The sequence below is a fragment of the Haematobia irritans genome, chromosome 4 (genome assembly GCF_050003625.1).
Source record: "Haematobia irritans isolate KBUSLIRL chromosome 4, ASM5000362v1, whole genome shotgun sequence".
Taxonomy (NCBI): Eukaryota; Metazoa; Arthropoda; class Insecta; order Diptera; family Muscidae; genus Haematobia; species Haematobia irritans.
This window is the reverse complement of record NC_134400.1, coordinates 219,788,818-219,906,210: the sequence shown is the minus strand read 5'-3', so window position 1 is coordinate 219,906,210 and position 117,393 is coordinate 219,788,818. Positions and strand designations below refer to the sequence as shown.

The 117,393-nt window shown below is 32.4% G+C and overlaps 1 protein-coding gene and 5 non-coding genes across 6 annotated transcripts; 1 reads left to right on the top strand and 5 right to left on the bottom strand.

Moving 5' to 3' along the window:
- Positions 1–6,336: 6,336 nt before the first annotated feature.
- Cpr62Bc (Cuticular protein 62Bc) lies at positions 6,337–80,294 on the bottom strand. Its single transcript, XM_075307248.1, has 8 exons — positions 80,081–80,294; positions 76,646–76,852; positions 76,480–76,576; positions 74,351–74,481; positions 68,062–68,190; positions 15,151–15,186; positions 14,445–14,588; positions 6,337–7,684 (listed from the first exon to the last, which is right to left on the bottom strand). The coding sequence occupies exons 1-8, from the start codon at positions 80,090–80,092 to the stop codon at positions 7,253–7,255; spliced, it is 1,188 nt and encodes a 395-aa protein (XP_075163363.1). The 5' UTR covers positions 80,093–80,294; the 3' UTR covers positions 6,337–7,252.
- Positions 80,295–82,182: 1,888 nt separating this feature from the next.
- Positions 82,183–82,347, bottom strand: LOC142237297 (U1 spliceosomal RNA). The gene has a single exon (XR_012722434.1). It is a non-coding gene; the product is annotated as a U1 spliceosomal RNA (small nuclear RNA).
- An 8,796-nt stretch (positions 82,348–91,143) lies between these two features.
- On the bottom strand, positions 91,144–91,308 carry LOC142237299 (U1 spliceosomal RNA). The gene has a single exon (XR_012722436.1). It is a non-coding gene; the product is annotated as a U1 spliceosomal RNA (small nuclear RNA).
- Positions 91,309–95,025: 3,717 nt separating this feature from the next.
- LOC142237295 (U1 spliceosomal RNA) lies at positions 95,026–95,190 on the bottom strand. Its single transcript, XR_012722432.1, has one exon. It is a non-coding gene; the product is annotated as a U1 spliceosomal RNA (small nuclear RNA).
- A 3,725-nt stretch (positions 95,191–98,915) lies between these two features.
- Positions 98,916–99,112, bottom strand: LOC142237315 (U2 spliceosomal RNA). Its single transcript, XR_012722451.1, has one exon. It is a non-coding gene; the product is annotated as a U2 spliceosomal RNA (small nuclear RNA).
- Positions 99,113–102,093: 2,981 nt separating this feature from the next.
- Positions 102,094–102,290, top strand: LOC142237314 (U2 spliceosomal RNA). Its single transcript, XR_012722450.1, has one exon. It is a non-coding gene; the product is annotated as a U2 spliceosomal RNA (small nuclear RNA).
- The last annotated feature ends 15,103 nt before the right edge of the window (positions 102,291–117,393 follow it).

The following is a 117,393-nucleotide window of genomic DNA, read 5'->3' as shown; positions in this document are numbered from 1 at the left end:
ATTTTGACAACTGAAGAGTGAATTCCAAAATCAAAATAGGAGCAACATTCTACACACACACCTTCAAAATGAGGGGTGTTCAGGTTTTTTAAATGCAAAATTGAAAGAAATACGTCAAGTTTATATTGACCAAATTTTTACCGTATCACCCTTTACTTGAGACATAGCATAATTTCTACTTAAAGTCGAGTCTGAATTTGAAAATTGAAGTTGTTGTTAACACGTTTTTAAAGAACTTTAAGAAAAAACTGAAAAAAGCGGATACATTAAAATCTGCTGCCTAGAATCAAGTACGCAAAACTTAAATTTAAAAGACAATTCTGTCTTAAAAGTATCCTTACTACAATTCTCCGCTTCTTTGGCTAGGAATCAATACCAAAATCATTAGTGTAAAGACAAAATCTTTGGAACCAGGCATACTTTTTTTTCAGTGTATGCTTTTAAATGGAAGCTATGTATGTAAACAGAAATGCATGATGCAAGAGGAAAATGTATGCATGTAATTAGTTTAACATTTTTTCTGCATTTGAAGTTTATATTTGTAGTCCGGCCTAAGTTGGTTACAATGGGTTAAAAGGCAAGTCATCACTTTTCTTATGTTTCTCAGAATTGATACTTCGATTCCCAACTCTGGGAAATTTATGTCAGTCAATACAATTTTGTGTCAATTACATACTTGTCTTACTAGTAGGGTTTCATATTATTCATAGCTGCTCCAGTTAATGGCATTCGACCATTCTTAATGGAGTTTACTAAACAAAAACTTGATACTGAATCATTCTGATTTCAAAGTTAAATCATAGTAGAACAAAATAAATGTAAATAAAGTTAATTGCGATTTATTTTAATTAAAAATTGCTTCAATATCTACAGTTGACCAAATGTAGCATTTTTTATATTTTTTCTTTGTACCAACAGTTGCTGTTACGGAAATGACTCAGACATCCGAAAGTGATTAATTTGTTTAAGTCGAATCTGGACCACCTTTTTGCTTTTATTTCAAATCGATTAAACAATTTTCTGGCACGTAAAATTATTGAAGCTGTATCGAGTTTCTATCAAACTCCTAAAACTAGGCTTTGTATTATTAGTAACGTTGAATAAACTAATGTAAGTAAATTGAAGTATACTTTTAAGCTGTCTTTTTAGACAAGCAAAATATGCTCTGACAAACAATAATTCACAATAGAATTTGATTTTGGTTAGCGGGTTTATATATAATATGTATATAAATTGTATTATAGAACAGATTTATAAATATACAACTGCGATGGAGCCTGTAGTACCCAGAAAAAAATAAACTGCAAGAATGCGAAAATTGAACTAAATTATACTCCATATTTTGAGATATCCACAAAGCGTTATTAAAATCAGGAATATTTAATGCCCTGTTGTACGTACTCATGAAATTATACCCTCTTACAGACGAAAAATGACGAAAAGTTAATAACAAAATCATTGGCGCCAAATCATGACCATTTTAACCATACTGTAGTTCATTCTTCCTATTTTTGGGAATCGTACGCAAATTTTCTATTGCGTTAGTTAGGAATAGAAAAAAAAAATAAAATGTGTGAGACATACTTAAAAAAGTAAAATTTCTTCAGGGGTGGGGAAAATTTCGAAAAAAATTATAAAATGTAACCACTAGCAAATAATTGTTCTGCAATAAAAATAAGTTAAAATTAGCGTTGTTTTAACTATGGACTTTTTTTCAGTGTAGTGAAGTTTTATACCAGCTGTATCGCTTCAGATGAGGTAATAGCATCCTACAGGAAAAACGATTCGAAAATTGCTACTTTGAGGGATATCAATATCACACTGAAAAAACAGTGAACCCAACAGGAAAGAAAATTTTAGTTAGTTTTAGAAAAAATATATTAATTTTAGAAAATTTTAACTAAACTGTATTAGAAACGGAGATGTCACGCCGATTTCACAAAACTAAGTAAATAATTTTCGATAAGTGCAAGAACATTTATTAGACATAATTCATTTTTTTCACTATTTAAAGAAAATTTCGAAGTTTGAAGGAAAAAATTGTCTTTAGTACCATACGAAGTTCATGATGGTCTCATTACTGGTAAAATTTACAAATTTTAAGAAATTCTGAACTATTTTGTGGGAGACCCGAATTTAGTTAATCTTTATGCTTCATTTGTGTATAATTTTTTCTTCTATTTTAGTTATTTTAACTGACGTACGCAAGAAAATATTAAGGTCATGGAAAGATTCTTAAAATGTAAAAATTTCATGAACTTAAATTTAATTAAATCAGCTTTAGTGAAATATTGGGTTCACTTTTTTTGAGTGCAATATTGACAAATCTCTATATACACCGATTTTCTGGTTTTGACTCTTAGGCAACGAAAATATGAAATTCTACACTGACAAAAAAGCATGCCCGGTTCCAAATATTTTGTGTTTACTTTAAAAATTTTGGTATTGATTTCGAGCCAAAGAAGCGGAGAATACAAGTAAGGATACTTTTAAGACACGATTCTCTTTTAAATTTGGGTTTTGTGTACTTGCTTCTAGGAAGCAAATTTTAATTTTTCGCCTTTTCAGATTTTTTTCTTCATATACTATCAAAGTCCTTTAAAAACGAGTTAACGACAACTTTATTTTCCAAATTCAGACTCGACTTCCAGTAGAAATTATGATATGTTTCAAGTAAAAAACCTCTTTAAATAAAGTGTTGAAAAACATATCCTATATTTGAAAGTTTTTTTGCTTTGTAGTCAATATGCAAAAAGACAACAAATTTAAAGACAATTTTATTAATTTTTAAGAATTTTTCTGAATTATTAAAGTCAAGTTGACCTTAGCCCAAAATTTTTTTCATGTTATGATACCCATTTTTAAGTCAAATCACTTAATTATAAAGACAATACGACTTCATTGAAAAGTTTATCGACTTTTGGACAAGAAAAAAGCTTTATATTAGAGAAATGTGTCTTTTATGGTAAGCAAAATTTGCATTCATATTTTAAAGACGTGAAGTCTTTGACCTCACGACAATATTTTTTTTCAGTGCAATTATTTTTGTCCCCAAATGTACATACATGTTCACATTCCTCTCCACAGAGAGAAATTGATTTGTTTTATGGAAAGAATGAAGACCTCGTGTAAAAATTGAACTAAATTGTATTTCACATTGTGGTGATAAAATAACGATGACTAACCGAAATTTTTTACTAATACTAACTTTTATTACTATTTACGATGATGGTACAAAACAAATACAATGACAACCAAAGCAGAAGAAAACACTTCTTTTAGTTTATAAAATTGTTAAGACATACTTGAAATAAAGAAAATTTCATTGGAATTGTGAATATTTCTTAAAAAATAAAAAAAAAATAACTATAAAGAATTAAATTGTTTGCATAAAACATAAGTGAATTATAACATCAGTTTTACAACTGACTTTTTCCTGGGTTCTACGCGAAAAAAAACTAATCTGTTTCATGGAAAAAATGAACTACCTCATGCGAAAATCGAACTAACTTCTACTCCACTTTTAGAGATTTCCACAATGAGTTGTTAAAACACGGAAAAAGTAATGACCTGATATAATGTTTAACTACACCCTCAAAAAAAATCGCTACCCCAAACACATTTTACTTAACCTTAGGGCATACACTGGTAGTAAAAAATTTTAATGAAATTTTCTTTGTGTGGACATATTTTTAAGTCACCAATTGGTTACTTCCATTATTTTACTTGCAGCATACTCTCTTTCTACGCACATATATGTTTATAGGCTATTTCCAAATTAATATATGTTAGCATCTAAGCATATAATATTTACAAACATTTTATTTAAGTATTTTGTCTTTGTAAAAATAATTTTCGAGCAGAGAAAAATGTATGCTGGCAATTAGCATTTAAATGGTTCTCAAATCCCGCAAACATGTTCTATTATTTAAACGATAGAATTTGAGACCATTACATGGTTAGGAAAATCATGTACCTGTAAAGTATTTTTATGGGTTATGTATAGACATGTCTAGAGCCATTACATGGCCATAAAGACCATGTACATTTTTTTCATTTGACCATTTAATTTTTTAACTTTTTTGCAGCAAAAATAATTTTATAAAACATTGAGTAGGTACACACGATTTTCATTTTTCGCGTCAGTCCTGTATTGATTGTTGCTTGAAATGGACGGAGAATACGGAATTACTGTGTTTTGTGTTAATTTGTTTATTCAGAAGAGGCACGTGGTTTTATGTGAACACAAAAAAGGAAAGTGTAATTTAAAAAAAATTACCTGGTTTTTGTTCTGCATTTTGCTTATGGTATAATTTATTTTTATTTACAGTTACATGATGCCTGCGTTTGTACATTTGAAATGTTTTCATAAAGATCAAAACATTTTAGGTTGTGACCATGTTCTTCTAACTGGAAGAAAAACATTTTTGAGGAATACCAACATTTTAGATCGTGACCATTGTTTTTTGATTTAAACTAAATTTTTATCAATATAATAACATTTTAGATGAGAACAATTTTATTTTTCTTAGAACCATGTTCACTGAGCCAACATGGTTGCAGGTGAAAATGTTACATGGTCGCCTCAAAAATAGCTCTTATCATATTATTTTGCTCTTCGAATATGATTGTGAGAATCATGTTTCTTCTCTGCGTGTATACACAAAATATGTAATTCGATAAGCAATCATGAACGTTTAGCCAGCAACATGTCTTTGCTTGTATTTCGTTGTGTATATCCGTCCCCATCTTTATCACTTTCCTCTCCTTTGTACGATATTTTCTAAATTAATGTATGTTTGCATCCAGAAACATTATGTTTAAGAAAATGTGATGTTCCAAACATAATATGTTCTAACATATTAACATATATGTCACAAAAATGTTATATAACTTTATGAATATTATATGCTTCCACTTAAACATAATGTGTTTAAAATCTAAATATATAATTTTTACACCCACACATATGAAAAACAGTAATTTTCGTCCGTATAACAGGTTGGCTGATAAGTCCCCGGTCTAACAAAGAAAAACACATTTTTTTTTTTGTCAAAATTCGTTTTTATTATTCAACCTAGTTCCCTTCAAGCGCGATGCAACGATTATAACGATTATAACCTTCCAATTTTTTGATACCATTTTGGTAGTATCCCTTCGGTTTTGCCTCAAAATAGGCCTCAGTTTCGGCGACCACCTCGTCATTGCAGACAATTTTTTTCCCTGCGAGCATCCTTTTGAGGTCTGAGAACAAGAAAAAGTCCCTGGCGGCCACATCTGGAGAATACGGTGGGTGAGGAAGCACTTCTCAATCACTTGTGGCACGGTGCGTTGTCTTTTTGGAACAACACTTTTTTCTTCTTCATATGGGGCCGTTTTGCCGCGATTTCGACCTTCAAACGCTCCAATAATGCCATATAATAGTCACTGTTGATAGTTTTTCCCTTCTCAAGATAATCGATAAAAATTATTCCATGCGCATCCCAAAAAACAGAGGCCATAACTTTTCCAGCGGACTTTTGAGTCTTTCAACGCTTCGGAGACGGTTCACCGGTCGCTGTCCACTCAGCCGACTGTCGATTGCACTCAGGAGTGTAGTGATGGAGCCAAGTTTCATTCATTGTCACATATCGATGGAAAAACTCGGGGTGTATTACGAGTTAACAGTTGCAAACACCGCTCAGAATCATCAACACGTTTTTGTTTTTGGTCAAATGTGAGCTCGCGCGGCACCCATTTTGCACAGAGCTTCCGCATATCCAAAAATATTGATGATTGATATGACCAACACGTTCCTTTGATATCTTTAAGGCCTCTGCTATCTCGATCAACTTCATTTTACGGTCATTCAAAATCATTTTGTGGATTTTTTTGATGTTTTCGTCGATAACCACCTCTTTCGGGCGTCCACTGCGTTCATCGTCCTCCATGCTCATTTCACCACGCATGAATTTTGCATACCAATCAATTATTGATTTCCCTGGGGCAGAGTCTGGAAACTCATTATAAAGCCAAGTTTTTGCTTCCACCGTTTTTTTTCCTTCAGAAAACAGTATTTTATCAAAACAAGAAATTCCTTTTTTCCATTTTTTTCACCATAACTAAAGTTGCTTCACCAAAGACGCTATCTCACAAACTAATTGACTTACAGACGTCAAATTTTGACATGAATCATTCGAAGGTTGGTGCTTTATAAAAATAATATGCATTTAATACTAGCGACACCATCTATGTGTCAGACCGGGGACTTAGCAGCCAACCTGTTAGATCTACAAAAACATGGCATAGGATAAGAATCCATTAATTAATAACTAAAATTGAACCAAATTCAATTGGTTATTTTTTTATTCAAATTCACTACATTTTTTCCTTTATTCATTTCGCATTCAATTAATAATAAAATATTCGTATAAAAAACATAAGACTTATAAATTAACAATACATATTTATGCAGAGTGTATGTGAGTGTGTATTATACAAAACGTACATAAAATTAAATACTCGCTTTAATAGTTTACAAATGTATTTCATTATGTGGATTTTCCAGCACTAGACGGATTTCGAGAAATCATCATAAATTATAAAAACAAATGAAAGAAAACAGCTTGGCGTCATAAATATTCGATATGAAAAGATAAAAATCGCCTTAAGCTTTCAGTGGTAGAAACATGATAGTGATGAGGATAATGAGTATCAAAACTCAAATGAACAAGGGGTTAGATTCCCCAGGGGTTGTGGCAGTGATCAAGTGACAGTGAACTAATGAATGAGTGAATGATATCCAGAGATGATGACATAAAGATCGATGTATGAGAGGATAATACTAAGATCCTAGACAGGATATGAACAAGGGGTAAGAGTAGATAAAGAAGTTAGGAAAAATATGGTATTCTGATAGGATTTGGGAACCATATTTTATACTGTTTGTGAAGAGATCTGTGTTTATGTACAAAAGTGTAGCATGTGTTAGATTTTAGAGTATTTCGTGGTATGGCAGCAGGTTGCTACCGAGACTTTGCCATTTCACTGCTAGCTCTTTCAACTATTCTTCACAATATTTATTTGCTCTTTTTGTTTTTTCTTATTTTTTATCTTTTTTTTTTTGTTTCTCTTTTGCCGTTAAACCATTTTCAAATCAGGGGTCGTCATCAAGGGCATTGTGGAGGACGGGGGTAAAAGGATTTCGATTTGTTGTCGTTACATACTAAACTAAATAATTTACAAGGTAAACATTTACAAATGGATGGCGTTTCTAATAATGACCATGAGCACCATGACCAGCATAACCACCATAACCATGACCAAGAGCTAAAGCAGCAGGAGCATGATGCGCTACAGCAGCATAGGGGACAGCGGGAGCGGCAGCAACATGGTGAGCAACAGCTGGACCGGCATGGGCATAGACAGCTGGGGCAGCATGGTAGGCAGGAGCGGCGGGGGCGGCATGTACAACTGGTGCGGCATGGGCGGCCACAGCATGAACAGTGGGGGCGGTTTTGTGGACGACAGCATTGAATCCGTTGTGATCATCAGCAGTATATTCAACGGTACGCACTGAACCATCAGGTTCAACCAAAGAGTAAGAGCCCTTGACTACATCACCATCACGTACTTCATGTTGGGATTTCACATCACCGGTATGTGAATCAGCAACACCGTAGTTGTAGTGATATTTAGGATAGGCCTGCAATTGGCATAAAAAGAGAACATATGAGAACACACGTCTCAAAAGGCATCATGGATAAATGTAATTATAAAATCAAATAAATAGATTTAAACAATAACAATAAATATAAACAATAATAAAACTCTTTGAAGTTTCCACCTCTCTTTACCTCCCTCTTTTCTATCTGTTTGTAAAATCCTTTAATATGAACAGTTCGACGATGGGTATATGGGTATATTTTTTGTTATAAACCGATCTCCCAATTTGAAAACTACCTAGAACTTTTATATTACCCTTTCGAAAATGTTACTTGATTTTTCGATCAATCGATTTTTACCAATTTACACATTTTTTACAATAATTTATACTCTTCTCTACTATTATAATAAAAAATAACACGAGTATTTCCCCTTTGTTTATTTTTTTACAGGTATGTTTTAAAGTGGGAGGTTGCATATTTTAATCTCAGTAATTAATCTCAAATTCTAACATGAACATAATATCAGAATAATTGAAACAAAAAACTTTTTTTTTTGTAGAATTGCACATCATTTACCACAAAATTAAAATACATATGCAAATAACAAAACATGTACATGGTATTACAGCATTTAAACATAACATTAATATGTTAAAGCTCAATCGGCTTAAATTAAAGGCAAATGCTGTTGTTAAAAACAATTTTGTGGTAACACCACACACTGCCACAGACTTCTCAAAGATCAGATTCGATGCGCAAAATCACTTCTTTTAAGTTTTAGTACATAATAATCATTACCAAAGACCGGTAGGCTGCAAAACAACATGCCACTCCATCCCTTCCCCGCTACTACTCTTTTGATAGACTGTCAGATGTGCTACATTTGATAAACTCAAACAAAAATCTGAATGTGCTACTTTACATGAATATGCAATGTTCGACGGAATGAATGAAATTATATTATTAACAAACTGCAACAAGAAGCTACTTCACATACAAGATGAAGATGAAAACAGTCAGACAATCGAGAAAAAAAAACAATATAGGCGAATTACATACATCAAGAGACTTTAGTAATGAAAATAGAAAATGTTGTAATGCCAGAGATATAATCAAAAGATGCAACTGCTACAGAGAAATACAAAAAACAAAACCAGCATAGCACAACAAAAAAGTAATTACTTGCTTGTGTTTTTGGTTTTTATTTTACGAAAATAGAAGTTTATGAGATTCTATGTTGAAAGAACCTGTTTCCCCGTATGACATTGAATTGAAAGAGAAACTTGAAATTAATATGTTTTTTCTTAAATAAAGATGGAGGAAATATGGAAAGATTCTTATAAAAGATACATTTACATAGCATAACTGCTGACATTTCCCACATAGACTCTGTAATAAAACAAACGACTTAAGACACAAACGTGAAGCTTCTCTTAAAGTGGTATAATTAAAATACAAATAAATAATAAAGTGACCAGTAATGATGATTATTCAAAGATGCAATATTAATAAAATGTAGTCTTGACATTTTAAAACAGGTAAGGAATTGGCTAAAGTGAGGCGGGGTCAACTATATACTTCGCAATGCAATGAAACTCCGTACTCTAGTCTTTTTTTCATTTTTTTGTCTTTCTATATTAATTCTTCGAATGTGTTTAATTTCTTAAGCATGTCACTTTGTGGGGTATGAAAAATTTCAAATTTGTCAAATTAAATAAAAATTAACTTTCTTAAGGTAGAATTCTTAAGGTAGAATTACATACCATGCGTTCAAAGCGTACAATGCGTCCGATGATTGAAGAGTTGAAATTTCTCTTTGAAAAAGAGAATAGTCTGCCGCAAACAGAAAAAAATCAACCTTTCCATCAACGCACGGATTGACGCATGGTGTGTAATTCAACCTTTAATCTTAACCCTTCTGCTATGTTTGGGTCAATATGACCCAATTTCAAAAGAAATCTCTTAATAAATCTGCTTAGAACTAATGGAATGAGCTGGTGCCTTTTCTATTCATAACGTTATTTAAAAGCAACGTTTTTGCATAGAAACAAAACAAAAAATATTTTTCGTTTCAGCGGTGACCCGATATTTATGTTTTTGTAACACTTATTATGTTTTGGGTCAATTTGACCCACCAAGAGTTTGTGTGCGAATTTAATGAGGTAAAATAGCAAAATGAACATTATGCATGATGCATATGGGCCCTATGTGATTCGACGTGTGATACTTACTTCGTCGAAATATAACTTTAGTAGGTACAGTCAGAAAAAATAATACTTTTTTGCCAGCTAAAATCATTGACATGAAAAAGAAGGATGTATTTCATAGCGAATTTTTATTCACAAATGCGTTAACTATTGTGTCCTATGTACCCAAGAAGTATAAGTTCGTAATTGCGCTGAGCTCTCTTCATCATTCTGCTGCTGTAAGTGATGAAGATAAGAAAAAGCCCAAAATAATACTTCATTACAATAAAACTAAGGCTGGAGTAGATGCACTTGACCAACTTGTAGCTAACTATACGTGCAAACATCAAACTAAACGTTGACTGGTTGCATTATTTTCAAATATCATAGATGTTTCAGCATACAACGCTTATGTCATATGGACAGAAATAAATCCTTCCTGGAATTCCAACAAGCGCAGGCTTATTCTGGAAGATATTGCAAACCAGATGATCAAGCCCCAAATTTTGCGAAGGGAGAAACTACCGTACGGTGCATCGGCTAAATACGTTGTCAAAAGTATCCAACAGCCACATCAGTCTTGAGAAGCAACCTCATCGCAGTGTAATATTGAAAGCCATGGAACTTCACGAAAGAGGCAGCGTTATTTCTTTTGCCAACAATCAAAAAACGCAAACAAATATTCAACTGTGTGCAACACCAGCAATCACTTCGTTTGCAAAGAACACAACAATATAGTTTGCAAAAATTGTCAATAAAAGACTGCTATATATTATAATTCCTGATACTTATGTAATGAATTTTTGTATTTATGTACATATCTTAATTTAAAAACACAACATCAACAATAAAAGTAATGTGAACTAAATAAACATCCATTTTTTTTTAAATTACGTTGAGATTGTATAGGTGGGTCAAATTGACCCAAAATATAATATGTGTGGTATATTTCGAAACATAGCAGAAGGGTTAATATATTTTTTACTGAACACATTTACTAATCGAATTTCAGTACTGTAAAAGAAAGTACTTTCGATAAAGAAAGTAGGTTTGAAGCACAGGGAGCCACCGTGGTGCAATGGTTAGCATGCCCGCCTTGCATACACAAGGTCGTGGGTTCGATTCCTGCTTCGACCGAACACCAAAAGGTTTTTCAGCGGTGGATTATTCCACCTCCGTAATGCTGGTGACATTTCTGAGGGTTTCAAAGCTTCTCTAAGTGGTTCCACTGCAATGTGGAACGCCGTTCGGACTCGGCTATGAAAAGGAGGTCCCTTGTCATTGAGCTTAACATGGAATCGGGCAGCACTCAGTCATAAGAGAGAAGTTCACCAATGTGGTATCACAATGGACTGAATAGTCTAAGTGAGCCCGATACATCGGGCTGCCACCTAACCTAACCTACCTAGACACGGACCAATATAGCTGAACATTTCAGATTTATGGGATACCCAAGAGAATTACTACAGGCAAAATTTAACAAGTTTTCGATTTATACATGAGGTGATATCTATCAATTTTTCAACTTATCGGTTATCAATTTTGGTATTTTTATGCTTAAACTCAACTTTGGGGTATACCAAAACAGTTGGTAGCGTGTACTTTCAGGCACATTTCAGAAAAACATTTCATATTTCAGAGTAGCACGTAATGACGCAGCGAAACATGTATACGACCTACTAAGGAACACTTGAAACACTTAACTGCGCCCAGCGAAAGTGTTCCGATGTCCCATCATCCGGAAAATTTGGTCAAATTGAGCTAAAAATGTCTGCCTTATCCAACTTTTTCACCTGAGTTACTGAGTAGAAACATCAGTCGAGTGACGAAGTCTCGGTCACATAATACCTATTTTGCCTGACTCCAACATTTTTCACTCGGACGTTGAATGGATACTATATTGAAAAGTAAGTTGACACTTTTACCCTTAATGTAATTTTGCATCCATATGGACGGTTGTTGGTTCAGCCTATAATTGGGTGAATTTATTGGTAAAAATTGGAATTTGTGGTGAATGTGGCATTACAAAGCAGTAACTTACCAGGGTTGATGATAGCCAGCCTGAACTACTCTCAATAGAATTGAAAGATAAGGCCAATTTAAAAACAAACTGTAAGCATTCTTGACCAATGGCATACTACATGTATAATGTAAGTGTACGTATGTAAACTATTGTTTATAGTAGTCTCATAATAATATTATTATTGAAATAACATTAATAAAAAAGAATCAAACCATAAAATATTTACAACAAGAACTTTTCGCAGCCATACATTGTATATTTTCAAAAGATCTAAATTTCAATTCTATATTTTCTCAAACCCCCAAGCCCAATAATGTAATTATTTTTCCATTTAATTTTTACTCAATTATTAACTCCTACACTATTATATCATTGACATGTTACAAAGACACAATTCCCACAATAAAGATCTGATATTAACATTTCTTTGCCAAACCAAAAACATTAGCAAATACTGTGGTTACAAAATTAATTCATATGACTTCTGGCATCAGTTATTACACTACCTATGGCATTCATTCAATCATAATGGAAATAAAAATAAAACCCAGACAGATTTAAATTTGCAACGTCTTCATGTGTGCATTGGAGCATACAGAAGCGCACACGCAAAGTGCCGATGCGATTTAAATGGCAGACACTCAACAAAAGGCGATGTAACCAAAATACTGAACTGGATCTTAAATTTCCGTGGGTGATGCATTGAATTCGTATTACAAATTTATGATGAAAACACAAATTCATTCCAACTCTATACATGAAATTTTAGCCATCCAACAGGTGGTGTATTAAATGATAAACATATATTAGATGGCATAACAAGAATATTGGAAACAAAATACTTGAATGGACTGGATTACATAAATAAACTTTATGAATTACTTTTCAATATACCTAACCTAGACCAATTTGACAGTGGCGTGGCGGGATGTGTGATCCAAAAGGTTGCACTATTTTCTCTGGGGTGTGGAACATTTTTTACTTTTTACTCTACTTCAAAGTCAACATCATCCAATCATCTTGACTCTAATATTTTATAATACCCATTAAATATGCTATGTCAGGCAAATTGATTCGACTTAGCGTATTCCTTATTTATTTCTCGCTAAAATGGCTTAAACTACGAATGCGAATTTTGCTTAGCATAGAAAATGCACTTCTCTAATATAAATTTTTTTCATTGTCCAAAAGTCAATAAACTTTTCAATGAAGTCGTTTTGTCCTTATAGTTAGGTGATTCAACTTGAAAATGGATATCTTTACACGAAAGAAAAAAAAAACTAATTCTGAAAACATCTTTAAAACTAATGAAAAAGTCTTTAAATTCGTTGACTTTTTGTATCTTCACTACAAAGCATTCAAAGCTTTCAAATCAGGATATATTTTAGATTCTCGTTAACACATTTTTAAAGAACTTTGCTATCATATGAAGCTTTCTTCATAGCCGAAAAAGTTAATAAATTAAAATTTGTTTCCTAGAATCAAGTACGTAAAACTCAAATCTGAAAGATAGTTATGTCTTAAAGGTATCCCTACTTCAATTCTCGGCTTTTTTGGCTCAGAATCAATATCAAAATCTTTAGTGTAAAGACAACATTTTTGGAACCGGACATACATATTTTTTTAGTACATGTGAAACATCCAAACGTAGCAAATATTTAATATTAAAAACTACTTATATGACATTTTGGTGCAAATGTCTTAATAGCTTCCAAATAAAATGTTTAGAGAAAGGAAATTTCTATTTTGTTTCAAAGTATTGATTCATTTAAATTAAACCTACACACACGCAGAGAAGGAATATGATCACCTCAAACATGTTTCAAGAGCAAAATGTTATTTTTGTACGGTGACCATGTAACGTGTTTGTCACTAAAATGTTATTTTCTCGTCAAATATAACCTGCTTGCCGAAATCAGATACATGATTTCCGAGAAAAGAACATGGTTGCGAAAACCATGTTACATGGTCACCACCCAAAAATAACATTTTGCTCTTAAAACATGTTTGAGGTGATCATATTCCTTCTCTGGGTGCACAAAGAAAATTTCATTAAAACTGAGCCAACGAAAATTTTTCATTGATATAACGAAAAATGTTCACTAATACAATGAAATAAATCGTTAATAGTACGAAATCATATATCATTAAAGCAATTTTATTATTATAATTTTTTTCCGAAACGAAAGTTTAGACCAACAATCTTTCCCTTTATAATCATAGAATTTTCTTAAGGACAAATGATACTCATTGATGGCAACCACGCTATGTTTAAATTTCGTTTCGTACACCGAAAAATAGTTTTCTTTTCTAAGGATTCATTCATTTAAGGCAAATAACTCTTTCTTTTGAAGCTAAAGAATACTTTTTACAAGCAAATGAATAATATTAGAGACAATCGTTGCATCGTTTTCAAAAAAAAATCAGATTTATTTAATCTTACAGAAAATAATTAGATTTCGATTAAAGGGCAATTTCTTGTGTCTAAATTCCGCAAGGAAGTATTTTTCTTTGGGTGTAGAAAACCTATTTGCATGTCCTAGTATTATTAGATATCACAACATCTACTCAGTTATTACCAACACTTACATGATAGTCCAAACCCTCATCGGGATGACCATGTCCATGGCCAGCATATAAAGCTGGAGCGCCAGCGTAGAGGGCAGGGCCAGCATGACCACCATGTAAAACGCCAGCGGTAGCCACACCGACAACAGCCAAGCAAATCAAGGACTTTAATATGAAATGAAATAGAACAAAAAAAATAGCACAAATCACTAAATTATTCATTTTCAATTTTTCAAATATCACTTTTCTCATATTCACATTAGTTTTTCTTTTAAGTTGTTTCGTATTTTAAAAATATTAATTAAAAATTAATTTTTCGGGAGGTTCAAGTGTAGTTCACGTTGGGTTGAGTGAATTACCCGAATTTATTCTGATAATTGGTTGATAGTTTTGCTGCAAGTAGAGGATGCTGATGAGGAATGTGGTAATTCCGAAACAGCTGTACATCCAACCATCTTGCAGTCTATAGGGCTTTGCCCAAATAAATTTGACAAGCATACTTTTCCTCTGTTGGTTAAGCTACTCTTGTAGTTTAGTCAATGCATGGCTTTAAGCTGAGATCAAAAAACAAAAAAACAACAATAACGATTGAAGAGAAGCCAACAATAACAAACAAAACGAATATTAATAATAACGAATGTTTTCATATTTTGTATTGTTTTTTTTTTTTTCTCATGAAATCCTTTTTATTTAATGTTTTATTGTTCATTCAACAACACCCACTCACTTTAAAGAAAGCCATTTCTAATTTGAATTGGGAGTTTTATTTGTAAATTATTTAGTTGGTAATGTTAACGGTCTCGATGACTCGATGTATTGCAGAAAACTGATAACTAGAACCAAGAAGGAAATCGCTTTTATATACAAATGCCTCGCAAAAGACTGATCGGCTAGCATACATACCGCAACACCATCACAAAGTCATAGGCGATGCATAATCGTTATACTCAAGCCGACATACAAACAAACATAAATACTTGGGAGACTATGAAACACAACTCCACCCGTGATGAAAAGCAAAAACAAACTATAAAAAGCAAACAAACTAAACCAACAACAACAACAAACCCATTTATTTGTTAGTACTAGAGAGGTACTCTATTTGCCATTACGAGGGTTAAACTCTATATCGGCCCAATAAAACCGAGATACATTCAGCGGCGACAGCAAACGACATCATTCAGCACAAACGTGGTCTACTCGGCAATACACGACACAAACTACAACCACGACTCTGTCAAAGTTGGCAGAATTAGATTAAATAATAAAGAGACTGAGGGAAAAAGACCGCATTTTTTTTAATACATGACGTTGATGGCATACGTCATAAGGAGGACGGTATTATGGGTAGAGAAATGACTGATAAAAAAGGGAATCATATGAAAAATCAACTTTTTGAACTCCACCAACGAGAATAAAAAAGTGGACTTTTTGGGTAAAAAATTTACCAAATTTTAAAAATAATGGATTGGAGTATAGTAACCGAAATATAACAAGTAAGGAAAGTTTAAAGTCGGGCGGGGCCGACTATATTATACCCTGCACCACTTTGTAGATCTAAATTTTCGATACCCTATATAAAGGTTTGTCCCAAATACATACATTTAAATATCATAGAATTTGATAGACTTCTACAAAATCTATAGACTCAAAATTTAAGTCGGCTAGTGCACTAGGGTGGAACACAATGTTAGTAAAAAAAATATGGGAAACATTTATATCTGAAGCAATTTTAAGGAAACTTCGCAAAAGTTTATTTATGATTTATCGCTCTATATATATGTATTAGAAGTCATTAGAAGAGTCATTTTTTCAACTTTTCGACTAAGCAGTGGCGATTTTACAAATGTTGGTATTTTGACCATTTTTGTCAAAATCAGAAAAACATATATATGTGGAGCTATATCTAAATCTGAACCGATTTCAACCAAATTAGGCACGCATAGCTACAATGCTAATTCTACTCCCTGTGCAAAATTGCAACAAAATCGGAGTTACAAATTGGCCTCTGTGGTCATATGAGTGTAAATCTGGCGAAAGCTATATATGGGAGATATATCTAAATCTGAACCGATTTCAACCAAATTTGGCACGCATAGCTACAATGCTAATTCTACTCCCTGTGCAAAATTTCAACTAAACCGGAGCAAAAAATTGGCTCTGTAGTCATATGAGTGTAAATCGGTCGAATGCTATATATGGGAGCTATATCTAAATCTGAACCGATTTCAACCAAATTTGACACGCATAGCTACAATGCTAATTCTACTCCCTGTGCAAAATTTCAATTAAATCGGAGTAAAAGATTGGCCACTGTGGTCATATGAGTGTAAATCGGGCGAACGATATATATGGGAGCTATATCTAAATCTCAACCGATTTCAATAAAATTTTGCACACTTGACTACACTACTAATTGTACTCCTAGTGCACAATTTCAAAAAATTTCACTTGACTACACTACTAATTGTACTCCTAGTGCAAAATTTCAACCAAATTGGGGTAAAACTCATCCTCTGGGACCGTTTTAGTCCATATCGGGCGAAATATATCGGGCGACTAAAACTGCGACCTAGACTTTGATTACAAAAATGTGTTCACGGACAGACGGACATGGCTATATCGACTCAGGAGCCCACCCTGAGCATTTTTGCCAAAGACACCATGTGTCTATCTCGTCTCCTTCTGGGTGTTGCAAACATATGCACTAACTTATAATACCCTGTTCCACAGTGTGGCGCAGGGTATAAAAATTACTTATCAACTTGTACAATAACGAAGGTGCTATTTGTAAAGGTTTTGTGCGAATCAAAATTCTCAATCTGTTTCCTTCCAATGTGTTTGTTGTCAAAGCCTTCATCATATCTTCATATTCCGATATTCAGTCAAAGACGTAACAAAATTGGGGATATTAACACAAGCGCTTCTTAAAAGACCACAACACTTGCCATTTCTGCTCAAAAATTGCGAATAAGGCATTCAATATTGGAAATTAATTAAGTGGAAACAATTTTTCACACAAGAGCTGTCCATGATGTGGCAGAAGTTTCAAAGTTTCGACATGACCTCAGTTTTAAGACTAGGTTAGGTTAGTTGGCAGCCCGATGTATCAGACTCACTTAGACTATTCAGTCCATTGTGATACCACATTGGTGAACTTCTGTCTTATCACTGAGTGCTGCCCGATTCAATGTTAAGCTCAATGACAAGGGACCTCCTTTTTATAGCCGAGTCCGAACGGCGTTCCACATTGCAGTGATGCAACTTAGAGAAGCTTTGAAACCCTCAGAAATGTCACCAGCATTACTGAGGTGGAATAATCCACAGCTGAAAAACTTTTTGGTGTTAGGTCGAAGCAGGAATCGTACCCACGACCTTGCACTAAGAAAAAAGCATGGCCGGTTCCAAAGATTTTGTCTTTACTTTAAAAAATTTGGTATTGATTCCGAGCCAAAGAAGCGGAGAATACAAGTAAGGATACTTTTAAGACACAATTCTCTTTTAAATTTGGGTTTTGTGTACTTGTTTCTACACGGATGAAAAAGACTGTTTTTCATATGTTTGGCTATAAACATTATATGTTTGGAACACAAATTTTTAAACACAATATTTTTGAGTGCAAGCATATAATGTTCATAAACTAGCATAACATGTTTGGGACATATATGTTAATATGTTAGAACATATTATGTTTGGGACATAAAATGTTTGTAAATATAATATGCTTGGATGCAAACATATATTAATTTAGAAATAGCCTATAAACATATATGTGTTTAGTAGCTTGGAGCGCTATTTAACAGGGAGCGATATTGAATTAAGTTGGTGGTTGTTGCTTGTTATTACAAAATTAACATTTTATTTTTCCTTGGACAATTGATCAGCTACTTCTTTGATCCTTACAAACTGTGTGGTCCGCTGTTCGAATCCTCGTCCGGCAAAAGGTAAAATTAAAATAAAAAAAAATCATACAATTGAATAATTTCTTCTAGTATGTTTGTATTACAGAAAAAGGTGCTAAGAACTAAAAAATCTCGTGGAAGTGAGAAAGATGTGGGGGAATATATAATTGGGCAGAAACAAAATTTTGAGCATTCAGGTCGAAAACCTATGTTGTTAGCACCTATATTACCTGTTTATTTTCATAATTCATTATGATTGTAAATATATAAATAAATAAATAAAATTTTGAGCACAATATTGTTTGGGAGAATTTTTTTAAGCATATAATATTTTTGGGTGCAAAATGCTTCCAAACATATTATATGTTCACATAATAACATATTGTTTTTTGGAAGACAACATTATTGAATTTGGATGCAAAAATACAAAATGTTTGGAACTTAGACTACCCAAACATATATTGTTTAGACCAATATGCTTTCAAACATATTATATATTGGAAGAGATCAAACATATGAATGTTTGGGCAATACCCAAAAATATATATTTTTGAAGCAAAATATGTTTGGGAGTATATGTTACAGAAGCGATTTTTTGTGAGCGTGTAGGAAGAAAATTTTAATTTGTCACTTTTTCAGCTTTTATTTTTCATATGCTATCAAAGTCCTTTAAAAACGAGTTAACGACAACTTTATTTTCTAAACTAAGACTCGACTTCCAGTAGAAATTTTGAAATGTTTCAAGTAAAAAACGTCTTTAAAATTAAGTGTTGAGAAACATGTCCTATATTTGAACGATTTTTTGCTTTGTAGTCAAGATGCAAAAAGACAACAAATTTAAAGACAATTTCATTAAATTCAAAGAATTTTTCTGAATTATTAAAGTCAAGATGACCTTAGCCCAAACATTTTTTCTTTCATGTTATGATACCCATTTTTCTAATTATACAATTATTTTTCGAGCTTTATGGACAGATAGATTAAGGAACATGGTTAATAGAGCCATTGAAAAGAAAACGCCAAATACAAATCTATACACGCCTGGACTGTACATGTTTCGGTTCGGGCGAATGAACCTTTCCACAGCCTTTAGTATAGATCTGGCTGGGAGAGATAACTCAATTTTGGGCCCTTTATGCTATTTTATTTTATTTTAAGTGAAATCACTTACTTATAAGGACAATACGACTTCATCATCGACTTTTGGACAAGGAAAAAACTTTATATTAGAGAAATGCGTCCTCTATGCTAAACAAAATTTGCATTAACATTTTAAAGACATTAAATCTTTGACCTCACGACAATATTTTTTTTAGTGTGTGTATGCAAGGCGGGCATGCTAACCATTGCACCACGGTGGCTCCCAGTTTTAAGACTAAAGTTCCATGGAAATGCTTCATAAAATCTTAAATATAGTTTTGTATCCATTTCCGGATATAGAAAAAATTATCTATGTGGAGCCCATATTTGATGTATATCATTTTAAATATTCAGTTTGCATTTAATATTCCCAAATTTTATATGTAATTGTCAGATGTCAGATACAAAACGAAATCCAAATTTTAAATTTCTTACCCCTTTTGATTGTAATTTGGTTGGTAACAAAAAATATGTGTAAAATATAATTTATATTGGACAATTGATTAATTAGAACTTCTCGAGCATTTTGAAGACGAACTGAGTATTTCAAATTGTACCAAATAGATCAGTGTAGTACCATTCTACTTTTGAGAAGAATGGAATGTACAAAATTTAGTAAAATTGTACCAACTTTTACATCCCTGATCCATATGTATTTAATTGGATTAGATTGATTATTTTCAATCGTTTTTCATAACATTTCTTTTTTGGCAATTTCATTTTTTTAAGATATATACACAAAAACTGCCAAACGAAATTCTAGACAAATAATCCCTCGTTTTACATTTGGTTTTCGCTGTAGGGAATTTTGTTTGGAAGAGAAGGATAGATACACGTTCGCTTTTCGTATTTTCTCATCACTTATTTCTGTAATACAAACAATGTGGAAACAAAATATTCGATTTTATTCCAAATAATGCGGTGGCTTCATATATGTTAATTATGGACCTATATTGAGAATTTTTTGAATGGTTATTAAAGTGTATCTACCGATATCTCGTACTAAATTTTAACCGGATAGTTTCAAAGTTGCTCCTCCAAGAGACTCAAGAAATTATATCTGTGCATCCGTTTATATGGGCTATATATAATTATGAATCGATATGGACTTTGATTATTAGAGAGCAAATACTGAGATTACATATCAAATATCAATTGGATCGGATGAAATGCGCTCATCGAAGAGGCTCAAGAATTCACATCTGGGTATCGATTTATATGGGATAATCTCACTTAAAAGTCTATGATAGCGATAAGGATAAAATTAGTGATCAGATTGAATGAAATGCTATAAAATCTAACAGACAAATATGCATTTAAGATGAATGAAAATCCAAAACCAAAAATTATATTTGAAAACGGAATGATTTCAATTCCGAAAACAAATGCCTTGAATGATTGAAATTCCGGTATTTTTGCCAAATTTTGTGAAAGATCCGGGAAATTTCGGGACAATCCAGGCGAATTGCAGCCAACTGGCAACTCTACGGTATAAAGCTTTTGTTCTTGTGGTTTATGCTATAATTGGAAATATACCATTTTCATTTCTTAAGCCCTTCATACAACCCTCGCATTGTAGACCATTCGTCTAGCAAGCATTTAGTGAATCAACCTTTTTTGTTACTGAGACAGCTATTGTTGGTTTGATCCAAACACTCTGCCGTATCCCTGAGTTGTGAATACATTGCACGGCTTCTATTTCAGATTGAAAGCGAGAGTAATATAAAGAAATCAGTCTATGATTAGAGTTTGATTTGTTTAGTAATTTGCTTTGAGAATCACATAGTACACCCGTTCAGATTGAGTTGCTCTTAGCGTTTTTAGGTCTCTCAAATTATATCTATGGTTGTAGCAGCCACTGCGTTGTTATTAAATTTTACTCCCAACTAAATGTATGAATGAATGAAATGGAATCATTTTTTTGTAATTCACAGATTATTGTCGTTTCTACATTGTTGTGGCATAGTTAAGGTACTCTTGCATCAAATGGTTCATTGTGTCGTGCTATATGGTGCTCATATACTCATATGTTACATCGTCTAATAAATAAATTCACACCTTCGTTTAGCCTTTTACCAATGAATATTCTCACACTATCATTATTAAAACTTAGAGATGGTTAATTAACTATTTTTTTTTCTTTCATTATCTGTGTTTAATATATGATTGAATTTAACATCTGATTGGTTTTAAGAACATTTTGAATTAAGGCTGGGTTTGACCGCTGTCACTTCAACACAGTTTGTTTCTTACTGCAACATATTTTTTACGATTAACCATTAAACCCAAGGCTAAACTGAAATGATTTTCTACTTAATTAAATGGTTTAATAGATGTTCATAGTTTATTATAGCTTTAAATCTAATTCTGAATAAAAGTTCGAAAAACATATGGGAAAATAAAAATAATTATTGTCCGTTTTTATATGAATTATAGTAGGTATATGGGAATGTAACATTTTTTTCAGGCATCGAAAGGTCACAAATTTGATTAAACTTGGCGAATCTGAAGTTTTTTGCTCATATATGATTTTATTTCATCCCAGCAAATCCTCCTCATCCCGATTACCAGGTATGAGTACAAGTATGCGCCAAATAGGTAACAACTTCTTCGTACATATATCAGCAGTAATACTTTTACATGGGCATGGCATTGGAGGAAAGTACTTCGGTGCAAGCATACCCCAGTCGAAAAATAAATATTTTGTCGCAACCTCATTTTGAAGGTGTGTGTGTAGAATGTTGCTCCTATTTTGATTTTGGAATTCACTCTTCAGTTGTCAAAGCAAGAAGAGCAGCGTATCAAAATTTTGCTAGCGCATCGCGAAAATCCGAGCTACTCGCACGCAAAGCTGGCAAAATCGCTAAAAGTTGCCAAATCAACCGTTACAAATGTAATTCAAGTGTTTGGGAAACGTTTGCCGACAGCCAGGAAGTCTGGATCGGGGGGAAATCGAAAACCGGAAGCCGCTGAGACGACAAAGAGAGTTGCCGGTAGTTTCAAGCGAAACCCTAACCTCTCTCTCTCCGAGATGCCGCAAATATGCTGGGTGTATCGTCTACAACCGTGCATCGATCCAAAAAACGAGCCGGACTATCGACTTACAAGAAGGTAGTGACTCCAAATCACGATGATAAACAAAATACGACGGCCAAAGCGCGATCCCGGAGGCTGTACACGAGGATGCTAACGAGGTTTTACTGCGTGGTAATGGACGACGAAACCTACGTCAAAGCCGACTACAAGCAGCTTCCGGGACAGGAGTTTTATACGGCAAAAGGAAGGGGAAAGGTAGCAGATATTTTCAAGCACATAAAACTGTCAAAGTTCGCAAAGAAATATCTGGTTTGGCAAGCCATCTGTACCTGTGGCTTGAAAAGCAGCATTTTCATAGCTTCCGGGACTGTCAACCAAGAAATTTACGTGAAAGAGTGTTTGAATAAACGTCTGCTGCCTTTCCTGAAGAAACACGGTTGTTCCGTACTGTTTTGGCCGGATTTGGCATATTGCCATTACGGTAAAAAAGCCATGGAGTGGTACGCCGCCAACAACGTGCAGGTGGTTCCCAAGGACAAGAACCCACCCAACACGCCAGAGCTCCGCCCAATTGAGAAATACTGGGCTATTGTCAAGCGGAACCTAAAGAAGACAAAAAAAAACTGCTAAGGACGAGCAGCAGTTCAAGGCAAACTGGCTTTCTGCGGCGAAGAAGGTGGACAAGGTGGCTGTACAAAATCTGATGGCAGGTGTCAAGCGTGAGGCCCGGCAATTCGGATTTGGAAAAGTGAAAGCCTAACTGAATATTTTTCCTGAATTTTATACTAATTGAACTTTAAAAAGAAATTTAATTTGATTTTTTAAATAAACGATTTCACCGATTTACACGCGTTTTCCCTTGACCAAATTTTGACCGTATCACCCGTTAGGAAGCAAATTTTAATTTTTTCAGCTTGTTTTCTTCATATTCTACCAAAGTCCTTTAAAAACGAGTTAACGACAACTTTATTTTCCAAATTCAGACTCGACTTCCAGTAGAAATTATGCTACGTTTCAAGTAACAAACGTCTTTAAAATAAAGTGTTGAAAAGCGTGCCCTATATTTGAACAATTTTTACCTTTGTAGTCAAGACGCGAAAAGACAACAAAGACAATTTCATTAATTTTTAAGAATTTTTCTGAATTATTAAAGTCAAGTTGACCTTAGCCCAAAAATGTTTTCTTTCATGTTAAGATACCCATTTTTAAGTCAAATCACTTAATTATTAGTACACTACGACTTCATTGAAAAGTTTATCGACTTTTGGAAAAGGAAAAAAAAACTTTATATTAGAGAAATACGTCTTCTATACTAAGCAAAATGTGCATTCGTATTTTAAATACATGAAATCTTTGACCTCACGACAATATTATAAGTTAGTTTCGTATTCTCGGTTTTTTTCTACTCTTTTCTCTCCCTCTGTTTATATAAATGGTACAATTTGTACTTTGAATCGAACTCAGACCTGTTGTTTTGTAATCCAACCCTACTCCACGGCATGGATTTATTCAATGATGTAATTTGGCAATATAAATTATGTACCATACAACTTAAGAAAACAAGGGTATATTTTATTGGCATTATAAATTAATATGCTACAATTTTTTTTCTGAAATGTAGCTTTCAATACATTGAAAATTTGCTACAAGCAAATTTTCAACAAAAATTTAATTAAATAATATTTAATACGAATAAAAAAAATAAATTTAAGAATAGAGTCTCAGCAGGATTCGAACCCGGACCTCAAGATATGATTTTACTTATTTTAAAGTGATTAATAAAAGGAATCACTTTTGGTCTACACAGGTAAGTTATTATTTTTAAATTTCGGAGAATACTACAAGTAGTAAGTTTGTGATCAGTATTACTGGAAGAATCACTAGTGCTTACCCAGTTCTTGCTTAATTCAGCATTTAGAAGTCAAAATGTTGATCGGATGTAAGTGATATTTTAAATGTCGCGAATGTACAACTTGTTTCGCCCAATTTGTGGAAATTGGGTTTCATTTAGTTAGACCCTCACACTAAACCTCACAATTGTGGACCGATTTTCTTAAAATTTGAATCTGGGATTATTTTAGACCCATTAAGAGGTTAAGGTTAAAAACTCAGTGTCTGTTCAAACTCAAAACACACTCAAAACTTGTATAATAAGCTACCGTTTGTATCATTGAATTGTTGTTTAATTACTTTGCATTATCTATTATTAATTGAGAAAATTGCGGATATATAATGGCTTCCAAACATTTATTAAATGACAAAAAAATCTTTTAAATGCTGCAGCTATATACTAGTATAAGCGGCACACAACTGTAAATTGTTCCGATTCATTTGATAAATTAATTTAGTTGGAATGCTATGGAACACATACAACCAATATGTATGCATGTGAAGAAAATCTTTTTTTTACATAATATCTCTCATAGACTATTGGTGGGAGTTATTTCATTTAACCGCAAAATTACAGACATTTCCATGGCTTCATACTTATGTAGCACTGAAGAGGTAAGGCAACACATCTATGAACATTTAAAATTGTGTCCAATATTTAACTCATGGCTATAAGAAGTAAATGAAAGACTTTATCATTCCAAAAAAACATGATAACCATGCTGGATGAATTTTTCATATGATTGCCTGGCATATAAACCGGCCATGGCTTTTGAACTCTGAATAAGTTGATCAGAGATTCAGGAAGTACAAAATGGTCGAAGGTAAGTTCACCTCCTTAGCTACCATAATAGTCCACCTAAGAGAAATATCTATTACAAAGGACCCTACGGGAAATTGGTACAAATTGCCACTGACGGACCTATTACAGGACTGCCACACGGATGAAAAAGACTGGTTTTCATATGTTTGGCTATAAACATTATATGTTTGGAACACAAATTTTTAAACACAATATTTTTGAGTGCAAGCATATAATGTTCATAAACTAGCATAACATATTTGGGACATATATGTTAATATGTTAGAACAAATTATGTTTGGGACATAAAATGTTTGTAAATATAATATGCTTGGATGCAAACATATATTAATTTAGAAATAGCCTATAAACATATATGTGTTTAGTAGCTTGGAGCGCTATTTAACAGGGAGCGATATTGAATTAAGTTGGTGGTTGTTGCTTGTTATTACAAAATTAACATTTTATTTTTCCTTGGGCAATTGATCAGCTACTTCTTTGATCCTTACAAACTGTGTGGTCCGCTGTTCGAATCCCCGTCCGGCAAAAGGTAAAATTAAAATAAAAAAAATCATAAAATTGAATAATTTCTTCTACAATGTTTGTATTGCAGAAAAAGGTGCTAAGAACTAAAAAATCTCGTGGAGGTGAGAAAGATGTGGGGGAATATACAATTAGGCAGAAACAAAATTTTGAGCATTCAGGTCGAAAACCTATGTTGTTAGCACCTATATTACCTGTTTATTTTCATAATTCATTATGATTGTAAATATATAAATAAATAAATAAAATTTTGAGCACAATATTGTTTGGGAGATTTTTTTTAAGCATATAATATTTTTGGGTGCAAAATGCTTCCAAACATATTATATGTTCACATAATAACATATTGTTTTTTGGAAGACAAGATTATTGAATTTGGATGCAAAAATACAAAATGTTTGGAACTTAGACTACCCAAACATATATTGTTTACACCAATATGCTTTCAAATTATATTATATATTGGAAGAGATCAAACATATAAATGTTTGGGCAATACCCAAAAATGTATATGCTTGAAGCAAAATATGTTTGGGAGTATATGTTACAGAGGCGATTTTTTGTGAGGGTGCAAGTATGTTCCAGTTTACGTGAATATTTTCGTTTTCGTATATATTACTTAATTATATATTCTCTTGGCCAGAATAGGGTCACACCAGGAACTAGTATTGTATTGATCCTGAGAATAAAATTTAATACAGGATAATATTTTGGGTGAATGAATAAAAAAAATGTTGTTCCCACACACTTGTATCGCGCGACTAACCTTCACAAACAAATCTTCCTAAAATTTAGTCCAAGAGATTACCTTGTACCTCACATTCGTATGGCGCGATTTTCTCACTAATTAGTTTTATTTATTAAGGTCACTAAAATGTTCTCTTTTCATGTTGAAATTTTCGCGGTTACTTTATTAAAACGGTTCAATATAAAGCAGACAAATTAACTCAATTGATGGACAGTTTCTTGTTCCTCTAGGTTTCGGCAAGACTTTACAAGAATTTGTTTGTTTTCATTCATAATTTTGATAGTTTAAAGAAAAGTATTCGCGGATATAAAGAGATTTTAACTCGAAACCGAGCATAGTACCCACCTTTAAGCAAAAAAGGAGTGAAAATTCGACAAATGAGCTTAGCTTTAACGCTAGATAGCTTTCTAAGAATGCACCTTCAGCTCGGAATCAATAACAAAGTCCTTTAGGGTTGCAAAATAGGGGTATTCAAAATTCACGCAAATTGTATTGCTATTATTTCAAACCAATAGTTTCGAAACATTTCACGGTGTTTCCTCTAAAATGATGATTTTCGTATAGAGTAACAGTTCTAATAGAATTGTGTTATAGATTTGTCTTAGGTTACTTAGTTGGTTTCATTTTATTTGTCTTAAAAATACTGTAGTTAAACTAACGTTCTAAAACAAAATAATCTATCTGCCTTCGTAGACTTCTTATTGTGGGAGTTATAGCTGTTGGCCACAAAACAGAGACAGTTAAATTAATGCACTAGCTGCTATCTTAAATTTATGACCAACAATTTATTTCTCCTAAACTAGACTATGAAAAATTGGAAGAATTGCAACAAAATTATATGTCACAAAGCAGAAATATTATTTACTGACTTTTCAACATTTTTGACATATTTTTGTGCAATGATTTTGTAACAATTTTGTATTTCATTGTTCAATTACAACGAATTGACTGAATTGTTGGATGGTTGGTAATTAAATGCATGTAATCATATCAAGGTTATCACGACATGTAACGGATCAATAAACGGCATAACGCAAACAGCTAGCAAATCATAAACAATTGGCGATTTGTATCATATTTAGGAGGCACAGAGAGCGGAGCGGAAATTGAGTAAAGGAAAAACCAAATGACGCGACAACCTTACAAAATCCGTTACAGATGTCAGGTAACCGTTAAAGACTTCAGGCTTGAATTAACATAATTGTGGCGGAATTAGAGGAAACCCCCAGACCAAATCGTAATACTATGTAAAACTCTAAAAATAAATGGGGGCCGGGGGGTAGAATACGCCATTGTTAGAGATTAACAAAATCACAATGTAATTTTATTGCTTTGTTTTATTGAACTTCATTTGAGAGATTTAAATCTTAAAGTCAATGGATTACAATCGAATTTGAATTGGCTTGCATTGAATAAGGCATTGCTGTTTCTTTCTCAAATATGGGTCATGTTTTATGATACCAAATCCGGATTAAGTTAATCATGGCAAATTATAGACGATTACCTTATTTTTCATATCCTTAAAGCTTATTGGATAATTATTTTTGAGAACAATACCCAAACACCAAGAAGTAAACCTTGTGTGACTTGAAAATGAAATTGCATTTATTTTCAATATTAGGAGAATAATCGTTTAATTGAGGAAATAATTTGTTTAATATAAATAATACCAGAATTATTCTACTCGATATACATGACAAAGACATAATCCACGTTTTTCAAATACTGTTTCTCGAGACTTATGGTTATGATATTCTGATTTGGCTGATATTTGTGCCCAGCGAGTGGCTTGTTAAGTTTGGAAACAAAAATATGTCTTAAGGGTTCACAGGCCAATTCGACCAATTTGCAAATGCGAAAAGAACCAAATATTATGATAATATACGATTTTAATGCAAAGTAGCTCAAAAGTTTCAGTTTCCCTCTTACAATTTTTAAATAACCGGTTGGCTGATAAGTCCCCGGTATAACAAAGAAAAACATTTTTTTTTGTCAAAATTCGTTTTTATTATTCAACATAGTTCCCTTCAAGAGCGATACAACGATTATAACGACCTTCCAATTTTTTGATACCATTTAGGTAGTACTCCTCAGTTTCCGCGATCACCTCTTCATTGCAGCCAAATTTTTTTCCTGCGAGCATCCTTTTGAGGTCTGAGAACAAGAAAAAGTCGCTGGGGGCCAGATCTGGAGAATACGGTGGGTGGGGAAGCAATTCGAAGCCCAATTCATGAATTTTTACCATCGTTCTCAATGACTTGTGGCACGATGCGTTGTCTTGGTGGAACAACACTTTTTTCTTCTTCATATGGGGCCGTTTTGCCGCCATTTCGACTTTCAAACGCTCCAATAACGCCATATAATGGTCACTGTTGATGGTTTTTCCCTTCTCAAGATAATCGATAAAAACTATTCCATGCGCATCCCAAAAATCAGAGGCCATTACTTTGCCAGCGGACATTTGAGTCTTTCCACACTTCGGAGATGGTTCACCGGTCGCTTTCCACTCAGCCGACTGTCGATTGGACTCAGGAGTGTAGTGATGGAGCCATGTTTCATCCATTGTCACATATCGATGGAAAAACTCGGGTGTATTACGAGTTAACAGCTGCATACACCGCTCAGAATCATCAACACGTTGTTGTTTTTGGTCAAATGTGAGCTCGCGCGGCACCCATTTTGCACAGAGCTTCCGCATATCTAAATATTGATGAATGGTATGACCAACACGTTCCTTTGATATCTTTAAGGCCTCTTGTATCTCGACCAACTTTATTTTACGATCATTCAAAATCATTTTGTGGATTATTTTGATGTTTTCGTCGGTAACCACATCTTTCGGGCGTCCACTGCATTCACCGTCGTCCTTGTTAATTTCACCACGCTTGAATTTTGCATACCAATCAATTATTGTTGATTTCCCTGGGGCAGAGTCCGGAAACTCATTATCAAGCCAAGTTTTTGCTTCCACCGTACTTTTTCCCTTCAGAAAACAGTATTTTATCAAAACACGAAATTCCTTTTTTTCTATTTTTTTCACAATAACAAAAGTTGCTTCACAAAAGACGCTCGCTCTATCTCGCAAACTAATTGACTTACAGACGTCAAATTTTGACACGAATCATTTGAAGGTTGGTACTATATAAAAATAATATGCATTTAATACTAGCGACGCCATCTATGTGGCAGACCGGGGACTTATCAGCCAACCTGTTAAAAATGGAACCTCCTACCGAGTTTCCTCCTTGCTTCTGGACCCTCATTTTGTAACACTCAGAAATGACACCAGTATTACTGAGAGTGAGTTATCCACTGCTGAAATATATTTGGCGTTTGGTCGAAACTGGTAATGGGGCCAACACGTAGAATGGTTCATTTAATATGCATATTATAAAAAACCCAATCAACACTTTTGAATATTGCATTGTATTACATTTCTGATTTATGCTCTAATTTGAAAAAAAACTTCTATTTGATATCGCAATTAAAATTATTAAAATTAAAATTATTCTTGGATGAAAGCCACCTTGGTTATAAAATCCTTTGTCTTATTAAAAAACATAAAAATCATCTATGAAAAGGGTGAAATCTTACGAAAACTTTCTCGGAATTCAAATATGAGATTAAATTAAATGTGGCCTAAACTTACTATAGTGTCAGATGATTTCACAAACATCCATAATCATATGTTACACTTAATGATTGACATACTAAAATCAAAAGACTTAAGACCCAAACTTGCTTTGCATTGCAAAACTCAAAACAAGTTAATACGACAACAGAACATTAAAAGAAAAACAAAAAATAATAATTACCATGTAAACTCGGTTATTGTTTTGTAAATACACAAATTGATTATTTCTACTGAGGAAATTCTAATACTCTCAGCCTCACCCCTCACAACCATGTAAACAAAAAGCAAAGCCTTCTTAAAAACAATTTGTTTGAGATATATCACAATAAAGTCCAAAACTATACACCAAACAATGGTACTCATACTAGTGGAAAGGAAACAATTGCAACATGTTGAACAATAAACTAACAAGCTACAATTATTGAAAGACAAAAAAAAACAATAGAAAATGGATCGCTATTTGATACAAATCGAAATCAATAAATTATTGTGGCACCGCACCCATTTTCAACATCAAAGAATTAAATACGCTTCAATATGAGTGTTTTGGACGTATTTTTAATGTCTACGAATTTTTTAAGGGAAACGATAGTCTTTAAAAGAAAATAAAAATAATTTGAGGAAAGTTACGTCAACATAAACAATTTAACATGAAAAGTAATAAGCAATAAAAATATGACATTAGAATTGTCCGTGTCTGCTTTAAAGTAATTTCAATAAGTTTATAGACAAGACATGGTTCGACTATTCTTAATAAAATAATAAAGTCTTAATTGAGTTTTAAAAAATATTCAATTAAAAATTTTATTTATTCAACAAAATTTTTAATTAAAACAAAACTCAATCACAAAAATTAATAATATCAATTAATTTTTTAATTCGATCAATTTAATTTACTTTTAATTAATTTTTTAATTGATACTCATTCAAGAATTTTTGTATTCCTTAAGATAAAATTGCCTTGAGGAGAAAAAACTCATATTATAAAGTTTAATTTTTTTTTATTAAAAATAAAATATAAATTTAAAATGAAAATACAGATTTCTCTTTCTGATATATTTTTATCTCTTTCTCATACACAAATATTTATATATCACATTAAATTATTTAAATTCACAATCAGGGATACATTCCTCCATCCTATAATGTTTACAACCAAACCATAATTATACCCTGCGCCACACTGTGGAACAGGGTATTATAAGTTAGTGCATATGTTTGTAACACCCAGAAGGAGACGAGATAGACACATGGTTTATTTGGCCATAATGCTCAGGGTGGGTCGGTGAGTCGATATAACCATGCCCGTCTGTCCGTCTGTCTGTGAACACATTTTTGTGATCAAAGTCTAGGTCGCAATTTAAGTCCAATCGCCTTAAAATTTGGCACATGTTCCTAATTTGGGTCAGAATAGAACCCGATTGATTTTGGAAGAAATCGGTTCAGATTTAGATATAGCTCCCATATATATGTTTCGCCCGATATGCACTAATATGGACCCAGCAGCCAGAGTTTTATACCGATTTGCTTGAAATTTTGTACAAACATAACACTTAGTCGTATAGTCAAGTGTGCAAAATTTGATTGAAATCGAATCAGATTTAGATATAGCTCCCATATATATCTTTCGCCCGATATGGACTTATATGGCCCCAGAAGCCAGATTTTTGGCCGAATTTGGTTGAAATTTTGCACTAGGAGTACAATTAGTAGTATAGTCAAGTGAACCAATATGGCCCTAAAAGCCAGAGTTTTGGCCCAATTTGGTTGAGATTTTGCACTAGGAGTACAATTAGTAATATAGTCATGTGTGCCAAATTTGATTGAAATCGGTTCAGATTTAGATATAGCTTCCATATATATGTTTTTCTGATTTCGACAAAAATGGTCAAAATACCAACATTTTCCTTGTTAAATCGCCACTGCTTAGTCGATATATATATCGAGCGATAAATCATAAATAAACTTTTGCGAAGTTTCCTTAAAATTGCTGCAGATTTAAATGTTTCCCATATTTATACCCTTCATCACTACTGTGGTACAGGGTATAATAAGTTTGTGCATTTGTATGTAACGCCAAGAAGGAAAAGTCTGAGATCGTTTAGTATACCGATCGTCTTAGAATTAAATTCTGAGTCGATTTAGCGATGTCTGTCTGTCTGTCCGTCTGTTTGTCTGTTCATGTATTTTTGTGCGCAAAGTACAGGTCGCAGTTTAAGTCCGATCGTCCTCAAATTTGGCATAGGATCGTTTTTTGGGACAAAGACAATCGCTATTGATTTTGGAAAAAATCGGTTCAGATTTAGATATAGCTGCCATATATATTTATCCTCGATCTTCTCATAATTGGCGTGTTTATCAACCGATGTTCTTCAAATTCAGTAGATCCCAATATTTTGTGAGTCTCGAAAAACTTGCAAAATATCAGCCAAATCGGTTCAGATTTAGATATAGCTCCCATATATATCTTTAGACTCATATGACCACAGAGGTCAAAGTTTACTACCGATTTACGTGAAATTTTACATAAAGAGTAGAATTGGCATTCTACCAATGCTTGATAAATTTGATTGAAATCGGTTCAGATTTAGATATAGCTTGCATATATATCTTTCGTCCGATTTAGACTCATATGACCACAGAGGCCAAAGTTTACTACCGATTGACGTGAAATTTTGCATAAAGAGTAGAATTCACATTCTACCAATGCTTGGTAAATTTGATTGAAATCGGTTCAGATTTAGATATAGCTCCCATATATATCTTTCGTCCGATTTGCGCTTATATGGCCTCAAAAGCCAGAGTTTTGCCGTGATTTAGTTCAAATTTTGCACAAGGAGTACGTTTAATAGTATCGGTAAGTGTACCAAGTTTGGTTGAAATCGGTTCAGATTTAGATATATCTCCCATATATATCTTTCGTCCGATTTGAACTTATATGGCCTCAAAAGCCAGAGTTTTGCCGTGATTTAGTTAAAATTTTGCACAAGGAGTACGTTTAACGGTATCGTTATGTGTGCCAAATTTGGTTAAAATCGGTTCAGTTTTAAATATAGCTCCCATATATATATTTCGCTCGATGTACACTCAAATGACCACGGGGGCCAGAGTTATACTCCCATTTACGTGAAATTTTGCAGAGATAGCAGAGTTATTATTCTAACTATGCATGTCAAATTTAATCAATCGGTTCAGATTATATAGCTCCCATATATATGTACACCAGAGTTGGGACCCACACTTGACCACATATCTTGGCAAGATTTAACCAATATCCTTGTAAAACCGTCACTGCTGAGTAGCAAAAATTGTAAATGTTACTCAAATTGTCCTATATCTCGAATACATAAGTATCGTCTGGTAAATCATAAATGCTCTTTTGTACAATTGCATTAAAATTTCTCTCGCTTCATATTTCCTATATTTTTTATTAACATTGTGTTTCATTCCAGGGCGTTAGCCGATTTCAATTTTAATTCTAGAGATTTTGTAAAAGTACAACAAATTGTTATTTGTACACACAAAAAATTTTTTTTCTGATTCAATCACGAAATTAATTGATCCAATTAATTTTTTAATTGAAATGTCTTCAATCACAGAAATGATAGTATCAATTAAAAAATTAATTGAAGTCAATTAATAAATTAATTGATCCAATTAAAAAATTAATTGATACTATTAATTTGTGTGATTGATTTTTATTTCAATTAAAAAATTTGTTGATTCAATTAAATTTTTAATAGAATATTTTTTAAAACTCAATTAAGAATTTAATTGGAAAAATTTTCCTGAAATTTTTTTCTGTGTATCTGGAAATGCAAACTTTTATATAGCTTCCAGCAAAGTAGTTGAGATGGTAACACAAATGTTGGTCTACATGGTGGTGAAGGGTATAATATAGTCGGCCCCGCCCGACTTTAGACTTTACTTACTTGTTTTTTACTAAAATTGTGTTCCACCCTAGTGCATTAGCCAACTTACATTTTGAGTCTATAGATTTTGTAAAAGTCTATCAAATTCTGTCCAAATCGAGTGATATTTAAATGTATGTATTTGGGACAAACCTTTATATATAACACCCAACATATTTGACGGATGTGATATGGTATCGAAAATTTAGATTTACAAAGTGGTGCAGGGTATAATATAGTCAGCCCGCCCAACTTTAGACTTTATTTACTTGTTTTATTTTAGTTTAATTTAATGAAGAGCAAACAAAAACTTAATTCACCATCATCATTCAATGCACAATAGATTCAGCCCTAGAGGCATTTTATATCCAACTGAAATGGTACATCTACATGCGACCTTGCTCAAGACAGATTAACAAAAAAAAAATATATTAAATAATTCAAAGAAATCTGAAGATAATAAAAAATACATTACTCCAGTTTAGAGCTCATATTTCATATCGGATCCTGATGGCTACCTTGTTTCAATAGTGTAGTTTGATAGGTATGCAAGGTTTGAAATTTCATTGCAGAAAAAATAATTACATTTAACTCAATTTACTACAGGAGAATCAAAATGATCTATACACAAATCAAAGGCAATCTTAGATAACAAATTAAAGTGATTTGATTGAAGATTGAATTGGTGATAATTAATCAAAATCCTACAAAAGCCGAGAGCAAATTGGTGTACTGCAGCACAACGATTAACTTATATAAGAAAAAAATATTGAAATTTTGACATACAAATGAGTTGGAAAACTAATTGTATCAAAATACCAAATAGAAAAACCAACAGCAGTGGTTAGTCGTTCCTACTAAAAGCCAATAATATTTGCAAAATTACTTGATTTGGTTAACATATCCGTCCGTACAATACGTCTGTCTCTCTATAGTCGCTTGAAGTTTGCGGAGATTGTTTTTAATGTGGTGGTGATCTACTTTTGCAAACAATTGTAGCTCAAATTACCATAAGAAATGGCCAACAATTAAATTATCAAATAATCATTTGTACATAGCCATACACATGTTTGTCACTGGCCACATATAATAAAAACTGTTGTTTTATTTTTTGACAATGGATCGCCGTCAACAACAACGCCTTTTGAAATTGTTCCAGTCAAATTATTACGGTTGTTATGTCTTGTTTGATGGAATTGTTTAATTATGGGTTACTTGTTTCAACAAGCCTCTGTGGATTTCTTCATAGATCAAAAATGTTTTTAATGTTGGTGCCGAAAAGAAGTATGATTATAATACTGAACTGTTACTCCATATAAGATTGACAATTTTTTGCTGATATTGTATTCCAAGAAATTATTGAGAGTGTTGACTGAAAATAAAGAATTATTAGCTCTATTAAGGATGTAAAAGGGATAAACATAACACATTAATACATTTTCCACATTTTCTTTAGTCTGATATGAATTGTACCCCTTTTAAATCAAAGTTGTAAAAACCAATGAATTATAAATGGCAATAAAATAGTAAAACACAAATTTGGGTATAAGCATAAAAGCCTGTGGTATCCTTCAAACCGACAATTTTTCACAGATATGATTATAAAGGGTGATTTGTTAAGAGCTTGATAACTTTTTTTTTTAAAAAAACGCATAAAATTTGCAAAATCTCATCGGTTCTTTATTTGAAACGTTAGATTGGTCCATGACATTTACTTTTTGAAGATAATTTCATTTAAATGTTGACCGCGGCTGCGTCTTAGGTGGTCCATTCGGAAAGTCCAATTTTGGGCAACTTTTTCGAGCATTTCGGCCGGAATAGCCCGAATTTCTTCGGAAATGTCTTCCAAAGCTGGAATAGTTGCTGGCTTATTTCTGTTGACTTTAGACTTGACGTAGCCCCACAAAAAATAGTCTAAAGGCGTCAAATCGCATGATCTTGGTGGCCAACTTACCGGTCCATTTCTTGAGATGAATTGTTCTCCGAAGTTTTCCCTCAAAATGGCCATAGAATCGCGAGCTGTGTGGCATGTAGCGCCATCTTGTTGAAACCACATGTCAACCAAGTTCAGTTCTTCCATTTTTGGCAACAAAAAGTTTGTTAGCATCGAACGATAGCGATCGCCATTCACCGTAACGTTGCGTCCAACAGCATCTTTGAAAAAATACGGTCCAATGATTCCACCAGCGTACAAACCACACCAAACAGTGCATTTTTCGGGATGCATGGGCAGTTCTTGAACGGCTTCTGGTTGCTCTTCACTCCAAATGCGGCAATTTTGCTTATTTACGTAGCCATTCAACCAGAAATGAGCCTCATCGCTGAACAAAATTTGTCGATAAAAAAGCGGATTTTCTGCCAACTTTTCTAGGGCCCATTCACTGAAAATTCGACGTTGTGGCTCGTTAGTAAGTCTATTCATGATGAAATGTCAAAGCATACTGAGCATCTTTCTCTTTGACACCATGCCTGAAATCCCACGTGATCTGTCAAATACTAATGCATGAAAATCCTAACCTCAAAAGAATCACCCTTTATTATCTCCATTAAATTAAGCCCCATTTAATTAAAATTTGGTACAAGTTAATATATGGTCTAATATTCGATTTAAAGAGCTGAGAGAAACATATTTATAATTTTTAAGTGTGAGAATTTTCTTTAATTTTTTGGGTATCTTGGCTACTTCTTCTATCGTTTGCAATAAATAAATTTTGCAGAAGAATGTTTGTATTTTGGTATTTCATTAATATATCTGTAGATAGTTATTGAATATTAGTTTGCTGATGTTAGAAGATTTAAGGTCAATTTTAATTACACTAACGCCAATATTATTTAAAGGCTTAGGAGTTTGGCTTGGGCACCAACACCTTTAATCGCAACTCCGTCAGTATTCCAATATATTTCTATTTTACTTCCTCATTACTAAATCTATACTTTGTCACGCTATCTGCGATAACTTTTAATAAGAAACCTTCAAATTGCATTAAAACAAAAAAACATTAATGGTCAAATAAAGACATATTAAAAATAAATCAATGCTTGTATTAAACGCTTGTGTTAAACTAAAAGTTATTAACTAAATTAAGATGTGTTTTTTTGTTACAACTATAGGAACCTACTTTATTTACTTTTTAACACTTTATTAGTCGAACATTTCATTTCCGGATAAATAACTCTGGGTTTTTAGTAATTACACTTATTCAATTCTGTTGAAGCCATCTAAAATTTTGATATTCTCAATAGTGTAAGGAAGAAAAACTTTAGGGCGGCCGTAGATACCACCATTCTTACTTGATAATGTATGTCAAGTTCAAGTGGTTCACATTGCAAGTGTTATGCAATAGAATAATAAAGTAATTGTAAGCTATGGAAATCATTAATTGCGGATTTCAAACAAAAGACTTAAGAAACAAACTTGTTTCGTCAAGAATTTTTTGCTAACTAAAAATATACACACAAACGCTAGACAACTTTATTTCCCATGATTTACTTTAGCAAAAAAAAAAAATTATTTTAGCCAACTGGTTTTTATCTTACGCACTTTACTGTTACAAAGCTAGCTTTTTCAGTACTATTGACACTCACAAATAGGAGCACGTTGCAACATTTTTTCCGCAGCACGATGTGATAGTGCAAAAAAACTTAAAATTACACATCAGTGGCACAACTCTACAAAATACTAAATTTGTGCGAGTGACGCAAATGTCATGTGCGTAGTTCATGTCGAACAACTTTTCAGTTGTACAACAGTTAAAACCTTGTCACGATACCAAAACAAATGAAAACTCGTGTTGAGCCAACATAAATGACGCACTGTGAAGTGATTAATCATTATAACCACTGGCCAACTAATACCTAGATAATCGAGTGTGTTAAGATTAAAAGATCAATTGATAGGACTTTAAAAGCTTGTACCGATCACCACCTTAATGATTCAATAATCAATGAGATTTTGTAACCACCATTGTTTAGTTCTCAAAAATTGATTTAAAATTATGGCGATTATTAGAAAACCTTTAGATTTGAAATAATTTCATGCTCTGTGGGTGATTACTTTGCTTAATAGCTTCTCAATGATGTTTGTATACTGGCCAAGTTAAATATGCCCACAAAGCGGGTTTTTTTTTCGTTTTATTGAACTGGGAACAGAAAGGAAAAGTTTGTGTTTTATGATATTATTCATTGATAACATGACATCGGTAACTATAAACACAGCTGCTATTGGTACTTTTTTTTAATTTGTGGTTAGAGTTCCTAGAGCTGTAAATATTTAGTCAATAAAAATTAAAAGAAATGAGGAAAATACTAGAGCAAAAACGTGCTCTATACAAATATTGCTTTTGTGAATATAGCCTATGGGGATGTATACATTTGTATTAATAGTTCATTTACAGTGCTCGACAAACTGTTTTAGTTTAACAAATTGGCATACGTCACGAAATCTAATCAAAATTAAATTTTCACAGTTGTAAAATTTTAAATATGAAAATAGATTCAAATTGTTTTTTTTTTTTTTGTTTTGTATTTCCATAATGCGTTGTTCAAATAACGATCATTTTTCTGAAGTTTTCTGAATTTTTTAACTACCATTTACGAAATTCTTCTTTTTCATAAAAGCAAAAATGAAGTAAAAACAAGTATATACAGAACTAAGTTCGGCCGGGCCGAATCTTAAATACCCACCACCATGAACCAAATATTAGGGTTTCCTTTGACATTTCAGGAGGGCTTGAGGACACTTCCCGAAGATAAATTTAAAGATTTCACCTATGAGGACTATATCAGATTTGTTTGAGTTTTAGAGGAATCATTAACATCTCTTGTAAGTGTGCAAGAAAATTATAAAATAACGTCTTGATTTGAAATCTTAAATCTGTAGAATTTCCAGATTTTAGGAAATTTTACATTGAGTTTCAAGCAATTTTCATGATCAGTGCGCCTTCTACACCCTCAAGAAGTGAAGTCGGTCTATATGGAGGCATTACCAAATGGACCGATAAAAACTTAATCCGATACACGTTTTTGTGAGCCTAAAATACCAGAATATTTACAATTTCAGGCAAATCAGATAAAAAGTTTATAGAAACCCAAGGAGTTAAATCGGGAGATCGTTCTTATGGGGTCTATACTAAAATATGGACCAATACTCACCGTTTTCGGCACACCTCTTTATGACCCGAAAATACCTCTAGATTTCCAATTTCAGGCAAATAGGACAAAAACTTCGGATTCTAGAAGCCCAAGAAGTAAAATCGGGAAATCGGTCTATATGGGGGCTATACCAAAATATGGACCGATACTCACCATTTTCGGCACACCTTTTTATGGTCCTAAAATACCTCTAGATTTCCAATTTCAGACAAATTGGAAATCTAGAGGTACACCTTTTTATGGTCCTAAAATACCTCTAGATTTCCAATTTCAGACAAATTGGATAAAAACTACGGTTTCTATAAGCCCAAGACCCCAAATCGGGAGGTCGTTTTATATGGGGACCATACCAAAACATGGACCGATACTCACAATTTTTGGCACACGTATTTGTGGTCCTACAATACATATAGATTTCCAATTTCAGGTAAATTGAATAAAAACTGCGGTTTCTATAAGCCCAAGAAGTAAAATCGGGAGATTGGTCTATATGGGGGCTATAGCAAAACATGGACCGATACTCACCATTTTTGGCACACCTCTTTATGGTCATAAAATACCCCTAGATTTCAAATTTCAGGCAAATTTGATAAAAAAACTTCGATTTCTATAAGCCCAAGACCCCAAAATCGTGAGGTCGGTTTATATGAGGACTATATCAAATCCTGGACCGATATAACCCATCTTCGAAATTGACCTGCCTGCAGACAAAAGACGAGTTTGTGCAAAATTTCAGCACGATTGCTTCATTATTGAAGACTGTAGCGTGATAACAACAGACAGACGGACATCTTTATATCGTCTTAGAATTTCTCCCTGATCAAGAATATATATACTTTATAAAGTCGGAAATCGATATTTCGATGTGTTACAAACGGAATGACAAACTTATTATACCCCCGTCACCATTCTATGATGGTGGGTATAATAATAAAAAAAATTCATTAGTGCCGCATCATTACCATTTACCCTGCTGTGGTACATTCATTTTTGAGATGTGTAGGAAAGAATTTTTTCGCTTTAGTTAGCATCGAACTTATCCACCTTTCGGTAACAACAATTTTTAGACTACTTGGAATAATGAAAACTTTATTGGGGTGTGGAAATTTTCTTAAAAACATTTTTCTCAGAATGTAATTTCTAAAATCTAAAATTCCAAATATGTGCTACGGTTTGTGCATCACTATACGAGTAATGTACAGCCTTACAACATTTTCGTTTTTCTTAATAATTTCTCCAAAAATTCAAATTTTGATTTAGAACAATAAATACCGATTTTTCATTTTACAAACAAATTTGCCTTCATAACAGGCTGATAAGTTTCCGGTCTGACACATAGATGGCGTCGCTAGTATTAAATGCATATTATTTTTAAGTTATATAACATAGTAAATCACATTTGCACTTCGATTTGTGAACCCCTGCCAAGTAGCCAACAATATTACATCGTACAATTCAGTTTATATGTCTAAGTAAAATAAGTCAGTGGGTAAGTGTCACAATGGGTTATCGCAGCATTTTAGTCATGTTTTCCCCAGCAGCAAATGATTTATAATATAGAGGCCGTATGCAGCTCAAGTAGTTTTAATATACCGTCGCCATTCATTATTGGCCACTAACCACATTATCCATGGGATACTGCATGATTACAATGTTGTGACGACAATCATACCAGGCTATTAAAACATAACAATTTTTGGGAAAATAAAATTTTAGATAATAAAATGTAAGTACAAAATTTATTCATATCACCCTTTTGTGTTACAAGAATTCAGAGCATCGGCATGAAGTAAAATTTACACCAAAAGCATTCAGTAGACAAAAATTGATAGTTACCTTAATATCTCACAAATGATGAAGAGGTGTTGCATTGCAGTGAGAAGAAGAGTCTAAAACATATTCGCACAAATAGACCTTGTGGTTTCTTTAGGTTCAGAGTGTTGATGGCAGCAAATTATTGCCAATCAAAAGGTGTGGTATAAGCTACAATTCTTGCTGCTCTAATCTATTGTCTTGAGGGGTTATTTCGGAGGTATTTGACTATTCGGCATCTTTTTATTCTCTATCCTAATGCTTCGAGTACTCTCAACATGGCTCAAATATGCAATTGTTTCAATTGTTTTGCTTTGTAGTTGGTCTTTACTCACGTCATACAAGTTTTGTCTACAGAAAATATGTAATTTCTGGATATGTTTGGTGGTGTTTTACTTCTTTATGTATATTATTTTTTTTTAATGTACAGAGGTGAGCACATATGTAACGACATTGACAAGGCCACTTTGCATCGCTACCACATCTAGTGGATAGATAGTCAGTCAGTCACTGTCTGCTGGTAGCACAAAAAAAGCAAACACAATACCACTGCCATAATGGTGGCATAATCTGTATTTTCTTCTTTTCTTAACAAAGCTCTTTTCATTAGCTGTGGTTTCATTGAATCATTATTGTTCAAGCTTGGGAATAAACTAATAAAAAAATTTTAAGCAATAAAAAAACTCGCATTTATAAAGTTAGCTATAGAAAATTTAAAAGAATTCAATTCACTTTGTTTTTTTTTTTTTTTTGAACTTGCAAATAATTTAGCTATTTTATGAGCACCACAAATCAAGTTTTTGGTTAAAATATTATATTTAGGGGAAACGGTAAAAAATAAATAAATAAATACTTTTTCATAATAATGTAAGCTTAAAATAAGAATTTGATATTAATTCACAATTTAATAAATAAGAAAGAGATTTTGAATTTAGTTTTTGAAAATACATTAAAATAATATAAAAATCTAAAACTGTATCGAATAAACCAATTAAAAAAATTTTTTTCTTAAAATACACTTAGTAATTCATTTACTTTTTATGGTAAAAATGTTGCCTTATGCCAAATTATCATCAGAGAGCAGGAAATGCTGAAAGTTTGACTACTATCAATCTTTCAGCCCCATCGGATTCTTATAAAATAGAAAAAAGGAGCAATATCGGTCGAATACTGACCGATCTTCTGCTTTGATGAAGTAGGCATGGACGAACGACGATTTCTGATGATTTGTGATGAATGCCCCGAAAACGCCTATCACGGAGTAAAACTTAATAAAGGGACGCGAGATTAATATGCCAAGATTCTGCTCAAAATGTTGGTCATGAAAGCTTATGAAATTTCGTTGGCTGGATGAAAGCTGATTTTGCTACTTCGCAACCGTGGTACCATTGTAAGCAGTGCTGGAAGCTGTTTATGGGCAATGCAACCTAACGTGCTTTGAAGAAGGTTAAAGCTATACATTCAAATGGAAAGATGACAACCACAATTTAACCCTTACATCCGCAAGAACACGGATTAATCAACAAAAAAAATATAATACGCAAAATGGTAAAAAAAACATCTGCATAGCACCCCAGCAAAAAAAGCGTCGCCAAAAAAGTGATGAAAATGTTCTTTTTGGATCCGGAAGTAGTGCAAAATTGGCGCAGAAGCGATGAATTTAACATGGCCTTGTCATAGGACGGACGTCCATCATTTCCACAGCCGTTGCACTGAATATGCATTGCTTTTTAAGGTGTGATCCGAATTCAGTGTTTTGGATGTGATTTGAAAATTTTTGTGATATTTTGATAAATAAATACATTAAATTTTTTTTTATGATTTTTAATGCATTCTAACGCTTGTCTGAAACGTTTGACCTAAAATATTTTCAAAAATGCGCAATTTTTCTTTTTCTTTTTTGACAAATTTTAAATAATTTGCACCATATTTTAAATCCTTACCTATTTGAAACAAAAAAAGTTAAAATTAATTTTTAAAAATATGAAAAAGCGAGTTATAAAAAATTTAATTAAAAGAACTTCCTGAGTAATTATACCCTAAACCACATAGTGGTCAGGGTATAATAAGTTTGATCGGCCAAAAAATGTGCCTACCAGAAATATTGATTTTAGACCCCATAAAATATATACCGACCGACTCAGAATCACCTCCTGAGTCGATCTAGCGCTTGGTGTCCGTCCGTCCGTCCGTCCGTCCGTCTGTCCATGTATTTGTTGTTCACAGGATTCCGGTCGCAGTTATTAACCGATTTTGATGAAATTTGGTACAGGAAGTTTTTTGGGCACAAGGACGAACGCTATTGAATTTGGAAGAAATCGGATCAAATTTAGATATAGCTCCCATATATATGTATCGCCCGATTTCGACAAATGGGGTCACGTTGCGCGTTTTTTCAAACGGATCGTCACCAAATTTGGCAAAAGGTAATCTTTTCAATCTCCCTTCAAGTCTGCAAAATTTCATCCAAATCGGTTCAGATTTAGATATAGCTCTCATATATATGTATCGCCCGATTTTCCCAAATTTGGCCACAAAACCTTTATTTATCAACCGATCTTACTCAAAGTTGGCTAAATATAATCTTCTATAGCACTAACTATATGTGCAAAAAATCATCGAAATCGGTTCAGATTTAGCTATAGCTCCCATATATATGTACCGCCCGATTTTTCTAAATTTGGCCAAAACCCCTTATTTATCAACCGATCTTACCCAAAATTGGCTAAATGTAGTCTTCTATAGCACTAACTATATGTGCAAAAAATCATCGAAATCGGTTCAGATTTAGATATAGCTCCCATATATATGTATAGCCCGATTTTCCCAAATTTGGCCATAGAACCCTTATTTATTAACCGATCTTACTAAAAGTTGGCTAGATCCAGTCCTCTATAGTACTAACGGTATGTGCAAAATTTCATCGAAATCGGTTCAGATGTAGATATAGCTCCCATATATGTATCGCCCGATTTTGAAAAATTTGCCCCTAATAACCTTATGTTTGACCATAGAGGCCTTATTTCTTAACTGATCTTACTCAAATTGTGCACAAGGTAACCTTTTGTGGTATTAATCAAACCCGCAAAATATTATCCAAATTGGTTCGGATTTACATATAGCTTCCATATATATGCATCGCTCTAGTTTCCCAAATTTGGCCATAGTACTCTTATTTATTAACCAATGTTACTCAAATTTCAAATTGTGATGTTCTAGCCGATCGTACTTATACGTACTTGTAGCTCTTACATAAGAATATTTTTACAAATTTGGATTTATTACCCACACTAATTTAACGATTTTCTCTTTTTTAATAATGGACTCAATATTAGTGGCATACTAACTCCGTAGGCGCAATATCAACACAGCCAGTGTTGCTAGAAGTAGGGGAAATTCCCTATATGTAGGGTTTTTCTAATATTTAGCGTCTTGTAGGGACGTAGGGCTACAATGTAAGACATTTTCACTCAACACATTTTGTAATAATTTTTACATTTTGGTGGCTCTAGAGGAGGAAATTAGAAGCCGGCAAGGCTTGATCTTTCACAATGTGTGGTAAACTTTATTCCTGTAGAAAACTTTGTCAATATTTTATTTCTATAGAACATTTTGTCAAAATTGTATTTCTATAGAATTTTTTTTCAAAATATTATTTCTATAAAAAATTTTCTCAAAATTTTATTTCTGTGGAATTTTTTTTCAAAATTTTATTTCTATAGAATTTATTGTCAAAATTTTATTTCTATAGAAAAATTTCTCACAAAAATTTGTTTATAGAAACTTTTTCCAAAATTTTATTTTTATAGAGATTTAACAAAAAAGATTACTAATTTGGGTAGAATTCTACCAACTGTGGCAACCGTTGTGGTAATACAAATGTATATTCTATGTTATATACGTTGCATATTCATGTTTTAAGATAATAAAGTACTTAGAACCATTTGTAATAACTCTAATAGATTTGTAATAACTCTAATTCCGATATTAAAATGGTTTTATTAATTATCTCATACAACAAACATTTAAGAAACTACCAAATTGAAAAATATACATTTTTCACAGACATTTATAAATGCTTTTCTGTATTCTCTGATGAATGAGCTCTTTGCTTGCTATCATACACGTGCATGTGCTCATTCTCATTTGGTTCTAACGGTATTCTTCGCATACTTGTTTTAGCTTTCGTACATATTCTCAGCGATGTGCGCGTAACCAGTCTTGTATTTTTGTTTTCATATCGATAGCAGTTTCGCAACAAAACAATTTGTTGAAAATTCAGAATATTTCTATTATTTCCTCTGTCAAGCATCTACAAACACATTTCAACAACAAATGCCTCATATTCAATAGACAAATTTGTTGAGCATCAGCAGATTTTACATAAAAATAAAGTTGTTAATATTTATTTGCAGTTATTTTTTTGTGTGTACACAATTTTTTTACCAACATTCCCAAACGAACTATAAATTTTCCGGAAAAACATATTTTTAAACTGCGTTATGATGTTTTAAATTTAACAAGCTTGATTTCGTAGAATTCTCTTAAAAGGTACAGTGCTCATTTAAGGGTTAATCGAATTCACAAAGGGTGATCTACAACGAATGTCTGTAGACGGTTACATGATAACAGGGCTGTACTGTGACGAATTGGAATATTGGGACAATGTGTCAATGAATTTAAATAAAAACAGATGCCAAGTTTGCTGGCGTCGTAAAATCTTATCTTTCAGAGGAGTTAAACAAATTGCAGTAATTGTAACACCTGACAACATTTAACAAGCAGTTATATATTTGCTACAACTTTTCCTAGTGTAAAAAAATATTTTCACGGTAAGCATTTAATAACTACTAATGCGACTTAAATATATTAAAACAAAAGACTTAAGACACAAACCTCCTCCCACTAATTGTTGATACATTTGTCGATGATGTTACTTAACATTCGACTTTTTTGATATACTTATCATTTTCGTTTTGAATTCAATCAATCTCTTTGGCGGTTTACATTCACAATTTTCTTTGTATGCATTTGCATTCGATTTCCGTTGGCCACAGCTGCATTGCATTTGCCAAGTATTTGTTTGGCATAGTTTCTTTTGTTTTTGGACACTTTTGATAGTTCCAATTTGTATCAAAATGCTTAGTTTGGGCGCTGGCCTGTCTTAGTCAGGAGAAAAAGTTGCTGATATACCATTAAGTCAGGCATTTGTGGCATTAGCTGCCAAAGATGTTTAACATGAGTCTGCCCCCAAACTCGGGGTGGAGCGGGTAAATCGGTTATTATGTAAACACTTACGGCGGCATTAAGTAGAATGGCTGGACTATATTGGACAAAGTATGGACACTATTACAATGTAGGTAGATTGACGTTGTATGAAACAAAGTTATAAAAATAGGTGTTTTCTTTTGACACTATGAATATAATACTTTAGCCAGGACAAAGATTGGGGAGATCACACAATATATCTGTGTTAAAGCAAACATTATCAAATACGAAATATTGCTGTATGAAACCATTAAACCTTTACTTCACCATTTCATTTAATTTTTACCCCTGGCTAACACTTTCATATTTCTATATCTTCATAAACGGCTTGTGTTACACAAAACTTTAAGAAATCCAATCATTCGGCTGTCGATTTTCTATAACATAATTTCTATGGCTACTCCTTATTCATGTTATAGAATAGGCTACAGCATCGATATGCTTGCGGTATGTTGTAACTATCATCGTAATTGTAGTAAATATATATTTCTTAAGCAGTGCGTATGTTTTTTGTGCACAGTGTGACAGAGTAGAATTACTGAAATATCAAAGAAATCAGACAAATATGAGATCAAAATTACCGGAGCCATTTATAGTGGCAGCTTTTTATATTGGTTCGTGATGGAGTTGAAGAGTAATAATATGATTTCGTATTCAGATATTTAGCTGAAAAATCAAAATTGGTTGTTGATGGTGAGTTCAACTCCTCGCCGCGAGCAAATTGGTTGGATATAGCACTATACCGTTTTATCTTGATATTGGTGATCCAGAAAAAATCAAAGAACATCTACAATGATTCCACGCCATAGTGAAAGTCGCCCGAAATGGGTTGAGGAACCATCTGATTACATATGTGTCTCATAATAAACTCTGAAATTAATGACAATGAATACTTTTATCATTTAAATCAAAAAAGTTTACACATAAAGAAGAAACACAACATCGTCGCTTGAATTGTTTGCTCTTTGAATCAGCTCTTCGGAATATATTTCTTTACTTTTTATATAATCTGCGGAAATTTTTATATTACCCCACAGTCCCATTTTTAATCTAAAACTTTCCTGCACCGTTAATTGTTTATGCCTTTTAAATACCTTTGTAATTCTTATTGCCAAAGTTGGGCAATGTACTGGTCTGGACAACATGTTATATTATAGTTGCTTTTGGGGGTTAAGAGAAAAAATTATAGAAAGACTAACTATGGCTCTGAATTTGACAGTTGCGGTGACACCCACACCAGACGCCAATCATAATAATGTTCCGCCACCATCACTACCAACTAATTCCATTGTTGCTAATAAAATCCCTCCCCTTACTCAAAATATATTGCAATACAGAAAATAAGGCTTTAATTTGTTATAATGTTTTGATTAGTTCCAGTGATACGTTTATTTTGGTGGTTTTGATGTTTTTTTTTTTTTTTTTTGCTGTATTTGCTATTGTGCAATAGTAAGTGTCACAAAAACTGTTGTTTGGCGGACTATATTCAAATCAATTTGATCCAAAAAGATTTTCAAGCTGAGTAATAAAATATCTAAAAATTTTCATGGAAGTGAGTAAATAGCATGCATTTGCTTTGAGTTTCGGTAGTAGTTTTATGAATTTTAATAATTGTCTCACTTACATTGGATTAAAAATATCATTAAGCTGACAAATAAACAATCTAAAATCGATGTTGTTGGTTTAAAAAATAATTATCAATTTAAGTTGTTTCAATGAACTTTGGCTCTGAATGGAATGGATAACGAAATAGAATAATTTTGCAATTCACAGGTTTACTTAATCTATCACTACTAAGTTATACTCAAAATAATAGAAGGTAGTTTTTTTAGTAGTAAAAATAAAGTCATTCGTTTCCCAATAGATGGCTTTATATAACTGTATTTCAAGTTGTATAAGTTCCACTTTAAAACTTTTCTGACAGTGCTTCAAAGATGGACATTAGCCCAGAGGAGCTTTGCTATGTTTTGCAGTTGGTCTTCAATACTATTTTCCAGTGTCTAATGGAAACCGATGTTTTGGCAATGTACAATGGGAAGAAAAGCTAATAATCAAACATAAGTAATTACAGCTGAGGTCCTAACCTGGGCTATGGAGTCGGAGTCTGAAGATTTTGCTAAAGTCGGATTCGGAGCCGGTGTCTTAAGGTAGAATTACATTCAATGCGTACAATGCGTCCGATTATTGAATAGTTGAAATTTTTCTTTGAAATCAAAAGCCCGAATAGTCTGCCGCAAACAGAAAAAATCAAACCTTCCACCAACGCACGGAATTTCGGTTAATTTTAGAAAATTTTGAATATTTTTAGAAAATTTTAACTAAACAGTATAACAAACGCTGGCATCACGCCGATGTCATAAAAATAAGTAAATATTTTTCGACAAATTCAAGAAAATTTATTAGACATAATTAAGTTTTTTCACTTGTTAAAGAAAATTTTGTAGTTTGAAGGAAAAAATTGGAGTTCAAAATTGCAAGAATGTCTTTAGTGACATACGAAGTTCATGATGAACGCATTTGTAGTAAAATTTACTAATTTAAAGAAATATTGAACTATTTTGTGGAAGACACGAATTTAGTTCATCTTTATCCTTCATTTGTGTATATTTTTTTCCTCAGTTTTAGTTAATTTAACTAACGTACACAAAAAATTATTAGAGTAGAGGAAACTTTCTCCAAACACAATAATTCCATGAACTAAAATAAAGTTAAATTGGCTTTAGTGAAATAGAGAGTTCACTTTTTTTTTAGTGTAGGTTTCAGACCCTATTTGTATGGGTGAAATTTCACGGTGATGTGGGTTGGTTGTAATCTCAGTGCAACTTCAGATGATGGATTTGTTTTATGTCTCATAGTCGGGGTAGACTAAAATGTTAGCTGAGTCACTAAGAAAAATTCACCCCTTCTTTAAGTTAAAATGAACTAGTTTTGAATAAAACTGAACTTCGTATAGCGCTAAAGACATTTTTATTTGTTTGTGACGATGTGATTTTCGTAGAAATTTGGAAGGATGCTTAAAATATATTAATTAAGATTTTCCAAAAGAAAATAACTATTCAAGCTTGAATGAATTATATGTATAAGTTTCTTTATTCTTCAATATTTCGCAATTACGTTGAATTGCTTCATCGGGAGTAGTAATTGCGAAATATTGAAGAATAGAGAAACTTACACAGTAAAAAAGTGTCTCGTAAATTTAAGAAGATTTTTACAATAATTTATTAGAAGAATTTTCCAGAATTTTAGTTCATTTTTCGTATCTTCAACGAAAATTAACTACTCGAAAGGAAATTTTACAAATTCTAAGTAGCAATCGTTTAGTTCATGGCCTACAAAATACGATGGAAATTTCCTTAAAAAAGTTCTTAACTGGTAGTTAAAAATTCGTTTGTCATGCTATAAAACTACTTGTGAAATGTAAAGTACTTTCTAAATAATAAGTGCAATTTACTATAAAATTTTTTTGTATTGAAATTTTTATTATTCAATGTAAAAAATTAGTATTCAATTCCAGATGAATTTGGAAAATTTTTGTTATATCTCAGCGTATAGTTTAGTCATAAATTGGTAAGTATTTTTTTAATATGGCTTTCTTTTAAAAATAATATTTTTTATGTATATTATTATTTGTTAATTAATTTTTTGGATACCAGTTTAATGTTTTTGTTTGTTGTAAAAGCAATATTTAATTTCAGAGCAATTCGAACAAATTTAAAAAGTAGAGAATTGGTAAGTTTTCTTTTACAAATTGGCTTTCTTTCAACCAGAATATTTACCTTTTTATCATCAAAGTTACAGGTTTCAATACCTTATTTTAGTATTTCTTTAATCAACTTTTTTGGAAACCCATGTAATATTTTTAATGTAAAAATCAAATATTTAATTTCAGAAAAACCCTTTAAAAATTTGGACAAATTTTTAGTACTCCTTTGCCTGTAATTTAATAATAGTAATTGGTAAGGATTCTTTAACTTTCTTCTAACCCTCGACAGTCATCCTTATTTTTTGTACATTAACGTCATCCTTCGTCATTTCGACTACGGCTCCTTTCAAGATGCTATAATTTTCATCGTGAGCGAAACTTGAATTTATTTTCTTATTCAATTTGGTTTTAATTAGTATAAAACAAAAAATTCATAAAACGGTCGAATTAGTATAACTTAAATTTACAATTTCCCTAAAATGCATTTTAAAAAAATTTAAATCGTCATGATGACTGTCTAGGGTTAACCAGAATATTTGGTTTTTTATCCATATTATTATTATATTATATTATTATTATTATCATAGGATGGGGGTATATTAACTTTGTCATTCCGTTTGTAACACATCGAAATATTGCTCTAAGACCCCATAAAGTATATATATTCTGGGTCGTGGTGAAATTCTGAGTCGATCTAAGCATGTCCGTCCGTCCGTCTGTTGAAATCACGCTAACTTCCGAACGAAACAAGCTATCGACTTGAAACTTGGCACAAGTAGTTGTTATCGATGTAGGTCGGATGGTATTGAAAATGGGCCATATCGGTCCACTTTTACGTATAGCCCCCATATAAAAGGACCCTCAGATTTGGCTTGTGGAGCCTCTAACAGAAGCATATTTCATCCGATCCGGCTGAAATTTGGTATATGGTGTTGGTATGTGGTCTCTAACAACCATGCAAAAATTGGTCCACATCGGTTCATAATTATATATAGCCCCCATATAAACCGATCCCCAGATTTGGGTTGCGGATCCTCAAAGAGAAGCAAATTTCATCCGATCCGGCTGAAATTTGGTACATGATATTTGTATATGGTCTCTAACAACCACGCAAAAATTGGTCCACATCGGTCCATAATTATATATAGCGCCCATATAAACCGATCCCCAGATTTGGGTTGCGGAGCCTCAAAGAGAGGCAAATTTCATCCGATCCGGCTGAAATTTGGTACATGGTGTTGGTATATGGTCTCTAACAATCATGCAAAAATTGGTCCACATCGGTCCATAATTATATATAGCCCCCATATAAACCTATCCCCAGATTTGGCTTGCGGAGCCTCAAAGAGAGGCAAATTGCATCCGATCCGGCTGAAATTTGGTACATGGTATTGGTATATGGTCTCTAACAACCGTGCAAAAATTGGTCCACATCGGTCCATAATTATATATAGCGCCCATATAAACCGATCCCCAGATTTGGCTTGCGGAGCCTCAAAGAGAAGCAAATTTCATCCGATCCGCCTGAAATTTGGTACATGATATTGTTATATGGTCTTTAATAACCATGCAAAAATTGGTCCACATCGGTTCATAATTATATATAGCCCCCATATAAGACGATCCCCAGATTTGGCTTGCGAAGTCTCCAAGAGAAGCAAATTTCATCCAATCCGGTTGTAATTTTGAACATGGTGTTAGTATATGATCTTTAACAACCGTGCCAGAATTGGTCTATATCGGTCCATAATTATATATAGCCCCCATATAAAACGTTCTCAAGATTTGACCTCCGGAGCCTCTTGGAGGAGCAAAATTCGTCCGATCCGGTTCAAATTAGGAACGTGGTGTTAGTATATGGTCGCTAACAACCAGACCAAAATTGGTCCAATCACACAAAAATTGGTCCATATCGATTCATAATCATGGTTGCCACTAGAGCCAAAAATAATCTACCAAAATTTTATTTCTATAGAAAATTTTGGCAAAATTTTATTTCTGTAGAAAATTTTGTCAAAATTTTATTTCTAGAGAAAATTTTTTTAAAATTTTATTCAGTTCATAATAAAATTTTCATCATTGTCAAAATTTTATTTCTATAGAAAATTTTGTCAAAATTTTATTTCTATAGAAAATTTTGTTAAAATTTTATTCGGTTCACAATCATGGTTGCCACTCGAGCCAAAAATAATCTACCAAGATTTTATTTCTATAGAATATTTTGTCAAAAGTTTATTTCTATAGAAAATTTTGTTAATATTTTATTTCTGTAGAAATTTTTGTCAATTTTTTTTTTCTATAGAAAATTGTGTCAAAATTTTTATTTCTATAGAAAATTTTGTGAACATTTTATTTCTATAGAAAATTTTGTTAAAATTTTATTTCTGTAGGAAATTTTGTAAAAATTTTATGTCTACTTTGTCAAACTGAATTATATACGTATTGGATCGATCTTCTTTGATTTAATATATACCACGTATGGACTTACATACAATTTAGAAGATGGTGTTAGGAGGTTTTAAGATACCTTGCCATCAGCAAGCGTTATCGCAACTTAAGTAATTCGATTGTGGATGGCAGTGTTTAGAAGAAGTTTCTACGCAATCCATGATGGAGGGTACATAAGCTTCGGCCTGGCCGAACTTACGGCCGTATATACTTGTTTTTTTCCATTAGATTTTTTAGAAAACTATTTAATAATTTTATTTAATGTAAAAATTAAATATTCAATTTCAGAGTAACCCAAATAAATTTGGACAACTTTTGATATTTCCCCTTTCTATATTTCCCCTCCATACAATTTAATAGAGAATTATATACCCCTATATAAATCTTATGGTGTTGTAAAAATGAACTAAAATACAATGTTATAGACGAACTAAAATTTAAGAGAATTATAAACTAGACAAGTTGAAAAAAAATCTTAAGGGCTAAATCATGGTCAATATTACTACAGTTTAGTTCATTTTGCAATGGAAAAGGGTTCACTGTTTTTTCAGTGTATACATATAAAAATGATTTCTATTTGATAGAAAAGAAAGATCGAATAAAATCAAAATATATAAGTTAAGATTTTACTGTAGTTATATACCACCATACTACAGAATAAAAAATTTAACTGAATAAAATTCATATATGGAATGATTTCATTGAAGTTTTTTTCATTCATATAGACAAATTTTACATATTTGTGGTAAACTTTTACTTCAAAATTATAACTACTTACTTACGTTTTTAAATGCAGTTTTATTTATTTATATAGGCGCATATTCTCTGCAATAAAAGGCATGCTTTATTAGTATATTAAATATATTTATTACGAATCAACAACGACTGGCCTTGAAATATTAGTACACTATTTCCAATTTCCATGTGATGTTACTTTATCTCAACTGTAAAAGGAAATTTTTACAACGTATACCTTCCAGTTTTAATAATTTGCTGCGTAGCGATTTTGTTCTCTGCAAATATAAGAATATCATAAGAATATCGTATATAAATTGTAATTGAATAATTAATTTGAACGTAAAACCTGCCTGCATTGATATCAGGCAAACATAAAAATTTATTATGATTTTAAATAAATAAATAAATATTTCCCCTTACTGCAATCTTGACATGAATCAATACAATGCAAGTTATCCTCAACATTTCATCTCATACCTAACTCCAAACTGTCTATAATAAATTATCTAAGTATTATTAAAACCTCATTTAATATGTTATCAATATATTGCCTTTAGCTCTTATGTATAAATAATAGGTATGAATAACAAAATGTAATAATTTCACACGTAGTAGTCATCTCTAGACACAATCTTCGTGGGAAATTCACCTTTTAATCATATAATATTAATACGAATATTCATAATTAATGATAGTGTGTTCCCATATATCTAAATACGAGCAATTTTCAATTGCATCCCTCGCAAGCAGTCACAGACATCTAACTAATAACCAGCAATTAATTTGAATTCAAAAGCTCTCCCCTCAAAACTGTTGGAGAGAATTGCAATAAAGCTTTTTATTAGAATATTTCGATTTGAGTATGAATAACTCTTTTCGTTTATATTCTAAAGGGTGATTTGTTAAGAGCTTGATAACTTTTTAAAAAAAAAAAACGCATAAAATTTGCAAAATCTCATCGGTTCTTTATTTGAAACGTTAGATTGGTCCATGACATTTACTTTTTGAAGATAATTTCATTTAAATGTTGCCCGCGGCTGCGTCTTAGGTGGTCCATTCGGAAAGTCCAATTTTGGGCAACTTTTTCGAGCATTTCGGCCGGAATAGCCCGAATTTCTTCGGAAATGTTGTCTTCCAAAGCTGGAATAGTTGCTGGCTTATTTCTGTAGACTTTAGACTTGACGTAGCCCCACAAAAAATAGTCTAAAGGCGTCAAATCGCATGATCTTGGTGGCCAACTTACCGATCCATTTCTTGAGATGAATTGTTCTCCGAAGTTTTCCCTCAAAATGGCCATAGAATCGCGAGCTGTGTGGCATGTAGCGCCATCTTGTTGAAACCACATGTCAACCAAGTTCAGTTCTTCCATTTTTGGCAACAAAAAGTTTGTTAGCATCGAACGATAGCGATCGCCATTCACCGTAACGTTGCGTCCAACAGCATCTTTGAAAAAATACGGTCCAATGATTCCACCAGCGTACAAACCACACCAAACAGTGCATTTTTCGGGATGCATGGGCAGTTCTTTAACGGCTTCTGGTTGCTCTTCACTCCAAATGCGGCAATTTTGCTTATTTACGTAGCCATTCAACCAGAAATGAGCCTCATCGCTGAACAAAATTTGTCGATAAAAAAGCGGATTTTCTGCCAACTTTTCTAGGGCCCATTCACTGAAAATTCGACGTTGTGGCAGATCGTAAGTCTATTCATGATGAAATGTCAAAGCATACTGAGCATCTTTCTCTTTGACACCATGTCTGAAATCCCACGTGATCTGTCAAATACTAATGCATGAAAATCCTAACCTCAAAAGAATCACCCTTTACGATAATGATACAAATACTAAGTAAGCAAATGAAATAGAGAAATATATGATAATTGCTTGAGACCATTTACACAAGTCAATCCGTGGCAGAATATTTTGCTAAGTCTAACTGCAGGTGAGACTTTTAAGTCGGACTTGATGGGAAAGACTGAGTAAACATTCAAAATTAAAAACCAAACAATTTGTCGTTCTATAGTTGAACATGAATCATTAACCGATCAATTTATTTTATTGATATTATCTCTTATTATGTAAAGGTGGAGTAAGTAGCATAGAATAGGGGTATCAAAAAAGGACAAAGAACTCATCATTAAATCATTATGACAAACTACGAAAAAAAGCTTTATTAACATGCCAAAGCACAATAACTATTATAAGAATGAGATTAAGTTCGAACACGCCGAATTTCAAATATCTTTTTATAGGGTGCCAAAATTGTTAATGCAGCATTGTGTCATTTGGGCCAATGTAAACAACACAGCCCACAAAACAGCATTTGTGGGAAGCTTGGGAATAAAGGAACGTTTTTTTTTTGCATCACATCGTTAATGGTGATCCTATGTATCGTCCACTACGACAATCCCAAGTGTCAAAATCATACACATGACTCAACATCAACGGTAAAACCGAATATCCATGGAAAGAAGCTTATGAGCTTCTGGAACCGAGTGACACTATCGTACTCAATGAAAAAATACTTTCCTCCGGAACAAAATTTTACACAAACCAAATTCACTTTCGTTGTATTTATTTATTTATTTTTTGATTAACTACATTTACAAATAAATTATAAATAGAATTGTAAGCTTTAACAGCTGGGGTCTTACAAAGTATTCTCTTTGAGAACGATACAGCAATTCTTAGAGACAATTGCAGTATCTTGTTTATTTGGTTTTAATGAAAATCTTTTAGTGTCAAATGATATCTTCCCTTTTATAAAATTTCGTTCCTTGAAAAAGAAAACCCTTTTTTAAATGCAGGAGCTTTATATCGAATTCAATTGATGCGTTTATGCCAAGCATTGCGTACTTACAGTCATAACAGTTGCTCTTTTTGATTACCACTTGTTTGCATGATGTGTCTGATCGGCATTTTCGTTAAGCCAAAAATGTTCATCCCAAACCAATCATCTATCGTTAAAAACATCTCATGTTTCAGAATAAAATCACCAAAATATTTCCTAATAAAAATATGATTGTACTTAGAAACGAAATCAGTTAAAAAATTTATTGATATAATTATCTTTCTATCGAATTAAAAAATAAAGTAAATTAAAAAAAAAATTATTGAAAATTTTTACATTTTCAATTAAGCTATTAATTATTATTAGTTTAAAAATATCCAATTAAAAATATAATTGAGAATTTCGTTTGGAAATATTTAGATTCATGTTATTTACTGGTTCATTAAATTTTGACTCAAATCTAAAGAAAAATGCAACTATAATTATAGTCGAAAAATTCATAAGAATCTCATGTAAAATTACAAGAAAATTATTGCATCTAAAGGAAAAGTAAGTATAAATAAATACACAATGGCACAATAAATAATTAATTATTGTAAGTAAACTTTTAATTGTACCAATTAAAAAAGTACCGATTAATATTTTATTATTAATTCATTATGTGCTTCATACTATCACTTTCGTGGTTGAAGAAGTTTCAATTACAAAATTAATTGGATCAATTAATTTCTTGATTGAATCAGGAAAAAAATTTCTGTGTAAGTACACAAAATATAAAAATATCAACAAACCTACAGTGGCGTGCAGAAATGAGTACATAATTAAACGAATAAAAAAGCAGCAATAAAGAAACTCATAATAATTCTAATCTTCTTCAATTCTAAATAAAACAACAAAAAACTCAAAACAAAAAGTAAAGAATTCAGAGAGATAAATAAACATAACAAAAAAACTCGCATGTACACAATTTTGCACTTTTTGATGTACTCAGCATGAACCCAAAATATACCGTTAGTTTTGTATTTTTTGTCTTTCTTTATGATCAGTAATACAACAATAATATCAAGTAAAAATTAAAATGAAAAAGTTATCGCACGATGTGGAGGACAATATAGTTTCCTTAACTAATAATGGTTCTTTATCGCGGAAAATAGTCAACGAACTAAATAAAGGGTGATTCTTTTGAGGTTAGGATTTTCATGCATTAGTATTTGACAGATCACGTGGGATTTCAGACATGGTGTCAAAGAGAAAGATGCTCAGTATGCTTTGACATTTCATCATGAATAGACTTACTAACGAGCAACGCTTGCAAATCATTGAATTTTATTACCAAAATCAGTGTTCGGTTCGAAATGTGTTCCGCGCTTTACGTCCGATTTATGGTCTACATAATCGACCAAGTGAGCAAACAATTAATGCGATTGTGACCAAGTTTCGCACTCAGTTTACTTTATTGGACATTAAACCAACCACACGAATGCGTACAGTGCGTACACACAAAAAAAAAATTTTCTGATTCAATCACGAAATTAATTGATCCAATTAATTTTTTAATTGAAATGTCTTCAATCACGAAAATGATAGTATCAATCACAGTTTTAATTGGGCATAGAAAAAATTCTTGATTAAAAAATTAATTGATTTCATTGCCATATTTCAATTAATTTTTTAATTGATTCAATTAAAAATTTAATTGATGTTGATTGCAAAACTCAATTAATTTATTAATTAAAAAAAGTAACTATTTTCAATTAAATTCTGAATTGGCTTAGAATTTTTATTTCGATTAACAATTGATTGTTTGAAAAAAAAAATTAATTAAAAATTTAAATAAATGCTCATCATCATCATAAACTGACTTGGTCTTCGAATTTGATTAAAAGTTAATTGTATCAATTAACTTTTTAATTAAAAATTTTAAAATTTTCAATCATTGACTTAATTAACTTAATGTTTCTATCTTGATTAAAAAGTTAATTGTACCAATTAATTTATTAATTGAAAAAAATTTCAAATTCAATTAACTTTTTAATTGGAAATATTTTGGTGATATTTTTTTCTGTGTACAGAAGAGAATATTGCGTCTGTTTCTGAGAGTGTTGCTGAAGACCGTGAAATGTCGATTCGTCGCCGTTCGCAGCAATTGGGTTTGTGTTATTCGACCACATGGAAGATTTTACGCAAAGATCTTGGTGTAAAACCGTATAAAATACAGCTCGTGCAAGAACTGAAGCCGAACGATCTGCCACAACGTCGAATTTTCAGTGAATGGGCCCTAGAAAAGTTGGCAGAAAATCCGCTTTTTTATCGACAAATTTTGTTCAGCGATGAGGCTCATTTCTGGTTGAATGGCTACGTAAATAAGCAAAATTGCCGCATTTGGAGTGAAGAGCAACCAGAAGCCGTTCAAGAACTGCCCATGCATCCCGAAAAATGCACTGTTTGGTGTGGTTTGTACGCTGGTGGAATCATTGGACCGTATTTTTTCAAAGATGCTGTTGGACGCAACGTTACGGTGAATGGCGATCGCTATCGTTCGATGCTAACAAACTTTTTGTTGCCAAAAATGGAAGAACTGAACTTGGTTGACATGTGGTTTCAACAAGATGGCGCTACATGCCACACAGCTCGCGATTCTATGGCCATTTTGAGGGAAAACTTCGGAGAACAATTCATCTCAAGAAATGGACCGGTAAGTTGGCCACCAAGATCATGCGATTTGACGCCTTTAGACTATTTTTTGTGGGGCTACGTCAAGTCTAAAGTCTACAGAAATAAGCCAGCAACTATTCCAGCTTTGGAAGACAACATTTCCGAAGAAATTCGGGCTATTCCGGCCGAAATGCTCGAAAAAGTTGCCCAAAATTGGACTTTCCGAATGGACCACCTAAGACGCAGCCGCGGTCAACATTTAAATGAAATTATCTTCAAAAAGTAAATGTCATGGACCAATCTAACGTTTCAAATAAAGAACCGATGAGATTTTGCAAATTTTATGCGTTTTTTTTTTAAAAAAAGTTATCAAGCTCTTAACAAATCACCCCTTATAAGTCAGTCTGTGGTCATTCGCGTCGACAAAAGACGAAATACTACTCCCAAAGAGCAAACCAGAAGCCGCCGAAAACTGTTGACCGAAGCGTACGCTCGCCTTATGATGGCAGAAATGAGGCAGAACAAGTCCGTAAAGCCGAAAAATACTACTGTTGTCAAAAAAACTAAGTTAGTGAATGGACAGCAAGACGAGCGCTCCACAACATTGGCTATGTTTCAGCTGTAAAAAAAAATAAACCTACATTGTCCGAAAAGAATCAAAAGACGTTTGCAAGAGAGCATAAAAATTTGACGACAGATGACTGGAAACGTGTTATCTAGTCAGATGAATCAAAATTTAACCGTTTCCAATCGGACGGTGTTATCTAGTCAGATGAATCAAAATTTAACCGTTTCCAATCGGACGGTAAACAATATTGCTGGCATCGTCCTGGTGATACCATTCAACGCCACCATGTTAAACAAACTGTGAAGCATGGTGGCGGAAGCATAATGGTTTGGGGCTGCTTCATTTCGTGGCATATTGGGCCTTTGCAGAATATTTATGGTATAATGAAGAAGGAAGACTATCTCGCCATTTTGCAGACTCATCTTCCCAAGTTTGTTGACAAGAGTGCCTATCCTGAAGATGAAGTCGTATTTCAACAGGATGGTGATCCGAAGCATAGTGCAAAAATAGTGAAAAAATGCCTTAGTGAGCAAAAATAGCCTCGAACTCAACCCGATTGAGAATTTATGGTCAATCGTGGGAAGATGGCTGGGAATGTACAAATCAGCTCCATCAAAATTAGAAGTCCTGTGGGAACGAGTACAGCTTGAATGACAGAATATACCAGATGAAATTATACAGGAATTGGTTGAAAGTATGCCAAAACGTATAATATGGTATTAAAGGGTTATAGACCAAGTACTAGAAAATGTTCCAACTGACACAGATATAGAAAAGTGCAAAATTGAGTACATGCGAGTATTTTTTATGTTATGTTTATTTATCTCTCTGAATTCTTTACTTTTTGTTTTGAGCTTTTTTGTTGTTTTAGGAGGAGAAATATATCTGTGGTCACAACCCTTAACAGCAGTATCTAAATTTATTTACTCTAAATTTTTCATGTTTGTATCTCTTCTAGGAAGGCAATTAATCCTAATCCAAAAAACACCTTGTCCTGATTTTCAGCGAAGATTCAAAACTTAAAACTCCTGTACTGAAAATATTGAAAAACAGACTTAGGCTGTTATGGGTTGTGACCAGGGCTGTGGAGCCGGAGTCGGAGTCTGAAGATTTTGCTGGAGTCGGAGTCGGAATCGTAAAAATTTTGCTCGACTCCGGCTAAACCAAATTTTTTTAAAACACTTCACATTTGTGTAACTAAGCAAGTTTTTACGCAAATTAGTTTCCATTGCGTTATTCATTCGATCAATGTACAACATGATTGTAAATGAAAATCAACTTCCAATTACGGCTTTTGATGTTTCCTAGAATGTTAGACCAGCAGATGGGCTGAATCGATCCATTTTAATACCCGAAATTTTTGTTTTTAATTTTATTTTAAGGCCATATACATATGTGAAATATTGACAGAAAATTTGTTCAAAGTTGTTTTTTATAGAAAATTTTGTCAAAATGTTATTTCTATAAAAGGTTTTGTCAAAATTTTATTTCTATAGCAAATTTTGTCAAAATTTTATTTCTATAAAAAATTTATTCAATTTTTTTACTATAGAAATATTTTTTTCTATAGAAAATTTTGTCAAAATTTTATTTCTATAGAAAATTGAGTCAAAATTTTGCTTCTATAGAATATTTTGCAAAATTTTATTTCTATAGAAAATTTTGCATGTATTTGTTTTTACACAATTTTTTTTTTAAATTTTATTTCTATTGATATTTTATTTCTATAAAAATTTAAGTCAAAATTTTATTTCTATAGAAAATTTTGCCAAAATTTTATAGCAATAGGTTTTTTATTAGAAAATTTGGTCAAAATTTTATTTCTATAGAAAAATTTGCCAAAATTTTATTTCTATAGAAAATTTTGCCAAAATTTTATAGTAATAAATTTTTTTATTAGAAAATTTTGTCAAAATTTAATTTCTATAGAAAATTTAGTCAAAACTTTGTTTCTGTAGAATATTTTGCAGAATTTTATTTACTACACAAAAATTTTTCTAAAATTGTATTTTTATTGATAATTTTTTCAAAATTTTATTTCTATAAGAAAAATTTGTCAAATTTTATTTCTAAAGCAAATTTTCTCAAATTTTTTTTTCTTACTGATGCTCACTGCTATAAAAAATGTGTTTGAAATTTTATTACTATAGAAATATTTTTTTCTATATAAAATTTAGTCAAAATTTTATTTCTATAGAAAATTTAGTCAAAATTTTGTTTCTATAGAATATGTTAAAATAAAAAAAAATTTTGTTTGCTACACATTTTTTTCAATTGTATTTCTATTGATAACTTTTTCAAACTTTTATTCCTATAAATATGTTTGCCAAATTTTATTTCTATAAAAATTTTATTCAAAATTTTATTTCTATATATTTGGTCAAAATTTGATTTCTATAAAAAATTTTGCCAAAATTTTATTTCTATAGAAAATTTAGTCAAAATTTTGTTTCTGTAGAAAATTTTGCAAAATTTTATTTACTAGACAGAAATTTTTCCAAAATTGTATGCTCACTGATACTCACTGCTAAGTCGAAAACTTGTAGAAATGACTCAAATTTTTCAATGAATGAATCATAAATGCATTTTTGCGAAATTGTCTAAACAATTATAAATATTTCCCGAATATTGCCCGAGATTTTGTAGAAGTCTGATTTGAGATTTTATCAAAATGTAGATCTAAATACAAAGTTGTGCAGAGTATATTATAATCGGCCCGCCCGACTTTAGACTTTCCTTGCATTTTTATTTTTTGTTAAAATTGTGTTACGTCCCATAACGTTAAATTTAAATTTAAAGTACATAGATTTTGTAGAAGTATATAAAATTTTGTCTAAATCGATTCAGATTCAAATTCATGCATATGGGAATATAAACCTTTATATAGCTCGCGACAAATTTAAAGGATTTGAGATAGTATCAATAATTTTGGTCCACAAATACATATACTGTTGGTATCTTCTCATATTATGATGGGTATTTATAGCATTATTTTATTTATTAAACATTGCCCTAAATTTGAAATATAGAGTTTAATTGGCATCTAATGTGAAATTAAGACCTTTTTTTTGCACACATACATAAAGACGATACTTTATATCGATCCACTTACGGTACCCCCACAATAGAACTACAAATTAGTGATATTAAAATGAGATTTAATTATATTACCCGGAGTCGACTCCGGAGTCGGAGTCCAGCTGATGAAAAATGCTGGAGTCGGAGTCGGAGTCGAGCAAAATTGGCTCGACTCCACAGCCCTGGTTGTGACCACAGATATATAGTTTAGTATAGGATCCCAATATTACTTAAATTTTGGTTTTCCCTCTTTTTGTTAATAAGATGAATAATTTAGAAAAAATTGTCTTCAAAATACTCATTTATTTAATAATTACATATAATTTAGAATGTACTTTCAATTATTTTTTTTTTGTATGTCTATTTTCCGCTTTCTATACCATAATTTACAATAATTAATGACAACTATCGATAACCCTTTTTAGAAACCACAAAATGAATATCCGTCATTGCATTAGTCAATGTTTACTCACCCACCAACTCATTCATTCATTCAATCATTCACGTTCTAATAGAAATCAATCTAAATTTAAATTAAACTCTTGAGCAAAAAGCCACAATTACACGAATCCCGGTGAATGTAAGTGAGTAAATGAATGACTGATTTGCCGCCATACGAATTCTGTATGAATGATTTTTGTTTTCTTCTATGGTGTCCGTGTTAAGCTTTTTTTTATTCTGTTGCATGAGTGAGTACAAGGTTACCATCGGTCAACCACTAGATCGTCACATGGTTCCAAACCCTCCTTTGGATCAGCTCAAATCTTCAAGATATAGACACAAACATACCTCTTAATTTGTATCAGTGTTATTTGTCAGTAGTACCTGCATGCAGTGGATGCAAAACAAAAGCTGTTATTGCAGCTGCTGCGGTTATCTGTTTTTTTATGGACTATTAATAACTGAGCGCTGGCTTACCTTTAAACGACTTTGGGCGGGGGTTCAACTCCCGATCATTTGCGTCGCCGTTTACAATTGCTATGACAGTCGTTTTCATAGTTTATGCTTCTTATTGACCGACTGTATGGCAGCTGGGCAAGCGGATCGGTGTGTTTTTGCATTTTTCCCACAATCGTCAACACTTTTATTACGTGAACATGAAATGAAATACTCTTAAAAAGGCGGACATTCTGAATAATGGGTTTTGACTAATTTTCCTACACGTAGAAAATGTTAAAGGTTGGTTTTCCATATAGAATATATTTGCTTTAGTAAATGGCCACCATAAATGCATCGAGCCAACTAATGAAATGTACAAAAAAAAAATAATTCTTTCCTCCGAAATGAAATTTTAGACCGAAGTAATCTTTTATTGATAAAGGCAGTAAAATATTTGTTCTTATACAAGTTGGCACAACTTTGTCCCCAACGAACTTTGTATAATGTGAAAAACAACAAGTATATACGGCCGTAAGTTCGGCCAGGCCGAATCTTATGTACCCTCCACCATGGATTGCGTAGGAACTTCTACTAAAGGCTGTCATCCACAATCGAATTACTTGGGTTGCGATAACACTTGCCGATGGCAAGGTGTCGTAAAACTTTTTAACACTGTCTTCTAAATTGTAAGTTAGCCCATACGGGGTATATATTAAACAAAAAAAGGCCGATTAAATACGTATATAATCTAGTTTGACAAAATTTTCTATAGAAATAAAATTTTGACAAAATTTTCTATAGAAATGAAACATTGACAAAATTTTCTATAGAAATAAAATTTTGACAAAATTTTCTATAGAAATAAAAATTTGACAAAATTTTCTATAGAAATAAAAACTTGACAAAATTTTCTATAGAAATAAAATGTTGACAAAATTTTCTATGGAAGTAAAATGTTGACAAAATTTTCTATAGCAATACAATTTTGACAAAAATTTCTATAGAAATAAAATGTTGACAAAATTTTGTATAGAAATGAAATTTTGACAAAACTTAGTATAGAAATAAAATGTTGACAAAATTTTCTACAGAAATAAATTTTTTACAAAATTTTCTATAGAAATAAAATTTTGACAAACAGTTCTATAGAATAAACTTTTGACAAAACTTTCTATAGAAATGAAATTTTAACAAAACTTTCTATAGTAATAAAATTTGACAAAATTTTCTATGGAAATAAAGTTTTGGTAGATTACAAAATTTTCTATAGAAATAAAATTTTGACAAAATTTTCTATGGAAATAAAATTTTGACAAACATTTGTATAGAAATAAACTTTTGTCAAAACTTTCTATAGAAATGAAATTTTGACAAAACTTTCTACAGTAATAAAATTTGACAAAATTTTCTATGGAAATAAAGTTTTGGTAGATTATTTTTGGCGATATGGACCAATTTTTGTGTAATAAGTCATCGGATATATATAACTAAAGACCGATATGGACCAATTTTTACATGGCTGTTAGAGGCCATATATTGACAAAATGTACCAAATTTCAACCGTATCGGATGACTTTTGCTCCTCCAAGAGGTTCCGGACGTCAAATCTGGGGACGGTTTATATGGGAACTATATATAATTATGGACCGATATGGACCAATTTTTGCATGGTTGTTAGAGACCATATACTAACACCATGTACCAAATTTCAACTGGATCGGATGAATTTTGCTCTTCCAAGAGGCTCCGGACGTCAAATCTGGGGATCGGTTTATATGGGGGCTATATATAATTATGGACCGATATGGACCAATTTTTGCATGGTTGTTAAAAACCGTATACTAAGACCACGTACTAAATTTCAACCGGATCGGATGAATTTTGCTCCTCCAAGAGGCTCCGGTGGTCAAATCTGGGGATCGGTTTATATGGGAGCTATATATAATTATGGACCGATATGGACCAATTTTTGCATGGTTGTTAAAAACCGTATACTAAGACCACGTACTAAATTTCAACCGGATCGGATGAATTTTGCTCCTCCAAGAGGCTCCGGTGGTCAAATCTGGGGATCGGTTTATATGGGAGCTATATATAATTATGGACCGATATGGACCAATTTTTGCATGGTTGTTAGAGGCCGTATACTAACATCAGGTACCAAATTTCAACCGGATTGGATGAATTTTGCCCCTCCAAAAGACTCCGGAGGTCAAATCTGGGGATCGGTTTATATGGGGGCTATATATAATTATGGACCGATATGGGCCAATTTTGGCACGGTTGTTAGAGACCATATACTAACATCAGGTACCAAATTTCAATCGGATCGGATGAATTTTGCCCCTCCAAGAGGCTCCGGAGGTCAAATCTGGGGATCGGTTTATATGGGGGCTATATATAATTATGGACCGATATGGACCAATTTTTGCATGGTTGTTAGAGACCGTATACTTAGACCACGTACCAAATTTCAACCGGATCGGATTAATTTTGCTGCTCCGGGAGGCTCCCCAAGCCAAATTTGGGGATCGGTTTATATGGGGGCTATACGTAAACGTGGTCCGATATGGCCCATTTTCAATACCATCCGACCTACATCAATAACAACTACTTGTGCCAAGTTTCAAGTCGATAGCTTGTTTCGTTCGGAAGTTAGCGTGATTTCCACAGACGGACGGACAGCCGGACAGACGGACAGACGGACGGACGGACAGACGGACAGACGGACGGACGGACGGACATGCTTAGATCGACTCAGAATTTCACCACGACCCAGAATATATATACTTTATGGGGTCTTAGAGCAATATTTCGATGTGTTACAAACGGAATGACAAAGTTAATATACCCCCATCCTATGGTGGAGGGTATAAAAATACGTAAAATGAAGAAGTAGTTACATTTATTTATAATATTTGTAATTGATTCAAGTACAAAATACATTTTATTAATAAAAATAAAAAATATATATAAAATAATATAAAATATAAACATATATATTTATGTATTTCTATTTACCAAATCAGAAGTTCTTGAATGGAGAAAATTTAGACCAGGAAGCAAGAAACTCAGCGGAATGCAACTTTTGTAGGCCTTGTCGCCTTAAATAGTAAATTTGCTTCCACTTATCACATATGGCGGCCAAATCCAATGACGCTCTGTTCAACCACTCCTTCAAAGCTGAGGGAAAGGAATTGTCAATTTGATGATTTCTGACTTTAATATATCCGACACTATTCTTGTTACATCAACGACAACGCTATTTTATGCTCTCAGTATTTAACTCTCACAGACAACTGAAGTAACAATTTTCTTGATTTAACTCAAAACAAACTTTATGCACTTGAATTAAGCACACTCTGTACTTAATATGAGTATAACTTACTATTTGCGTACTTAACATTTTAAGTACGAATTCGCGCTAAAAATAAGAATTTGAAATATGATTTAGAAATCTTCTTTTCTTTGGGTGTATATTACAACATATTTATATCTCATATAAAACCGCAGAAAACTTAAAAAAATTAAGTATAAAATGGCAGCTATGTTACTGGTTTCTCAAGAAGAGACATTAGAACCTATCCTAAACCAGGACAATAAACTGGCTGAAGAATATGAAGGCAGAGAGAGACGATCAACTCTAGACTAATCTACTCAAGGCAGGATGTGCTAGGCAATATATTTTTCCGATTGACATTCCTCGATTTTCTTTTTGCTTTTTAAATAATAATAGTTAAGTTCATTTTTATACCCTCCACCATGGGATAGGTTAGGTTAGGTGGCAGCCTGATGTATCAGGCTCACTTAGACTATTCAGTCTATTGCGAAACCACATTGGTGAACTTCTCTCTTATCACTGAGTGCTGCCCGATTCCATGTTAAGCTCAATGGGATAGGGGTATACTTACATTGTCATTCAGTCTGAAACATGTCGAAATATTTGTCTCAGACCTCATAAATTATATACTTTTCCGTTCGTAGGCCTCCTAGCTGGATATAGCTTCGTCTGTTGAAATCACTTTAACTTCCGAACGAAACAAGCTGTAGATTTGAAACTTGGTCGGATGTTATTGCAGATGGGCCATATCGGTCCACTTTTAGGTATAGGCCTCATATAAACCGCCCGGTAGATTTGATTTTCGGAACCTTTTGGAAGAGCAAATTTCATCCATTCCGATTGTACATTGGTACGTGATGTAAGCCGCCCTGTAATAACTATGCTGAAATTAGTCCCCATTGGTCCATTTCTATCAAACGTACGATTTTAATCCTGTCTAAGGCTTCAATTTTATTAACCCATCGCATTACCGTATTAACTGAATTGAAATTCTTCATTCATTTGGTTGGCAACGCCGTATTTTTAAAATATAAAAAATATAATCTGTAGTTTACTTTTAGGCCGATAACTGATAGCAAACTTAAATTAATATAATACAAAGCACAGTTTTAGGCACAACACAGACAAAGATAATTCGTTTGGCCAATCTATTTGAAATAATTGTTCATGTACGAATTAATTAGTGAATAAATTATTGGCATATGTTTGAAAATAAAATAAACGCCACAAAATGATCCTCTCAACACTTATGGTAAAATCCAATATGAACCAGACTACTGCAAATATTACACCAGTTGGATTTAAGAAAAAAACTAACTTGTTGCGTTTGTCTATTTCCGGTACTTTTGTATGCGCATGGAGGTATGAACGTTTGTTTGTACATGCAATAATTTTCCATATGTTTAGTGGCTCATTGGACAAGTTGTTGTAACAAGTTATCAACGAAATTCGGTTTCGACTTTTTGGCTAATACCAGCTATGGTGCGTGCATGTGGGGTTTGTGATCACTTGCGTATGTAGTTATAAGTTTAAGTTCAATAACCATTCATGTTTATTTTTTGTCAATACCATATGGAGATCGAAGACATTTTTGTAAATTTACTTGATGTTGTTGAACAACTTGGCTCTCATTCAATAAAAGTTCGCATGGTTGGCTGGCGGTGATTGGGAATGGTGTGAATATGTTTGACGTTAAACGCACATTCAATTCAATTGCCTTATCCACAACGAACTGGACGATTTCCAGATGAGGGACCAGCAAAAAAATTTGCAAGTTCTTCCAAAGGCACAACTTTTAAAGCACTTCCAAAAGATGTACTCCCAAAGGTTTTCATTATTTTAACTACACAGGAAGTTCTTTAAATTCAATCATTTAAAACTCGCTTTTTTCTTATTTTTAATTGGTAAATACATTTTATTTTCTTTCAAAAAAGTTAAAAAAGGAGTAAGCATTAAAAAGATGGTACAAATATTTGAAATTATATCGAAAAAATTCTAAATCCATTTAAGAAATATTGCGAATTTTTCAAAATATTTTAATTCAAACATTTCAGACAAGCGTTAGAATGCATTAAAAATCATTAAAAACTATAAAAATTATTTATTTGCCAAAATATGACAACATTTTTTAATTCACATCCAAAACATTGAAAATCACAGAGTAAGAAGTGATGCAAATTTAGTGCAACGGCTGTTAAGATGGTGGACATCCGTCCTATGACAAGCCCATGTAAAATTCATCGCTTCTGCGCCAATTTTGCGCAACTTCCGTATCCAAAAAAAGAACATTTCACTACTTTTTAGGCGATGCTTTTTTTTTGCTGGGGTATTAATGAAGTGTTAGAGCAGTTGGATATGTGCAGAGTATTAGAAGTGTTTATAATATGAAACTTTGGATTACTAGATTTTAAAGAATTTCTCCGAATTTAATTGTAATGAACTAAACTTTAAAATGTACACCCTCACAAAAAATCGCTTCTGTAACATATACTCCCAAACATATTTTGCTTCAAGCATATACATTTTTGGGTATTGCCCAAACATTTATATGTTTGATCTCTACCAATATATAATATGTTTGAAAGCATATTGGTCTAAACAATATATGTTTGGGTAGTCTAAGTTCCAAACATTTCGTATTTTTGCATCCAAATTCAATAATGTTGTCTTCCAAAAAACAATATGTTATTATGTGACCATATAATATGTTTGGAAGCATTTCGCACCCAAAAATATTATATACTTAAAAAAAATTCTCCCAAACAATATTGTGCTCAAAATTTTATTTATTTATTTATATACTTACAATCGTAATGAATTATGAAAATAAACAGGTAATATAGGTGCTAACAACATAGGTTTTCGACCTGAATGCTCAAAATTTTGTTTCTGACCAATTGTATATTCCCCGACATCTTTCTCACTTCCACGAGATTTTTTAGTTCTTAGCACCTTTTTCTGTAATACAAACATTGTAGAAGAAATTATTCAATTTTATAATTTTTTTTATTTTAATTGTACCTTTTGCCGGACGGGGATTCGAACAGCGGACCACACAGTTTGTAAGGATCAAAGAAGTAGCTGATCAATTGCCCAAGGAAAAATAAAATGTTAATTTTGTAATAACAAGCAACAACCACCAACTTAATTCAATATCGCTCCCTGTTAAATAGCGCTCCAAGCTACTAAACACATATATGTTTATAGGCTATTTCTAAATTAATATATGTTTGCATTCAAGCATATTATATTTACAAACATTTTATGTCCCAAACATAATATGTTCTAACATATTAACATATCTGTCCCAAACATGTTATGCTAGTTTATGAACATTATATGCTTGCACTCAAAAATATTGTGTTCAAAAATTTGTGTTCCAAACATATAATGTTTATAGCCAAACATATGAAAAACAGTCTTTTTCAACCGTGTAGCTCGGCTAGAGTGTTAAATTTGACTCCGTCTTAATTGAAATTTATGTAAAAATTTTATTCTTCCTTAGTGTGGTAAATTCGTTAAGAGTTCAGAACAAAAGGGTTTCATCCAAACTTGACCAGTTCCAAAGATTTAGTTTTGCACTACACTGAAAAAAATATTGTCGTGAGGCCAAAGATTTCATGTCCTTAAGATACGAATGCGAATTTTGCTTATCATAAAAGAAGCATTTCTCTAATATAAAGTTTTTTTCCTTGTACAAAAGTTGAAAAACTTTTCATTGTAGTCGTTTTGTCCTTATAGTTAAGTTATTCGATTTGAAAATGAAAGTACCCAGCAAAAACTCCAATAATAACGGTAATCAAAAACTTACTACTTGTAGTATTACCTGGGATTTCAAAATAATGAGCTCCGGCTTCGAATTCTGCTGAGAACTTCCAGTTTTTTTGTTTTTTTTTTTATTCTTATTAAGCATTAAAAAAATGTTTTTTTAGTTCGATTCCTCCTGGCGTCTCATAGAGATATTCAAAGTGCGAATTGTACCATAAATATAAACAGAGGGAGAGAAAGGGTAGAAAAAGAGAGCAAGCAACTCACTCGCTCTTTTTAAGTATATTTATAGTAAACAGTGATGCCAATTTGGTGCACCAAATTTAGTGTTTTAAGCACCAACTTAGTGTTTTCTGGCATTTTCATTTAGTGATTTTGGTGTTTTTTTTTCATTTTGAACAGTATTAAGTTTAATTGATACAAAAATTTGGATTAGACTTTCAAGAGCTTAAGAAACTCAACTTTATTGCCAAATATAGAATTTGATTGTTATGAAGGTGGTATTGATTACTTTTTAATTAATATTGTTATTTACGGTATTCTGTAGAAAAGTCTAGCGACGAGTGCCGAATTTTTGAACTTGTTAAAGATGTCATTAAAACGTTTGTATTAAATTCACAAAAGCACGCACAACTGAAATAAGCAATAGGCTCCTTCCATATATTAATATTTTGAAAGTTGAAAGACATTACTGATCAAAATGAATTGGATGAAAGCATTAAAACTGATCAACTTGAACTGTATACTTGAATAGCGGTCCATAACTTCATAAAATTACAAATTCAATACACAAAAGTTCTATAATACATCTTCGGAAGTTTTGTGGTGGGAAGTGGTATGTTAGAATTTGAAATATATTTTTGGTGCTTTTTGGCCTTGGGGAGTTGGCAACACTGATTGTAAAGCTATTATTTTTGGAGAGCGGGTATGCTTGCGACGAAGTACTTATTTTTCGACTGCTGGTATGCTTGCACCGAAGCACTTTCCTTCAATGTAATACCTGTGTAAAAGTATTACTGCTGATATATGTATGTACGAAGAAGTTGTTACCTAATTTGGCGGAGGCATACTTGTAATCATACCTGGTGATAGGAGTTTTTGCTGGGTTGTAATCATAACTGGTAATAGGAGTTTTTGCTTAGTACATATCGTTGCCAACGAAAACGATATGTATGCTTTGTCAAAACAACAACAACCATCGTTCATAATAAGGCGTAAGGCGTGTATGAATTCTAATCACGAACTGCGAGGACCCAGATTCGACTCCCGTATCGTGCAGTTCTGTTATTATTTTTTAAATTTTATTTATTATAAACGATTGGAAAAATATTTTTTATACATTTTATTCAAGTCCTATATTCTACCATAGTTGTGATCAGGGCTGTGCAGTCGGAGCCGAAGATGGGTCATACCGGACAATTTTGTGATAAAGCACCTACATATAAACCCATCATCCGACCTGTTTTAAGAAGTTTTTCCCAGTCTAAAATTTTCATAATATTTGTCAAAATTTTGAATTTAAAGTTATTTGAGATCCATAAATAAATGCGGAAATTTACCGTCGGTCCAGACTTTGTATATGGAGATAATTACATGAGAAATCTCGATATACACCCGATGTCCTTGGAAGTTGTAATTTTAAATTGGACCTCTGCCAAAGTGCCATCTGAGCCGGTCTTTTGGGAGTTTGTTTGTTTCATCAAAGCCACCCGAAATTTTTTACATTAAATTAATGACCTCTAATGTCCATAACTGATAGACCATTTATAAATCGATGTTTCACCATTTTTTTCTATAGAAACAATATTCGTAGCTGTCCAGCTATTCCTGTCATCTATTGTATGGTAGTGGTTATTTAAAATTCCGCCCGTCCTAATTTTTGGCAGTTTATGTTTGTTTTCTATATCCAACACATTACATTTTTTAACATCTAAACATTCTATCTGATTAGCCCGACATTTTGATTTTTGTGTATTTTTCTTTTTTATATAGATTTATTTTTTATAAAATTCCTATATAGATTAATACCAGGATTTTACTTCTTAAACTTCCGGAAGCCTAATTATTTTTTGAATTTTTTTGTTTTTATAAATACATATTCTGGAGATTGTTGTTATCTATCCATATTTTGATGTGGTATCTATATAGTCTTGCGTCGTATTTTAATTTATTGGCCTGACATTAAAATGTAGAGTTCTTTACATCCCTAAAATGCTGAGATTTGTCGTCGAGTCGTATAAAAATTTAAAATTAGGGTTCTTTAGGACATATAAACGCACATGGCAAAATGGAATACTTATATCGGTCTATTTTTGGAATACTATACCTTAAAATTACAATTGGAATACTGTTAAAATGAGATTTAGGTACACCACCTGGAGTCGACTTCGGAGTCGGAGTCGAGTTTAATAAGAAATGCAGGAGTCGAAGCCGGAGTCGAGCAAAATTGACTCGACTCCACAGCCCTGGTTGTGATTATTGCTCACTTTTACACTTAATTTATATTATACAAAATTATGTTAACATCTATCTAATACCTCATTCACATTACACTTCCAAAATCCACTTTTACTGGATTTCAACTGTCATTTGCCTTATAAAAAGTAGATTTCAAATCTCGAAAATGTAGATGTGTAGAGGCTACAATATTATTTCAGCTCCCGTGACTTGACCCAGGGTGTTTTGCTAATAGTCGCATCAGCACATTGCACCACAGATGGAGTTGGTTTTACAATTTTTTTCGAGCCTTCTTGAAGGTCCTTTGCAAAACGGCGAACATTCGGTTTTGATTTTTCTTGAACGTTTCTGCTTCGTTGCTTTACGTCAATTAACAATTTCTGAACTTCAATTTTTCTTTATAATAGTTTTTGTACTCATTACTGAAATTTAACGAAATATTGGTGAATTCAATTCTAAACTTTCAAATAAGCTTTTAAATTCGTGACAATTCTTTAAGACAATAATAAGGATAATGTTTTTCAAAAAGTTTTCAAGTTATCAAGGATACGAAAATATTCTTCAAATATTACATTCTGATAAAAATATATGGATAAATTTATATGAAAAATCTATTTTTATTATTTGTAGATGTAATAATATTAAATGATACAAAGTAAAAAAGATGAAACTATACACCAGGGACTAGTCCTGTGCCGGTCCTGGTGTTAACCCATTTCCCGTAGGGAACTTACGAACACCTTGGTTTCTACGTTTATTTGTCCCCATTTACAGAAAAAAATAATAAAACTTATTCAGACTTAATTTTTTATCGTAATAGGAAAATTTCAATTTTATTGCAATGCTGTTGAAATAAAAGTGTTTTAAACAGAAAAGGTTATTATGGATGTGATAATAAAAATTAAAAAATTAGCTACAAAAAATAATAAAGTTTCAATGAGTATAAAGAAGTTAAGTTATTTAGTTATTAGCTATATACAGTCTATAATTGTAAAATTATAAAGTAAGGATTTAATGTTTACTATAAACTAGTATACAATTCACCCACTTACTTTTGGTTAGTAGAAAATTAAAAAAAAAATAAACATTAATCACATAAATACACAATGCCATTTATGATGGGATTAGTAATAAAAGTCTTGTTTCTTGAGATTAGAAAAGATTCATTTAAGTCACAATGAATGAATAGAAATAGTTTAGCTAGCCTTGCTATCACAGAGATTTTTAAACAAAAATAAATGAGAATAAAAAAAAACAACAAAACAAAAAACATAAAACAAAATTATAAATTATATAAACAATTAAAAAATAAATTAAATTGCAAAACAAAATAACCAGTTGAGAGTAATTCATCGAGAGTAAAAGAGCATCGCTTGTAAAAACATTTGGCCTTAAGAAAAAGTCATAAATTCTATCGAAAATAATTTCTAAATAACTAAAATAAGAAACAAAAATTATAAACAAAATTTTGAAGGAATAGTATTGGCAATTTTTTGCTATAAAACTGATAAATAATCCTATTATTCCTATTGATCCTTGCCATAGCCTTACAACTTGTGATGTCCACAAAAGCTTTGCTTTAGGAATTCAGAAATTATTTTTAACTTATCAGTTACTTTAATTGTAAATTTTTTAGTGGATTAGCGTTTTTGTCATTTTTAATAATGGTGTTCATGGGACTCTTCGTGATGATGGGCTGGAGCTGTTTTGTGAACAACAGCATTGAAGCCATTGTGCTTGTCGGCGGTGTAGTCTACGGTACGAATGGAACCATCAGGTTCAACCAAAGAGTATTGACCTGAAAATACAAAAAAAAAACAAAAAATATATTAGTGGCATGACTAATATTAAAGAAAAACTAAAACAATATGAATTGCAACTAATTGTTGAATGTTATTGCAGTATATATAAATCAGCCCCATTCCAAGCAAACTGTTGTTGAAAATAATTGCCATGGCTTAAAGCATTTTGGCCAATTTACCAAATCATCAATGTCGCAATGGTATTGCAGAATTGTTGATGTTGTAACAATTTCATAATATATTTTAAACCGAAAATTTTAATTAATAAAATAAATAAAAAATGCAATTATTAAACATGTGAGATTTTGTATGCCGTATCAAACCTTTGATTTGAATGAAACCCCAACCAATTAAAAATATGGGCTCTAGACCCTAGGTAGTCAGATATAGTACGAACACAGGTGACCCTAGGCAAGTCAACTCCAGGAAGTCATTTAATGTCCAATGTGGATCTAATACGGATATAATGAACAGAAATTTAAAACTACTCGTAGGATATCGGTTAGAGGATACATAAGCCCTTATAGAACATCGTCCAAGTCGAAGAATACCCACACAGTTCATGTTGGGGGATCTAATTACAATGAAAAACTTGACTAATATGTTTTACATAATCAATTATGATTTAATTGGCTCAATAATCCATCCAATCACCCTAAGACTTGTAGTCACATTTGACAACTTTCATTCGCCCCGGACAGTGTTACCGCTGGAAATTTTGAAAAAGTCGCATACTCAAAAAAGGTCGCACAAAAAAGTAGCATAATGATAAAAAAGTCGCATACATTTGTGAAGTATTTTTATTACAAAAAATCTTCTATAAATCAACACAAAAACAATAAAGGAACACTCCCTTTAACATAAAGAGATAGTTTAGCAACTTTTTGTATCATAAAATCCAGTAAAACGTAAACTTGCAATAAATAAAAAATTGATTTTTTCTCCTTCCTAAAATTAGCAGAAATATACGAGAACGCCATCAAGTGCCAATTTACTATCAGCCAATTAAAATCATTTAAATCAATTAAAAAAACAAAAATATTTTTTTTTATACTACACTCCTAATTGACTCTGTGAAATATATTGCACCTATTATTTGTTTATGGCTAACTCTTGCAAGATTTTACTGGGAAAAAATTCCTAGCAAAAACTTGCAACTTATCTATTCCTCAAATTTCAAATTTGATCTCACTGTGGCTCTCTTTTGCTGGCTTTTTGGAGTAAACGAAAGACTCCAGTAAAATTTTTTGATAATTATCAAAAATTAGTGGGTACTCGAACGGAGCTAGTGGTTGAAATGATATGCAACAAAACAACGACTTAACAATCTCGAACACCGTGTAGGGTAGATATCGTAGGTTAGGTGTTCATTGTGATACTATACGTGATTTACTTCTCTCTTGGTTATGAGTGCTTCTAACATATGTTTAGCTCAATGACAACTAGTCATTGAAAAGTGAACTGTTTTTTATACCCGAGTTCTGGCGTCTCACATTGTGGTGGAGAAGCTTTGAAACATTCAGCATCCACCGTAGAAACACATGTTGCTCTTTGGTCGAAACTGGGTTTGAATCCATGACCCTTTGTATACAAGGCGGGCCATTGCGGTGGCTTCGCGTAAGGCGCACGGCGATGAAAATTGCTTAAAATTTAATAACTTCCCTTTTATGCGAATTTAGTCGCACGCATGAAACTAAAGTCGGACATTTTACATATTTTGAAAAAGTCGCAAAAAAAGTCGCATGACGTCAAAAAGGTTGCAAAATGCGACTAAAGTTGCAGAACGGTAACACTGGCCCCGGATGATACTATATCTTCTTGTCACTTGTCGTCATTTCTCTTGATAAAATCTATTTAATTTCATTGGTTTCAATTTGAATTAAATTTTTAAAAATATTAGAAGCTTAGCTAGCTGATAAGTAAGATTTTTTTAATCAGTTCTATTGAAGTAATATATCGTGCATTTCATTTCCAACTACATAATTGCCACTTACCTTTTACAGAATCACCTTCACGTGTTTCATGTTGCGATTTAACATCACCAGTATGGTAGTCATTCACTCCATACTTGAAAGCGTATTTAGGGGGAGCCTAGTAAAAGTATGACAATTTATTAGTATCACTTTCGTATATTCCAAGATCAATAGTATCAACACTTACATAATAATCCACATGTTCATCTTCATGATGTTCCTCGTGACCATAGGCGTGTTCCTCACCATGTGAAATGCGAGCAATTTGAAGCTCATGTCCGTAATCATGTGAAAGTTCATGATCGTAGCCTTGTTCATGACCACCACCACCATAATAATGATGATCCAAAGGATAAGCCAAAGATAGGCATACAACAGAAGCAAAGATAACGAACTGATATGGATGATGAAATAGAAATGAATAATTAATATGAATGAATTAGTAATAATAGGATTAGCAAACTAAAAGGAAATATATTTATAGAGCTAAACATTTTTAAAATAAAATTTCAAACTTGCATTCGGCAACTAAAACTATTGTGACCAATTCTTGGACTTGCTAATAGGCCCTACAATTTGAAAAATTTCTGTTTTTTAACTTCAGCCTTGCCATATAATTATTTTCCTGAATTTTCCCCTCATGATTCACACTAAATTTACAGAGTTTTGGCTGTATTAGTTCATATATATATCTACCCAGCAAAAACTCTCGTTACCCGGTAATCTTGTATGTAAGCCTATTTAAAAATTAATAACCACTTATTAATTGGCATCGCTCCGGATTACATTTACATACGCATGTCCTAAGAGGAAAGTACTTCTCCCCAGGCATACTTTCGGCCATGAAATAAGTAGTGCTTTTAGAGGATATAATCACCTAATATGTAATCACTTATTCGTAGATACACCAAAGTTTGCAAAATAGCCACTTATTGTCTCAGACAACCAAATCTCGAAAATATTGGTTTCTATCGCCGATTACAATGGATCGAAATATGGCGAGTAATGCTGTAATAGGAGCACTACTTGAATAGAAACGAATATTGTATAAATAAACAAAAAATCTAATAAATCATGGAAATAACATTACACGCAAATTAATTTCACACTTAAAATATAATATATCCAATATTCATTTCAAATTAAGTTCGAAATCTACTAAAAGTGGATTTTAAGTCTCTTTTTATAAGGCAAATGGCATATGAAATCTATTTTAAGTGCATATTGGAAGTGTAATGGTACCAACATTTATTCTATTTTATTAGGTCATTAACAGCCAACTGCATAAAAAATTGAGGATAACAATTCGAAAATTACCGAGAAGTATTTATTTTTGTCATTACAAGTTAGTCATTATAACTCAACGAAATGTAATGCAACGTGTAATGACAGCTGTACTCCTGGTAATGCCAATTGTAATGAGATGTGGTTACCTAGTTTTTGCTGGGTAGTTAAGGTGGGGTGGCCACCCATGGTCGCCTAAATTTTGTTCACATTTGGGAGGTTTCCAGTTAGAGAGACCACTTTTAATGTGTTGAAATTGGTCTCTCGACAATTGTCCACTTTCGGGAGGTGTCCGAGTTTCGGAGATTCCATTTTTGAATTTTTGTATGGTTTGGAAAATTCGACTTATCTAAATTTTAAAAGCATTGACATTTTTAAAATTTTGTAAAATTCATAATCTAATGTTTGCTAACGTTGACTTATTGATTTTTTCTTTAAATTTTGTTAACTTTGGCGTTTTGTGTTTATTGAATTAGTAGTCCTATACCCAGAGATCAAGAGCATAATCCCAAGATAAACAATTTTAAGTGGTTCTAAAGGCACAACTTTAAAAGCACTTCCACGAAAGTGTTTCCAAAGATGTTCTTTATTTTAACTACATCGGAAGCTCTTTTACGGTCATTTTCATGTAGCTCCGTTAGGCTTTAACTGCCAGTTAACAGAAAGTAAATTGCAAATATCTTCTCTCCGGTTAACTTTAACTGAAAAATTTTCGTCAGTTAAGTTCCTAACTGGCCTATGGAATATAAAGGCAAGATGACAGCTTCGTCCATAATACGGTTTAAGAGTTGGTTAGTTAACGAAACACTAACGGAGCTTTATGAAAATGGGGGTTAATTGAACTTTTTATAACTCGCTGTTTTCATATTTTTAATGGGTAATTTAAACTTTTTTGTTTCAAAAAGATAAAAACAGAGTAAGAATTAATAATATGGTACAAATTATTTAAATTTTGTCGAAAAAAAATGCTAAATACATTCTAGACAAATTCCGAATTTTTGCAAACATTTAAGATCAAACGTAAAGGCAAGCGGAACGCATTAAAACTCTGAATTCCAATCACACTTTTCTTTGCTTTGAGAAAAATATGCCTTACTTCGATGACATACGACTTTAACGTAGGGACGTAAATTTCTCACGATTCGTCGTCCACAATTTTATGAAAAAAAAATTAAAGCAAAGATTAGGAAGTTTTACAAATTAGAATTTTTTAAAGAAGTTAATCCTTAATATTGTTCAAATCGCGTGCCTTAAAATTTTGTTTGTATAACCTTTCATATAAGGGTCAGTGTATACAGAAAAACATTTCCGTAGTTCAACTAACTCTAAATTTAACTTATTTTTATTGGAAAAAAATTATTTGCTGGTAGTTTTATTTTAATTTTTATTTTTATCGAAATTTTCCATCTTACTTTACATAAGTTCAATATGAACTAACGCAAAAGAAAATTTTTCGTACGATTCCCAAAAATAAAATGGTCATGATTTGGCGCCAATGATTTTCTTCTTTACTTTTAGTTAATTTTTTCTTCTATGAGATGATGTAATTTCGTGAATTGCAGTTAAAAAGTACAACAGGGCATTAAAATTTCCTGATTTTAACAACGCTTTGGGGAAATCTCAAAATGTGGAGAAAAATTTAGTTCAATTTTCGTGCCAGGTAGTTCATTCTTTTTATAAAACAGTTCACTTTTTTCGATGTGGTTGAACTATAGTTTTTTGTAATTTACAATTGCAGCAATGGGGCTAGCTTATATCTGGCATTTAGCATGCAATACGAGCTGACAATTTTATTTAAAAATATGTTTTAATATGATTGCTGTCGGTCTTGGCAAATCGTATCCTTTTCCATCTGGCTCCCATTTCCGGGTTGTCGTGTTATATTTGGTCAGATTTCATTTAAATCCTTTTAGATTCGTTTAATATTAACTGGAACATGTCGTAAAAGTGTTAAACACGAAATTTTTTAAAATGACATTTTTTCAAAAATTAAACAACAAAAAGTTTAGTTTCCAAAGTACTGCCATAGAGAGATTTTTTATTTTGCAATCAGCACAGGATAATTATTGTTTCCTTATATAAAATTCCATTAACATTGTTTAACTATATTTTAAAAATTTGTTATTATTGCATATCAGTTTTTTTAAAGCAGAATTCAAGTTTTTTTGTTTTTTAATATTTTTTTATGTATACCCTCGGTACTGATAACGGTTTTCGTTTAATTTTTTTTATTTATAAGTGATCACTAAGGTTTCATTTATTTATTTATTTTTTTCTTTTTATAAAACACAATATCCTTTTATATTTAACTTATAAAGCTTTTTTCACATGGGCTCACCTTAAGTGCCATTTTTGATTTGTATTTTTTTTTTTTTTGGTTAGATAGTCAAAAATTTTTAAACTGTTAGCAAAATTTGTTTGCAGGTTATTCGTGCAATTTGAAGGAAGAGATCACTGTGTTAAAGCTGATCTGTTTGTGTTTTTATATCTGTTTTGGTTGCAAACAAGAAGCGTTGTTCACCAAATGAATTTCCAGCGCGGAATAATGTTGTCCAAATGAAAATTTGTTGCTTTTATATATTTAGGAAGAAAATGTTGGCTTTATCCACGAAAGCCAACAAACATCAGCCAAACAGCAATTGAAGATAACAACGGTGCTGGCACCAATCGCAGCAAACAGCGAATACAAGCCTGGATACTGTAGCAGCAGCAACAGAAACTGCCCGACAAACTCAGTTACAGATTTGCTCTGCACTTACTCAGCATTCAGAAATGAAGCGCTGCACATTCACATGTTGAGTGCATTCGAAAATAAATGTTTTATTTTATTTTTTATTTAAGAAAAATAGTTTAAAACCTCCAACGAATATCGGCGCCCCATTCACACTTCATTGTTTTGAATTAGGATTGTCAGTTGGTGAAAAAAGATAGAAAAAACTCATAAGTCGAATTTATTATTATCATTGTCTTTTAAAATATTTGTCGAAAAACTGTGTCTTTCAATATGGGTGTATTTCCACCCATATTTGAACCTTCCTTCCATTAAAACGAACTTAAAGTATCTTGGTAATGTAAGATTCTGATACCTTCAAAGCATAATTTGCTTGCATTCATAAAGCAATAATTTAGTACTCATGTACAGATGTCCTCATTCCTGAGTAGGCTAAGTCGACTTAACATTTCGTGATGGAGTTCGTTGGTTTTTATTCGGATGGATGTAATTGCATCCTTTCAAAAGTTCGAATTTATTGGACACTTCTATCAAAAGTTATGGTTAATATTGTACGTAGCCTGTGACTAAAGTTTTAAAAATTTCCAATCCAAAAAGGGCAAAAAGCTTTGTTCGGTCTAAAGTGGTCTAAGTCATTGTTAGTCATGTTTTGTTATCACTATTGTGAATTCGTACATACTACAAAAATCTATAACAAATATGATTTTAAGACCGAAAAAAGTGAATTTATATCTTATACGGTTTTTGAAAAATTCCAAAAAAACCTTTGAACTTGTTTCCTGTAAAATTCACTTTTTAGACTTAGCGTACTTTGGAGACATCGATATATCCTGGTATAAAGAGGAGACATCGATATATCCTGGTATAAGTTTTTTATTTAAGTATTTCAAAAAATTTATCTCATGTTTATTATTCTAAACTAGAGGTGTGCACGTGAGTAATAGTTTACTCACGCTCACGCACACTCACGACTGAAAAATCATACTCACGCACACTCATGCACTATATTTTTTGGTAGGACTCACGCTCACGCACACTCACGAAAAGAAAATGTGTATTCACTCACACTCACGCACGAAAACGTCGTGATTCACGAAAAATACCGTGACTCACGAAAAATATCGTGACTCACGAATAATTTTATGATTAATTTACCTTACCGAAGTGTCTGAAAACATGAGCATTATTAAAATCGAGAGTGTTATTAAACTCTTACCATCCCAGGTGTCACTAAAATTGTAATTGAATTTAACTCTTAAGCGTTTTATGTTGGTGAGCAGGAATATTTTCGTGGGTGTAATTCGTTACTCACGCACACTCACGAAGATATTAATTTCGTGACTCACGCTCACGCACGACATTTTGGTTTGTTAATCACACTCACGCACACTCACGCTGTTGTCATGAGCGTGACTCACGACTCACGCACGAATCACGAAAATTTTCGTGAGTCACGACAATTTCGTGTCACGTGCACACCTCTATTCTAAACCTGATTTATTATACAGAAGAGATTTTGAAAAATCCACACAAACTGGCTGCAAATCCTCCATTAAATCCACAATTCAAAAATGTCGTGCGCATCAACAAAAATTTCCGCAAAATCCCCAATGGCCCTCTTTTCCCCTTTCTTTCTAATACTAGCAACCTAAAACGCATTATCTTTATTCCATAGGAATTGTAGTGTTATTTTGAAATGTATTATAAAAATCGGGACGGCGCGAACGCCATTCCCGGCTATCAAAAATTGCACGCACGAGTTATTCACATTAGGAATAATCGCGGAGGTCAACTCAATCGTAAGTGCAATGATCGAGCCTCACTCCGGGGGAACCGCCTTCGTGATCACGGTAACCCCTACGCCAGGTAAGTATGCTTTTCACAGCCATATGCTGACATTTTATCCGATATGGCACACGAACCATATGAGAATTATTGTAATGTACACAGAAGGTAAGTTGAAGGTAAGTTTTTGAAGTGTTATTTGAGCTACAGACATTAGTGGTTGTTTGTGAAGACTTGCGTTCAAACAACCCCCAAGAGAATTCATGTTCTTCGTGTGCATTAAGGTACTAAGAACTCAACATATCAATTTAGTATTAGCAACAGTGCTGCCGCCACTACATCAATCGAAGTATTTTGCTTCATTTTCACAAAATTTACTTCTTCACTCCTTCTTCCAAAAATCTGCTTCACTTTTTGTAAAATGAATTCTATTGTTTTGTTTTCAAACATGTATGCTACTTCAATTTTATTCAATCTACTCCACTTTTGTCCAAAATCTAATTCACTCAATTTTTCACTAGCGGCAGCACTGACTAGCAATGCTATAGCTCTCGAAGACAAAGTCAGCACGTCGTTATTGTCATTCTAATATAAAATGTTTGTCGAAAAAAGTTGTCTTTGAAAATTGGTGTGTTTCCAAGTTTTACGAAAATATATTGAACCTCCTTCCACTTAAACGAACTGAAATTAATTTGGTAATATACAATTGGGGTACCTTCCAAGGTATAATTTGTTTCATAAAATAATATTTTCATAAATAATGGACTCTGATGATTGCGACCACCATTTGTTGGAGGTTTAAATTTACTTGATTCAGTTTAAATGACTCATGTCAACAAATAAATTCAACGATCATCGAAGCAAAGATTATAGATTTGAGGAAGATGGGAGATTGGCTTGCGATGGGAAGATGGGAGATTGTTGCATTTTCCAGATTAGTTTAATACATGTTTGTAATCTTGTAGTTGTTTTTAGTTTTTATTTATTAAATGAAAAATGTAATTTTCTTAATGAAACAATGTTTAATTTTAGGCAACAACAAAAAAATTACATTTTCCCCTTTATGGGAATTTATTTCGTGCTCTTAATTTCTTTTTATTTGCATTTTAATGCTATGCCAATACTTGTCGTATACGCGTTTGGTTCGAGTATTAAACTAATGTGGTAAATGGTTTGATGTGCTCAGTAGCCAAACTCCCATCTTCCTCTTCTATAATCTTTGCATCGAAGAACATAGGGTTTAAAAGGGGCGATCATGCCTCTAATACAGATGTTAAATCTCAATAATGCAGATGTTAAATCTCAAATTTTTGGTTTATAATGATTTCCTTCTCAGCAATTCAGGTAACATATTTAAAAACTTCTCTAAGTAATATCACCCATAATATTATTTGCAATTCAGAATGAGGTATGAGAAACTTATTGCGATTTCGGTTCTAATAACGGAAAGGCAATAAGGGGAAAGAGTAAACGCACAATCAGGCTGTCCTTTTACCTGCATGAAAAATATGGTTTCGCATTTATCATAATGGACTGGATAGTCCATTGAATCAAATCGGGCTGCCACTTCATCGTAACCTAATTTATGGTTTCCCAATTTCATTTCTGAAAGTTCGGAAAAATTTATGAAATTCTTCGTTATCAATAAGTACTGCCCGGTTCAATATTGAGTTCAATGATAAGAGATCTGCCTTCACTTTTCAATATTCATTCGGGAAGCTTTGAAACACTTAAAAATGTCACAGACATTATTGAGAAGAGATACGAGAAATACCGATTTTTTTAACCCTGGAAAGTCATCCTTATTTTTTGTACACTAACGTGCTTGAATTCTTGAATTTATTTTCTTATTCAATTTGTTTTTAATAAGTATAAAATAATTCATATAATGGTTGAATTAGCATAATTTAACTTTATCATTTCCCAATCGACTAAAATGCATTTTAGATCGAAAATGAAATTACGCGTCGTCATTTTGGCAAAGGCTGACAGTCTAGGGTTAATATTCTACTTTTAACTCGATACACTTCATCGTTTTAAATCCGCCTGAACCGATCTGGCTGAAATTTCAATTGGACAATGAAAAAAATATTGTGATGCATTTTTTTAGCATTGAAAACGCTTTTATCCAATACAAAGATCTTTATCTTAAGCAAATGTCGATAAACATTTCACTGATGAGTTAGGTAATTCGACAATACTCGTAAAATGTTTATCTTTACATAAAACACTGAAAAAAAAAACAGTGAACCAACCCACCAGGAAGAAAACTTTCGGTTAATTTTAGAAAATTTTGAATATTTGTATAAAATTTTAACTAAACAGTATTACAAACGTTGGCATCACGCCGATGTCATAAAAATAAGTAAATATTTTTCGACATATACAAGAAAATTTATTAGACATAACTAAAGAAAATTTTGTAGTTTGAAGGAAAAACTTGGAGTTCAAAATTGCAAGAATGTCTTTAGTGACATACGAAGTTTACGATGGACGCATTTTTGGTAAAATTTACAAATTTAAAGAAATTCTGAACTATTTTGTGGAAGACACGAATTTAGTTAATCTTTATGCTTCATTTGAGTATATTTTTTTCCTCGGATTTAGTTAATTTAACTAACGTACACAAAACAAGTATATACAGCACTAAGTTCGGCCGGGCCGAACCTTAAATACCAACCACCATGAACCAAATATTAGGGTTTCCTTTAAAATTTTAAAGAGGCTTGAGGACTTGGGGACACTTCCCGAAGATAAATTTAAAGATTTCACCTATGAGGACTATATCAGATTCTGGATTTATAAGAACCATTTTTGTTTTAGTTTTAGAGGAATCATTAACATCTCTTGTAAGTGTGCTAGAAAATTATAAAATAACGTCTTGATTTGAAATCTTAAATCTGTAGAAGTAAAATCTGGAAATTTTACATTGAGTTTCAAGCAATTCAAGTGAAATCGGTCTATATGGAGGCATTACCAAATGGACCGAGCCTAAAATACCAGAATATTTACAATTTCAGGCAAATCAGATAAAAATTACGGTTTCTAGAAACCCAAGGAGTTAAATCGGGAGATCGTTCTTATGGGGGCTATACTAAAACATGGACCGATATTCACCGTTTCCGGCACACCTCTTTATGGTCCGAAAATACCCCTAGATTTCCAATTTCAGACAAATTGGATAAAAACTACGCTTTCTATAAGCCCAAGACCCAAATCGGGAGGTCCTTTTATATGGGGACCATACCAAAACATGGACCGATACTCACAATTTTTGGCACACGTATTTGTAGTCCTACAATACCTCTAGATTTCCAATTTCAGGTAAATGGAATAAAAACTGCGGTTTCTATAAGCCCAAGAAGTAAAATCGGGACATCGGTCTATATGGGGGCTATACCAAAATATGGACCGATACTTACAATTTTTGGCACACGTATTTGTGGTCCTACAATACCTCTAGATTTCCAATTTCAGGTAAATTGAATAAAAACTGCGGTTTCTATAAGCCCAAGAAGTAAAATCGGGAGGTCGGTCTATATGGGGGCTATACCAAAACATGGACCGATACTCACCATTTTTGGCACACCTCTTTATGGTCATAAAATACCCCCAGATTTCAAATTTCAGGCAAATTGGATAAAAACTACGATTTCTATAAGCCCAAGACCCCAAATCGGGAGGTCGGTTTATATGGGGACTATATCAAAACCTGGACCGATATAACCCATCTTCGAACTTGACCTGCCTGCAGACAAAAGACGAGGTTGTGCAGAATTTCAGCACGATTGCTTCATTATTGAAGACTGTAGCGTGATTACAACAGACAGACAGACAGACGGACAGACGGACATCGTTATATCGTCTTAGAATTTCTCCCTGATCAAGAATATATATAGTCGGAAATCGATATTTCGATGTGTTACAAACGGAATGACAAACTTATTATACCCCCGTCACCATTCTATGGTGGTGGGTATAAAAATATTAGAGTAAAGAAAACTTTCTCCAAACATAATATTTCTATGAACTAAAATAAAGTTAAATTGGCTTTAGTGAAATAGAGAGTTCAATTTTTTCTTTGAGTGAAGAAAAATCCATTGTACTAATGTATCTTCAATAAATCTGAACCGCATATTATATAAATTCGATTATTTTTAGTAACTTGTATAAAGATAAAAAGCATTAAAAAACGAAAATGAATTTCAATATTTTATCGTAAAGACGCTTTTTAATTAAAAAAAAAAAACTAGAAACACATTTCCAGGATGACCATAAAATTTAAATTTATGTCTTAAAAAGTCTGACCACATTTGTTAGTTTTCAAATAATTTATGGATTTTCAAATTTCAGAATTTAAGCCTCACGACATCTCTAATTTCAAACATTTTCATGTTAATCCATATGAAATGGGGGTTGTTGACTAATACAGCCACCGTACCGTTAATGCTGCTGCTACTCACCAAAGCTTCCAAGAGAAATGTTTCCACAATCAAGAAAATGCTGCTCCATTGTATGGCTAGGAAAAACATAATATTTCTTTTTTTTTTTGTTTTGTTAATATTATTGCATATTGGCCATATTTCATAGCAGTGTCTATAACAATTCGCATATTAAACATAAAAATAACAGCAACAACAAAATGAAAATTATACAAATGATTGTTAGCTGTTAAATATATTCATATTTAGGGAGCTTTTAATTTTTTCCATCAGCACTCATTTATTGGTCTATGGCAATTCGAAAGCAAAAAAAACAACAAAAATTTTACAAAACAGAAAGGTGTGCAATCCCCCTGAAGTCGGTCTGATTTGATCTGATGATTGAGTTGATGGTGTAATTAAAATATTTGCCTATGATTGACCTATTTTTGTTAAAAGACAACAAAAAAAAAACATATTTGTGTACAATTTACTTCAGTTATCTACTAAAAAGTTAACTTAACGACAACATTTGGCGATTGCATACTTAACCATCAATTAAAGTAATTGTCAACAAATCGGGCAAAAATAACAATAATCATAAACATCTACATATGTATTGATTAGAAAATTTTTATCAATATCAGGTTTGTTCAAGAGGAAATATACGAGGATTTTTCATCGCTCACTCTCAAATGTTCGCAATTTTTATCAAATTAAAAACTACATACATATTTTTGATAAAAAAAAATCTATGTAAATATGAGTTTTAATACTGGAGGTGAACAATTTTCCTTTGTACGAATAAAGTTTGCTATATATTTATATTTCATGTTTATTTTCTTGATTTTCGTGTGTACTTTTTTGTGAATATTTGTAGATTTTTATTATTTGTCGTGGAGTAAAACTAAAAATGTTATGAAGTGTTATTGGAACTACCCAGCAAAAAATTGGAAGTTCTTCCAAAGGCACAACTTTAAAAGCACTTCCAGAAGATGCACTCCCAACGATGTTCTTTATTTTAACTACTCAGGAAGTTCTTTTAATTCAATTTTGTATAACATGGTTTTTTCATACTTTTAATGTGTAATTTTAACTTTTTTTGTTTCAAATAGGTTAAAAACAGTGTAAGAATACATAAAATGGTACAAGTCATTCAAAATTTGTCGAAAACAATGCTAAATCCAATCTGAAAAAATTGTGAATTTTTGAAAATATTTGAGGTCAAACGTTACCGACAAGGGTTAGAATCCATTAAAAATTACAAAAAATTATAAAAATTATTTATTTGAGAAAATATCACAGAATATTTTAATTTACATCCAAAACATTGAATTCGGATCACACCTAAAGGAGTGATGCAAATTCAGTGCAACTGAGGTGCTACTGAGGAGATCGAACCATTTACCAGATTAGTATAATACTCGAACCAAACGCGTATACGACAAGTATTGACATAGCATTAAAATGCAAATAAAAAGAAATTAAGTGCACGAAATAAATTTCTATAAAGGGTAAAATGTATTTTTTTTTTGTTGTTGCCTAAAATTTAACATTCTTTCATTAAGAAAATTACATTTTTCATTTAAAAAATAAAAACTAAAAACAACTAAAATATTACAAACTAAAATGGTAAATGCAACATTTGGTATGACGCAAGCCAATTTCCGATCTTCCTCAAGTTTATAATCTTTGACCAAAAGCACCGTGGCACGACCGCGAGCCACTTTTTCATCACAATTACTCTATATAAAGTTATTTTGCCCTAAATGTGAACGTTTCTCAGATATCAACTCAATTATAATAATTATAAACATATACCAAAGTGAGGATATTTTAATTTTTATTACAGGATCTCAACATTTTTGAGAGGAATATTGTCCATACCACATTCGTCGGTAAATGTGAAATATGATTTTGTTTCCTCCACACTGAGGAACAGAATATTTGTGAGATAATGTATATATTTGAAACACCTAAAAGGAGACAAAATACACATAGAAAAATTTTGACAAAATTTTCTAAAGAAATAAAATTTTGACAAAATTTATTATAGCAATAAAATTTTGACAACATTTTCTATAGAAACAATATTTTGATAAGATATTCTACAGAAATAAGATTTTGACAAAATTTCCCATAGAAATAAAATTTTGACAAAATTGTCTATAGAAATAAAATTTTGAAAAATATTCTATAGAAATAAAATTTTGACGAAATTATCAATAGAAATAAAATTTTGAAAAATATTCTATAGAAATAAAATTTTCTACAGAAATAAAATTTTGACAAAATTGTCTATACAAAAAATAAATTGTCCAAATCGGTCTAGATTTAAATATACATATAATTTTACAATGGTCTTTAAATTTGATATTATGTAGGTTAGGTTAGGTGGCAGCCCGAAGTATCAGGCTCACTTAGACTATTCAGTCCATTGTGATACCACATTGGTGAACTTCTCTCTTATCACTGAGTGCTGCCCAATTCCATGTTAAGCTCAATGACAAGGGACCTCCTTTTCATAGCCGAGTCCGAACGGCGTTCCACATTGCAGTGAAACCACTTAGAGAAGCTTTGAAACCCTCAGAAATGTCACCAGCATTACTGAGGTGGGATAATCCACCGCTGAAAAACATTTTGGTGTTCGGTCGAACCAGGAATCGAACCCACGACCTGTTATATGCAAGGCGGGCATGCTAACCATTGCACCACGGTGGCTCCCTTGATATTATGTAATCAAGGGAGCCACCGTGGTGATATTGTGTAATTTTAGCACTTTTTGGCTTCCAAAAGCACATTTTTTAATACATTTTTAGTACTTTTTCGTCAACATCATTTATTATCCCTGGCGTAGATTCGAGTTTATTTTAAAACTTTCTGCAAGCTATATATTTGAAAAAAAATGGAAACTTCGTGCAGTGTTGCCAGGTGATTTTTGATTCTTCCTCCCAAATCTTATGAAAAAACCCCTAAAATGGTCTAGACTTTTTTCAAAAACCCCAAAAAAACATTAAGAATGTCCAAATATAGTGGAAAAAACCTGTAGTGATTCACTTCAAAAATTAAATTTAAATATACAGTCGAAGCTCGGTTTAACGAACGATATATTCCTTAAATCGATCGGGAATATTAAATGTTAACTTTTATTGAAAATCGTAGTGTTTTTACCAGATGAGTAAAAATTCAGAAGCATGTGGCACAATTAAACTACAGAGGCATTTAAAAAATATATTGCTTAATTCTTAAAATCTGATGAACTTGATATATCTAGGCTAGGTTAGGTTGAAAAGAGTGTAGCACTCATTAATAAAAGAAAAAATCACCACTGCCCAACTGGCGAACCTACGTAAATTTGATGCATATTGCCACCTATCAACGGACCAGTACCAGTGCTCTAGTTTGTCGCAGTTTTTAAATTTTCATATAATTTATTAATTTCTATACTCCCTTGATTTTAAAATTTTATTGGATCTAGACATTTCCCTATGGGCCAACATATTCCAAAAGTTTTTCCATTCTGGTTCAATTGGGATGCGAAAAATAATGCCGGTTCCTAAGGGTTTGTCCAAGACTGGTTAATGAGGACCCGTGTAGTCCTACTAAGTTCTCCCAGGTCATGTCCTTTGGAATGAGTCCAAGCCGTGTCCTGAAATATTACCCCGTCAATGAAAACCCCGTGTTAAATGACCAATCCCGTCCATACGTTTCGACCAGACCTGGGACTAGTCCATTTCCCGTAGCGAAGCTGCAACTCTATCTAACCTAACTAGGCCATTCAATATGTATTTCCAAACATTTGATGGTATCTAAATATCTTGGGAATGCCGTACTTTGTGGACATTTCCGAAGAGCTTAAGCCACTTTCACAATCGTGAAATATTGCTGATTTTTGTTGTTTATTTCCTTAAGATTAAAAGCGTTTTCGTTATATCTAACGTAAATTTTATTCAAACGTTCGTTATTTAGAATACTCAATGATAAGAATTTGGACGTTCGTTATGTTGGATTTTCGCTAAATGGGATATTCGTTAAACAGAGCTTCGACTGTATATAATGAAAGAAGAGATTTCTTTTCTCAGGAACGAAAGTTTAGACAAACTAAGTTTTCTTTTGAAATAAATAAAATACCGCATACTTGCTTGTATTTGGGAACTTGAGTTGACTTTTTTCTTAAAATTCATGCCAGAATTGTACCGAATTTGGTTGAGAATTGCTCCATTTTATAAGGTCTAAGATATTTTTTACCCCCTAAAATCCCCCAAATAAATGTTACCCCTAAAAATCCACCTAAACGTGATAAAAACCCCTAAATTTGGGTGGAAAACCCCCCAACCTGGCAACACTGACTTCGTGAAACATGAGGAGAAAAGGAAAAAAACATTTAAGGCAGTTGTCACAGACTTCTGACACCGCTCTTGTTCTTTAACTTGTTGTTGATCGTTATTAAAATTTATTTAAAAAATCGGGACGGCGCGAACGCCATTCCCGGCTATCAAAAATTGCACGCACGAGTTATTCACATTAGGAATAATCGCGGAGGTCAACTCAACCGAAAGTGCAATGATCGAGCCTCACTCCGGGGGAACCGCCTTCGTGATCACGGTAACCCCTACGCCAGGTAAGTATGCTTTCCACAGCCGTATGCTGACATTTTATCCGTTATGGTACACGAATCACATAAGAATTATTGTAATGTACACAGAACTCAATGTACACTGAAGGTAAGTTATTGGAGTATTACTTGAGGTACAGAGTTGACAAATAAGAATTTTCCTTCCTATGATATTGGTGGTTGTTTGTGAAGACACACAACCAACCCCCAGAGGATTCATTTTCTTCTTGTGCATTTAGGAAGTAAGAAATCACCGAAATGATTTGGTAACAGTCGAAGTCAGCAAGTGATTCTTATTAACATATTGTTCATGTATGTATTTATTAAAATTATATTAAATTTGGAAAGAGGCTTTTGGGAAACATATATTAAGCAACCTTTATTGTTATTTCGTATTTCCTTCTTAGAAAAGCTTGACCACACATTATCTTTCTGTGAGTCTTATTTCTTATCTCTAAGACGACGCTGTTTATTTTGTTGTTATAGAAAGTTGTTACAAACTCAAGAACTTTTTAATTTACAAAAAAAAAAAAAACGTGAACCCTCCATAAGTATATAGTGGCATCCCGATATGTTAGGCCCTCTTAGACTATTCATTGTTATTTGCAACATGATACAAATAATATAATGCTCTTTGTCAAATTATAGAAAATTTATTGAAAATAATAAATTTATTCGGTTATTTAAGAAAATTTCATATTTTGAAGAGGAAAAATATTAGCTAACAACTGTTAAAATGTGTCTTTAGCAATAATTTTAGAAACTTAACATAATTTCATTCATTATAGAATAAATATTAACCGTTTTGTTCGAATTTAGTAAAATGGTTTATTTCATTTATAAAAAAAACTTTTTTTATTTTTCGTTCATGTCATTAAAGAAATCAAAAAAGTACAGCTGCAGAATTTTTCGTAGATTTTCCAATTGTAGTTAATTGTGTGACAACGAACGAAAATTTTACTATTGTTCAATATTTCAAGTTGATTCGCCATCTACTTAGACTTTTTCTGCTTTTGCAACTTGCTACCGAAAACAATAAAAGTAAAATACAAAAACAAAATTTACATAAGAACAGTGTTGCCAGTATTGGGGATTTTTCCCCAATTTGGGGATATTTTTTCGTAAATGGGGACAAAATGTCTGAGTTGGGGACTTGGGGATTTGTTGGGAAATTTCTATAATTTTGGGGATTTTTTCGAGAAATCGGTCTAATCTTTTTTAACAAAATTTGATTTCTATAGAAAATTTTGTCAAAATTTTATTTCTATAGAAAATTTTGTTAAAATTTAATTTCTATGTAAAAAATTTTGTCAAAATTTTATTTCTATAGAAAATTTTGTCATTTTATTTCTCCAGAAATGAAATTTTATTTCTATAGAAAATTTTGTCAATCTACCAAACAATAAAAAATCTACCATTTCTGGTACCAACTTTGGCAAGGTGTTACCACCCAATTTTACTACTTGAATATTTAGAAGTAAATTTTCGTTTCATAAATACAAGGAATCGAACTCCCATTGTCATATCTCCAGCATTTGGAAGACATCATCAGTGTTGTGGTTCGAATTATTGATTTTATTGCAGCTTGCTGGATTTGATAAAATTTTAATTTTTAAAATATGTATTACTGATATTCTACAGCAGAACCTTTTGCTTTATTTTATTTATTTATTTATTTTTTTTTTTCAAAACAAAAAACCTTGTCAAAAATGTATTGGAGATTTTTGGGGATGAAAAAAAACTTTACATTTTGGGGACAAGAGCCCGAAAAAACACTGCAAAAGAAAGAAAACACATATTATAATCAGCGGTGCCAACTCTGACGATTTTTCGTCATTTTGACGATTTTTGATTGTAAATTTGGCATCTGACGATTTAACGACGATTTTAAACAACTTAGTTATGAGATGACGATTTTTTAAAATGTTCGACTCAAGTGTTTCCTTTTAAAGGTTTTTGACGATTTTTCAAAGAGATGTAGTTATAAGTTGACGATTTTCATAAGTTGTAATGTAAACATGTTATTTTGGATCTCAATAATATGACAATTTATATGTAGCTTGCTCCCAGCCGTCTCCAATGTAGAAAGAAATTTCAAAGCAATCAATATAAATAAACCTAAAATTCGAAATCCCTTTGAAACTTAAACATTGCAAGGTATTCTTTTGTCTATAAACTATTTAAAGCGAAATAATTTTGATTGCTATGAAGCCAGTTTAGTTAAATTCAATTTATTTATTTATTCATTACCGATAATAGTAATAATAAAAAAATTATACATTAGCAAGTAATAAGGATTTAAATTCACTTGGAGAATAGGAAATTTTTCTGTCAAGAAAATTTTGTTAAACAATGTAGTACATGTGGTCACAATCAGATATATTAATTTAAATTAATTAAAAATTTATTTCAATTAATCGTCGTTTAAAAAACTGGAAACTATATGACTTACTTAGAGATTTAAATGGCATTATTCATGTAACTAAAATGAATAAAACTCCTTTTTTAATAACAGCTTTATTGTGTATACAATATATGGATTCCTCAGATATTTGATTAAAATTTTTATTTTGTTCCTAAATCTTTTTTTCAACTGTTTTATGAGTGACGATTTTTTGACGAATTCTTTGGGTTTGATTTTGACGAAAAATATTTTTAAAATTGACGATTTTCAGCCCAAAACAGTTGGCACCACTGATTATAATCCCCTCCAGGGTTGCCATTTTGGTCCGATCGGACCAAAATTGGTCCAAAAAATTATTAATTTTTAAATTTGGTCCAATGGTCGGACCAAATGGAATTTGATTGATTTTGGTCCATTTTAGTCAAATCGGTATTTTTGCAAAATGTTCTGTAGAAATAAAATTTTAACAATATTTTCTATAGATATAAAATTTTACGAAAATTTTGTACAGAAATGAACTTTTAAAAAATTTTAAAATTAAAGTTTAAATTTAGATATACATTTTTTCATTAGAAGCGATAACTATCTATAGAAATAAAAGTTTGACAAATTTTCTATAGAAATACAATATTGACAAAATTTTGACAAAATTTACTATAGAAATGAAATTTTGACAAAATTTTCTATAGCAATGAAATTTTGACAAAATTTCCTACAGAAATGAAATTTTGACAAAATTTTCTATAGAAATGAAATTCTGACAAAATTTTCTACAGAAACGATATTTTTACAAATTTTTTTACAGAAATGAAATTTTTACAAAATTTTCTAATGAACTAAAATTTTAATACATTTTTCTAGAGAAATAAAATTTTGTCAAAATTTTCTATAGAAATTAAATATTTACGACATTTTCTATAGAAATAAAATGTCGACAAAATTTTCAATAGAAATAAAATTTTGACGACATTTTCTATTAAAGTAAAATTGTGAAAAAATTTTCTTTAGAAATAAAATTTTTACAAAATTTTCTTTAGAAATAAAATTTTTACAAAATTTTCTATAGAAATAGAAATAAATATTTGACAAAATTTTGTATTGATGTAAAAATTTGGGAAAAATTTTTAAAGATATTAATTTAATTTGGAAAAATGGTCCGCTGGTAGGAATTTTGGTCCAATTTTGGAAAAATGTTGGTCCAAAATAAAAATGCATTGTGGCAACGCTGATCCCCTCTCTACCAAAAGTGTAAATGAAAATATTCAAATCATTTTCCCTTCCCCCCACAGAACTTTTGTTTGTATTTGATCTTAAATTTATTATAAAAATCGGGACGGCGCGAACGCCATTCCCGGCTATCAAAAATTACACGCACGAGTTATTCACATTAGGAATAATCGCGGAGGTCAACTCAATCGAAAGTGCAATGATCGAGCCTCACTCCGGGGGAACCGCCTTCGTGATCACGGTAACCCCTACGCCAGGTAAGTATGCTTTTCGCAGCCATATGCTGACATTTTATGCGATATGGCACACGAACTATATGAGAATTACGCTCATGTACATAGTAAACAATTTATTCTGAAAGTAAGTTACTGCAGTTCACTAAGGACACAGGACTGGAAAATCATATTTTGGTATTAAGAGTGTGGTGGTTGTTTATGAAGACATGCGCACAAGTAACCAAAAGAAAATGACATTAGTTATTGAGCATTAAGGAACTACCCTTCAGTTTTTTGGTGCCAATTAGGGCTTTAACCCGGGATAAATCCCGGGATTTCGGGACGGAATTTATCCCGAATCCCGGGATTTTTCGAGATCCCGAAAAATAATTCGAATTAGTTAAAATTTTGGCTTTTTATGATTGTTTATTAATAAATTGGAACACGAAAAGATTATGAAAAGTATACAAAAATACGCCTAATGTAATCTAATCCTTAAAATGTTTTGTTGAGTAACATAGCGATATTCAATAGCTTTTTTATTTATTTTTGTCATAATATTTTTGTTTTTCTTTTCTTCACAATGTTGAGTTGGACTAAGTGTTCGTTAAGTATAACAATTTAAAATTGCTTTTTAATTTACTCTTATGTTCGTTTTTTGTTTATTTTTGTTAATAAAATTGAATTAAACTACATTGGTGTCATGTACAACAACCCAGCAAAAAATGTGTCGCCAAAAAAGTAATGAGAATGTTCTTTTTGGATCCGGAAGTGGTGCAAAATTGACGCAGAAGCGATGAACATGGGCTTGTCATAGGACGGAAGTCCTCCATTTCAACAGCCGTCGCACTAAATTTGCATCACTTCTTTAGGTGTGATGCGAATTGAATGTTTTGGATGTAAAAAAATTCTGTGATATTTTGTCAAATAAATAATTTTTATATTTTTTTAATTTTTAATGGATTCTAATGCTTGCGGAAACGTTTGACCTCAAATATTTTCAAAAATTCGCAATTTTTCTAGAAAGGATTTAGCATTGTTTTCGACAAAATTTAAATGATTTGTACCATTTTATGAATTCTTACTCCGTTTTTACCCTTTTTGAAACAAAAAAGTTAAAATCACCCATTAAAAGCATGAAAAAACCAAGTTATAAAAAATTGAATTAAAAGAACTTCCTGGGTAGTTAAAATAAAGAACATCATTGGTAGTGCATCTTCTGGAAGTGCTTTTAAAGTTGTGCCTTTGGAAGAACTTCCAAATTTTTTTGCTGGGAATTTTTTGGCGTTGTAGTTTGTTATAAAGAATCCCGAAAATTTCGGGATACTGAAAAAATCCCGGGATTTTTAAATATCTATCCCGACTGACAACCCTAGTGCCAATTGACACCTATTTCCAAGCAGTTGAAATTTTATACTGGTCATGGGACTGGTTGTATTTAGCCAGTTGGTAGCCACTTCACAGTGTTGCCAGGTGATTTTTGATCCTTCCCCCCAAATCTTAAGAAAAAAACTCAAAAACTCCCAAAAAATTTAAGAAGGTCAAAAAGTCAAAAAGGTGTCCCAAATTTCGTTAAAAATTCCTGCAGTGATACACTTTACAAATTAAATTTAACACAAATATATATACTGAAAAATTTTTTTTTCTGAAGAACAAAATTTCTTTTGAAGTAAATAAAAATCAGTAGATAACATCATTATACTACTTTTCACAAATTCGGGTTTATTTGTCTAAAATTTCGTTCCTGAGGAAAGTAATTTTTCTATGGGTATAATAATACAAAATTATATCAATATAAAGAGCAGACAAAACAATATAATTCAATGTATAAATCTTTCAAATCAAATTAATTAAAACAATGGATTATAAAGTACAAATAATAGAAATAAATAATACCCTGTTCCACAGTGTGGCGCAGGGTATAAAAATAAACAAAAATTACAGTTCAGTAAATATATACATTATTCGCCAAAATTGTAGGCGTGAAATTATGAGACCAATAATTTAATGTTACAATACCATTTCTTAATTTGTTTTTAATTGTATCAAATATTAAAAATGCCCCTTCAACAGATGCGTTTAAAACAGAATGTCATTGCTTACTTGCTTGTATTTAAGAACATGGGTTGACTTCCCTCATTTTTTTTTTTTTCAAAATTCATGCCAGAATTGTTCCAAATTTTGTTGAGAATTGCTCCACTTTATAGGGTCTAAAATAATTTTTTACCCCCAAAAATCCCCCCCAAATAAATGTTACCCCTAAAAATCCCCCTAAACGTGTAAAAAACCCCTAAATTTGGGGGGAAACCCCACAACCTGACAACACTGCCACTTCATGCATTTGTCTTAGGACACAATGAACCCATCCCCTAACCGGTATAAATGTCTCTATCATAGGGTTAATTAACACCTTTCTGGTCCTTTTGCATCTATAACAGGGACAGTCTATTTTTAGTTATATTTTCCCTACATTTGTTCATTTTCTACCAATACCACAAAAATTTGAATTGACGTTTCGACGTTGTTTGTTCAATAGCGTTTGTAGCTGAGTGTGTTAAGGTGTTCTGCTATGGTGCCAGTAAACCCAGTTTCAAAACCAGGTTGGAGCGGAGAGGTTTTTAAATTGTAAAAATGAGATAATAAGAAAATAAAAGTTAAAAAAGAAGCATTGATAAAAATAAAAAGAAAAATTTGTGGAAAAAATTGTTTTTTTTTTGACTGACTGTCTGTCTAACATGTCTATTTGAACTGGTTAATTGATGGGGTCAAATGACCCTTCCTATGACAACCCCATGTTAATTTCATCGGTCACCTAACCAATAAAAGTAGCTGTACCGGTTATAAAGGACAAGTGAAACGGACGGTTTGGGTCCCGAGAACTGAAGGGTACACACTTAAAAAAATAATTTGGTACAAGCGAGACCAATCAGAATTTTTTCATTTACTTATTGGTATTGCATATAGCCTTAAAATACACATGACAAATTTGCTTACTACTTCAATTTTAAAATATTTATTTTATTGTGTGGCCTTCTCATTTTCCAAATTATTTTTATTAAATTTTGTTCTTTATTTTGCTTTTTAGCTGATGCCCAAAATATGATTTTCCTTTTTTATCATACATTTACTGTAAATAAATAAATTTAGCTTTCGTTTTTTTCAAATTTATCTAATTATTACTGAGTTGAACGGACTAATGTTTTATATTGCGATTACTTACTTTAATAAAACTCTTAGAAATGTATGAAATTGTTTCTAAAGAAAAACAAACCAGCAATTAAAAAAAAATATGGAACTACTAATTTATATTACCAACACATTTCGAGCAAAGATTATAAATTATAGGAAGATAGGAAATTAGCTATTGAGGAGATCGAACCATTTACCAGATTAGTTTAATACTGGAACCAAACGCGTATACGACAAGTATTGACATAGCATTAAAATGCAAAAAAAAAGAAATTAAGTGCACGAAATAAATTTCTATAAAGGGTAAAATGTAATTTTTTGATGTTGCCTAAAATTTAACATTGTTTCATTAAGAAAATTAAATTATTCATTTAAAAAATATAAACGAAAAACAACTAAAAGATTACAAACATGTATTAAACTAATCTGGTAAATGCAACATTTGGTATGACGCAAGCCAATTTCCTATCTTCCTCAAATCTATAATCTTTGCTTTCGAGTCTCCAATATTAAGCCCAATCAACCAATATGTTCCTTGAAAATATTTAGTTCTACACATAAGCCTTGTATTTTTGAAATTGATTAGTATATTTGGGCCGAAATCCCGGCGGTACTGCAATACCGGGCCAACCCGCGACAGAAGTGGAGCAAGCCCCTAAACATTCCGTCTATTTCCAAAAATCAGTTTAACATTTGTTGTCCTCCGATGGAGGATCTATCAGATGTTAAGCTGATAAGAACAGATACTACACTTTGATCTTAGCCATAAGGCCGAGAAGCGATAACATTTCCGCTGAAAAGCCAACATCTTATTTGGTGTTAATCATCATGACAATGGGAATTCTAGTGGTGTTATGAAGATATTTTGCCATATAAACCAATGTTAAATGTGTTCATACATCTCTTTGCCTAAACGATATATCCAAAAGCAGGTAGGTAAGTTGTTGTATAATTTGTTTATAAAATGGTTTTTACATTCCATAGAGATGGTACAAATGTTCTAGCTGCAAAAAGGTACACTATCATAATAAAAGTACAAATCGAGATAAATCTTTTAATACAATCTTTTCGAAGAAACTATGTAACATACATAAGAAACTCAGAAAAAAACACAATTTTTATTTCTTAAACATTTCTTAAGACCAATAATTTTCACACATTTTTTAATGACTGGAAGCCATTTGCGCTAACAAAGGCCACCATACCAAATGCTAAGTGGTCCAAAATACTGTCTCATACAATGTGATAAATGCAAATAATATTTCATCTATTTCATCTTTTTCTCGACAATTCGTCGGGTTTTTTCCTACCTTTTCCAAAGAATTTTTATTTGAAATATAATTGTTTTACCATCACAAACAATAATAAATAAATAAAATGTAAATATTGCAGAAAAACTTAAAATCTATATAACATACCTATGTTTACTCTTTAAACTATTGCAACGGAATATTGTAATTTGGTGTTATATTTGTCTTCCTTAATTTTTCTCCTTTTTCTGGAATATAAAGTTTGGTGGTTTTACTAACTGTTTTATATGCGTTTTTCTTGTATGAGATGTGCCTATATCCGTTACAATATTTATTTTCTACGAAAAGTACGAGATACTCTTATATCAATGAGACTTCTTTCCTACAATCTAATCTCACTTTAATTGGTATCACTTTTAGAGGAGGTTTACAACGGTTTACCATCCCAATTATAACACGGTAACTACAATAAACAGGATTCCACATAATTTGTTACTATGTATCACTTGACAATAGTCTAATGATAGAAATTACATCGAAACTACAATATCAACAAAATCGCAAACCCATATTTTTATTAAATGGTCCACTCCAGTTAATAACATCGAATTTGGTTGCATTTACTGCTCCATCTTCCATAGATTTATTTAAAAAAAAAATGGTACCAAAGCTGTTTTAATTATCATCACTGTCTACATTTGCTCTTCCCTTTTATATTCTCCCTAAACATATTGTTTGTACTTGTATGGAAGTAGGTACTGCGCATGTCCTCTAGGAATGAGAGGTCACGTAAAGTATGGATCATTATCGCACTTTTAATAGCACCAAATATGTTACTTCTAAATATTCCAAGTACATTTTTGGTTCCATTTATTTTTTGTTTAAATATCATATAGGTATTTTCTATAACGAAATCGATTGGGAAATAATTTATTTTAAAGAAAAATTATGTTTTTAAGAAACTATCACTCGTCAGAACTCGAAATAAAAACCACGAATTTTGACTCGGTTATTGTATAGCGTACTACGTATTTTAAGCCCAAAATGCATTGTGAATAATCTATTTAATAATAATTTGATTTTTCTTATCATATCCATATCTAGAAAACTATATACTATACGGGGTATAAAAACTTTGATATCAAATCTAATTTATAAAAAAATCTGTGATTTACTTTTGAACTTTGTATTTAATACCCTAAAATGTACAGAGAACACACAGCATTCCATCCCTTGTATAAACACTCATGAAGCATGCGCACTAGCTGCCTTCATTTGACGACTCTCTGTTATAAGCCAAAATTGACATTGATGGAATTTGAAATAAAGTTTTGTATCAAACGTGTACCAAATATAGTACCAATCAAGTACTTTGATTATTACAGAAAACGATTATCTTTTTTATTTGTATTATTTAATAGTATAAATATAATATAAAGAAAGAAAATATTTGTAATTGATGCAGTGGATAATTTATGTTATGATTATTGTCTTTACAGATTTCATGTACCCTTGACATTGATGAACTTAGCACCAGCTTTAAGTGAATAAAATTGAATTTCGCGGAAAAAGGAAAAAAGGATGTATATCAGAAAACACAGCCCATTTTCATTCTCAACATAGAAGAATCTTTATTTTTTGCTTCTAGTATGTTAAATATGTATATTCGTTTGGACGTTTCTATCATGTCTAGGACTATATAAGACGCTTCTTAGAATGTCCCTTCTTCAGATTTGTGGATTATAGATCGTTGTTATTTGCTATTTCAATCTCAAAGTCCTCTTTTTTCGTCAACTTGTTTGCCTTCGATCGTTCTCGTCGCAATCAAGTAATGATTTCAAGTGCTAAGCGATATATGAATAAATAATTTCATATGGTAATTGGCAGAATGTATAATAGTCTAGCGAATACATTAAAGCATTTCGATATCTCCTATTACACTCACCGAAATAACCTTCTGCAATATTTTAAGTCAACTAGATGATTTAAAGACAATACCGTGGTACAACCGCGAGTGGTTTAATACCTTTTCGTTTCAACAGTTTTATGGTGATATCAAAAAGAACGCAATATTTAGAATATTCCATGTTTTTCTAGAAAAGAAATTTAAATTTAGTGAAAAGTACTTTTCCCACCAAAACGCACATATTTTGTACTTTAAAATATTTCTACTCCAAAATATTCCATCCCTGCTAATGACATACGTTAAACCAATCTCTCCCGTCAAACCATACCGTCCTCTCTAAAGAAACATTTATCAGTACACAAAGAATGCGATTCGTCCCCCTTGTCAACTGGCAAACATATATACAAATGTATATGTATTACTTACCTGCTTTGGGCTATTCTCTCAACGCAAAAGGTATTCTGGAACACACATTAAGCAATGCCTTTTATCTCTTTTGTGGTTTTCATTGCCCTACTGACGTCATAATATCTGCATAGTACCACTAAAATTCTCATTTACTTGAATGATCATTCCATATAAAGTATTTGGTTTTCAAAGCAAACGTTATCGCTTCTCGGCCTTATGGCTAAGATCAAAGTGTAGTATCTGTTCTTATCAGCTTAACATCTGATAGATCCTCCATCGGAGGACAACAAATGTTAAACTGATTTTTGGAAATAGACGGAATGTTTAGGGGCTTGCTCCACTTCTGTCGCGGGTTGGCCCGGTATTGCAGTACCGCCGGGATTTCGGCCCAAATATACTAATTAATTTGAAAAGTAAAAAAAAAAAAACTGGGGAAACCCTAAAATACCCTAAAATAGCTGCATTTTGGGTCATCCATTATGGCAGATCTAAGTTTAAGTTACAGTATTTATCCAATTGTGTAATGATAACAGTGTTGCCAGGTGATTTTTGATTCTTCCCCCCAAATCTTAAGAAAAAAACCCCTAAATTGGTCTAGACTTTTTTCAAAAACTCCAAAAAAATTTAAGAATGTTAATACGTCAAAAAGAAGTCCCAAATTTCGTTAAAAAATCCTGCAGTGATACACTTTACAAATTAAATTTAACACAAATATATATACTGAAAAAAAATTTTTTTTCTGAAGAACACAATTTCTTTTGAAGTAAATAAAAATCAGTAGATAACATCATTATACCACTTTTCACAAATTCGGGTTTATTTGTCTAAAATTTCGTTCCTGAGGAAAGTAATTTTTCTGTGGGTATAATAATACAAAATGTATATCAATATAAAGAACAGGCAAAACAATATAATTCAATGTATAAATCTTTCAAATTAAATTAATTAAAACAATAGCTTATAAAGTACAAATAATAGAAATAAAAAATAAACAAAAATTAAAGTTCAGTAAATATATACATTATTCGCCAAAATTGTAGGCGTGAAATTATGAGACCAATAATTTAATGTCACAATACCATTTCCTAATTTGTTTTTAATTGTATCAAATATTAAAAATGCCCCTTCAACAGATGCGTTTAAAACAGAATGTCATTGCTTCTTGCTTGTATTTAAGAACATGGGTTGACTTCCCTCATTTTTTTTTTTCAAAATTCATGCCAGAATTGTTCCAAATTTTGTTGAGAAATGCTCCACTTTATAGGGTCTAAAATAATTTTTACCCCCAAAAAAACCCCCAAATAAATGTTACCCCTAAAAATCCCCCTAAACGTGTAAAAACCCCTAAATTTGGGGGGAAAACACCCAACCTGGCAACACTGAATGATAACCACCTAGGATATTTGCTAATGAGTGTTTTCTGGATCACGTTAAAAATTTCATTTTAATAAATTTAAATTATCATAGTATTGAAAGCCACGTCACAAGTACCCCAATGCAGATTCTGTTCTTCAAAAATACTTCATATTCTCACAATTTTTTTTTTCGACACGTCGGTCACGAAATGATAATATTGAAGCAATATCTTCTGGCCAAAAAATGGTCTTTCGAATAATGACAGAACCATTAATTTAACGAAGAAAAGAAGACAACTAAATCTAAGATGTAAACCTAACTGAGTTGTTGCAAAACGTAATCAAATCAAATTTAGGTCAAGCATCAAATAGCCCAAGTCAAAATCAGCATCAACTAAAAAGAATTAAATTGAGTCACTAAATGAATTTAAAGAGCAATTATGTTAACGACAAGGTCTAATTTAAAAGTATCTGCAAAACAATCATATCGCAGCAATCTCATTAACAAAAAACAAAACAAAAAAAAAAAACACCAGTAATGGGAAAACAGACACAATTACCGAAAAAAACTTCGAGAAAGAGATTTTACAAGAAAAATGTCTAAAATACCAAAAAAAAAAAAATGTTGAAATCTAAAACGAAAAAATACTCAAGTATCTGTAAAGTGCATTAGTTCAAAGACTAAGTAAGACATTAACATGAAGGTATTTTCAAATTGTTTTATTGTCAGTCCCAAATTAAAGGCAAGACTCACAGTCTCTAAAATTTTGTTGATGTAAGGCTAAAAATTGCACCTTGTAAAATTTAATATTTTTCTAGCTTTGACATGATGTTATTAAATATGTTACTTGTAATCGTATTGAAGGTTATTCCCTTCACAAAATTGTTAACACTTTTTCTAACTTAATTGATATTAATTTACTTCCTTTATTGTTTGTGGTTTTTTTCTAGGGTATGCAGGTTATTGGATTTATTTGGCTTGGTTACCGCAACTAAGAAAGGTCGAAATTTGTATTGAGCCGACTGCGTACTAATTTAAACAAACCCTACTGAATTAATGGGACTCAGTATATACAAGAAGTACGAGGAAGGTCCAATATATCATTAACCTAACCGCGAGATGCATGATTATAGCACGAACATTTTGAAAAAACACACACACACAAAAGAAAATATCACAAACATTTCACCAATTAAAATTTTTATTGGATTAAAAAAAAAAATAGTTAAAAATGTAATTAATTCAACATGTTTTTAATTGAAAACAAATCCAAAATTAATGGTAACAATTATTTTTTTAATTATACCCTTCACCACTACTGTGGTACAGGGTATAATAAGTTTGTGCATTTGTATGTAACGCCAAGAAGGAGTAATCATAGACCAACCTTTTAGTATACGGATCGGCTTAGAATTAAATTCTGAGTCGATTTAGCGATGTCCGTCTGTCTGTCTGTCCGTCTGTCTGTCTGTCTGTCTGTCTGTCTGTCTGTTGATGTATTTTTGTGTGCAAAGTACAGCTCGCAGTTTTAGTCCGATTGTCCTAAAATTTGGTATAGGGTCCTGTTTCGGCTCAAAGACGATCCCTATTGATATTGGAAAAAATCGGTTCAGATTTAGATATAGCTGCCATATATATTTTTCGCCGATCTGGTCATAATTGGCGTGTATATCAACCGATCTTCCTCAAATTTCGTACATCCGAATATTTTATGGGTCTCGAAAAACTTGCAAAATACCAGCCAAATCGGTTCAGATTTAGATATAGCTCACATATATAGCTTTCGCCCGATTTACACTCATTTGCCCAAAGAGGCCAATTTTTAACTCCGATTTTGTTGAAATTTTGCACAGGGAGTGGAATTAGCATTGTAACTATGCGTGCCAAATTTGGTTCAAATCGGTTCAGATTTGGATATATCTCCCATATATAGCTTTCGCCCGATTTACACTCATATGACCACAGAGGCCAATTTTTTGCTCCGATTTAGTTGAAATTTTGCACAGGGAGTAGAATTAGCATTGTAGCTATGAGTGCAAAATTTGGTTGAAATCGGTTCAGATTTAGATATATCTCCCATATATAGCTTTCGCCTGATTTACACTCATATGACCACAGAGGCCAATTTTTAACTCCGATTTAGTTGAAATTTTGCACAGAGAGTATAATTAGCATTGTTGCTATGCGTGCCAAATTTGGTTGAAATCGGTTCAGATTTAGATATAGCTCCCATATATATGTTTTTCTGATTTCGACAAAAATGGTCAAAATACCAACAATTTCCTTGTAAAATCGCCACTGCTTAGTCGCAAAGTTGTAAAAATGACTCTAATTTTCCTAAACTTCTAATACATATATATAGAGCGATAAATCATAAATTAACTTTTGCAAAGTTTCCTTAAAATTGCTTCAGATTTAAATGTTTCCCATATTTTTTTACTAACATTGTGTTCCACCCTAGTGCATTAGCTGACTTAAATTTTGAGTCTATAGATTTTGTAGAAGTCTATCAAATTCTTCCAGATCGAGTGGTATTTAAATGTATGTATTTGGGACAAACCATTATATATAGCCCCCAACACATTTGACGGATGTGATATGGTATCGAAAATTTAGATCTACAAAGTGGTGCAGGGTATAATATAGTCGGCCCTGCCCGACTTTAGACTTTCCTTACTGGTTTTAATTTCCGTAGTTGATTGATACTATCATTTCTTTGAAGAAATTAAAAATTCTAGGCTGAAGGCAAAAATAATTCCTGTGCAGTTTTTGTATTTCCCCAATCTGAATTAATATAAAATCAGATACATAATTTCCGAGAAAATAATGCTCTTGATACATTTTTGAGGTGGTCATATTGCTTATCTGGCTGTATTTACAGAACTCATTTTTTACATATTTCGAAATATCACTGATGGAAATAGTAATGCTGTGGGCAATCGAAAAATTTCTACTGCTGGCCTAACATTCATCCATATATACATTGAGCCTAAGAAGTTTACATACACCCAATAGAAATCATAATCAATGGAATAAAAAATAATTATTTTTTTTGTAAAATATATTTGTGCAATTATTATTGGGCATAAAATCAAAACTTTACACAAATTTTATTTTTGCTCTATGTATTGGAGCAAAAAATAATAAAAGAAAAACTACACTCAGACAAGAATCAACTCATGAGCAAGTTAATTTTAACGAATTTTTGGATTCCTGAATCTCTTGGTGAGTTATATTAGTGGGAATTTGAGGAGTAAATACATTAAACAGTTTTATAAAATATTGTAATTTATAAAATTTTACTAGTGGCCGAAAGGGGGATCGAACCACGTCTCAACAGTTTTTGAACCCGTCACACTTCCTCATAGACTGATAAACATCCAAATGTGTTTTTTCTAATTTTTTTTTTGGATGGCTGTATGTATAGGTAAAGTAAAGTAAAGCCCAGAAAAAATTTCACTTAACGGTAGTACACAGAAAAAAGTCAATTGTTAAACTCTTGCTTTATTTTAATTATTTGGTTGTACGTAAATTTTGTTTGTTTCGAATTCCACAACCCATTTTACTTCGACTGAAAAGTTAAATTTAATTTACTGTCAGTAAAAGTCTTAATAAAGTTCGATTAGCTAAAAAGTAAAGAATCAGGTAACATTTGTCCATATGTCTTAATAAAGTTCGATTAGCTAAAAAGTAAAGAATCAGGTAACATTTGGCCATATGTGATAGCACAACATATAACTGATTGAACTAAAATATCATATACATAGGTCTTTAGTAACGAATTGCCACCTAACATATCATCATTACAAATCAATGTAATCCTTTGTAGACAAATATTAGCTCATCCATTAGTAATAAATAGCAAATCAACTGCAATAGAAAAATACCTACCTAGCCGTCATGTCTGGATTAATTTGTGGCCTTATGCAATATTTCTGCAGTAAAATTGTTTGTATGAAAATTGCTTTATAACATAGCTCATTGAACATTTCAGTGATTGCAAAAAGACTGAGAAAATAGAAACCACAAATAAAAAAAAACAACAAAAAGCTAACATAAAAATTTTTATTCGTATGCCACATTTGAGGTATTTTCTTCAACCGCAATTTGGTATTTTGTTTTAATGATTAATTTAAGAATACTTTGCACGGTTGCCATAGTTTTGTAAAAATATATTTAAATTGGAATTTTCATGAAAAAAATTAAGAAACCACAAAGTTGAAAGCTATTTTAATAAATTGTCATAGCCCTTAACTCACCTTAAGAGCAAATCAAACCACATATCCTTATGGCCAGATACATAATTTCCGAGAAAACACATGATGAGCATATTCCTTCTCTGCGTGTAGTAACAGGTTGGCTGATAAGTCCCCGGTCTAACAAAGAAAAACACATTTTTTTGTCAAAATTCGTTTTTATTATTCAACATAGTTCCCTTCAAGAGCGATACAACGATTATAACCACCTTCCAATTTTTGATACCATTTTTGTAGTACTCCTTCGGTTTTGCCTCAAAATAGGCCTCAGTTTCGGCGATCACCTCTTCATTGCAGCCACATTTTTTCCCTGCGAGCATCCTTTTGAGGTCTGAGAACAAGAAAAAGTCGCTGGGGGCCAGATCTGGAGAATACGGTGGGTGGGGAAGCAATTCGAAGCCCAATTCATGAATTTTTGCCATCGTTCTCAATAACTTGTGGCACGGTGCGTTGTCTTGGTGGAACAACACTTTTTTCTTCATCATATGGGACAGCTTGGCCGCGATTTCGACCTTCAAACGCTCCAATAACGCCATATAATAATCACTGTTGATGGTTTTTCCCTTCTCAAGATAATCGATAAAAATTATTCCATGCGCATCCCAAAAAACAGAGACCATTACTTTGCCAGCGGACTTTTGAGTCTTTCCACGCTTCGGAGACGGTTCACCGGTCGCTGTCCACTCAGCCGACTGTCGATTGGACTCAGGAGTGTTGATGGAGCCATGTTTCATCCATTGTCACATATCGACGGAAAAACTCGGGTGTGTTACGAGTTAACAGCTGCAAACACCGCTCAGAATCATCAACACGTTGTTGTTTTTGGTCAAATGTGAGCTCGCGCGGCACCCATTTTGCACAGAGCTTCCGCATATCCAAATATTGATGAATGATATGACCAACACGTTCCTTTGATATCTTTAAGGCCTCTGCTATCTAGATCAACTTCATTTTACGGTCATTCAAAATCATTTTGTGGATTTTTTTGATGTTTTCGTCGGTAACCACCTCTTTCGGGCGTCCACTGCGTTCACCGTCCTCCGTGCTCATTTCACCACGCTTGAATTTTGCATACCAATCAATTATTGTTGATTTCCCTGGGGCAGAGTCCGGAAACTCATTATCAAGCAAAGTTTTTGCTTCGACCGTATTTTTTCCTTCACAAAACAGTATTTTATCAAAACACGAAATTCCTTTTTTTCCATTTTTTTCACAATAACAAAAGTTGCTTCACAAAACACGCTCTATCTCACAAACTAATTGACTTACAGACGTCAAATTTTGACACGAATAATTTGAAGGTTGGTACTATATAAAAATAATGTGTCATCTATGTGTCAGATCGGGGACTTATCAGCCAACCTGTTATAGTCGTCTTGAGTGTTTTCGGAACATTGTTGTAGAATCTTGCAAACAGAAAAATTGGCGAGAGTCGATTTGACCATAGAGAGTTATAAGATTGGAGCCGAGGGATTTTTGGGGAGCCGAGTGGGCCCTCTGTCTAGACCACGTTGTGTGAATATTTAATTAAATTCTACTCAACATTTTGTGATTTCTAAAAGACGTTATTAAAATTACCCAGCAAAAAAAATTGCACGTTGTTCTAAAGGCACAACTTAAATGCTCTTCCAAAAATATCCTCCCAAAGATGTTCTTTATTTTACCTACACAGGAAGTTCATTTAATTAAATTTTTTATAACACGCGTTTTTCATATTTTTATTGGGTAATTTGGCTAAATATTACAATTTTTTTTTAATTCACATGCAAAACACTGAATTCGAATCACACCTTAAGAAGTAATGCAATTTCAGTGCAACGGCGGTTGAAATGGTGGACATCCGTCATATGACAAACCCATGTTAAATTCTTCGCTTCTCCGCCAATTTTGCACCACTTCCGGATCCAAAAAGAACATTTTCACTACATTTTTTGTCACACTTTTTTGCTGGGTAAAAGAAAAAATCAAGAAAAATATTATTGACCTGAAAACATGGGGTCACTTTTTTAAGGTTATATTAACTTCTTAAATTTTGGACCCATAACGAAAATTATATTCTATTATATATATATATATATATATATATTGGACTTTGAAAAAAAATAAAATTCGACTAAAACCAAGATTTTTTTTGTGATACGATGGACTTTTGTTCTGTGTGTCACCTGAGTTTATGTGGTTCAAATTATAAAGAACTGTATGTGGTATTAAAACGCAAATTTTACCTATTCTATTACTTTCAAACCTAGATTTCCTAGATTTCCTTAAAAAAATATATTTTTTTTAATTTGGCAAAAACAAAAAAACAACCGCACTTAAAACTCTTTTTCCAACTACCCACTTTAGCAACTACTACCGACGATTTTCGGTCTACTTGATTGTTTGTATGGTCAATACAAGTAGCTGCTAGATGTAGGTTGGATGTTTGTTGTTGGCAACTTTACAAAAAGCCAAACAATTTAACATCCTTAATAACAGCTTTATCTGCTCTTAAATACAAGGTATCCGTCCATCGTATGACTGTTCATTCTTGCTTTTGTTTTTAAAGTTTGTCTGTATATATATATCGGTATATCTGTTTGTCTGTAGCAGGTGCAATATGGATCATAGTTTCCTCCCCACCCCCCTCGATTTTGTGTAATTTTCTTTAATAGAGTATTTTTCTCATAGTAAAATCCCATGTTTTAGGTGCCCGCTATGACCATACATAGTTGGCCATTTGTGGATGTTTGAATCTGTTTGCTAACATTAGCATGAAGAGGTTTTCCTAACCAAAAATTATCTACGTGTTTCTTTTATGGCCCACTCAATTACCCGGTTACCCATATAAAACATCTGGTTGTTGGTTGGTTTTGTGGTTGTAAGAAATTTCAAAAAAGGTAACAAAATAAAAACAAAGTTTAATGTAGGTATGGGGAAAGGTGTACATCCAGAAAAAAAAAATATTTGCGCATCGAAAAGGTTCGGTCAGTTCATCGTTCAGCATCGAGCTATGTTATATTACATATAGGGATTAAATCTCAACTGAATGCCAAATAATGTTTCACCAAGGGCTACTTTTTCCAATTTATGTATTCAAGAGATCTAAAAAGATTAGCAATAAAAATAAAAAAAGACAAATATATGTGATCGGTCAGGCAGAATTTTAAGTACTCTCCACCATGGATTGCGTGGGATATATATTATTATGGACCCATATGGACCAATCATTGTGTGATTTTTAGAAGACATTTACTAATATTACGTAACAAATTTCAACCGGATCGAATGAAATTTGTTCCTCCACACCGAAAAAAAGTGAACTGTTTTATAGGAAGAATGAACTACCTCGGACGAAAATTGAACTAAATTTTACTCCACATTTTGATACTTCCACAAAGCGTTGTTAAAACCAGGAAATTTTAATGCCCTGTTGTACTTTTTAACTGCAGTTCCCGAAATTACATCATCTCATAGAAGAAAAAATTAACTAAAAGTAAAGAAGAAAATCATTGGCGCCAAATCATGACCATTTGAACCATACAGTAGTTCATTCTTACTATTTTTGGATATCGTACGAAAATCTTCTTTTGCTATAGTTCATATTGAACTTATAAAATAAGTTAAATTTAGCGTTAGTTGCACTACGGAATTTTTTTTCTGTGCAGAACGTTCAACAAGTCACATCAGTGGATCAAATGGGGGCTATATATGGACTGATATAGACCATTTACAATACTATTCGACCAATATCAATATTAAATACGGGTTCCAAGTTTCAAGCCGATAGCTTCTTTCGTTTGGAAGTTAGTGTGATTTCAAGAGAATGACGGACGGACATTGCTAGGATAGAAAATTATATAAAAGGATGTCATACCTGTGTCATTCAATATTGAATCATGCACATTTGATTATAAAGACGTCACCAAAATGTCATAGGGCAATGAATGCCGGTTTTTATTTTGACCATTTCTCTAGTTAGAAAATGTTGGCAAATGTATGTAACGCACACCCTAATAATATGAAAATGTAAGGTACCGTATAATCATCATCGGAAGGTCCTCATTTGCTTCTGAAAAACTTTCTACTAGTTCAATTTGTAGATTTTAGGCGTAGTGAAAAGTGAAGACAAAGCACACACCAATATTTAATTATCAACAAGTAAGGAAAATCTAAAGTCGGGCGGGGCCGACTATATTATACCGTGCACCACTTTGTCGTTCTAAATTTTCGATACCATATCACATCCGTCAAATGTTTTGAGGGCAGCGTTGCCAGAATTGTTTCGCCAAAAACCGCTAGATTTGTCCAAAAAACTAGCCAAAAAAGGCTAAAAAATTTTAAAAAATAGCTAGAAAAAAAGCTAAATTTTTTTGTATCAAAAGTCACAATTTTGATTGAAATTTAACAAACTTAAAGGCTTTATTTCACTTAAAATGCATATTATTTTAATTGTATTCATTTTATTTCCATTTCTGTGAGACTGTAAGAAAATCTAAGTCATATTAGCTCTGTTTGCGTACTCGATACATTTTGATAACTATCACAAATTTTTACTGGAAGTCCTTCATTTATATTTCCTAGTAAATAAAAACTTTTTTTATTACTAGGAATAGCAATAAGCAGCTGGTTAATCATCAACAAGTCCAATGTCACATAGAACTGCATTAGAAAATATCAATATATTTCGTTTTAACTGAATTAATGATAAATTCGTGAACGTATACACTTCTCCTAATATTACCCAAGAAAATAAAACCCATTCTAACTGTCTTGCAAGTTTATACTGAATAACTTTTATTCGAAAATTTCCCATACAAACCTATTGTTGTCCAATTTTCGTAAATGTAAATCCATTCCATTAATAAATAGCAGATTTGTTTTGATCCTATCACTACGAATTTTTTTATTGCTTGTTTTTGATGTTAAAAAAATAATACCACATTCAAAACTTTATTTCCTTAATTATTTCTATGTTCGGTTCCAAAGATTTTGTACACTTATGATTTTGGTATTGATTCAGGGTCAAATTTGAATTTATTCGTTTTTTTCAGCTTTTTCTTCATGAGCTATCACAGTGCTTTAAAAACGTGCTAACAACAACTTAAATTTAATTCAGACTCGACTTTAAGTAAAAATTATTCTGTGTATACGTTTTAAAATAAAATGTTGAAAAACCTCTTCTATTTTTGAACGCTATTTTGGTTTGTGGTCAAGATACAAAAACTCCACAAATTTAAAGACTTTTTAATTAATTTTAAAAATTTTTTAGAATTGACCCTAGCCTTCTTTCATGAAAAGATACCCATTTTTAAGTTGAATCACTTAACTATAAGGACAAAAGGATTTTATCGGCTTTTGGACTTTTGGAGGAAAACATATAAGAGAAATTCACAAATGCTATTATAACCAATGACAATATTTTTTCAGTGTACAAAGCAATTCGCAAGTTTTATCCATATTTCAGTAGGAACATGTCGAAAATAAAAAAGGCCAAAAATAGCTAAAAGGGTGATGAAAAAAAGCCAGAAAAAAAGCTAAAAGCTAAATGTATTTTTTTCCCGCTAAACGTCTTCAAAAAAAGCCAAATCTAGCGGGAAAGAAGCTAAATTGGCAACGCTGGTTGAGGGATATATATAAAGGTTTGTCCCAAATACATACATTTAAATATCACTCGATCTGGACAGAATTTGATAGACTTCTACAAAATCTATAGACTCAAAATTTAAGTCTAATGCACTAGGGTGGAACACAATGTTAGTAAAACAATATGGGAAGCATTTAAATCTGAAGCACTTTTAAGGAAACTTCGCAAAAGTTTATTTATGATTTATCGCTCGATATATATGTATTAGAAGCTTAGGAAAATTAGAGTCATTTTTACAACTTTTCGACTAAGCAGTGGCGATTTTACAAGGAAAATGTTGGTATTTTGTCCATTTTTGTCGAAATCGGAAAAACATATATATGGGAGCTATATCTAAATCTGAACCGATTTCAACCAAAATTTGGCACGCATAGCAATAATGCTAATTATACTCCCTGTGCAAAATTTCAACTAAATCGGAGTTAAAAATTGGCCTCTGTGGTCATATGCGTGTAAATCGGGCGAAAGCTATATATGGGAGCTATATCTAAATCTGAACCGATTTCAACCAAATTTGGCACGCATAGCAACAATGCTAATTCTACTCCCTGTGCAAAATTTCAACTAAATCGGAGTTAAAAATTGGCCTCTGTGGTCATATGAGTGTAAATCGGCCGAAAGCTATATATTGGAGCTATATCTAAATCTGAACCGATTTCAACCAAATTTGGCACGCATAGCAACAATGCTAATTCTACTCCCTGTGCAAAATTTCAACTAAATCGGAGTTAAAAATTGGCCTCTGTGGTCATATGAGTGTAAATCGGGCGAAAGCTATATATGGGAGCTATATCTAAATCTGAACCGATTTCAACCAAATTTGGCACGCATAGCAACAATGCTAATTCTACTCCCTGTGCAAAATTTCAACTAAATCGGAGCAAAAAATTGGCCTCTGTGGTCATATGAGTGTAAATCGGCCGAAAGCTATATATTGGAGCTATATCTAAATCTGAACCGATTTCAACCAAATTTGGCACGCATAGCAACAATGCTAATTCTACTCCCTGTGCAAAATTTCAACCAAATTGGGGTAAAACTCTGGCTTCTGGGACCGTATTAGTCCATATCGGGCGAAAGATATATATGGGAGCTATATCTAAATCTGAACCGATTTTAATAAAATTTGGCACACTTGACTATAGTACTAATTGTTCTTCTTGTGCAAAATTTTAAGCAAATTAGGGTAAAACTCTGGCTTCTGGGGCCATATAAGTCCATATCGGCGAAATATATATATGAGAGCTATATCTGAATCTGAACCGATTTCTTCCAAAATCAATAGGAATCTATTCTAAACCAAAACACATACTTGTGCCAAATTTGAAGTCGATTGGACTAAAACTGCGACCTAGACTTTGATTACAAAAATGTGTTCACGGACAGACGGACATCGCTATATCGACTCAAGAGCCCACCCTGAGCATTTTTGCCAAAGACACCATGTTTCTATCTCGTCTCCTTCTGGGTGTTGCAAACATATGCACTAACTTATAATGCCCTCTTCCACAGTGTGGAGCAGGGTATAAAAATTAACTTTTAAATGAAGAACTCCTGTAGTCCTGTAAAGGGGGAATCCTACATTAATCTCGAGAATACATTCCTTTTACGAAAGCGTTATGCTGGTAATCTTTCAATTAGGCCAGTTTCAGTTAGTATACTTCAATCAGCCTACATACGAGTAGGTAGATATTTCAAAGCATCGTGATTAGGAGTTTACTGAAGTCTCCTTTAATTTCTTCCTCTGACTGAAACATAATTTCTTTCGGTGTATGTTTGTATGCTACTATTTAAATCATATGACTATTTTCATCCATTGTCACATGGTCCTACTTTACTCCTAATGTAATCCCCTCTGGAATCAAAGATGGCCGTCTGAAATGAAAAAAAAAAAAAACAAACAACAGTGACGAGGTAGTATTGTAGTCACATCGTTATTATGTTCACATCATTTGACATGACACGTACTTTGATCTCAATGACCAACGTTGATATTTCTCATGTGGCGCAAAGTGGTCGTCGATTGCGCCCTCTGACCAAACATCCAAAAGTCCAAAATTGGTATTAGTAATTGCATTCTTATATGCTCATTAAGATTATTCCACAGGTAAATCATGCAGATGCTGCAACAATGGTTTCGGACAATGCAATGTGGCAGTCACAACATAGATTTGTATATATTTGTTTGCCGAATTTCGAAATTGACTTGTTAAGAGATGAACGCAATCGACAATTGGTTTAGATATTTTGAAAATGTTTGCTTTAGTTTTTTTTTGTGGTGGATGGTAATGCCAACTGTATGAAATCGTTTACTAAATCTGTAAATCAACGATGCTCTCAAAACATTAGCTGCTTTTCTCTGTAACGAAAATCTAGACTAGCCAATTTTTCTTTAGAATAGATCATTTAATTGTTTATTTAGCGTTTTTATTTCATACTATAATTTTCATGATTGAAGCTGTTTCATTCGAATATTAATTGCATCATATAATTTTCTGAATACAGTCAAAAATACTATTTTCTGTAGAACCGTAACCAAGTAATGTGCCGCCCTGAACTCAATATTGCATGTTGTACAGCATGAAGGAAATTCACAAGTTTAAAATAACAGGTTGGCTGATAAGTCCCCGGTCTGACACATAGATGGCGTCTCTAGTTTTAAATGAATATTATTTTTATATAGTACCAAAAAATGGAAAAAAGGAATTTCGTGTTTTGTTAAAATACTGTTTTCTGAAGGGGAAAAATACGGTGGAAGCAAAAACTTGGCTTGATAATGAGTTTCCGGACTCTGCCCCAGGGAAATCAATAATAATTGATTGGTATGCAAAATTCAAGCGTGGTGAAATGAGCACGGAGGGCGGTGAACGCAGTGGACGCCCGAAAGAGGTGGTTACCGACGAAAACATAAAAAAATCCACAAAATGATTTTGAATGACCGTAAAATTAAGTTGATCGAGATAGCAGAGGCCTTAAAGAGATCAAAGGAACGAGTTGGTCATATCATTTATCAATATTTAGCTCTGTGCAAAATGGGTGCCGCGCGAGCTCACATTTGACCAAAAACAACAACGTGTTGATGATTCTGAGCGGTGTTTGCAGCTGTTAACTCGTAATACACCCGAGTTTTTCCGTCGATATGTGACAATGGATGAAACATGACTCCATCACTACACTTCTGAATCCAATCGACAGTCGGCTGAGTGGACAGCGACACGGTTCACCGGTCCGAAGCGTGGAAAGACTCAAAAGTCCGCTGGCAAAGTAATGGCCTCTGTTTTTTGGGATGCGCATGGAATAATTTTTATCGATTATCTTGAGAAGGGAAAAATCATCAACAGTGACTATTATATGGCGTTATTGGAGCCTTTGAAGGTCGAAATCGCGGCAAAACGGCACTATATGAAGAAGAAATAAGTGATGTTCCACCAAGACAACGCACCGTGCCACAAGTCATTGAGAAATTCATAAATTGGGCTTCGAATTGCTTCCCCACCCACCGTATTCTCCAGATCTGGCCCCAGCGACTTTTTCTTGTTCTCAGACCTCTAAAGGATGCTCGCAGGGAAAGAATTTGGCTGCAATAAAGAGGTGATCCCCGTAACTGAGGCCTATTTTGAGGCAAAACCGAAGGAGTACTACCAAAATGGTATCAAAAAATTGGAAGGTCGTTATAATCGTTGTATCGCTCTTGAAGGGAACTATGTTGAATAATAAAAACGAATTTTGAAAAATGTGTTTTTCTTTGTTAGACCGGGAACTTATCAGCCAACCTGTTAAGTATGCAAATATGTCGTTGGAGCTTTTCCAATAATTTTTCATCCATTTCTATTCCTGATAGTGTTTACCACATGATAATATTTCACGGTATATCCATTTAAAGCGAAACCAATTAAAATGTTGTAGATTGTATAAAAATTAATACCCACTGATATTCAAACTAAGGCGTTACATATAATAAGGAATGTGGTTATATTGAGGGTTCACAAATTATTAGTGGTCAACTTTTCCAGAAGGACATTGTCAGAGTAAACATTACACTCGAGGTGAACACGAGGACTATTCCAATTGCAATGATCACTGTTTATTGTAGGTCTATTCATCCATTGCGGTATAATTGCCATAAAACCAAATAATTAATTATTAATTAATAATAACTCATAGACCACATCAAACAAAAATTCATGACAAACAAAGTGGCGTTTGGCGGCAAGCGGTACAGGTTGTGGTGAACAATGTAGACTTAAATCAAACCACATTTC

Excerpts from the sequence above, each read along its gene's own strand:
- Cpr62Bc (XM_075307248.1), bottom strand. Across the intron at positions 74,482-76,479 it reads TGAAGGTGATTCTGTAAAAG|GTCAATACTCTTTGGTTGAA; the intron begins GTAAGTGGCAAT and ends TTGTATTTTCAG. Across the intron at positions 7,685-14,444 it reads ATGAGGGTTTGGACTATCAT|GCCTATCCTAAATATCACTA; the intron begins GTAAGTGTTGGT and ends TGCCAATTGCAG.